At 34.8% G+C, this 121,896-nt stretch overlaps 9 protein-coding genes, 1 long non-coding RNA gene and 1 other non-coding gene across 17 annotated transcripts; 6 read left to right on the forward strand and 5 right to left on the reverse strand.

Moving 5' to 3' along the window:
- The first annotated feature begins 27,713 nt into the window (after positions 1 to 27,713).
- Positions 27,714 to 29,714, forward strand: LOC144429944 (uncharacterized). Its single transcript, XR_013479192.1, has 3 exons — positions 27,714 to 27,774; positions 28,216 to 28,278; positions 28,746 to 29,714. It is a non-coding gene; the product is annotated as an uncharacterized LOC144429944 (long non-coding RNA).
- A 19,501-nt stretch (positions 29,715 to 49,215) lies between these two features.
- LOC120348202 (multiple inositol polyphosphate phosphatase 1-like) lies at positions 49,216 to 54,352 on the reverse strand. Of its 2 annotated transcripts, none has more exons than XM_039418332.2 (8): positions 54,038 to 54,352; positions 53,482 to 53,630; positions 52,983 to 53,137; positions 52,343 to 52,539; positions 51,607 to 51,780; positions 51,004 to 51,206; positions 50,551 to 50,629; positions 49,216 to 50,243 (listed from the first exon to the last, which is right to left on the reverse strand). In XM_039418332.2, exons 1-8 carry the CDS (start codon positions 54,204 to 54,206, stop codon positions 50,068 to 50,070), a joined length of 1,302 nt encoding a protein of 433 aa, XP_039274266.2. In that variant the 5' UTR covers positions 54,207 to 54,352; the 3' UTR covers positions 49,216 to 50,067. The 2 variants fall into 2 exon arrangements, with proteins under 2 accessions (XP_039274266.2, XP_039274263.2); XM_039418329.2 differs by having other exon boundaries at positions 50,551 to 50,665; positions 54,038 to 54,331.
- Positions 54,353 to 58,964: 4,612 nt separating this feature from the next.
- Positions 58,965 to 69,324, forward strand: LOC120348203 (putative gamma-butyrobetaine dioxygenase). Its single transcript, XM_039418333.2, has 10 exons — positions 58,965 to 59,124; positions 60,322 to 60,449; positions 62,508 to 62,715; positions 62,790 to 62,865; positions 63,265 to 63,309; positions 63,794 to 63,918; positions 64,784 to 64,985; positions 65,898 to 66,020; positions 68,678 to 68,782; positions 69,057 to 69,324. The coding sequence occupies exons 1-10, from the start codon at positions 59,045 to 59,047 to the stop codon at positions 69,162 to 69,164; spliced, it is 1,200 nt and encodes a 399-aa protein (XP_039274267.2). The 5' UTR covers positions 58,965 to 59,044; the 3' UTR covers positions 69,165 to 69,324.
- Positions 66,412 to 71,327, reverse strand: LOC120348204 (DNA replication complex GINS protein PSF3-like). Its single transcript, XM_039418334.2, has 4 exons — positions 71,124 to 71,327; positions 70,584 to 70,702; positions 70,100 to 70,216; positions 66,412 to 69,799 (listed from the first exon to the last, which is right to left on the reverse strand). Exons 1-4 carry the CDS (start codon positions 71,278 to 71,280, stop codon positions 69,575 to 69,577), a joined length of 618 nt encoding a protein of 205 aa, XP_039274268.1. The 5' UTR covers positions 71,281 to 71,327; the 3' UTR covers positions 66,412 to 69,574.
- A 3,084-nt stretch (positions 71,328 to 74,411) lies between these two features.
- On the forward strand, positions 74,412 to 76,725 carry LOC120347733 (enolase-phosphatase E1-like). Of its 2 annotated transcripts, none has more exons than XM_039417798.2 (2): positions 74,412 to 74,641; positions 75,666 to 76,725. In XM_039417798.2, exons 1-2 carry the CDS (start codon positions 74,584 to 74,586, stop codon positions 76,517 to 76,519), a joined length of 912 nt encoding a protein of 303 aa, XP_039273732.2. In that variant the 5' UTR covers positions 74,412 to 74,583; the 3' UTR covers positions 76,520 to 76,725. The 2 variants fall into 2 exon arrangements, with proteins under 2 accessions (XP_039273732.2, XP_039273734.2); XM_039417800.2 differs by lacking the exon at positions 74,412 to 74,641 and adding an exon at positions 74,892 to 74,981.
- LOC120347734 (copper chaperone for superoxide dismutase-like) lies at positions 76,692 to 79,520 on the reverse strand. 3 transcript variants are annotated; one of them, XM_039417804.2, is made up of 8 exons: positions 79,351 to 79,520; positions 78,969 to 79,079; positions 78,426 to 78,528; positions 78,088 to 78,262; positions 77,661 to 77,721; positions 77,522 to 77,599; positions 77,373 to 77,455; positions 76,692 to 77,301 (listed from the first exon to the last, which is right to left on the reverse strand). In XM_039417804.2, the coding sequence occupies exons 1-8, from the start codon at positions 79,372 to 79,374 to the stop codon at positions 77,160 to 77,162; spliced, it is 777 nt and encodes a 258-aa protein (XP_039273738.2). In that variant the 5' UTR covers positions 79,375 to 79,520; the 3' UTR covers positions 76,692 to 77,159. The 3 variants fall into 3 exon arrangements, with proteins under 3 accessions (XP_039273738.2, XP_039273736.2, XP_039273740.2); XM_039417802.2 differs by having other exon boundaries at positions 78,088 to 78,268; positions 79,351 to 79,511; XM_039417806.2 differs by having other exon boundaries at positions 77,162 to 77,301; positions 77,380 to 77,455; positions 78,088 to 78,268; positions 79,351 to 79,516.
- A 2,146-nt stretch (positions 79,521 to 81,666) lies between these two features.
- Trnal-aag (transfer RNA leucine (anticodon AAG)) lies at positions 81,667 to 81,748 on the forward strand. Its single transcript has one exon. It is a non-coding gene; the product is annotated as a tRNA-Leu (tRNA).
- A 1,031-nt stretch (positions 81,749 to 82,779) lies between these two features.
- On the forward strand, positions 82,780 to 88,611 carry LOC120347305 (DNA-directed RNA polymerase III subunit RPC5-like). The gene is made up of 12 exons (XM_039417218.2): positions 82,780 to 83,300; positions 83,634 to 83,762; positions 84,069 to 84,273; positions 84,393 to 84,512; positions 84,728 to 84,888; positions 85,199 to 85,283; positions 85,380 to 85,544; positions 86,470 to 86,590; positions 86,964 to 87,075; positions 87,397 to 87,525; positions 87,710 to 87,812; positions 87,937 to 88,611. The coding sequence occupies exons 1-12, from the start codon at positions 83,265 to 83,267 to the stop codon at positions 88,563 to 88,565; spliced, it is 1,995 nt and encodes a 664-aa protein (XP_039273152.2). The 5' UTR covers positions 82,780 to 83,264; the 3' UTR covers positions 88,566 to 88,611.
- An 8,676-nt stretch (positions 88,612 to 97,287) lies between these two features.
- Positions 97,288 to 104,047, forward strand: LOC120348097 (putative RNA-binding protein Luc7-like 1). Of its 2 annotated transcripts, none has more exons than XM_039418215.2 (10): positions 97,288 to 97,575; positions 99,211 to 99,393; positions 100,312 to 100,403; positions 100,630 to 100,728; positions 100,808 to 100,918; positions 101,893 to 102,036; positions 102,187 to 102,363; positions 102,896 to 103,044; positions 103,227 to 103,298; positions 103,561 to 104,047. In XM_039418215.2, exons 2-10 carry the CDS (start codon positions 99,333 to 99,335, stop codon positions 103,625 to 103,627), a joined length of 972 nt encoding a protein of 323 aa, XP_039274149.2. In that variant the 5' UTR covers positions 97,288 to 97,575; positions 99,211 to 99,332; the 3' UTR covers positions 103,628 to 104,047. The 2 variants fall into 2 exon arrangements, with proteins under 2 accessions (XP_039274149.2, XP_039274148.2); XM_039418214.2 differs by lacking the exon at positions 97,288 to 97,575 and adding an exon at positions 99,496 to 99,568 and having other exon boundaries at positions 99,247 to 99,393.
- Positions 104,048 to 104,190: 143 nt separating this feature from the next.
- On the reverse strand, positions 104,191 to 105,285 carry LOC120348099 (stress-induced-phosphoprotein 1-like). Its single transcript, XM_039418216.2, has one exon. The coding sequence runs from the start codon at positions 105,111 to 105,113 to the stop codon at positions 104,391 to 104,393; it is 723 nt and encodes a 240-aa protein (XP_039274150.2). The 5' UTR covers positions 105,114 to 105,285; the 3' UTR covers positions 104,191 to 104,390.
- A 6,007-nt stretch (positions 105,286 to 111,292) lies between these two features.
- LOC120348096 (uncharacterized) lies at positions 111,293 to 120,491 on the reverse strand. 2 transcript variants are annotated; one of them, XM_039418212.2, is made up of 11 exons: positions 119,368 to 120,491; positions 116,759 to 117,018; positions 115,499 to 116,086; positions 115,195 to 115,421; positions 114,909 to 115,026; positions 114,296 to 114,396; positions 114,053 to 114,170; positions 113,683 to 113,859; positions 113,522 to 113,595; positions 113,374 to 113,425; positions 111,293 to 113,251 (listed from the first exon to the last, which is right to left on the reverse strand). In XM_039418212.2, the coding sequence occupies exons 1-11, from the start codon at positions 119,531 to 119,533 to the stop codon at positions 112,748 to 112,750; spliced, it is 2,385 nt and encodes a 794-aa protein (XP_039274146.2). In that variant the 5' UTR covers positions 119,534 to 120,491; the 3' UTR covers positions 111,293 to 112,747. The 2 variants fall into 2 exon arrangements, with proteins under 2 accessions (XP_039274146.2, XP_039274145.2); XM_039418211.2 differs by having other exon boundaries at positions 115,150 to 115,421; positions 119,368 to 120,482.
- Between the last annotated feature and the right edge of the window lie 1,405 nt (positions 120,492 to 121,896).

The raw sequence follows: 121,896 nt of genomic DNA on the forward strand, positions 1-121,896 counted from the left end.
AGAGCCTCATCATACGTAACAAATTTCTCATAATTTACTTCCTCTACTATAAAAAGGCATATTAACTGTATATATATTTTTTCAGGATTACTCAATTATGAAACTTGACGACCCTTTCTGTTTTTCAAAAGAAAATGAAACTCAATTATTCAAATAGGAAGAAGAGTTTTATTGAAGATAACTGAGATGTGCTAGCCAACAAATGCGTTGAGTCCACACACAAGACTTTGATATAGAAAAATTGACTGTTGGTTTGAAACTGTATCCCATTGTCATACGTACTTTGAGATCGTATGCATGTGCACTGATTACCAATATGTGGTCGCAAACAAATGCACTGGGCAGTACACACGAATGTATTTATATCAAATAAGACTGTTGTTTAAAAATATACAAAAATGCCATACACACTGTAAAAGGATTATAAGCGGAAGTTCAACATGGCTCGACCCGTGAAAAACTATTTATGTAATTTGAATAATTGCAAACAAATTCTTGATTATATATTCATTAATAAATTGAATTATAGCTCAGAAAACTGAATACAATTGTTATTTGTATTTTAACACCCTGTAATGCAATCGTTTATTTGACGTCCTGGTATGAAAAAATTAAAATATTTCTTTCGTTTTACGTTATACTTATATTTTTTATTACTGTTATTGTATATTACTTATTTATTATTTATATTATTGGTTTAATTAAACTTTTTTTGAAAATATGCTACTTCCATGTTTGGCTATCTTATTTGTTATAATCATTATTTTCTATAGTATTTTTAGATATTTTTTAACAGGAAAACAAGATATCGTGAAGACAAAGGAAAAGTATTGACAGGGATTGCCATGGCTTTTTTTTAAATATTTGTTTCGTTATAGATAGATTTAGACCCATTCCCGCCATTAAGAAAAATAGGTTTTTTTAGGCTTAGATATTTTTAATGTTATTCTAGCTTCTCAGGCACAGAACTATGAAGGGACTGGAAAAACTAAAAGAAGACGGATCCAAGGAAAATCTACAAATTAGATGTAAATATTTTTACTTATTTTATTAGGCTTAGATATTGTTAATATTGTCTTAGCTTCTCAGGCACAGAATTTTGAGGGCACTGAAGAAATTGAAAAAAGACGGAACCAGAGACAAATCTAACATACCGGTAAATATGTTATTATTATTATTAAATATTTATTAATAAAGCTTTTTTCGATAATATGCTGTATCCATATTTGCCTATCTTATTTGTCATAATCATTATTTTCCCTTCTATTTTAGAGATATTTTCAACAGGAAACAAGATATTGTGACACCGACAAAAGAAGAAAAGTATTAACAGGGATCGCCATGGCTTTTTCACTATTAATATTTTATTTGTTATAGATAGAATTAGACCCATTCCCGCCATTAGGAAAAATAGGGTTTCTATTAGGCTTAGATATTTTTAATGTTATTCTAGCTTCTCAGGCACAGAACTATGAAGGGACTGGAAGAATTAAGAAAAGACGGATACAAGGAAAATCTACAAATTACATGTAAATATTTTTACCAATTTTATTAGGCTTAGATATTGTTAATATTATCTTAGCTTCTCAGGCACAGAATTTTGAAGGCACTGAAGTAATTGAAAAAAGACGGAACCAGAAACAAATCTAAAATACCGGTAGATATGTTATTATTATTATTATTATTGAATATTTATTATTAAAGCTTTTTTAGTAATATGCTGTATCCATATTTGCCTATCTTATTTGTCATAATCATTATTTTCCCTTCTATTTTAGAGATATTTTCAACAGGAAACAAGATATTGTGACACCGACAAAAGAAGAAAAGTATTAACAGGGATCGCCATGGCTTCTTTACTATAAACATTTTATTTGTTATAGATAGATTTAGACCCATTCCCGCCATTAGGAAAAATAGGGTCTATATTAGGCTTAGATATTTTTAATGTTTTTCTAGTTTCTCAGGCACAGAACTATGAAGGGACTGGAAAAATTAAGAAAAGACGGATACAAGGAAAATCTACAAATTACATGTAAATATTTTTACTAATTTTATTAGGCTTAGATATTGTTAATATTATCTTAGCTTCTCAGGCACAGAATTTTGAAGGCACTGAAAAAATTGAAAAAAGACGGAACCTGAGACAAATCTAAAATACCGGTAAATATGTTATTATTATTATTGAATATTTATTAATAAAGCTTTTTTTGATAGTATGCTGTATTCATATTTGCCTATCTTATTTGTCATAATCATTATTTTCTCTTCTATTTTAGAGATATTTTCAACAGGAAACAAGATATTGTGACACCGACAAAAGAAGAAAAGTATTAACAGGGATCGCCATGGCTTTTTCATTGTTAACATTTTATTTGTTATAGATAGATTTAGACCCATTCCCGCCATTAGGAAAAATAGGGTTTTTATTGGGCTTAGATATTTTTAATGTTGTTCTAGCTTCTCAGGCACAGAACTATGAAGGGACTGGAAAAATTAAGAAAGACGGATACAAGGAAAATCTACAAATTACATGTAAATATTTTTTACCAATTTTATTAGGCTTAGATATTGTTAATATTATCTTAGCTTCTCAGGCACAGAATTTTGAAGGCACTGAAGAAATTGAAAAAAGACGGAACCTGAGACAATTCTAAAATACCGGTGAATATATGTTATTATTATTATTGAATATTTATTATTAAAGCTTTTTTAGTAATATGCTGTATCCATATTTGCCTATCTTATTTGTCATAATTATTATTTTCTCTTCTATTTTAGAGATATTTTCAACAGGAAACAAGATATTGTGACACCGACAAAAGAAGAAAAGTATTAACAAGGATCGCCATGGCTTTTTTACTATAAACATTTTATTTTTTATAGATAGATTTAGACCCATTCCCGCCATTAGGAAAAATAGGGTTTTTATTAGGTTAAGATATTTTTAATGTTATTCTAGCTTCTCAGGCACAGAAATATGAAGGGACTGGAAAAATTAAGAAAAGACGGATACAAGGAAAAGCTACAAATTACATGTAAATATTTTTACTAATTTTATTAGGCTTAGATATTGTTAATATTATCTTAGCTTCTCAGGCACAGAATTTTGAAGGCACTGAAAAAATTGAAAAAAGACGGAACCTGAGACAAATCTAAAATACCGGTAAATATGTTATTATTATTATTGAATATTTATTAATAAAGCTTTTTTTGATAATATGCTGTATCCATATTTGCCTATCTTATTTGTCATAATCATTATTTTCTCTTCTATTTTAGAGATATTTTCAACAGGAAACAAGATATTGTGACACCGACAGAAGAAGAAAAGTATTAACAGATATCGCCATGGCATTTTCACTGTTAACATTTTATTTGTTATAGATAGATTTAGACCCATTCCCGCCATTAGGAAAAATAGGGTTTTTATTAGGCTTAGGTATTTTTAATGTTATTCTAGCTTCTCAGGCACAGAACTATGAAGGGACTGGAAAAATTAAGAAAAGACGGATACAAGGAAAATCTACAAATTACATGTAAATATTTTTTACCAATTTTATTAGGCTTAGATATTGTTAATATTATCTTAGCTTCTCAGGCACAGAATTTTGAAGGCAATGAAGAAATTGAAAAAAGACGGAACCTGAGACAAATCTAAAATACCGGTAAATATGTTATTATTATTATTGAATATTTATTAATAAAGCTTTTTTTGATAATATGCTGTATCCTTATTTGCCTATCCCATTTGTCATAATCATGATTTTCTCTTCTATTTTAGAGATATTTTCAACAGGAAACAAGATATTGTGACACCGACAAAAGAAGAAAAGTATTAACAGGGATCGCCATGGCTTTTTCACTATTAACATTTTATTTGTTATAGATAGATTTAGACCCATTCCCGCCGTTAGGAAAAATAGGGTTTTTATTAGGCTTAGATATTTTTAATGTTATTCTAGCTTCTCAGGCACAGAACTATGAAGGGACTGGAAAAATTAAGAAAAGACGGATACAAGGAAAATCTACAAATTACATGTAAATATTTTTTACCAATTTTATTAGGCTTAGATATTGTTAATATTATCTTAGCTTCTCAGGCAGAGAATTTTGAAGGCACTGAAGAAATTGAAAAAAGACGGAACCTGAGACAAATCTAAAATACCGGTAAATATGTTATTATTATTATTGAATATTTATTTTAATAAAGCTTTTTTTGATAATATGCCGTATCCATATTTGCCTATCTTATTTGTCATATTCATCATTTTCTCTTCTATTTTAGAGATATTTTCAACAGGAAACAAGATATTGTGACACCGACAAAAGAAGAAAAGTATCAACAGGGATCGCCATGACTTTTTCAATATTAACATTTTATTTGTTATAGATAGATTTAGACCCATTCCCGCCATTAGGAAAAATAGGGTTTTTATTAGGCTTAGATATTTTTAATGGAATTCTAGCTTCTCAGGCACAGAACTATGAAGTGACTGGAAAAATTAGGAAAAGACGGATACAAGGAAAATCTACAAATAACATGTAAATATTTTTACCAATTTTATTAGGCTTAGATATTGTTAATATTATCTTAGCTTCTCAGGCACAGAATTTTGAAGGCACTGAAGAAATTGAAAAAAGACGGAACCTGAGACAAATCTAAAATACCGGTAAATATGTTAATATTATTATTGAATATTTATTAATAAAGCTTTTTTTGATAATATGCTGTATTCTTTTTTGCCTATCTTATTTGTCATAATCATTATTTTCTCTTCTATTTTAGAGATATTTTCAACAGGAAACAAAATATTGTGACACCGACAAAAGAAGAAAAGTAGGCTTTTTCACTGTTAACATTTTATTTGTTATAGATAGATTTAGACCCATTCCCGCCATTAGGAAAAATAGGGTTTTTATTAGGCTTAGATATTTTTAATGTTATTCTAGCTTCTAAGGCACAGAACTATGAAGGGACTGGAAAAATTAAGAAAAGACGGATACAAGGAAAATCTACAAATTACATGTAAATATTTTTTACCAATTTTATTAGGCTTAGATATTGTTAATATTATCTTAGCTTCTCAGGCACAGAATTTTAAAGGCACTGAAGAAATTGAAAAAAGACGGAACCTGAGACAAATCTAAAATACCGGTAAATATGTTATTATTATTATTGAATATTTATTTTAATAAAGCTTTTTTTGATAATATGCCGTATCCATATTTGCCTATCTTATTTGTCATATTCATCATTTTCTCTTCTATTTTAGAGATATTTTCAACAGGAAACAAGATATTGTGACACCGACAAAAGAAGAAAAGTATCAACAGGGATCGCCATGACTTTTTCAATATTAACATTTTATTTGTTATAGATAGATTTTAACCCATTCCCGCCATTAGGAAAAATAGGGTTTTTATTAGGCTTAGATATTTTTAATGGAATTCTAGCTTCTCGGGCACAGAACTATGAAGTGACTGGAAAAATTAGGAAAAGACGGATACAAGGAAAATCTACAAATAACATGTAAATATTTTTACCAATTTTATTAGGCTTAGATATTGTTAATATTATCTTAGCTTCTCAGGCACAGAATTTTGAAGGCACTGAAGGAATTGAAAAAAGACGGAACCTGAGACAAATCTAAAATACCGGTAAATATGTTATTATTATTATTGAATATTTATTAATAAAGCTTTTTTTGATAATATGCTGTATTCTTTTTTGCCTATCTTATTTGTCATAATCATTATTTTCTCTTCTATTTTAGAGATATTTTCAACAGGAAACAAGATATTGTGACACCGACAAAAGAAGAAAAGTAGGCTTTTTCACTGTTAACATTTTATTTGTTATAGATAGATTTAGACCCATTCCCGCCATTAGGAAAAATAGGGTTTTTATTAGGCTTAGATATTTTTAATGTTATTCTAGCTTCTAAGGCACAGAACTATGAAGGAACTGGAAAAATTAAGAAAAGACGGATACAAGGAAAATCTACAAATTACATGTAAATATTTTTTACCAATTTTATTAGGCTTAGATATTGTTAATATTACCTTAGCTTCTCAGGCACAGAATTTTGAAGGCACTGAAGAAATTGAAAAAAGACGGAACCAGAGACAAATCTAAAATACCGGTAAATATGTTATTCTTTTTATTGAATATTTATTAATAAAGCTTTTTTTGATAATATGCTGCATCCATATTTGCATATCTTATTTATCATAATCATTATTTTCTCTTCTATTTTAGAGATATTTTCAACAGGAAACAAGATATTGTGACACCGACAAAAGAAGAAAAGTATTAACAGGGATCGCCATGGCTTTTTCACTTTTAACATTTTATTTGTTATAGATAGATTTAGACCCATTCCCGCCATTAGGAAAAATAGGGTTTTTATTAGGCTTAGATATTTTTAATGTTATTCTAGCTTCTCAGGCACAGAACTATGAAGGGACTGGAAAAATTAAGAAAAGACGGATACAAGGAAAATTTACAAATTACATGTAAATATTTTTTACCAATTTTATTAGGCTTATTTATTGTTATTATTATCTTAGCTTCTCAGGCACAGAATTTTGAAGGCACTGAAAAAATTGAAAAAAGACGGAACCTGAGACAAATCTAAAATACCGGTAAATATGTTATTATTATTATTGAATATTTATTATTAAAGCTTTTTTAGTAATATGCTGTATCCATATTTGCCTATCTTATTTGTCATAATCATTATTTTCTCTTCTATTTTAGAGATATTTTCAACAGGAAACAAGATATTGTGACACCGACAGAAGAAGAAAAGTATTAACAGGGCTTGCCATGTTTTTTGTTTTGTTTTCAATATTTTATTTGGTATAGATAGATTTAGACTCATTCCCGCCATTAGGAATAATAGAAACAAGATATTGTGACACCGACAAAAGAAGAAAAGTATTAACAAGGATAGCCATGGCTTTTTTACTATAAACATTTTATTTTTTATAGATAGATTTAGACCCATTCCCGCCATTAGGAAAAATAGGGTTTTTATTAGGTTAAGATATTTTTAATGTTATTCTAGCTTCTCAGGCACAGAAATATGAAACGACTGGAAAAATTAAGAAAAGACGGATACAAGGAAAAGCTACAAATTACATGTAAATATTTTTACTAATTTTATTAGGCTTAGATATTGTTAATATTATCTTAGCTTCTCAGGCACAGAATTTTGAAGGCACTGAAGAAATTGAAAAAAGACGGAACCAGAGACAAATCTAAAATACCGGTAAATATGTTATTCTTTTTATTGAATATTTATTAATAAAGCTTTTTTTGATAATATGCTGCATCCATATTTGCATATCTTATTTATCATAATCATTATTTTCTCTTCTATTTTAGAGATATTTTCAACAGGAAACAAGATATTGTGACACCGACAAAAGAAGAAAAGTATTAACAGGGATCGCCATGGCTTTTTCACTTTTAACATTTTATTTGTTATAGATAGATTTAGACCCATTCCCGCCATTAGGAAAAATAGGGTTTTTATTAGGCTTAGATATTTTTAATGTTATTCTAGCTTCTCAGGCACAGAACTATGAAGGGACTGGAAAAATTAAGAAAAGACGGATACAAGGAAAATTTACAAATTACATGTAAATATTTTTTACCAATTTTATTAGGCTTATTTATTGTTATTATTATCTTAGCTTCTCAGGCACAGAATTTTGAAGGCACTGAAAAAATTGAAAAAAGACGGAACCTGAGACAAATCTAAAATACCGGTAAATATGTTATTATTATTATTGAATATTTATTATTAAAGCTTTTTTAGTAATATGCTGTATCCATATTTGCCTATCTTATTTGTCATAATCATTATTTTCTCTTCTATTTTAGAGATATTTTCAACAGGAAACAAGATATTGTGACACCGACAGAAGAAGAAAAGTATTAACAGGGCTTGCCATGTTTTTTGTTTTGTTTTCAATATTTTATTTGGTATAGATAGATTTAGACTCATTCCCGCCATTAGGAATAATAGAAACAAGATATTGTGACACCGACAAAAGAAGAAAAGTATTAACAAGGATAGCCATGGCTTTTTTACTATAAACATTTTATTTTTTATAGATAGATTTAGACCCATTCCCGCCATTAGGAAAAATAGGGTTTTTATTAGGTTAAGATATTTTTAATGTTATTCTAGCTTCTCAGGCACAGAAATATGAAACGACTGGAAAAATTAAGAAAAGACGGATACAAGGAAAAGCTACAAATTACATGTAAATATTTTTACTAATTTTATTAGGCTTAGATATTGTTAATATTATCTTAGCTTGTCAGGCACAGAATTTTGAAAACACTGAAAAAATTGAAAAAAGACGGAACCTGAGACAAATCTAAAATACCGGTAAATATGTTATTATTATTATTGAATATTTATTAATAAAGCTTTTTTTGATAATATGCTGTATCCATATTTGCCTATCCTATTTGTCATAATCATTATTTTCTCTTCTATTTTAGAGATATTTTCAACAGGAAACAAGATATTGTGACACCGACAGAAGAAGAAAAGTATTAACAGATATCGCCATGGCATTTTCACTGTTAACATTTTATTTGTTATAGATAGATTTAGACCCATTCCCGCCATTAGGAAAAATAGGGTTTTTATTAGGCTTAGGTATTTTTAATGTTATTCTAGCTTCTCAGGCACAGAACTATGAAGGGACTGGAAAAATTAAGAAAAGACGGATACAAGGAAAATCTACAAATTACATGTAAATATTTTTTACCAATTTTATTAGGCTTAGATATTGTTAATATTATCTTAGCTTCTCAGGCACAGAATTTTGAAGGCACTGAAGAAATTGAAAAAAGACGGAACCTGAGACAAATCTAAAATACCGGTAAATATGTTATTATTATCATTGAATATTTATTAATAAAGCTTTTTTTTGATAATATGCTGTATCCATATTTGCCTATCTTATTTTTCATAATCATTATTTTCTCTTCTATTTTAAAGATATTTTCAACAGGAAACAAGATATTGTGACACCGAAAGAAGAAGAAAAGGATTAACAGACCCATTCCCGCCATTAGGAATAATGGAGTTTTTACTAGGTTTAGATATTTTTGATGTTATTCTAGCTTCTCAGGCACAGAACTATGAAGGGACTGGAAAAATTAAGAAAAGACGGATACAAGGAAAATCTACAAATTAAATGTAAATATTTTTACTAATTTTATTAGGCTTAGATATTGTTAATATTATCTTAGCTTCTCAGGCACAGAATTTTGAAGGCAATGAAGAAATTGAAAAAAGACGGAACCTGAGACAAATCTAAAATACCGGTAAATATGTTATTATTATTATTGAATATTTATTAATAAAGCTTTTTTTGATAATATGCTGTATCCTTATTTGCCTATCTTATTTGTCATAATCATGATTTTCTCTTCTATTTTAGAGATATTTTCAACAGGAAACAAGATATTGTGACACCGACAAAAGAAGAAAAGTATTAACAGGGATCGCCATGGCTTTTTCACTATTAACATTTTATTTGTTATAGATAGATTTAGACCCATTCCCGCCGTTAGGAAAAATAGGGTTTTTATTAGGCTTAGATATTTTTAATGTTATTCTAGCTTCTCAGGCACAGAACTATGAAGGGACTGGAAAAATTAAGAAAAGACGGATACAAGGAAAATCTACAAATTACATGTAAATATTTTTTACCAATTTTATTAGGCTTAGATATTGTTAATATTATCTTAGCTTCTCAGGCACAGAATTTTGAAGGCACTGAAGAAATTGAAAAAAGACGGAACCTGAGACAAATCTAAAATACCGGTAAATATGTTATTATTATTATTGAATATTTATTAATAAAGCTTTTTTTTGATAATATGCTGTATCCATATTTGCCTATCTTTGTTGTCATAATCATTATTTTCTCTTCTATTTTAGAGATATTTTCAACAGGAAACAAGATATTGTGACACCGACAAAAGAAGAAAAGTATCAACAGGGATCGCCATGACTTTTTCACTATTAACATTTTATTTGTTATAGATAGATTTAGACCCATTCCCGCCATTAGGAAAAATAGGGTTTTTATTAGGCTTAGATATTTTTAATGTTATTCTAGCTTCTCAGGCACAGAACTATGAAGTGACTGGAAAAATTAAGAAAAGACGGATACAAGGAAAATCTACAAATAACATGTAAATATTTTTACCAATTTTATTAGGCTTAGATATTGTTAATATTATCTTAGCTTTTCAGGCACAGAATTTTGAAGGCACTGAAGAAATTGAAAAAAGACGGAACCTGAGACAAATCTAAGATACCGGTAAATATGTTATTATTATTATTGAATATTTATTAATAAAGCTTTTTTGATAATATGCTGTATCCTTATTTGCCTATCTTATTTGTCATAATCTTTATTTACTCTTCTATTTTAGAGATATTTTCAACAGGAAACAAGATATTGTGACACCGACAAAAGAAGAAAAGTAGGCTTTTTCACTGTTAACATTTTATTTGTTATAGATAGATTTAGACCCATTCCCGCCATTAGGAAAAATAGGGTTTTTATTAGGCTTAGATATTTTTAATGTTATTCTAGCTTCTAAGGCACAGAACTATGAAGGGACTGGAAAAATTAAGAAAAGACGGATACAAGGAAAATCTACAAATTACATGTAAATATTTTTACCAATTTTATTAGGCTTAGATATTGTTAATATTATCTTAGCTTCTCAGGCACAGAATTTTGAAGGCACTGAAGTAATTGAAAAAAGACGGAACCAGAAACAAATCTAAAATACCGGTAGATATGTTATTATTATTATTATTATTGAATATTTATTATTAAAGCTTTTTTAGTAATATGCTGTATCCATATTTGCCTATCTTATTTGTCATAATCATTATTTTCCCTTCTATTTTAGAGATATTTTCAACAGGAAACAAGATATTGTGACACCGACAAAAGAAGAAAAGTATTAACAGGGATCGCCATGGCTTCTTTACTATAAACATTTTATTTGTTATAGATAGATTTAGACCCATTCCCGCCATTAGGAAAAATAGGGTCTATATTAGGCTTAGATATTTTTAATGTTTTTCTAGTTTCTCAGGCACAGAACTATGAAGGGACTGGAAAAATTAAGAAAAGACGGATACAAGGAAAATCTACAAATTACATGTAAATATTTTTACTAATTTTATTAGGCTTAGATATTGTTAATATTATCTTAGCTTCTCAGGCACAGAATTTTGAAGGCACTGAAAAAATTGAAAAAAGACGGAACCTGAGACAAATCTAAAATACCGGTAAATATGTTATTATTATTATTGAATATTTATTAATAAAGCTTTTTTTGATAGTATGCTGTATTCATATTTGCCTATCTTATTTGTCATAATCATTATTTTCTCTTCTATTTTAGAGATATTTTCAACAGGAAACAAGATATTGTGACACCGACAAAAGAAGAAAAGTATTAACAGGGATCGCCATGGCTTTTTCATTGTTAACATTTTATTTGTTATAGATAGATTTAGACCCATTCCCGCCATTAGGAAAAATAGGGTTTTTATTGGGCTTAGATATTTTTAATGTTGTTCTAGCTTCTCAGGCACAGAACTATGAAGGGACTGGAAAAATTAAGAAAGACGGATACAAGGAAAATCTACAAATTACATGTAAATATTTTTTACCAATTTTATTAGGCTTAGATATTGTTAATATTATCTTAGCTTCTCAGGCACAGAATTTTGAAGGCACTGAAGAAATTGAAAAAAGACGGAACCTGAGACAATTCTAAAATACCGGTGAATATATGTTATTATTATTATTGAATATTTATTATTAAAGCTTTTTTAGTAATATGCTGTATCCATATTTGCCTATCTTATTTGTCATAATTATTATTTTCTCTTCTATTTTAGAGATATTTTCAACAGGAAACAAGATATTGTGACACCGACAAAAGAAGAAAAGTATTAACAAGGATCGCCATGGCTTTTTTACTATAAACATTTTATTTTTTATAGATAGATTTAGACCCATTCCCGCCATTAGGAAAAATAGGGTTTTTATTAGGTTAAGATATTTTTAATGTTATTCTAGCTTCTCAGGCACAGAAATATGAAGGGACTGGAAAAATTAAGAAAAGACGGATACAAGGAAAAGCTACAAATTACATGTAAATATTTTTACTAATTTTATTAGGCTTAGATATTGTTAATATTATCTTAGCTTCTCAGGCACAGAATTTTGAAGGCACTGAAAAAATTGAAAAAAGACGGAACCTGAGACAAATCTAAAATACCGGTAAATATGTTATTATTATAATTGAATATTTATTAATAAAGCTTTTTTTGATAATATGCTGTATCCATATTTGCCTATCTTATTTGTCATAATCATTATTTTCTCTTCTATTTTAGAGATATTTTCAACAGGAAACAAGATATTGTGACACCGACAGAAGAAGAAAAGTATTAACAGATATCGCCATGGCATTTTCACTGTTAACATTTTATTTGTTATAGATAGATTTAGACCCATTCCCGCCATTAGGAAAAATAGGGTTTTTATTAGGCTTAGGTATTTTTAATGTTATTCTAGCTTCTCAGGCACAGAACTATGAAGGGACTGGAAAAATTAAGAAAAGACGGATACAAGGAAAATCTACAAATTACATGTAAATATTTTTTACCAATTTTATTAGGCTTAGATATTGTTAATATTATCTTAGCTTCTCAGGCACAGAATTTTGAAGGCAATGAAGAAATTGAAAAAAGACGGAACCTGAGACAAATCTAAAATACCGGTAAATATGTTATTATTATTATTGAATATTTATTAATAAAGCTTTTTTTGATAATATGCTGTATCCTTATTTGCCTATCCCATTTGTCATAATCATGATTTTCTCTTCTATTTTAGAGATATTTTCAACAGGAAACAAGATATTGTGACACCGACAAAAGAAGAAAAGTATTAACAGGGATCGCCATGGCTTTTTCACTATTAACATTTTATTTGTTATAGATAGATTTAGACCCATTCCCGCCGTTAGGAAAAATAGGGTTTTTATTAGGCTTAGATATTTTTAATGTTATTCTAGCTTCTCAGGCACAGAACTATGAAGGGACTGGAAAAATTAAGAAAAGACGGATACAAGGAAAATCTACAAATTACATGTAAATATTTTTTACCAATTTTATTAGGCTTAGATATTGTTAATATTATCTTAGCTTCTCAGGCAGAGAATTTTGAAGGCACTGAAGAAATTGAAAAAAGACGGAACCTGAGACAAATCTAAAATACCGGTAAATATGTTATTATTATTATTGAATATTTATTTTAATAAAGCTTTTTTTGATAATATGCCGTATCCATATTTGCCTATCTTATTTGTCATATTCATCATTTTCTCTTCTATTTTAGAGATATTTTCAACAGGAAACAAGATATTGTGACACCGACAAAAGAAGAAAAGTATCAACAGGGATCGCCATGACTTTTTCAATATTAACATTTTATTTGTTATAGATAGATTTAGACCCATTCCCGCCATTAGGAAAAATAGGGTTTTTATTAGGCTTAGATATTTTTAATGGAATTCTAGCTTCTCAGGCACAGAACTATGAAGTGACTGGAAAAATTAGGAAAAGACGGATACAAGGAAAATCTACAAATAACATGTAAATATTTTTACCAATTTTATTAGGCTTAGATATTGTTAATATTATCTTAGCTTCTCAGGCACAGAATTTTGAAGGCACTGAAGAAATTGAAAAAAGACGGAACCTGAGACAAATCTAAAATACCGGTAAATATGTTAATATTATTATTGAATATTTATTAATAAAGCTTTTTTTGATAATATGCTGTATTCTTTTTTGCCTATCTTATTTGTCATAATCATTATTTTCTCTTCTATTTTAGAGATATTTTCAACAGGAAACAAAATATTGTGACACCGACAAAAGAAGAAAAGTAGGCTTTTTCACTGTTAACATTTTATTTGTTATAGATAGATTTAGACCCATTCCCGCCATTAGGAAAAATAGGGTTTTTATTAGGCTTAGATATTTTTAATGTTATTCTAGCTTCTAAGGCACAGAACTATGAAGGGACTGGAAAAATTAAGAAAAGACGGATACAAGGAAAATCTACAAATTACATGTAAATATTTTTTACCAATTTTATTAGGCTTAGATATTGTTAATATTATCTTAGCTTCTCAGGCACAGAATTTTAAAGGCACTGAAGAAATTGAAAAAAGACGGAACCTGAGACAAATCTAAAATACCGGTAAATATGTTATTATTATTATTGAATATTTATTTTAATAAAGCTTTTTTTGATAATATGCCGTATCCATATTTGCCTATCTTATTTGTCATATTCATCATTTTCTCTTCTATTTTAGAGATATTTTCAACAGGAAACAAGATATTGTGACACCGACAAAAGAAGAAAAGTATCAACAGGGATCGCCATGACTTTTTCAATATTAACATTTTATTTGTTATAGATAGATTTTAACCCATTCCCGCCATTAGGAAAAATAGGGTTTTTATTAGGCTTAGATATTTTTAATGGAATTCTAGCTTCTCGGGCACAGAACTATGAAGTGACTGGAAAAATTAGGAAAAGACGGATACAAGGAAAATCTACAAATAACATGTAAATATTTTTACCAATTTTATTAGGCTTAGATATTGTTAATATTATCTTAGCTTCTCAGGCACAGAATTTTGAAGGCACTGAAGGAATTGAAAAAAGACGGAACCTGAGACAAATCTAAAATACCGGTAAATATGTTATTATTATTATTGAATATTTATTAATAAAGCTTTTTTTGATAATATGCTGTATTCTTTTTTGCCTATCTTATTTGTCATAATCATTATTTTCTCTTCTATTTTAGAGATATTTTCAACAGGAAACAAGATATTGTGACACCGACAAAAGAAGAAAAGTAGGCTTTTTCACTGTTAACATTTTATTTGTTATAGATAGATTTAGACCCATTCCCGCCATTAGGAAAAATAGGGTTTTTATTAGGCTTAGATATTTTTAATGTTATTCTAGCTTCTAAGGCACAGAACTATGAAGGAACTGGAAAAATTAAGAAAAGACGGATACAAGGAAAATCTACAAATTACATGTAAATATTTTTTACCAATTTTATTAGGCTTAGATATTGTTAATATTACCTTAGCTTCTCAGGCACAGAATTTTGAAGGCACTGAAGAAATTGAAAAAAGACGGAACCAGAGACAAATCTAAAATACCGGTAAATATGTTATTCTTTTTATTGAATATTTATTAATAAAGCTTTTTTTGATAATATGCTGCATCCATATTTGCATATCTTATTTATCATAATCATTATTTTCTCTTCTATTTTAGAGATATTTTCAACAGGAAACAAGATATTGTGACACCGACAAAAGAAGAAAAGTATTAACAGGGATCGCCATGGCTTTTTCACTTTTAACATTTTATTTGTTATAGATAGATTTAGACCCATTCCCGCCATTAGGAAAAATAGGGTTTTTATTAGGCTTAGATATTTTTAATGTTATTCTAGCTTCTCAGGCACAGAACTATGAAGGGACTGGAAAAATTAAGAAAAGACGGATACAAGGAAAATTTACAAATTACATGTAAATATTTTTTACCAATTTTATTAGGCTTATTTATTGTTATTATTATCTTAGCTTCTCAGGCACAGAATTTTGAAGGCACTGAAAAAATTGAAAAAAGACGGAACCTGAGACAAATCTAAAATACCGGTAAATATGTTATTATTATTATTGAATATTTATTATTAAAGCTTTTTTAGTAATATGCTGTATCCATATTTGCCTATCTTATTTGTCATAATCATTATTTTCTCTTCTATTTTAGAGATATTTTCAACAGGAAACAAGATATTGTGACACCGACAGAAGAAGAAAAGTATTAACAGGGCTTGCCATGTTTTTTGTTTTGTTTTCAATATTTTATTTGGTATAGATAGATTTAGACTCATTCCCGCCATTAGGAATAATAGAAACAAGATATTGTGACACCGACAAAAGAAGAAAAGTATTAACAAGGATAGCCATGGCTTTTTTACTATAAACATTTTATTTTTTATAGATAGATTTAGACCCATTCCCGCCATTAGGAAAAATAGGGTTTTTATTAGGTTAAGATATTTTTAATGTTATTCTAGCTTCTCAGGCACAGAAATATGAAACGACTGGAAAAATTAAGAAAAGACGGATACAAGGAAAAGCTACAAATTACATGTAAATATTTTTACTAATTTTATTAGGCTTAGATATTGTTAATATTATCTTAGCTTGTCAGGCACAGAATTTTGAAAACACTGAAAAAATTGAAAAAAGACGGAACCTGAGACAAATCTAAAATACCGGTAAATATGTTATTATTATTATTGAATATTTATTAATAAAGCTTTTTTTGATAATATGCTGTATCCATATTTGCCTATCCTATTTGTCATAATCATTATTTTCTCTTCTATTTTAGAGATATTTTCAACAGGAAACAAGATATTGTGACACCGACAGAAGAAGAAAAGTATTAACAGATATCGCCATGGCATTTTCACTGTTAACATTTTATTTGTTATAGATAGATTTAGACCCATTCCCGCCATTAGGAAAAATAGGGTTTTTATTAGGCTTAGGTATTTTTAATGTTATTCTAGCTTCTCAGGCACAGAACTATGAAGGGACTGGAAAAATTAAGAAAAGACGGATACAAGGAAAATCTACAAATTACATGTAAATATTTTTTACCAATTTTATTAGGCTTAGATATTGTTAATATTATCTTAGCTTCTCAGGCACAGAATTTTGAAGGCACTGAAGAAATTGAAAAAAGACGGAACCTGAGACAAATCTAAAATACCGGTAAATATGTTATTATTATCATTGAATATTTATTAATAAAGCTTTTTTTTTGATAATATGCTGTATCCATATTTGCCTATCTTATTTTTCATAATCATTATTTTCTCTTCTATTTTAAAGATATTTTCAACAGGAAACAAGATATTGTGACACCGAAAGAAGAAGAAAAGGATTAACAGACCCATTCCCGCCATTAGGAATAATGGAGTTTTTACTAGGTTTAGATATTTTTGATGTTATTCTAGCTTCTCAGGCACAGAACTATGAAGGGACTGGAAAAATTAAGAAAAGACGGATACAAGGAAAATCTACAAATTACATGTAAATATTTTTACTAATTTTATTAGGCTTAGATATTGTTAATATTATCTTAGCTTCTCAGGCACAGAATTTTGAAGGCAATGAAGAAATTGAAAAAAGACGGAACCTGAGACAAATCTAAAATACAGGTAAATATGTTATTATTATTATTGAATATTTATTAATAAAGCTTTTTTTGATAATATGCTGTATCCTTATTTGCCTATCTTATTTGTCATAATCATGATTTTCTCTTCTATTTTAGAGATATTTTCAACAGGAAACAAGATATTGTGACACCGACAAAAGAAGAAAAGTATTAACAGGGATCGCCATGGCTTTTTCACTATTAACATTTTATTTGTTATAGATAGATTTAGACCCATTCCCGCCGTTAGGAAAAATAGGGTTTTTATTAGGCTTAGATATTTTTAATGTTATTCTAGCTTCTCAGGCACAGAACTATGAAGGGACTGGAAAAATTAAGAAAAGACGGATACAAGGAAAATCTACAAATTACATGTAAATATTTTTTACCAATTTTATTAGGCTTAGATATTGTTAATATTATCTTAGCTTCTCAGGCACAGAATTTTGAAGGCACTGAAGAAATTGAAAAAAGACGGAACCTGAGACAAATCTAAAATACCGGTAAATATGTTATTATTATTATTGAATATTTATTAATAAAGCTTTTTTTGATAATATGCTGTATCCATATTTGCCTATCTTATTTGTCATAATCATTATTTTCTCTTCTATTTTAGAGATATTTTCAACAGGAAACAAGATATTGTGACACCGACAAAAGAAGAAAAGTATCAACAGATATCGCCATGACTTTTTCACTATTAACATTTTATTTGTTATAGATAGATTTAGACCCATTCCCGCCATTAGGAAAAATAGGGTTTTTATTAGGCTTAGATATTTTTAATGTTATTCTAGCTTCTCAGGCACAGAACTATGAAGTGACTGGAAAAATTAAGAAAAGACGGATACAAGGAAAATCTACAAATAACATGTAAATATTTTTACCAATTTTATTAGGCTTAGATATTGTTAATATTATCTTAGCTTTTCAGGCACAGAATTTTGAAGGCACTGAAGAAATTGAAAAAAGACGGAACCTGAGACAAATCTAAGATACCGGTAAATATGTTATTATTATTATTGAATATTTATTAATAAAGCTTTTTTGATAATATGCTGTATCCTTATTTGCCTATCTTATTTGTCATAATCTTTATTTACTCTTCTATTTTAGAGATATTTTCAACAGGAAACAAGATATTGTGACACCGACAAAAGAAGAAAAGTAGGCTTTTTCACTGTTAACATTTTATTTGTTATAGATAGATTTAGACCCATTCCCGCCATTAGGAAAAATAGGGTTTTTATTAGGCTTAGATATTTTTAATGTTATTCTAGCTTCTAAGGCACAGAACTATGAAGGGACTGGAAAAATTAAGAAAAGACGGATACAAGGAAAATCTACAAATTACATGTAAATATTTTTTACCAATTTTATTAGGCTTAGATATTGTTAATATTATCTTAGCTTCTCAGGCACAGAATTTTGAAGGCACTGAAGAAATTGAAAAAAGACGGAACCTGAGACAAATCTAAAATACCGGTAAATATGTTATTATTATTATTGAATATTTATTAATAAAGCTTTTTTTGATAATATGCTGTATTCTTTTTTGCCTATCTTATTTGTCATAATCATTATTTTCTCTTCTATTTTAGAGATATTTTCAACAGGAAACAAGATATTGTGACACCGACAAAAGAAGAAAAGTAGGCTTTTTCACTGTTAACATTTTATTTGTTATAGATAGATTTAGACCCATTCCCGCCATTAGGAAAAATAGGGTTTTTATTAGGCTTAGATATTTTTAATGTTATTCTAGCTTCTAAGGCACAGAACTATGAAGGGACTGGAAAAATTAAGAAAAGACGGATACAAGGAAAATCTACAAATTACATGTAAATATTTTTTACCAATTTTGTTAGGCTTAGATATTGTTAATATTACCTTAGCTTCTCAGGCACAGAATTTTGAAGGCACTGAAGAAATTGAAAAAAGACGGAACCAGAGACAAATCTAAAATACCGGTAAATATGTTATTCTTTTTATTGAATATTTATTAATAAAGCTTTTTTTGATAATATGCTGTATCCATATTTGCATATCTTATTTATCATAATCATTATTTTCTCTTCTATTTTAGAGATATTTTCAACAGGAAACAAGATATTGTGACACCGACAAAAGAAGAAAAGTATTAACAGGGATCGCCATGGCTTTTTCACTTTTAACATTTTATTTGTTATAGATAGATTTAGACCCATTCCCGCCATTAGGAAAAATAGGGTTTTTATTAGGCTTAGATATTTTTAATGTTATTCTAGCTTCTCAGGCACAGAACTATGAAGGGACTGGAAAAATTAAGAAAAGACGGATACAAGGAAAATTTACAAATTACATGTAAATATTTTTTACCAATTTTATTAGGCTTATTTATTGTTAATATTATCTTAGCTTCTCAGGCACAGAATTTTGAAGGCACTGAAGAAATTGAAAAAAGACGGAACCTGAGACAAATCTAAAATACCGGTAAATATGTTATTATTATTATTGAATATTTATTATTAAAGCTTTTTTAGTAATATGCTGTATCCATATTTGCCTATCTTATTTGTCATAATCATTATTTTCTCTTCTATTTTAGAGATATTTTCAACAGGAAACAAGATATTGTGACACCGACAGAAGAAGAAAAGTATTAACAGGGCTTGCCATGTTTTTTGTTTTGTTTTCAATATTTTATTTGGTATAGATAGATTTAGACTCATTCCCGCCATTAGGAATAATAGAGTTTTTATTAGGCTTAGATATTTTTAATGTTATTCTAGCTTCTCAGGCACAGAACTATGAAGGGACTGGAAAAATTAAGAAAAGACGGATACAAGGAAAATCTACAAATTACATGTAAATATTTTTACTAATTTTATTAGGCTTAGATATTGTTAATATTATCTTAGCTTCTCAGGCACAGAATTTTGAAGGCACTGAAAAAATTGAAAAAAGACGGAACCAGAGACAAATCTAAAATACCGGTAAATATGTTAATATTATTATTGAATATTTATTAATAAAGCTTTTTTTGATAATTTGCTGTATCCATATTTGCCTATCTTATTTGTCATAAACATTATTTTCTCTTCTATTTTAGAGATATTTTCAACAGGAAACAAGATATTGTGACACCGACAAAAGAAGAAAAGTATTAACAGGGATTGCCAGGGCTTTTTCACTATTAACATTTTATTTGTTATAGATAGATTTAGACCCATTCCCGCCATTAGGAAAAATAGGGTTTTTATTAGGCTTAGATATTTTTAATGTTATTCTAGCTTCTCAGGCACAGAACTATGAAGGGACTGGAAAAATTAAGAAAAGACGGATACAAGGAAAATCTACAAAGTACATGTAAATATTTTTACTAAATTTATTAGGCTTAGATATTTTTTATGATAAGAAGTTCAATTAGGTGAATTTTATTAATAAGTTCGATTTTATTGAATATTTTATTAAAGGATATTTTTTTCAGAAGATTACTTACCAAGAAATAGAAGAAGCCGAACAATATCTGTGAAGACAATCACGATAAGGTATAATATAATGCATTAATGACTGGGTTTTTATAATATTGGTAAAGTCTTGTTTCCCAAAATATTTAATTCGTTTGGAATTTAAATATGGGCATAGGGCGTTTCAGATTTTTCTGGAGCGCGATAGGACCCCATCAACAAGTCCTAACGAGTGGAAAAACCGGCACCTCTTGGGTCCACATGGAAGATCGGTATTTTATTTTGACAATTCAGAAAATACTTTTTTATTTTAATTATTAAAAAATACAATGTTACTGTTTGCAATGAATATATATTACTTATTATTCCATTAAATATGTGACTACTGCACTTACTTCGCAATATGTTTTAGTTGTATTTTGCATATATATAATAAATGAAAAAATAGATCTGTTTAATAAAAAAACGATTTGGACTGTTTCGTTCTATTCCGTATCGAAATGGCAGATCTAGTCGGGCTATTGAATTATATAAATCTACCCAGCAATTGTCTTTATTAGACCAATATTATAAGTTCGCAATTGATGAGGGTTCCCGTAAGACTACAAAAAGAAATGCATTGAAAGGTCTCCAAGAAAATGGGTGAATTTTACTTTGCAACTTCATGCATGGGTGGTGAGCATAGTCAGTGTTACTTTGAAACGTGGGTGAGCATAGTTAGTTTTACTTTGCAACTTCATGCATAGCAGTTTTGCAACTTCATGAATGGGTGAGAGTTTTACTATGTAACTTCATGCATGAGTGAACATCACTTCATGCATAGATTTATGTAGTCAGATTCCGTCAATTTCACTTTGTAACATATAGTGAGCGTATTCAGTTTTACTTTGTAACGTCATGCATGAGTGCATGGGTGAGCATAGTCATTTTTACTTTGTAACGTCATGAATAGCTGAGTGTAGTCAGTTTTACAATGTTATGTCATTCATGGGTGAGCGTAGCCGGTTCTACTTTGTAACTTCATGCATGAGTGAGCGTGGTCAGTTTTACTTTATAGCGTCATGCGCAAGTCAGCGTAGTCAGTTTTACTTTGTAACGTCATGCATGAGTAAGTAAGCGTATTAGGTTCAATCAGTTTTACTTTGTAACTTCATGCATAAGTGAGCAAGTCAGTTTTACTTCGTAACTTCATGCATGGGTGAGCGTAGTCAGTTTTGCTTTGTAACTTCTTGCATGGGCGAGCGTAGTCAGTTTTACTTTCTAACTTCATGCATGAGTGAGCATAGTCAGTTTTACCTTGCACCTTCATGCATGGGTGAGCATAGTCAGTTTTACTTAGTAACTTCATGTATGGGTCGGCGAATCAGTTTTACTTAGCAACTTCATGCATGAGTGAGCATAGTCAGTTTTACTTTGTAACTTCATGCATGGGTCAGCGAATCAGTTTCACTTAGTAACTTCATGCATGAGTGAGCATAGTCAGTTTTACTGTGTAACTTCATGCATGAGGGAGCATAGTCAGTTTTACTTTGTAACGTCATGCATGGGAGGGCGTAGTTAGTTTTACTTTGGAACTTCATGCATGGGTGAGCGTAGTCGTTCTACTTTGTTACTTCATGCATGAGTGAGCATATTCAGTTTTACTTTATAGCGTCATGCGTGAGTCAGCGTAGTCAGTTTTACTTTGTAACGTCATGCATGAGTAAGTAAGCGTATTAGGTTCAATTAGTTTTACTTTGTAACTTCATGCATAAGTGAGCAAGTCAATTTTACTTTGTAACTTCATGCATGAGTGAGCGTAGACAGTTTTACTTTGTAACTTCTTGCATGGACGAGCGTAGTCAGTTTTACTTTGTAACTTCATGCATGAGTGAGCATAGTCAGTTTTACTTTGTAACTTTATGCATGGGTGAGCATAGGCACTTTTACTTTGTAACTTCATGCATGGGTGAGCGTAGTCAGTTTTACTTTGGAACTTCATGCATGAGTGAGCATATTCAGTTTTACTTTGTAACTTCATGCATGGGTGAGCGTGGTCAGTTTTACTTTGTAACTTCGTGCATGAGTGAGAATAGTCAGTTTTACTTTGGAACTTCATGCATGGGAGAGCGTAGTCAGTTTTACTTTGTAACTCCGTGCATGGGAGAGCGTAGTCAGTTTTACTTTGGAACTTCATACATGAGTGAGCATATTCAGTTTTACTTTGTAACTTCATGCATGAGTGAGCATAGTCAGTTTTACTTCGTAACTTCATGCATGGGTGAGCGTGGTCAGTTGTACTTTGTAACTTCGTGCATGAGTGAGAATAGTCAGTTTTACTTTGTAACTTCATGCATGAGTGAGAGTAGTCAGTTTTACTTTGGAACTTCATTCATGAGTGGGCATAGTCAGTTTTACTTTGGAACTTCATACATGGGGTTGTACTTTGTAACTTCATGCATGGGGTGAGCGTACTTTGTAGCTTCATGCGTGGGTGAGCATAGTCAGTTATACTTTGTAACATCATGCATAAGTGAGCGTAGTCAGTTTTACCTTGTAACATACTCAGTTTTAATATAAAACTTCATGCGTCGGTGAGCGTATTCAGTTTTACTTTGTAACGTCATTCATGCATGAGTGAGCTTAGTCAGTTTCCCTTTGTAACGTCATGTATGAGTGAGCGAAGTCAGTTCACATTTTTAACGTCATGCATGAGTGAGCGTGGTCAGTTTCACTTTCTAACGTCATGCATGAGTGCACTAAGTCAGTTTACTTTGTAACGTCATGCATAAGAGAGCATGGTCAGTTTTACTTTGTAACGCCATGCATGAGTGAGCGTAATCAGTTTTACTTTGTAACTTCATGCATGGGTGAACGTAGATACACCAAAGAAATTGCTGACTAGCAGGACGGAGTATAGCAAGTTAAAAACCATAAAGGGGGGATTCGTTTTTCGTGCTTGGAAAGAATCAGATAAAATAAATATTTGACGAGAGAGTCGTGCTTGAGGAGACCCAATAAAATTTATATTTGACAAAAGAGAGACACCACCATAAGTATATCTCATTCTGCATGTACACTTGTGCAAGTGATCATTTCTATGGAAAATTTTCTTTCTAGGGTCACTTTGGCGACGATCTCCATGTTTAAACCAGATACGTGACAATTTATACCAACTAATTTCGACACGCAGTTTTGTACATAAATGTTGAGCAATACAACAGAGTGTGTCAATATGATATGTAGGGTATAAGCGACTTAGTACTTATGATGAGGATCTACATTCTACAAGAAGCCTATAACGTGTTGGGCGGTGATATTTTGCGCTATTAACTTCCTTTGATGTATAACCTGCCAGATTTCTCGATAATTAAAAACTCCACCACTTTGAATATGATTGAAATATATGATGAAATGCCGATGTCGATGTCGATGAAATACCGATGAAATACCGACAAGTAAATGTGATGAATGAAAAAACAAAATTGTGTGGTGATAAAAACAAATGATTCCAGTATCGTAGATATAGACGTGTGAATAATTTTTGCAATGTAGAGGGCCCAATAAATGGATATAGTAATGTTGAGAGTGGCTAAAGTTTACGACCAACCCAGCAGGCAGGTTAAAACATACTTTATTCTAAAATATGCAAACAATAGCAACATTAAATTATGCAAAATAAATCAAACTCCTAACACTAAATAAATAGTAAACAGCCGACTGGCAATGATTCAAAATAATAAATAAACAAGAATGAGAGAAAAAGAAAAGACCTATAAAGGGTTTTGTTTACGCCGACAGGCCTATTCCTGCCCACAAACAGATGGTGTTTCAAAAAATGGAGTAATTTATGAGCGGTCAACCAAATAACAAAATAAAACAAAGAAACTTTGTCTGTAACATGCTACGTCGAGATGGTAATCAATTAATTTTAGTCTCTGCTTAAGATAGTTATTTAACCCAATGTCAGGCATTCAAACTTGCACGAGGTTTTAAAATGCCAGATCAAGCCCCATAAACGGCGCTCCAGAAGTGTGTGTACAAATATGGAGGTAACTAATTTTGTTGAGCCACTTTACATCAAGGACAAAAACCTATGTTAAGGAGTATTTTTACTTGGCCAACACAGGCAGCCCGATTTCAAAATATAACTAAAATAAGGAAAATCTGAATGAAGGTATGGCTTAACCCAGTTCACATACTACGGAAATATATCACTTATAAACTTATGGCATTGTGTAAAATATGAACCAGCTTGCAATTTTATTTACAATTACCAGAATACTAATGAACGTGAAAGACTTCTAACATTTTCCCCCCATGTTTGTTTTTTGTCACAATATTCAAACATAGGTGAAGCAAGTATTTGCCTGAAGCAGAGGGCTAAGATTTTTATGTTATTGAAGCTGACGTTTGCTATCTGTGCTCAAATCGTACGGTAGCCTACTTTCAGTTGATTAATTTTTGCTGGCATAGTTTCGGAAGAATCACAAAGTTGCAAAATAATCGCAATAACGTTTGTAAATTAGATTGTAGTCTATTATTTATAGGTCAAGAGCAGTGGAATGAAACGTAATGAAGACTTGGATAATGCTGTCAGAAGAAAGAAACATATATAGTCCAGTACCGACAGGCTGTGGCTGCTAGGACGTGTTACCGTAAAAGATTGGGAACCGCTGAATTAAGTAATAGAATCAGGTGCTTCTGGCAATAATGAAAATGGGCACCACAGAAATATCTGCACTTTAGTAATTTCCATAGACGATTTTTCAATGGGCTCAGTGTTTAGAATTAGACTAATTGGCAGATTCGAATCAGTCAAACGACATATACCTCGATATTGGCCGGTTGAAATAAAATACTCAAATAATAACTTGAATCTGTTTGTGAAGGATGAAAAAGCTGACTGAACGTAAGAAATTTGGTTCGCGGATTCACTTCTCAAATTATCTTACGCATCTTTTCGCAATTACGCATTTTTATCGAAACAACTAAAATGATCAAGAGCTAAAATGAGATATCATTTTTTCATTTCCACGAATACTGTAAAAGTGTAAAGCAAACGCAAACGATAGTTTCAGATGAACGACTTTCATTCAGCTATAACAACACTTCCTTTAAAACAATCCAGTATGTGTATTGTAATTTTTGAGAGTTAATTAGCCCAGTCGTGGGTTGTCATGCGTGACGTTATTGAATAAGCTAGATTCTGATACACCAGGGAAAGGCAGGATCAGCACACGATACAGGTGGTCGTGGTAAAAAAGGGAGGGCATGACAGCAGGCCAAGAAACATAAAAATGGTGGTGGTAGAAACCTGGGTAGAGAATAGAAATTAGCGAGTGCGGTCCCGCGGAGGAAAATAATAAAAACGAGCAAGCAAATCGTCAGTCGATAAATAATACAATACAATTAAAATGAAATATGGCGAACTCGGCGACCACATACACCACATAACGTTTGCACCTAATATATGATTAAGTATTCGACTTCGGTACTCCCGAAGTATGTAAACCAATATGGCGGGCACCGGGACGAATTATGTGTATCAGGTTAGGGTTAGGCCATAATTTTATTCCAATTTTCCTTTTTTTGTTTTATTTCAAGTTAGGGGACTAGCCAATATACTCTCGTAGTATTTGTACCTGAAATTATGGCCTAACCCCAACGTGGTACATATACTACGTGCCGGTGTCCGCCATTTTGTTACGCATACTTAAGGAGTACCGGCTATCGTGTCCATCTATTTGAGTATCGTTCTTTTATTATTTCAAATATAGTCTGATGGTGAAGATGAATAGAAGGAGGTAAAGTACTTGCTGACGTGTAAGTATGTCCACGGTGCAATATACTGCAAGGAAAGGAAGTATTGGCTGAAGCAATGAGGTAGCTAGTGGCACATTCTAGAGCGCATATGCTGTAGGCAATATGCTTTGTTCGTGAAAAAAGTGCAAAGCGAAATAAAGATCGCAGAAAATCGACTTTCAAAGTATACAATGCAGTAAATTTCTACTAGACTCCGTATAGCGAGCGACTCATACGTTGAGTAAGTCTGTTAGCGTTTTTCTAATTTGGTGTTGGCAATTTGGCATAATATAATTTGGTGACGTTTCAATGCAGACAAACTTAATCAAGGAATAATGATATGATAAGAACGCTGGCGTATAATGAAAAATATTATCACAGGGTAAAATCAAATCTAGAAACACATTTATTTATAGAAGTTTGACATTCCTCAAACTCTCATCTTTGTTCATGTGTCGCAATTCGAAAAATATTCTTTTCCTTTGATGTGTCTGAATAGCTGAATCAATTAACTGGCCAAGTTTAATTTAAGTCGCCAATCCGAATCAATAAAAAAGATAGTTCCCAGGTTATTCGTTCCTAATGCGAAGTCTTGAATAATTAGAAAAGCCATAAGCATCTCGAACAGTGATTATCAAAATTTTAATATATATCGTAATTTCTACAGTCTGTACGGCAAAGTATATTATATTTCCAAACCGTGTAACTATATGACCAGGCTCATTGACTAGATTCGAGCATTGAATTTCCAACTTTTTCGCGGAATATAATGATTCAAGGCATGATGATTCAATGAATAAACAAGAATCGTTTAATTTTAGAAAGTTAGATAAGTCTTTGGCAATATTTAATTAAGCAAATTCACAAATAGGTAATTTACCCTGTACAAAGATCTGCATAATGAATTTCAACACTTGTGACAGGAGCCGTTGTAAGTTAGGTAGAAGTTGTCTATTTTCGTATATAATTTTTGATAAAATTAAAACGCACTATAATGTTTTTGTTTCTAATAAATACGTGCATCCCGCCCTTTCTTTACCTCATATATTTTTTGACATTTCAGTTTTGTAATGCGAGAACTATCCTCTTTTACTTTTAAGTTGACCTGATATGACTCAACACGGTATGTAACTATGATTTTTACAATATAATATATATTTCCCATTATTTGTTCTTTCAGGGAAAAAAATGGGCTTGAAAAATATTCGCAAAGGGTTGGAGATGTCGTTCAAATCTTCTTATCATATAACGAGGTATTAAAAAAGCTATTGTGGACATTCCAACATCTTGTTCAATATTTGTATCATTGCGGTTGACATACAGACAAAACGAAATTAATCAAAATTACATGAAGAATGTATTACAGGAACAAAACAAAACAGCACCATTTGTTTTGTGAATTATTGAGGCGCTTTAAAAAAATCATCCAATTAGTTTTTGATTTTCAAAAGAATTCTTTACGGCTTTATGCTTAGCAGAGTTATTTGCAAACTTCAGAATGTGAAATTCAGCTACAGAGCAACAACATTAAAAAATTTAGTTAGATAGCAAGATTTCATTTTAGGTAAATAATGATGCATCATTCACTATAACAGATATTACTAAAGTTGTAGGAGCAATTTACAAGGTAAGGAAAATATTACATTTGGGATATTGTCGTTGAATAGCCATAAATTTGACTTGATAAATTCATAAAAAAAATTTTTTTGTTATTATTTGCTATACACTATCAAATACATCTATTTTGAATCATTTTTAGTTTGAATTGAGTTTCAATTCGAAAAACAAACAAAAAAATGAAAATTTCTTCTGTTTTTCAGAATATAATCTTATATTACACGCAATGGGTCAGTAAAACAGTTGAAAACTCCGGTCTGTGTTGTATTGTGTTCGAGCATTTTCTGAAAAAGGGCGAATGCCGTTTAATCAACGTTGTAATTGTTTGCACCAAAATTGTTCAGGGAAGAAATATTGTTGGCGGTGAAAATCTCTTGAACTTGTCCCATCCAATTCGTTTTCAATCATTTCAAAAATTATATAATGCTGTCAGTGTTCACCAACCCTGTTAAAGATGCTAATGACGTTATTTTCCAGAATTCGTATGACCCAGCCGATGAGGAATATATCATAAATGAATTCCTTCGGAGATTAAATGAGGCAGCAAATACAAATATTGAATAGAAGTTGATTTTTCGTCGGGAATATATGCTAACAAAGCCGGCTTCATAGAAACCTAAAATCGAATGAGGAATCTATTAGCGTTGGTTGGCTATGCCTGATAACTAAATATTAATGAAAATAAAGCTGACCAATTGAGACAGACGATCTTAAACGGGAACTTTCACAGTTATGAGTTTCAAATCTTGCACTAAATGTAGATATAATGAGATTTTTGTACGTTTTAGTGAGTTTTTTGGTAGTTTTTGCATGTTTTAGCTTGATAAATGACAAATAACGATCAATGTGTTTGGACAATATTCTATACAAATATTGAATAGAAGTTGATTTTTCGTCGGGAATATATGCTAACAAAGCAGGCTTCATAGAAAACTAAATTCGAATGAGGAATCTGTTAGCCTTGGTTGGCTATGCCTGATAACTAAATATTAATGAAAATAAAGCTGACCAATTGAAACAGACAATCTAAAACGGAAACTTTCTCAGTTATGAGTGTGAAATCTTACACTAAATGTAGATATAGTGAGATTTTTGTACGTTTTAGTGAGTTTTTGCATGTTTTAGCTTGATAAATGACAAATAACGATCAATGTGTTTGGACAATAAAAGTGCTTGTTTTGTATTGCACTGTTTACCTATACTTGACACTATTGTGGTCCGCAAACAATTCAAAAATAATTTTGGTACCGCGTGTACCCAGTGTATATAGAATACGTCAGCGTCGGAAAGTTCTCAACAACTTTTATCATTTTTTTGCTGTTCCGGTGAAGATTCCGGTCAATATCTTTTGTTAAGTCACTTTCATATTTCTTCCTATCTCTATTCATGAATCGATATTTTTTTCCGTCTATGTAATCAGAATGTAGAAGAAACGTTTTAAAACTGCTTTTTTCGATTTTGTAATCGTACAAATGTGATGATACTCCACGTTCGGTTGATTTATAGTCGATGTTTACAGCACATCCTGCGATACTGTCGATCGTTATGTTAGTATTTAGAACATTGAACCATTCTCCGTTTGATATGTCTCCGTTCAGCTGATGCGCCGAATCATGTCCCTGAACACTTTACTCATTGCTGCCATACGTTGTAGTTAAAAATATGAGAACATGAGAGAACATGAAGCCAAAAAATAAAATGTTCCTTCCCATCTTCACCAACCAACAATAAAATTATTCGGGTACAGTTGTTTGCCAGGGCAACCTGTGAAAACTCAATGCTGCTGGATGCAAGAGAATAACATGTCGTTTTGCTTTATGTGTTTTTTCATTCCGATTGTAATGATATTGAAGACGTACTTAAGGGTAAACAGTACATCTCGCTTTTTATGTGCGATTCAAGCATGGATGAAACTTTTTCAAGCAAGGAATGTATATCGATATACCGTGAATTCACACGACCATCTGATGTATGTTTTCTAGGCATATATATGATAGAACCAATTTTGGGCATATTTTGAATGCATATTTCAAACGTATTTTGCGTATATTATGTAGTTTCTATAATCAGTATAAATAAATCTATATCTTATCTTAGAAAAAGTTTCGACAAGTTCTTTTTCAATATCTCGTTGTTTTGGTAAAATTGCAACTATACCGCCTTCAAAGCCAATTTCCATTTTTTCTAAATTTCTATTTATCAACCGATATTTTCCGTCATCTATATATTTATAATAAATTTTTTTGTATTTTTTTCGTTCGATGTTGTGCCAATCGTATCAGCAAATCCTCCGCGCTTGGGTGATTTGTAATTGCCCATTGCCATACATACTTTTATCCTTAGTAATGCAGGTGACAGGGGTACCGTCCAGACAAATGCAAAGGATAAATAGCAGCAAACTTGTGAATGATATATCTATTTTCATCTTTAGCAACCAACGTTAAATTGTTGAATCCTTGCGTCTGTCGCTACGACAAGAAGGGCATAATCATGATATGTTCCTTGTTTGCGCGTTTTATTGATTGCAAAAGAAACGTGAAATGATTTGTCGGCAACATTTTTTCGTACAGGGTCTGTAATCTCAAAAAACATACACTATCATCGCATAATTTTGTATGTAGCTAATCAATTGACACGCAGCCCCTGCTCACAGCAACTATAGGGTAATCTATGTCATCCATGCAAACCACGGGAATTTGCACTACAAATATAAATTTTTATTCTGAAATCTGAACGAATCTAATTAGTGCACACACTCTCAATCTTGAGAAATGAATTGGAAGAGGCATCATGGATTTTGCATTACTGGATGCATTACAAAACGATTACAAGCGCGAAGGATTTGCGTATGAGGTTGACTATAACATCGAAAAAGAAAAATACAAAAAGTTTAAGTTCATTACAAATATATAGACGCCGGAAAATATCGGATTATGCATAAAAATTTGGAGAAATTGGAAACAGGCTTTGAAGGCGACATTGATGTAATCTTACCAAAACAACGTAAAATTGAAGAAGAACTTGTCGAAAATTATTCAAAGATAAGATATAGAATTATTTATACTGATTATAAAAATTACATAATGAATGCAAAATATATTGACAAAAACATCGAAGGAAACTCGAGAGGGGTTGGGTAGGCATGCGCAATCGATATCCGACTGCAGAAGATTTTTTGCGAGTCTTCAACAAAATGATTGAAATAGGAAATGGATGGAATGCCGTATAATATTGTATTTTAAATTTGTATATGTAGAAAACTAATAAAAATAATTTTTCTGAAGAACGATGTGTTGGTGTTAAAATATATTCAAGTCAACTTTTATCTTTGATGAGTAGTTAAATACTTGATATATATATTATACAGGGTGCCTCAAAGTAAGTAAGGGAAGGTGGGCCACGGGGCACAACAGAAAATCAACTCTCACACTCATACTATACCCGAAATCAGGTCTGCGGTTCAATTTTTGAATCCGCCCTTCGTTGAGTTAAAACGTCCTCGCAAACGGACAACGGCTGTGAGCGACGTAAGTTATGGGATAAAATTTGTTTGGAGGGTTGAAACTAAAATTTTAGCATTGAAGTTTTATTGTTTTTCTACCATAGCCTTTCCAACATGACAAACCAACGTCTGATATTTTTCAGCTTCAGTCCGCTGTAAAACATTCAAAACGTTGGCGTTTCGATGTGCATTCCTAATCTCGACGTGGGGTAGTGAAAATATTTGTTCCCTGTGGGGAACAATGGACCGGGGTTTAGTGGGATATGCTCCACTGGGCACAATTCGACAGTTTTTGATTCATCAAGTGCTTGGAAGTCTAGAAATGCGTTATGTTTTGAGCACTATTAGGTTACCTTTTGACCCATAGCTCAATATGAAATGTAAACCAGATTCAATTTGTTTTGATGCAGGTTCGAAAAAGTAAATAACTTGCCTTTGGCCGGAATTAGAAATTTTGCTTAGTAATATATAAATGCCGGTTTCATTTTAAATATTACATCATTGTTTTTTGTTCTTTTTGAATGTCCCCAGGGCCTGTCCGAATGTGTCCCACAAGTGGAACACTTGACAGACGTTTTTAAAAGCATTTTGGTGAAAAGATGTGTATCGCTAGGGAATTTCTTAGTTAATAATACTTTGCCTTCCTAATTTATATGCTTCTTGCCAAACAGCAATTTTTCACCTCATTTCTTGGGTCAATCTCCTTGTCATTCTGTGGGTTGATGAAAAGCAAACAATATCTAAATTTTACTTTTAGGATGTTTCCTGATGAAATGAACGCTCTATGATGAGTACCTGAAAAGAAAATCATAATTAAAAGTGTATACTTACTTTTGAGACACCCTATATATATATGCTTTATATTTAGGCTTACGTCCCGTTTTAAGCGGGACATTCCCACTTTTCACGTCTTGTCCCGGCGTCCCGACCGTTCAGCCAAAAGTTCCGGTTTGGCGTTAAGTCAGCTTAATACACGAACATTACCAATTAGCATGTTCTTGGTAATGTTGTTGCTGTGTAGCGTGCAGGAAGCCTATACTTACTGAAGGCGGTTTTGTTTGTATAATAAGTAAATTCTCATTGCTTGAAAGCGGCAGGCAATTTTATTATTCTTTTTGCTGTACATAAAAAATATCTAAATTCAAATTATTTTGTATCGTTAAAGTCAATTCCTTGCTATTTTCGAACTGAACCCGATATTTAGACAGAGAATATGCGCATGAACTCTCGTTTACAATATGGTCAATGAAGACTGTCGGGATGGCTTTAAATGTAGGCTTATGTGGTAAAATCGGAAAATGTGAAGTCAAAAAAATCACAGCTAACGGGTCTTGGTCTTTGGAGGCGTCCCGCTTTGAAGTCATTAAAATATGGTAACTCTATATATATTCCATGTGAATGTAATGAAACGGATATAAGTAAATCACAGCTATTTGCTCGAAATCGGGGTGAGTTTGTCTTGAAGTAACACAGGGCTTTGTATTTTTTTTGTGAGAAAAGCAACGTGTGGCAATGAGGAAAGTGTTCAGGGACATGATACTGCGTATCAGATAAACTGGGGCAGATTGGACGGTAAATGGTTCGATGTTCTGAATGCTAACCTAAGGATCGACAGCATCTCAGGGTGTGTTGCAGCAAACGAATATAAAGCAACCGAGCGTGGTAGATTCTTTTATCAGTTAGATTACAATATCAAAAAGATAAGATTTAAAAAGATGCCCCTGATCTCTGATTATATAGAAGACGACAGATATCGAATTATGAATGGTGATCGGAACAGGTTTGAAAGTGAATTAACAAAAGACATCGACGCATCTTCGTCGGAACAGCAAACAACTGATGAAAAAGTCGCAGAGGATTTTCCGACGCTGATGTGTTCTATGCATAATGATTACGAAAATTATATAATATGCACGGAAATCTTATTAACAATGATATCGAAGCAAGCTCGAGAAGTGTTTGGTTACAAATGCGCAATCGGCACCTGACAGCAGAAGATTTGTTGCGAGTCTTCAACAAAATGATTGAAATAGGGAATGGATGGGAAATTGTGAAATTGCATTTTTCCAAATGTGTTTATGTTGATAACTTAGACAATTATACCAAAGAATTAAATTGATGGCTAATATTACCCTCTCGAATATATTCATTATCTGGAGCGTTAAAATATATTCAAATCATGAATACAACGTTTATACTCTGGTGCAGTTTAAAACTCAAAATATGTATATATAAGTATGCTATGTATTTCCAATTAAATGTAATAAAATTAGTATAGATAAAAACACAGATATTAGCTCAAATTCTTTCTGGTTTGAGTTTGTATTGAAGTAACACGTTGAATCATTAGTCGCAGTCGCATGTTGAGAGATTTAGTTTTATGTTTTTGATAATACTACAGATATAAATCAACCGAACGTGGTAGATTCTTTTATCAGTTAGATTACAATATCAAAAAGATAAGATTTAAAAAGATTCCCCTAATCTCTGATGATATAGGAGACGACAGATATTGAATTATGAATGGTGATCGGAACAGGTTTGAAAGTGAATTAACAAAAGACATCGACGCATCTTCGTCGGAACAGCAAACAACTGATGAAAAAGTCGCAGAGGATTTTCCGACGCTGATGTGTTCTATGCACAATGATTACGAAAATTATATAATATACACGGAAATCTTATTAACAATGATATCGAAGCAAGCTCGAGAAGTGTTTGGTTACAAATGCGCAATCGGCACCTGACAGCAGAAGATTTGTTGCGAGTCTTCAACAAAATGATTGAAATAAGGAATGGATGGGAAATTGTGAAATTGCATTTTTCCAAATGTGTTTATGTTGATAACTTAGACAATTATACCAAAGAATTAAATTGATGGCTAATATTACCCTCTCGAATATATTCATTATCTGGAGCGTTAAAATATATTCAAATCATGAATACAACGTTTATACTCTGGTGCAGTTTAAAACTCAAAATATGTATATATTAGTATGCTATGTATTTCCAATTAAATGTAATAAAATTAGTATAGATAAAAACACAGATATTAGCTCAAATTCTGGTTTGAGTTTGTATTGAAGTAACACGTTGAATCATTAGTCGCAGTCGCATGTTGAGAGATTTAGTTTTATGTTTTTGATAATACTACAGATATTTCTCGCGATACAACCACAAGTTTAAACAAGCAATTGCCGACTTCTTGAACATGAACCGACTGTGAACAACATAAAAACACATATCTTTGAAATTTGATGCTGGTGAGCTTGGTAGAAAGGTGATAAAGTGTGATGTGTTTCGCGAATAGCAAACTTGTTCAGGGGCTGTAGATCAACAGTTCGTCGAGGCTTACCATTTTTCTTTGCGCATATAACCATTTCGTGACACCATGTGATCGATACGGACAGGTTCGATTACTCCTAGTTGAGTGTTTAGGGAACAAATGAGTATTTGCTATTGTTTTTGTATTTGCGGTTGTTTCTGGCTATTTCTGTTGCTCTCTGATCTGATCTTATGAAGACATACTCCTGGTTCCGAATACACATGTATTGCAATTGTATATTTACAAATACAAAGATCAGTTCAAGTCATGACTGTTAAATCTAAGTTTCACTGCAAGCACGAGTTCGTTTTTTACTTGTCTATCGTTACCCCCTTTTTCTCTCCTAACGAATGGTCGCTTTTATGCTGGTTTTGGTATCCTTAGGGCATGACGCATTATCGTCATCGTACCCTACAGCAAGGGTCCGCAACTACATTTTAGCGCGACCAAAAAAAAATTGAGTCAACGACTCGCGACCCAAGCATTTGGTAAACATGTAATTGGTTATCGATTTTCAGACTATTGTCGACACTAGCATTTTTCTTGCACAAAATTATATGAAACTTATCACATAAAATTGTGAATAATAGCGTTTATTATGACTAATGCAAATTATAAGCTTTGTGTATAATACACAACATATCAAATCGAGGTTTAATTTGGGAGACAGCAACTCGAAGATATTTTTCTACCTCTAGCCTTGATCTGTAATTGTATTTTATGTATGAAAACGCTGATAGGCGGGAAAATGTAGTGGATTTTTAATGAATTTTGGATGCTTTGCTGTAAGATACACGTGGAGCCAATCTTCATACAATATTCGCTGTTATTCCGCTTATATTTAGGGTTTGAGTGATGTATTTCTATCCGATGAGGGTGAGAAAATGAGTTATTTGTCGGGCGTTGATCCCCACTGCTATAAGTGCTCCCTACGGAGCCTCAAGGCGCCGCGAGCTATTCTTTCACTTGGAAAACTGACTTGGTTAATTTTGTATCTGTGAAGAAGCATTACCATCACTAATAAAATTTGACGACGGTGGTTTCAAAATGTGGCAGTGATTCAAATATAACATTATCTATAACTAAGGGCGCAGCAGCCATGGTTTTCTATAAGCAGGGTTGCCATCTACCCAGAGCCAAAAATAGGCATGAAATCATACACGAGTCTCCCACTTTTTATCATTAGAAGTCGCTTCGAACATGGTTGTACCGTAAATATATACTACTACGTTGTACGCAGCTCTAAAATTGCAAAAAGCTATGGAAAGAGACGAAGTCACTGCCACACGCAATCTCTAAAACAAGGGTCGGCAACTTTTGTCGCTCCCGAGCCAAAGCCAAGTGTTACGAATCTTGGCGGGCCGCACATATTTTTTCAAGGAAGTTAAAAACTGAACACGTGGCTGATGAACCACATTATTCATACAGATTAGAAATTCAAATTTCGGACTTTAATAGCGAGCGAACACTGCGACAACTCGTTGACTCAAGTCGTCTTATTATACAAAATATTTACAAATAATATTTAATGCGACACTAGGTGACACACTAGATAAAATCAAAATTTTCTAAATGTCTATCACTAATCCTAGTTCTTTGCAAGGAAAATTTTATTTTGGTTAAGTAATTGAAAACAAAAGCGATTTTTTTTCATAAAGATTGGAAACGAATTATTAATGAAGAACAAGAATAACATAACAACGATCCGTAGGTTTAAGTGAGCACCGTGGGCCGGATTATTTTACTCCGTGCGGCGGATATGGCCCGCAGGCGGCCGACCTCTAACCGAAAGTCCTCATACTTTGGTTTCCCACAATGTTTCATGTGTTTTTATGGTAGTATTGTGGGCACCGATTACTGTTTTCCACCTTTCTCGATGTCGCAATAGCAGTAGTTAATAAAAAAAATTCTTTTCATGTTCGAAACAGAACTCATAGTTACGCTTACTCTAAATTGCAGTTTGTCCCTAAAAACAGTATTCCTAAAAACTAGCAGCAACTATTGTGTGTGTCACAGTTTGCCTGGAAATACCGCAAACCCCATTGTTGACAGAAAAAGTTCGTCCATCGTTTCCACGCAAGCTTTGTACGCAAAACAAGTATTGGTCATCCACGTTTCTAAGACCAAATAAGCACGCGACTCAAAAATAAGCACTTTACTTAGAAATAAGCACATCGTTACTTTATAAGACGCGGGCTAGAAAATAAGCAAAAATCTTAAAAATAAGCACGGTATGGCAACCCTGTCTATAAGGGAGGGGGTTCAGAATAGAAAATTCCCGAGCAACACTCATCGCTCAATCCATGGCCGACCCGTGAATTTAAAATGTCTTGTCATATCAATTCAATTGTGTTCATCGTTGCTCGCCTTTGAGTTGACTAATATACTACACTACGGCAACCATGGAATACTTTTTTAACCGTCTACTAGCAAGGAATGGATTGAAATCGTATTTTTGAATTGCTCTTTCAGCACTTAGGATTATCGCAATGTTTCGTTGTTAAGGCAGAGTTTGCAGTTATGAAGCCAATTATATTTGATACTTTCATATCGAATTCGGTCTATGCATAAATGTATCAGTGATTTCTAGATGCAGTGATGAGACAAATATCGACCGACACAGTAAAATGATCAAACTTCCATTGGAGGGTTTAAATATGGGGTCGGCAAACCACATTCGGATTCGGCCCGCGACGCTTCACTGAATTATATTAACAAAACAGCTTTATTGACGAATATATTCTTTACGTGTCAAAATTTGTTTTGAGAAACTAAATTATACTATAACCTAACAAGTATATAATTCACATTCACTCGTTTATTGAGCCTATAATTGATTATAATTAGAGAAATGGCAACAGAACGTAAAAAAGTTGATGCTGAGCGCAAATGGTTTAATGACGCTGAAAATATTCAAATAATCAGTCTTCGCGCACTGCTTGAAATTTCTGGGTGAAAAAATGTGATTCATTGGTCATTCCTTTGGTTTTTAACTTTCTAAAATACGTGCGGTCCGCCAATGACTTGCAACCTTTATTTTGGCCCGCGAACGACAGAAGATTGCCGACCTCTGATTTAGACTTTAGAGCCAGTGAAGTTATACAGTCATTCCAACTCAAATCCTCGACCCACTGCTCAATCTCTCTCCACTTTCCTATCCTCGATCCGCTGCCCTGTCTCCCTCGCCTCGGCCAACTGCTCCACCTCCCTCAGCCTTCCTATCCTCGGCGCACCGCCCAATCTCCCTTAACCTTCTTATCCTCGACCCACTATCCTATTTCCCCAACCTTCCTAACCCCTCCGACTTTTTTATCCTCGACTCATTGCCCTATCTCCCTCAACTTTTCTACCCTCAATCCCCTGCACTATCTGCCTCAAACTTCCCACCCTCGACCCACTGTCCGACCTCCCTCAACTTACTTATCTTTGACCCACGACGCTATACCACTGAGTACCTAACCTAACGGCGCTAAAATTACGACTCGACCGTCAAAATGAACTTTACCACCTTGCGACCAACTCCCATGTGTTATACTGGTCGAGTATGCCAATGAGATGATTCAATCGTACGTCGACAAAACATGATTGACGGCATTCGTAAATGTAGGCTGGAATCTCAATTGGTAATCAATAACCATAATTAGTGGATTAAAAATGTGCTACTAATTAGGCTACTGATGGCATCGGGCTTGGAGTCACTGTTTTTAAAATTTTAACAGGCCTTTCGATATCGAAATATCTGAGTTCCTTTTCAGAAACTCATTTAATGTCGCCTGTATTTCTGTGCAGGGCAAAACGACGAGGAAGTAATCGAATATTTGCACGCTTAGTCTTTTTCAACGAATGTTCTGCCATATCCTTGTTGTATATACAAATTTTTTTTACGTGGCTGAGGAGGCTGAATAGTCAAAAACAGTCGAAAATATAAGTCGCTTAGTGAGTGTAATTCCTTCCAAACTATTTTTAAGACATGAAATGTTTTGTCGTAGCTAGCGTTGCCAACTGCCCTCCAATCCAGCGTGTAGTCCCAAAATTGAGCTTATCTTATCTGAAACTTATGAAGCTGCAAAGGACACAGCTTTTACTATAAAATGTCAAAGAAAAATACTTTATACGAACAGGAGCACTATTGCTCATTTCGGTTCGGCATCATATTGTCACAAGACTCACGACATGGCCAATTATTAAGTGCATAAAACGGCTTGTTAAAACTTAGAAAACTGTCATTCCTATCAACAATCATCAGTAGCCCAATTAGTAACACATTTTTAAACTGTCAATTATGGTTATTGTTTACCATTTGAGATTTCAGCCTACATAATATACGAATGCCGTCAATCCTGTTTTGTCGACGTACGATTGAATCATCTCATTGGCATACACGACCAGTTTAACCCATGGAAGTTGGTCGCAAGATAGTGAAGTTCAGTGTGGCGATCGGGTAGTAAATAATAGTACTGAATAGTATAGCACCGTAGGTCAAAGATAGGTAGGTTGTAGCAAGTAGGGCAGTGAGTCGAGGATAGGTAGGTTGAGGGAGGTAGGGCAGTAGGTCGAGAGGGGAAAGGTTCAGGGAGATAGAGTGGTGGTTCGGGGATGCGAAAGTGGGGGGATGGGGCAGTGGGTCGTGGATAGGAAGGTTGAGGGAGATAGGGCAGTGGGTTGAGGATAGGAAAGTTGAGGGAGGTCGGGCAGTGGGTCGAGGATAGATAAGTAGATTGATGTAGGGCAGTGGGTCGAGGACAGTTTTCAAGTGAACGAATAGCTCGCGGAGGTCTAAGTGTCTTTAACGGAGTCCTGAGGGTGCGTACGGAGCATTTTGAAAACCTAAAGTCTACGTAGTAGGATGTAACAATGCGAACAACTAAGTAACGAATGTTTCCTTGATTTTTGATCTCTTGAATTCTTCCTCTTGGATCTACACTCTACCATTGCAAAATTATTGGTTTTTATTTCAAGAATTAGGACTTAGTTATTTGATTAGGACGTATATTTACCAAAACACAACTAAAAACTAACAAACAACACGCGAAAATTGCCAAAACGAGATAATATCCACAACCACGAAAGACTGTCTGAATGGAAAAAGTATCTGAGCGCTTCGGAAACGTTTATTGTTACTTCATTTTTGCAATTATGCTGATTGGAAAATGTTACGACAGTAAATAAGGAAGTATATACTCGGGGAAACATTCATAATTATAATCAGTGATTTATAAAGTTGTTATACATAAATACGCTACACAGACGCAATGCTCATATTTATGGAAAATTTAAATTGTTTCGCGATCCAGAGCGGGGGGTTTCGCGTCCCAAATTTGGGTCGCGACCCCGTAGTTGCGGACCCCTGCCCCACAGTACGTCTAATTGTTACGTATTTTATGACTAAGATATTACTTCTAATTTTAAGATTAGAGTGACTAAGTTTAAACACGTAATCTATTAACCAAAAGCAGATAGTTTACCCAATATCCTATAGTCCTATAAGTGTCCCTGTCTAGGCCGGCTTTTACCTCTTCTTTCCAGTGGAGGGGTACTGGTACTGGTGTGTGATGAACGACGGGCTTTGCTTCAGGATCTATCATAAGTTTTATTGGCGGCCCTTCCATCATATAGGGAGCGGTTGGTGTTCGCAGGTGTTGAAAGTGCTAGATTTGTATTATTCGATTAGATACTCCTGTAGCTTCTGTCGGTTTTCCCCATTCGGCGAGTATGGTAACGACGTTGGGATTGGTGGGGGAAGTTTGCGGCGGGGACATGTGCATATTTATATGTCACCATTTTTAGTCCCTGTCAAAGTTTTGTCCGTCATGTTAATTGATGTCATTTCCCTGTTGACTCCGCCAATCTTTGAAAAATTAAACAAGTTCAATGCATGCTTTCCTGCTCAAGAACAGCTTGTTCGAGCTGTCGGTAATGTAAATGATCTGACGGGAACGAACTATTTTCCCGTTATCAGTTGTTCCTGAAAATCTTGCAACTAGGGCGCCAAGGATATGTATCCATTTGTTATTGGTCGCAGTCATTGTTGTTGGGGTTTGAAATTCTTTTTAAACCCCAATTTAGCAAAGTCAGATGGCAGTATGTCGATCATAATATCAAAAAATAGCTGTGGATCTGACTTGCGTTTTTCCATCTTTGGCACATATTGGTGGTGGTCCAGAGCCATTCCGTTGGATGAATTCTTGTAAACTGAGCGTAATGAATTGGACATAGAGTTCTCCATGTCATCAGGCTCCTGTGATGGTTTGATCATTTTTGACGATGTTTTGCCTCTACAAACTGATTCAAAATGGTGGAGTTTCAAGCAGTGGTAGCAAGTCTGATTGAAAGCAGGACAGGAACGTTATTTGATTCTCAGTGGAGAACTTTTGCCGTGTCATGTTTCTCCGCAGTAAGTACATGTGGCTTGCATCTTATCGGATGTGGGCTTGACTTGAATGCGCCCCTTTCGATATGAGCTGATGGCGTCTGTGGACTGGGAATCTGTCGCTTGGCAAACTGTCGCTTGGCCACGAATGCGGGCGCCAAAGTTTCTTACTGGTTCGTCTCTGTCTTGTTTCATGTTGGCGAGCTTGACTCTGGCGATCATGGCATTTTCCTTTGATAGCGTTCAGTATGTCTTGTTCTGATTTTCCTGTAAGATTAGGTGAGGTGCGAGTTAGATCTTTGCGCAGTGGATCGTCACAGCATTCCAATAGTTGGAAAATTATGTCTTGGCCAAATATTTTTGTGGCAGCTTTGTAGTCTGTCCATCTTGATTCAAAATATGTCCATTCTTCAGTTGAGCTAGCAGATGTGATAGTTGGACGTTTTACTTTCTCAACTTGGGTTGTGGGTTGTTGAGTTTTTTGTGCGCTGTGTGTGGTAGCGTGTAAATTCAGCAATGCAGCAACAATAGAGGCCTCATCCTCTGTTTCAAATTCACATTCGTTGATTGGGCATCTGATCTTTGGCATCTTGATGTCACAAGGTATCCCACATAGGGTAAATCATAGATAATTATATATCACTATTTGTTTATTAGGCTGTCAGTAAATAATAATTTACCCACTATATGAAAAGAAAGTATATGGTGAATAACGAATACCAATAAATATATAAACATAAAGAAATGCACAATGCTACTGATAATCTACTAATAACTTTGTCATTTTTTAGCACTCATTCTAAAAATAGGTTGGCTCTGGTTTTACTTGCGAAATTCTGTTGACAAGCTGGTATATATAATTGTGATGGATCATGGCTAAGGCAAAGTGCTAAATTTGTTTTCGATTGATATTCATGCTAAAATTTAAAACAAAATGATATTTTGTAATGTGGTTTAATATTTTGATAAAATTATATTTAAGCAGGATCAAAAAAACGCCGCTCCCGAAGTATGTTCACCAAGATGGCGCACAACCTGAACCATAACCTGGTACAAATACTATGTTCAGGATGTGCGCTATCTTGGTGCATATACTTCTGGAGCTCTGAAAAAAAAAAACGGAGGTTGGCAACAGCAAGCGGATGTACTTGATGAATATCCAGCTTGTCAAGTTGAAAATAGTACGACAAATTGACATGTAAAAATAGGAATGATTTAAAACAGAGGAATAAGACTCGGAAGCATGAAAATGTTTTGTGAAACCGTACGTATATGCATAAGCTGCCGGGAGACCATTATGAACGTAGAGGATAAGAGCATGTATATATACTGGAATGAATTTTCTCGAATCATTGACTATACTCTATCGACCGTAAAGAAGATTTCGAATTTTTAAAACTATTAGTATATTTTGCAATAGAAACGTGAATAAAAAGAGAAGTGAGAATCTGTGAATGGCTTGTGTGTAAATCTTGCCAATCCTTCTGACCATTACTTTTTACCGACGGCGTCTATATTAAGAAACGTATCGCAGTCACATCGCATGAACTAAACTGACAACACAATCTTGTCCCAAGCCAAGCTAATTTGTGGCGAGTTCGCTTTACGTAATATCAATACTTTTCGAAATTCTCAAAATACCCAAATCAAAACCTAATTAACAATAAATTTGGTCATAGTAATTATATTTAACGTATTTTTTAGCATTTTTTTTATCAATGGCTAAATTGTCAAATAGTGATATTATCTTACAGGTTACGAGTTAGTCATTATTTTCATTCATATACGGGTGTGATAAAATATATTTAGATAATTATAAAACAACGTAATCAGCGTTATTTTTTAAAATACAATATTCTGAATAATAGCAAACATCGAGGACTGTTGATGAAATCAGTATATATATATAGATATGTAACTAACATTGATAAATAATAGTTGGTTAGCTCAAATAATGACTTCAGTCAGTTTCTGGACATGTTGAAGGAGAAAATGTTGCAGATATTGCGACATCATGCAAAACGTTAATGAAGGCTGCAACCTGTCACAAAGTTGGATCTGGACTTGGAAAAAATCCACGAATCACCTGATGTTCTGAACAAAGTAAAGCACACAAGTTTTTTCGATAAGATTCTGAGATATCACCAGACCTTGCATATATATATAGCTAAGGCAAAACGAGACTGCTGTTCATGTCCACAATGGGTAGAGAACAAACGTTTGAACTCAATGGAAGGAGTATTTATATTCCGGTATTTGTACTAGTTCATGATGCAACAACAAATACTTCGACTTGGTAATTTAATTTACAATATCTTCCAGTACTTAAAAAGTTTGATATAAGTTTTCATACCTTTGTCGAGTGGACATAACAAAGCCGCAAAATAATTTTCATAGTCAGAAAGAAAAACTATAGCTGCATTGTCTAAAAGGTTGTCTGAATAAAACAAATAGAATTAAATGAGTTTAACTGCAGACCAACAAAAGAATAATAATTTATCTATATATCGAATATTATATTATATATGTACATGTATTAGTAATTTTACCCATATTTGACACCGCTTCATTCGCAAGTCCGTTCATTTCCTCTCCGTGCTCGAGGTGAATAAATTCTGCAAACGTTCAATTTGTGTCAGAAAATTAACAAATGTCTTAAATTAGAAGGAAAATAATAAAAGAGTTTACTAGTACTATTCATTGTTATGCTAATCAATAACTTTCCACTTTCCACGACGTTTTGAAAGCATTCAATTGGGATACATTTTGTGTACACAACACACCATCGTCTGATTTCCTAATATGATAAGTTCCATCTCCTTCATAGTCAACATGAAATCCAAATTCAACATATGTGGCAAATAAAACGGTGTTACAAAAATTGTCCTTCTATGCAACCTGTTATCTAATTTTATAATTGTGTTTTCGAGAATTTATTGGAAAGCATTATTAATTAGTATGCTATCAGATCCGAGGAAATAGACTCGTAACTCTTGGACGAGTTCTCAGGTAGATTTGGTAATTTAAACAACATATGAAAATGTAGAAGAATCACTATAGGTAAATAATTTATTTTTAATTTTAGCTATTTTCAACAATATTTTACTTATTGTAACACATTTATACTCTTTTGCTTTTTGTTTCCATATATTTACCTGGACCCTATTCCTTTGAAACAGCTTGGAATCCAGTTTCTGTAGACGTGATATTAGTGAATCAGGCACAAGAGACCTTAGACGTTGTTTCATCAGTCCAGAATACCACGTAGTTTTTGATAACTACAAAATGGGAAAAACCTAAATTACGGTGTTTCCCCGAAAATAAGTCCTATAGCCTGAAAATAGGACCTAGCCCAAATTTAAAAATGATTTTAATCCAAGCCCTACCCTTAAAATAAGATCTAGCCGATAGCGTGAAATTTGTTTTGACCTAATCGAAGGCAAGAAATCTCTCTTACACGTTTCAAATGGTTAAACTAAAACGCATGAGAACGGAAAAGGTTCAATGAGTAAAATCTTCATTGGAATTTATGAATCTAGTGACTGACATGACATTCCAGAGGATGATGATATGGTCAATTTTGAATAATGGCAGTTTTTTGTTTAATAAAAACGTGTTATTTTTAAGTAAATGGATATCGGGTTTCATATTTTGTATATTTGAAAATCTCGTAATTTTCTACTTCGTAATTTTGTTTTTGATAAATGGCATCCTCCCATATAAGCCCTAGTGTTATTTTTCGAAAGAAAATTAAAATAAGACCCTGTCTTATATTTGGGAAACACGGTGTATGTTAGCATTGGTTGATTAGAATTTAATACTAGTTACACAAAAATGGTTTTGACTAATAACGGATTGGAAGTAATTACTCTAATATTAACTTAAAGAGTCATGTTTTTCATTAAAATCAGCAAAAACAAGTGGGTTCAACACACTTCTACAATTTAGTCTCAATTTGAGTTGTTATCTCCATCTCCACCGTACCTTTCCAGCATCGATTTCCATGCCCTCTGAAATACAGCTTTTCTGACTTGCATTTGTTATCAGTGCAATTGATGACAATAGTAAGAGTAATTCAACAATTGAAATCATGCTCATTATGACCATAAACGTTTCGTGATTTTTCTAATTTACCTGTAACAAATAGGAAAACGTGTTGTTCGTATATGGGTTTGCTTTGTATAAAAGTTCATCTGTATTATATGTATCAAACATGGTTCTTTGAAACGCCTTTTTCAAAACATCTCAACTATATTATCAAAAATTAGAAGTTTATTTCAATGAAACAACCAAAAATAGAATGAACTGTTGGTCACATAGCTGCAATGTGAATGCTGCTATAGTCTATATTCTATTGTGCTGCTTTTATGCCTCCCAAGGCCCTTTTTCATTTCATAGTTCTTGAGTAGAATCTTACTCATTGTTTTGTTCTATCCTTCTATGTTTACTTTACGTCAAAATGAACTGTTTATAATTTGGGTGAAGATTCTCTGAGTCAGAGGACGCACAGGATACACGCAAAAAATCAATTCATGTTGTGACGATACAAATCTGTGGCAGTTCCACATAAAATATCCTGATTCAGTAACATTTGAATGAACTAGTTTGAATGAAATATATTTTATTCGCATTGCTCAAATTTTCTGTATATATATATATATATATATATATGTGTGTGTGTGTGTGTGTGCTTTGCTTTATCAGGTGGTAACTGACACATTTGGATGGTATTTTTTATGAATAGCTGTTCACATTCTGACAATTGCATGTCATGCTTCTTTTCTTGGTTTGGGATCATTCTTAATACACATCCATGGCTTTCGTTTTCTGCTTAAATAGTGTTACATTATGATGAAGGTTGTAGACAGCATATAGTTCCTGCAGGATTCCAAGTATTGTAACTGGGCAAGCAGTCGAACTATATTGGATTTTTCTTGACTTGTTGACCAAAGTGTAGATAGTGTGATATGGTCAAAGTTGAGTGTTTTTGCATGGTGTCATAATTGTGTCCCTAACAGAAATTTCTTTTGGGTCCTCCAAACACCAATATGAAGTGATAAGAACTTAATGATCAATACCTCCTAAAATCAATTGAACAATTTCATTTATCTCCTAATATTTAATAGGTCACCATGTCTCCATATATGCAATTTTTCTAAACGGTTCCATTACATTTGAACCCACGTACATTTGAACCCATGACAATTACACTTGTATGCTATTGCACCTATGGTATTTTTTTGTTTCACGGATAGTTAAACCCATACGAACCCTAACCCATGGGTTTTAGCACCCGCATATAGATTGAACCCGTGGATATACGCATGGGTTCAAATGTACATGGGTTCAAATGTACGGTCACCTTTCTAAACACCTACTCGCAGATTGTTTTCTCTTTTTTAGGCTACATCACAATCATCGAATGACGTGAAATATGTGGAAAAGTTTACAAAGACTGACTCTGATGAATCTTCCGTGTCAATCTCGAAGGATCTTATAAAAAAACATCCTCAATTCTTTTTATCCTTGCTCACCCCCTAATAACCAATATGTTCCAATAACTACTACTTAGTACCAATACCTAATTTAATAAATTTTTACTTAAACTGTTACCATTAGCATTTAATAATTGATGCAATGAATACGTAATAGTAGATGGCTTCAAATGCAAAAAATTCCTTCCGCGTGAGTGGTACACCCATACATGTGGAAGGTGCCTAACAACAGGGCACGTATTTTCCGTATGTTAGAACGAGGCTGTCTGCAAATATTGCAAAGCAACGGGTCACATTCGAAAAGATTGCCAACGAAGAAAGGGTGACTACCCAGCCGACCAATGGATGGAACAACCCTCGACAGAGAATCCCCATGCAAACAAGCTCACATGAACAAACCCAAAATGTCGTCCAACCTGCTGAAGCAATTAATGACGTATGTGAGTTTTCTACTTCCGACTCCAATTTAAATTGCTTAAAAGAAATTAAACACTGGTCCGAATGCAAGGATGTCAACAACGTCGTCAGTCCCATCAGAACACCATCGCCTCAACTACTATCGAAACCATCGAGGCAAATTTACAGATTAAAAAAGTCCTCAACCATTGGGAATACTCTGTTCCACCTCATTCCGAAGGGCAACGCCTACGTTAAAGTTAAAATCAATGACTTCGAGTTTTGTGACTCCACGTGTTCGTCGGTCTTCGAAACAACACCGGAAGCCACAACTTCAGCACCAGCAAACCTCGAGACGAACAAACCGCCGCCAATTGTGGACCTTACAGACGATAACAGCAGAAGAACCAGAGAGGATACAACAACATCCACAGAATCCTCAACAATCGTCAAAAGAACATACGGTAAAAAGAAAAAGTAACTACTAAGTTTTGGCCCCAGATAATCAAATCTCTCTGATGTCTCTCATTTTGGTACTTTGGACATTTCATAAATCAATTCGGCTTCTCAAATCCATTGTATATAAAACGCCCAGTTGACGGCGTAAAACCCAAACTCAATAAATACCATAAATTAATTGTGATGATAAATTAATTAATCTGATCGATTTTCATTGTACTAAAATAAATTTTACGTCGTGAGATTACACCGGTTTAATCTTAAAAATAATCTGAGTGGCAGCATTGCGATTGAGTGGATCGGTGTTACAAGTACAGATTTCTCTAATTCGCAAAATGGCAAAAATACGGATTTCTAGCGGTGATAACGAATTAGCAAGATTGCAAACATACCTATCAAACCTAAGTATAATTAGACAGCTTATCTCATGTGTTTATGTCCACATATTACATCTGTTTTTTTAGAGTAGCAATGTATTTAAAAGTCGCCACCGCGAGTTACGTTAGACACAAGGTAATTACCATGAATTGAGTATTTATTGTACGCCACAGAAGAGTCTCACTGAAAAAGTCGTTTTTTTTAACGAGCGAATGATCACGACGACTGTTTTATGAGGGAAACGAAATATATATAGACAAAATATCTGGTGAATGAGATGTATGATAAACATCTCATTCATATGAGAATATTTCAAACAACCGTAATCGGGATGTCGAAACGCCGAAACGATCGCCGTGACAATTTTATTTTTCGGAATTTACTTGAAGACTGAAAACTTCGCAACAATGCGGCGTTTTTTATTCAATAATTTTGTCATAATCCAAGGCCGCAGTAAATATTTTTGTCACCGCGCGAATTCTCATGCAACGGCGGATATCGTAGTTAGGCTTTTATTTTTTGGACAAAAATTTGATTTTACATCGTCGACGATGTCAAAGACAACTATTAAAGAGTGCATTCACAACACAAATTAATTTTATGCTGCATTTTATCTTTTTTGTAGGATTTGTATTACAATTTGTAAATTAAGGTCCCGATTTTAAGCGAACAGTATTACCGACCCCGGAATGCGATATTTGTGAAGTTGATAGTTGACTTATTTATGCTTTTAATTTTATATTGTGTTCATGTTACTTTCGTATTAAATAATAATAATTAAAAACTCCGCAAATTGGTAATCTCTTGAACACTCAGTGTTGAGAATTCACGTAACTCAGCTTTGGAATAAAACACTGATAATAAACACTTGAATAAATCGGCAATAATGGCATTTCTACGTGGTCAAATTAATATTTCTCCCCGTCCACAATATCTTGGAAAATTTTCATAGAATACAAAATTTACCAATCGTACTTATCTGGTTCGAGAATTCTAAATTTACAAAACGGTGTTGGCGCGCTTTATTCGAAATTAGAAATTGAAAAATATGATAATTCTTACACGTAACTCGTTGTGAATTAATGGTAATAGATTCTAATTTGCTTTTCAATGCTCTAATTAAATATATAATTAAAGTGATTGAGTCGGGATTGGAGGAAAGGAAATACCCTTTACTGAATTGCAAGTGGGACAAGCGGGAAAAGTGGGACAAGCGGAACACGTGGGACACGTAGGACATGCGGGACAAGTGGGACACGACATTTTTGAGACACCCGGTATGAAGACTTTGGGCTGGATTCCAGACTCGTCATGATCCGTAAAAAATAAAAAGATGAGACAGGCATAAATTGCTATGAGATGGGACAGAAAAATATGTCTCATGGACAAGCCTGTGGTTAGATATATTTAATAAATTCATGTGATTTTATTTTCCAGAATATTAACAAACACTACCAAAGGAAGAACATGTTATAAACGGTATTAAATAGATAAAGTATTCCGTACGTTAGACCGTTTTCATATATCAAAATAAATAATTATTTTCATTATACAAAGTTGCTGTCACAGCTTCAGTAGAACTTTTGCTGTCCTCATGATCTTCAACCGGCAAGGAAATTTTAATGTTAAAGGTTTCACAAAAAACGTAAAGCAAAAATACGAAGTGATTGAATAATGACTAAGTGATTCAAGTGTCTTGCAGCACACTACCACAAATTTATTCGTCTACGTTTCGTCTGAAGGTCAGAATTCCTCGAACAAGCATTTATCAAACTATTCAACAAGAAGGGAAATTGCATGTACAATTAAACAATGGGTGTCATAGCAACATAACAATATCGCCAAATAATGTTGTTATTATTGTTAGTAATAGTTCATAATGTATTATCTATTTTGTCACAAATTTTTCTCCATTGACAATTTTTTTGATTTTTGAAACGATAATATTCAAGGGCATCGTCTAAGTCCCATAGTTCTCCGGCTGGTTTATCGAGCGGCATGTTAATAAATTTCTCATTCATGAATATTTTCAACTTCTTCTTTTTATCTTCTGAAAAATCACACAACTTTAAATTGTCGTTTAATTATAGATTGCAAGTAAGAAAAATGTAAACGTTGTGCTTGGTAGCTGTGAAATATGATTTTTGTACAATTTTGCAAAAAGTGGGGTTGTGTACCACCAAATTGAAGTAAGCTTATAATCGAGAACTTACAGTTAATCTACTGAAAGAGCCAGAAATTTCTATGAAAAAGATGTCAGGCAGTTCATGCTAACTTGAGTGAATACTTTGTCGATGATAAGATTTTGCAAGACTGAATCTATATATCGATAAAAAAAATTCCATACTATCACCCACCTCCACATTCATATAAAAGAAATATCACGTTTGCGGAACCAGGCGTGTAAAATGAAGTTCTGTACTTCCTGTTTTTCTTCTGTAAGTAGTTAGCACTTGTAAAAGGACCATCATTCTAAGAAGTATAGACCCGTTAATGAATCGGGATTTGTAACATAAAGGTTCAATTTCATATCTTGATATTTGTTTATATTTCAGTTGCCTGATTGGACTTAATAGAATACGATGTTTATACTGTAAGTAATAGGATTTGCTAGAATATATATAAAGGGAATTACTTAATTAAATAATACAAAAATTTTATCCTGCAAGGATACTTACTATATTTAGTTAGGCACAACGGACTAACCAGTGGCCAGCACCTTTTTATATATTATAATGTTGTTTTTATTTATATAATTTTCATTCCATATTTCTATAAAATATGTCATCATAAACTGCTATAATTGTCACCTGTATGAGTTTCATTTCAGTCATTGTAGACATTAACGTGAAGGAATGGCCAAATAAAAAATGACCAAGTAATTCACTGTCAGACGACGCGTTGTTCAGCGCAGATAATATGAAGTTTTTCAATTGGCAACTTTGCTTGTAGTTGACTTTATGAGGAAAGCTCTTGGTGAAGTAATTCTCTAAATCTTCATAGTATTCAAGAACTGAATTAACAATTTAAAGAAGAAAGCAGTGAATTGGGTGATGTGAACATTTTAGGCAAATTCAAAGAGCCTCGAACATGACCATGCTGGGTTATTTATTAACATTTTCCCTAGCAGATACATTCAACAAACATGGACCAAAACAGATTCCAAATTTATTGGCGGAAATTGTTATATATTGCGTTATGTCATTTCAAAAATTCATCTTTCTATTTAACATTTTTTGCCCAAAAATGTGAGCTCGAGTTGTTTGTCTCATAAATCCTCTTCGCTGATCAGATCTGTTGAAAGCCTCTATAAAGTCGTTTTCTTACATAATTATTTAGTTTATCATAAAACTACTGTATAAAATTATTGTTACAATAACAGCGTTTTCAAGTAATTAGTCAATCTCTCTTACCTTGTAGATCGGGTTTCTCGAAAACTGAGCACCACGGACTTGGCTTTCCAGTTGCCCATTCCTGTTCAGCGCATCCTTCCTTTTTCAAAAATTGTATTAGTTCGTTTGATAGATGAGATTGTTGAATTCCAAGTCGCTTCGACACTTTTTCAACAATTGAAGAAACATACGAACCTCAATGTTTAAAATCATTTTTAAGTCAACAGTAAAAGGTATGAATATATTTCTTTCCCCGAGGACAATGATAAAACAAATGGATTGATATTTCCAGTGCCTTGTGGGTAGACATTTTGATTAATGTGATCCTTCACATGCTCTGATTTAAAATTATGGTTATTGCTACTTATCGATCTTAAGATCGTTAAGTATGTTGATAGGTATTTGTCTGTTTGTTTGTTTGTTTGTCTGTCTGTCTGCTAGATGCACGCGATATCTCATGAAAGCGAGGTTGAATCTGCTCCAAATTTTGCATGTGCATTCATTATAGCTCGGATCAGAAGTCTATTGATTTTCGATGGATTATGTCGTATAATCAGCGAGTTATTAATTATTTAGTGATGGGACACATGGTGTCACTATGAAGTAAGAGCGCTGTCTTGGGGATCCTCAAACCTTCGATCGATAAGTCTTCGGTCTCCGACCGATATTCTCGTTTGTTTAGTTTCATGCTATGTACAAAAATGACAGATATTCTAGGCTAAATCGTCAAACAGTGCGAGTTGTCTTCATCACTTACTATTTAAAAACTTTTGGGCCTCGACTGTCACTGTTAAATTTTCCCTGACTGATTTTATCCATTTTCTGCAATGTTGGTCCGAATGCAAAAGCATATCGTCAATTTCAATGTTAGGTCTCGATTTTGCCGTATTGAATATTCCGTCGAGAAATGCTTTTGAGGACTGTATTGTTCTTGTCGTATTGGATGATATAATTCTGAATTTATGTCATAAAGGATTGCAAACAAAGAAATTTTTCTTTTTAGAGTCGAACCAAAGTTAATTTAGGATCAGGACCATTGACAGTTGGGTCGGATAAGGAGACACAACCATATGTATGTCTATTGAAAATTGAGCATATATATTTGAAAAAAAGTATAGTGTATTTGGATTATCAATTTCCATTAATTAATGAGAGATAAGACTTTATTTAAGTCGAATATTGATGGTCCAAGTATTTTGTAGAAGACAACGATATGCCTAGTAGTACGTGGTTTGATACCAGATACTGCACTGTGGAATTACAGTGGTAAAGCCTGCCCTAGACTATGCCAAATCACACGTGAAAAATATTAAGGTTTGAAAGGTTCATTTTTTGAATTTTGAATATTACGTTACATTGTAAGTCACAATGACATTTTTCGGATATGAATTTTTCACCTGTATTTATTTGCATCAAGTTTTTCTTTGGACAGAATTTCAGGGAATGCTTTTGCTAATCTGCGGGTTATTCCATGTATTTCTGAATATCCGGTGGGAGCGAGGGTTTCGTCGTCGACTGTGTCATCAAACCAGATTTTCCAGTTTCGAAGTTTCTGAATATGAATTTGATAAATTTTTCATTATTATTTAACCTTGTGTTATATAAAAATTAATAATATATTCGATCACGCCGAATGCAATAACTAAATGAACAGTCATCCAAAATGCTGTAAAATGTTGATATATTTATATATAATATGTAATTCTGAAAAGAAAAGGGTTCAGGCATGCCATGTCATATGTAAATATTCATTTACTGTATTTCATATTCAGTCTTGCATATTCATATAACAATACATATTATTTGTCTCGGACTTTATATGTGTGATTAAAATGTGCATTCCTTGGTAAAGAGTGGCGTTGAAATATACAGAATTTGAATAAAAATGGCTTCTACCTGGAGATATTTAAACGATAATTCAGCATTTCCTGTAGAATTTAATATTGCTGTTATATCATAAAACGTTTTCATAATTTCATAATCCTCTTTGCCGGGATATCTTGATCCATGACGCGATAATAAAACAATGTGAACCAGGTTGCATCCTGAAAATATTAGTTTACACAAATAGTAAGGATGGAATGTTCCAATCGGCAATTTTTTTGCAAATTTCTCCACAATCAACGTGTTTTTGTGAGAGAGTAGCGTTTATGCCAATACACAAACAATAGTAAAAACAAATTTGAAAGTGTCCCAGAAAATATACACAAACACATGAATTTTTAAAAATTTTCATTGCACACCGCGATTTTTATTATAGATCTTACTCAGACAGATGAATAATTACATTTTTTAAACGCCTCAAAAACAGAACGTGAGACAGTTCTGCGTGATGTGATAATAGTGAAACCTAATTCCACGCAAGTTAAAATTCAACCCCTTCGCCATCTTGCACTCTAAGACCAGAACAATCTAACGGTAAGTGTATCCTTCACGAACGTAACCAAAATACCTTTGGGGACTTCACTGTGATCGTTTGGTAGTTTCCCTCGCACTCTGTCATACAAAGTTTTCGTATTAAAATATTCATATGGCTGACTTTTCTCGTTCGTATGTCTGTTGATTACGGCATCCACATGCGTCGTCAGGCAGAAGAGAATAACCAAAAAGTTTCCACACATTTTAAATACAAACTGAGTGATATTGGAGCCTAAACGCTTCTTTCACATTAAAACTACTTGTAACGGCTAAACATGCAGCATAAATTTATCTCAATTGACAATGTCGTGTTCCATGGCATCTTGACAGATCAATCAATCGTTTTTTCGCGTCAACATGCGTGTATACGCAGTTTTGGCGCTAATGGGAATGAACAGTGTGCTGTGACGAATTGACGTAAGATCTCAACAAGTACATAATAACTATGAGGTGTACACAATTTTATGAGAAGTAGATCTTTTGTGGTGTTGCCCGAGACAGATACTATATAATGTATCTAACAGTTGCCTATGACTTCCATTGGAATACAATTTGCTCATGACGTTGACCCCGTTTTAACATTTAGTCTATATAATGTAATGTTTGAAAACATTTTCGCAATATGCCAAAGGCACGAACCCAGCTTGTAGTAAATAACAAAATTTAGAGTTTTACCCACTGGTCAGCGTATTTTTTGTAAACACCTACCTAGTTTTAGTTTCACAGTTCAGTTTTGAGTGCTTCATCTATCTAGCTTATCACCTCCGGAAACCAAAGTATTGATACACACCAATAACAATGATAAAAACTGAACAAGATCAATCATAATCGAACGCATATCGACATCGCGATTAACAAATTGTAAGACTCATCAAATTATCATCTTCCGGTGTATAATTTCCGTGCTCCTCGCATTTTCCATCAAAGTATGTTTCAGGACTTGGTAGTCCGGCAGATTCGTGGCCGAAGCTCGTTTTGAAACATAAAGTTTTTTTGATTGTTTGGATATAATATCGATGACATAAATAACGATACCCAGGTGAGTGTGGAGTATATAATGCTGAGCATTTTTTCTAAGTGAATTTTAAGACGTCCGGAAGTATTCTTACCAAGATGACGTACATCCTGAACTCCAACCGGGTACACATACAATATTCAGGTTGTGCGCCATCTTGGTACGAATACTTCGGGAGCATCTTTTTGTTAAAAAAAATTATTTCTTAATTACATGAGTTACTTTTGAATACATAGTAACATTAAATCTCCTTACAATGTCAGAAATTCAATTTTAGTACAATGAATGGTAGTTTATTGCACTAATATAAGCCAAGATTCATTGCCAGCATCTAGCCACTTTCTTTTGCACTCTTTAAACTACATTTGTGTTGCCGCGGGCATTTCGTTTTCCTGCTTAAAGCTTCGGGACTTGGGAAATATTTTATTAGTTGAAATGGATTGGAATATTCGACCTCGTCTTTCACTCCGAACAAGGCCATGTAAAACCATCCACTGGTATCTAACAATGTGTAACGTGTTTTCTTTTGGAAGAACCGGAAACTTTCAGGTTCAGCATTGACTTTGGCCAAATTAATATATCCTTGTGGAGATAGAGGGTATGCGAAACCGAGATGTGCACCTGGTATGCCAACATAGTTGAGTCAAACACTTTGATCACTATAGTACACAACACACATTTCCTGAGTGCTTCGGTTGTACGTGGTAACGCGCACATGCATCAAATTCCACTTGTTTATTGACCTATAGGTTTTTGACGAGCTTTTGTGTATGATTTCATCCCATAGAATTTGTATGTTGTTCTAAAGAATACAAGTTTCAGCTTTTTCATTAATTCAAACCGCGTGTTGGGAGTAAGTTTTGTAATATTGCGTGTTGGTTTTCAACTGGTTTATTGATATCCATCATTTGACATCCTTAAATCGATGATGCCAGTGAATCTTTAATACAAAAAGATCAGTATTATCTGCAATATAAACAGCAGTACCCGCTCAAATGACAGTTGGGGAATGGATACTCATTTCATCTGCTTCATCCCGTGGCGTTTTAATATGAAACCTGCCTTTTACCAGTTTACATGAGTGCCAATTGGTATCTAAGCTCAGCCAGAGACAAAAAGTTTCGGACTGCGGTTAGCTTGATGAAATGTTATTAAATATACATCCTACAATAAGATTTTTTGATTGCATATCACTGAAAGTTATGCCTTATATGTTTTTTTCCCATTGCACTATTCCTTTACTGATATTCGATAATATGACGCTCATCTGGCATAGCTTTTTAAGTTTGTAGACAAGTATAATCTTTTCCACGCAGTTCAGATGAGAATGCGCAAATATATCTAACAATCGCTAATATTGGTTTGCACTGTGATGAAATCCCATCTTGGCATTTCCGCCTCTCGCAATTGCTGCGTATATTTATCGGAGAAGTTCTGTGGCGTGGTTATCAAATGAAGAAAACATGGGAGTATTTTTTCTACTTCTCCACTACTCTCAAACCTTGACATTTTGTGAAGCCTTTTTCCATTCAACCTTTTTTTTAAAAAACATCCCCAACAACCACAACTGATTCTGTCATTAATCTTCCAAAACAAACACATAAAATCATCAACAAATGCATATCACCAAATAGTCAATTTAGTGTAATTTTTTGGCCTCATGTTTTTGATGTTTGTAACTAGATCTCTTGGGGATCTGTCAAACAAAGTTACATACAAAATATTCATCATGTAGTTGGAATAACTTTTTTACCACCCGTATATCATTCATGGTCAAGAATATTAAATGAAATAATAAAATCTAAAACCCGTTTCCGTGATTTTTTTTTGTTGTAACTGAATTCGGGGGACAGCATGACAACAGGCAAGAGAACCACGGTCGCCTCTTTTAGTGTATGACAGGGTTTCTTAAAAGGGGACTCCGGATCGGTTATCTGAGAGCACGAACAAACAGATGGGAATGCGAATATATAATATCTATGTATTTTTATAGAAGAGAAGAAGCAAAAGTGTTGAGGGTCTTTGGTAGTTTGAAAAGCATTGGCATGCAACATAAACATGAATTACATTCTTTCTCACGGATATACTATAAAATGTAGCAATTTTATCATTCGTGTTCCCGTGATAGCATTATCTTTCACTGCATCGTCGTCATCATCCCGTTGCATAACAATCCTTGTTAACAAATAATTGACTGTTTTCCACCGAGTATATATTTGCGCACAAACTATGCGCAATCCACTTGAACCACTGTCGACTGCATCAGCAGGCCTGTGTTGTTAATTGCAACAATAGCGGGTATTTTGAAATAGTACTCTTTATTTTACGCGTGTGTTCCAACAGTGTTTCCCTGTCTATGGTTCGCGAGTCGCGACTTAAAGCTGGATCGCCTGAAAATATTTTCGGTACGATTTTTTTTTAACAAATACCTAATAGTTATTGATTTTATTTCCTAGTAGATTTGGTGCTTCCGTAGTATGTGCACCAAGATGGCGCATAACCTGAACATAGTACGTGTACGAGGTTAGATTTCAGGTTGTGCGTCATTATGGTGCACAGATTTGACGAAAAACACTAATACAAATATCAAGCCGTAAAAAAATTGCTCAAGTCTGCAAACCTCACACCCCCGTAAAAATGATAGGCAATGATCCCAAGATGAATAATCACAAATAAAAAAAACTTAATGTCTGAAAACAATGTTGGACCTTAAAAGGCCCCTTATCTGCCGAACTATGAAATGCATCAGCTAGATTAAGTCACCAATTTTTGTTTAAGTTGAAACCATGAAAATTTGATGAAGTATGGGGAAAAAGCAACTTCATATAACGGACAAACAAATCGTCGCATGAAATATGTGCAAGGTTGATCAAAAGATTGTTGCCATCGAAGAAGGGTTGAAAATATGAAATTCTGAGATAACGAAGTGATTTCTGACGAAAATAGCGCGAACCTACAACGCAGCAGGTCGTGGAAATAAATATAATGATGCAAAAACCCGAAAATACTTTGAGAGGTTATTTTGCCTTTGTGACGTCACAATAGTCCAGCGGTGACAATGATAATTCATTATGACGAAACAAATGTGCATGTCATACTAAATCTCCAATTTTATGGGTTTCGGAATTCTTAAAATATAATCTGAGTTAACAGACAGGTGCGCAGCATTACATAAATACCTATTTTATAAAAAACTCAAAATCGCCAAAACTGACTTACGCAATTCGGTTATTAGCGTGACGATATTTTATAAAGTAATTTTTTATTGAAATATCGCATTCATGGAGATCACTATAGTAATCAGATAGCGGAGTTTCATGGTTTCATACCTAAAAGTTTTACAGATGGAAAGTATACTTGTCTGTATGTTCTGTTAAGTGTGTCATTTATACCAAATTGCTAATTTCTACAAATGGTATTACAGTATACAATCATCTGTATCATAAAATTCATAATCTTGCTAGCTTATGTGATGTACAAAATTGGTTTTATTGAACCCTCATGTCTCTACCACATATCTGAACATTGCTCATTGTTATCTAAATCACTTGTAGACCGATGAACAAAATCGATGATAAAAAGAAATGTTGTGAAAGAAATCTATTTGCGGCGAGCATAGTTCACGGAAGGCGAATGGTGGGCTTTTAATCGTGGCGATGTATTTTACTGATTCAGATTGCGTTGTAAATATTTGTTGTTTCAAATAAAAAGTTGTTTGGGGAAATGGATTTCGTATTCCCCAAAAGCCAGCTCAGTTGTTGAAATAGTTCGCCTATTGATGAAATCAATCAATCATTTGTGGTCTTTTTCCGCTCAAAGTAGTGGTGTCTCAAACCTAATATCATTGCTTAAAATTACAATATATATTTGGTGGCTTCGCCTTCGCACCAACACGACACAAAGGTGAGATTTAACGCACCACTGCACAAAATTGGAAGAAAGCGTGCTACTAGCTTCGCACTAATCAGCCTGGCTGTGAGATTTATTCCTACGCTGCACTCGTCGAGTATGCAATAAAGTGGAACAATGGCTTTCACACCTAAAATTGAGATCAATGCGGACAAGACAGCAGTAAATGTGTTGTGGGATCCCACTCATACCAGCAGGTATGTAGATATAAATGAATTGAGGAATATGTCACGAACAGAAAATCGATCCAAGAAAGCGTGTTTTTCAAGTTTATGCATGTTGGTATCGGTTGTCGGTTATCTAATTTTGTGAGAAAGATTTGCATGTACGTACGTATGTGGATATGTTTGTTTATTTATCCCAATGATGTAATATCATCTTCATAATAAATAAGCATGGAAACACAGGTTTGATGTATTTACGAGGCTTCGTTGGCCGCAATACAGTTGCGTGATATGCAACTTTCAAATGTGTCAAAATAACAATTCATGACTGCCACTAGAACTAGCGTATATTTTACTATTAGTACGCAGCAGTTAGAAGTGTAAGCTCGACAAAAGCTGTAAATTTGGTCCAGCGACATTTAAATTATTAACCGTAGTTTTCTTTTTGAGAAGAGAAACATTGCATGGTATCGAACATTTCGTAAAATTCAAATTGGGCGTCTTCACACCAACTGACGATACTTACCCTCACGGTGACGTGTATAGTATTTAATTTTTTAAGAAATGTTCCAAAAGCAATGTCATGTCCACAAAAATGCCAACAGCTACAGAGACTATAAGGCAGTGGTTTCCGATCGGGAGCCCGTGGCCCACCAAGGGGGCCCGGAGAGCAGTTGGAGGGGGGCCACTAGCCAGGCGCAAAACTGATTTTTCTTTAACCAGTAAACTCCCCGTTTTTCCTAGTTTCATTGATAAGGTTATTTCACAGGGTGTTTTTTTTCCTTAGTTGAGCATGGATTGTTTGAACATAATGGGATTTGGAATCTACTAATCAAAGTAACACTATGAATACCACTGTAATGATAAAGGGAGGTCATGTGTGCTTAAATGCCTTCGGAAAGGGGTGATGAGATATAAAATGTTGTGAATCACTACTATAAGGAATCACACTGCAAAATTGGGAGTTAAGTACACGAAAGCTCACGTCCAACCGAGTCTGACGACTAAAAACTTTTTATTAGAGGACAAGGTCAAAAGAACATTGCCCGTTATAATATATATATAGAGAGAGATATGTTCAATAAAATAGCACAGTGACCCAACATTTCGTCGATGGGACAATACTAGTTTGCTGCAACCGCAACTACATGCAAATGATGCGAATCGATCTTAAGTATTATGTCTTATCGAACAATTGCACTTTTTCATACATATCCCTCTTGCTTATAGATGCAATGTCAAGTGGCTACGGTTTCACTGTCGATGCAAACGATGTGTTCCTGAATTTTCTGGAATGTTCCCACTTGATAAGGATGAATTTGACGACGAACTATATTTAACAAGCGCTCAAGGGAAAGGCGAGTTGGAAATAATTAATTAACTCTAGTTTCTACTTTTTGATGAACAGGTCGAAGCAGAAATCCTATCGGCTGATCATGAGCGATATGATTTATTCGTATAGACATAGGGAATGTGAAAACATTGTCAAACGTGCCGAAATTGTATTTTGCGGCGAGGCGTTAATGGTCGAGAAATCAAACGTATAGATTCGAACCGGTACTATTTGTTGACAGTTCAAAGTCTCACGGGCGAGGTTTATCCGTGTAATGTAATCTCATTATACCGTTTTTTTTTTTGGGGCCTTGGTGAATCTAGGTCATATGACGATTTACCCTTAGCTCTGTTTGTATAATTTCAAACTCTGTTTTGCTGAATTGCAAAGTCTGTTCGGCACTATTGTTGGTTTGTGGTAGATGAATAATATTTGCGCATGTTTCGCAACGTGCACCACTTGTCGACTAGCTCAGAGATGGCCAACACGTCGATCGCGATCGGCCGGTCGATCGCCTTGTCTCGAGTAGTCGATGGCGTCTGATGTTTAGTGAATTTCACAACATACATCAAAAATTGCCTTGAACCAGTTCCATGCAGGTAGAAAATTGTAAATTAGGAAGTTTCAGCAGTCATTTAACATTTATGGTTTGGGCATATTGATTTTTCACTGTTCCTATAATACATGGATACTTAGCGAGTTTTTTTGAGGGATTTTTAAAACTTATGACTAAAATTTAAAAAGGTCTCAAATCTGAATTGTATGATTTGAATAAATCTTGAATATCATGATGATACATTTACTCCTGGTACAATTACATAATCATATTAACAAATGAAATGGGACATTAGGAATACAAATTTTTGTGACAATTTCATTAAGAATGTGCCCAAAGAATATTTTGTATGCGTGTGTGCAGTGCAGCTATCTGCATATTCAGTACTCATACGTTTTTGGACACGTCAGTGTACATAACGATCGTTTCAATATTATGTAGTTGTTCTTGTTGACATTCTTCTTAGTCACCATAAAATCGCTTTTCTCTTCGAATACTGGACCAATTGTTTTAGAATTTCAGTCGATCGCGAACTATTTTGACGATTTTAGTTGATCGCGGTCGAAAGCAGGTTGGCAACCCCTCATCTAGCTCATTGTTTCCCAACCTCAGAGGACCGGTAAAATCTGACATAATGATTTCGCGGACCAGCAACAACATATCAAATTTATTGACACGAAGCATGAAAAAATGGTGAATGGTAAGTGACCAAGTCATTTTTTTCTCGGCTTTGTGGAAGCCGTCAACACTTTTTTGAATAATGGGACATTCTTTGTTCGAAAGTACTTCGATGCTTGGCGTACGGTGCAAAAAATTGGGAATACTCCATGCTTAATATTTTTGCTTAAAAAACATTTATTATGTTGTCAAGTATGATATACTTATGTAACTGACTGTATTTACTTTTATGGAGGGGTGGTTAAAAGTTTCAGGTCTTTGAAACTCGCAGGATTCAACAAAGCGATTTCGCGATGATTGGGAATCTGAAAAACGATTACTCGACGCCAAGGCGTCGCCGGGAAATTAATACCACATATCAAACGCGCGATATAACGGCGGAGAGAAATCGCCCAATAAAGCAAGGCAGCGTAGCGGTTGCGCCCACAGAAAAACAAAGAAACGATAAAAGCGTCTGCCCAGCGGTTGAACCACTGGTCTAGCTTAGTGCCGAACCTTGCCCAGAACCACGTTTTAGTGACAATCGAAAGTGAGTTTTGCTGAAATTTGATTGGCTACCTGCGCTATTCAACGAAAGTACTTCACAGAGGCGTACTTATAAGGTGTGATGACGGGAGTTGACAATCAAAACGAAAGGAAAACATCAAAATACTAATATATATGTGAATGTGATATTCCTCTATTTCACTAATGATTTTGTATCAGTATATATGGCCATAACTTTTAAGTACGTTTTTGTATTTTTCCTTCTCGTTTTATCAATTTGAGTTAGATGTCATTTTGGTCAATATATTCAAGGGTTTAGAAGAAAATCCAGGCTATATCATTAAATGAATATGTTGTTAACAGATGGCGTTTTGCATGTGCAAATCGACAAAGAGGTTATGGAAAATCACGAGACAGCTATACCTTTTGAATGGCTGAAGGAAAACTGCAACTGTGATTCGTGTCTAAAAGCCGACATTGCTCGGAGCAACTTCAACTTTGCAAACCCTGCAACCACTTCTGTTCCAAGAGTTTGTTATGACTCTCTACAATCTCAAGAGGGAAAGTTTGAGTAGGCGAAAAATTAAATTTGAATGGCACAATAATTGTATTGCGATTCTATTTCGACTTAATTGTTCATTTTAGATGCCTTAAGCAAATTGTTGACGTTGGTTTCTGCGTGATAGAAAATGTCACGAGGGAGAGTCTAACAGTGCTCAAGGTGAGAATTTGGTGTGAATTCAATCATAGAATATCCTTAATGTGCAATACTTTTAAATTGCGTGCGCATAAGCACGCTTTGCTAGTTTCTATTCACTTTGGGAAGGATTAGGACTTTGGGAACTTCGGTTAGGATTAGGACCATACATCCAATTCTCCATACTGTCCTAGTTATATGTTGGCGAAAACGGGAGTTGACAAGAGCAAATTAACCAACCATTTCAGCATCATTTAGACACGCAAAGTATGCTTAGAAATTTTCATCGAACGAAAATAAACGTTTTAGGTTTTTTCGTCATCATTCTAGCATATGCAGTAAAATCGGTAATATATTGTTGTACTTATATATATATATATATATATAGGACTTATTCAAAAATCTAAAAATTTCTGTTTGTAGGTTGGCGAAATGTTTGGTTATATTCGATCGACTCTGTACGAAAAAGTAAGTGCAGTTGAGAAAGAATCTCGTTTTCAATATTGAGTTGTTGTAGTTGCGATTGTACAATTGCGAATTTGTTATTTATTTTTGTTATAAATCAATGATACAATCGCCGGCGTCAATGGATTGCTATGGTTCCAAAAGCAAATACAAATTGTGACGATAATCTGAGTAAGTACACAAAGTAGACGATCAAACTTGGCCATCCCCTAAAAGAAATTTAATTGAAATAGAAGGGGTGTGATGCTCGACGATCAGCGTGTGTTAAGGATGTTGTGAGCGTAAATATCTGCTATTTTTATTTAGTTTTTCCAATACCATATTAAAAACTTTGCAGTATTTGGATACAACAGCGCAAAATAGGATTCGGAAATGAATATACATACAAGTCAGCCGTAAAGCTCAGAAATCGATTTAGGCACATATCCCGACCTCTGGAACCATTAATACGATGATGCAATTTGCTTACTGTTTCGTTTTTATTTAGTTCTTTGATGTCAAGTATGAGCCGGATCCTTATAACTCGGCATATACCAGTTTGGGACTTCCCTACCATCAAGATTTACCGTACTATGAAGCAATGCCGGGAGTCCAACTTCTTCATGCTCTTGAGTAAGATTTCCGAGTAGGCCTACAACATTTTCATCACGATACTATTTCCCTAATTTAATAATTTCATTTAAAAATTATCAGATGCGAAATTGGACAAAAAATTATTGTAGTAACATGAAATTTTGTAATCTTTATAAAAACTTAATACGCAACTACGCATGTTTTATATATCTATTGATCTGCCCTTGTATTCGCCATGTAGCCACATACATACATACATACTTGCGCGATTGACGGCACTCCCGAAGTATGTGCATCAAGATGGCGCACAACCTGAACCCTAATCTGGTACACATACTATGTTCAGGTTGTGCGCCATCTTTGTGCACATACTGAGCTCCCGATTGACTTAGAATGTGAATTTTGATATCGAATAATAATTCCAAATGGTGCCTTGTTTCACATTTACAGAATACAACAATTATCCTTATTTTATATTTCCTAAGCTGCTTTTTACTTCCAAAATAATTTCCAGTAGTTGAAACCAGATGTCTGTGTGATGCATTAAAAGACATTTGAAGTACATATACAGCTACGAGAATTTGCCAGCTTCCGGGTTTTTATTAACTTCTGAGCCGATACTTTGAGCAACATTTTTAAATAAATTTCTATCGTATTTGATAGCGATGAATATAACTATATATATATAAGAGATAAGATACGCAAATTTTCGAGCATAATGTAAGTTCTATTAGGAGTGGATGAAGAGATATACTATGGCGAGAATTGCTCTTCTATTTTTGGTACAGACCCATATATACAGATAAAAGTTTCAACCGACTTTTCGTCCACACTGAAAAAAAAATATATATACATATGTTCCGTGTGTGCACTAGCATTTAGAACTTTACGTAACTATGTTCAGATTCGACGATTCAATCAAAGGTGGTGAATCACAGCTGGTAGATTTATTTCACGTGGCGGATATATTAAAAAAGGAATCTCCCGAAAACTTCAAAGTGCTATGTACAGTTCCTGGTACGTTTCAAACAAAGGATTTGAACCGCCCCAACCCAGCTTGGTACGAGCATACAAGGACGCATATTGAAGTTGATTACTTTGGAAACGTAAGTCAAGTCTAAGCTTTGTTGAACTGAGGCTAGCACTTGCAGTCGTGGGCAATTTTGTCAAATTCATCCAATTCAGAATATTGCTGTAGAACGGCTTTGAACGGTGTATTCCAAAACAGGGGCCGAATATTTAGTATTAATCAAATCTGAATGCTTAATAACATTAGAAATAGGCTGACTTCCACATGCCGCAATCGCGTACAATTTGAATTGTCTCGGATAAACTCGGTCATTTTCATTCATCCAGGAGATCGCGCCTCTTCGTCCTGTCAGAACATGGTAATAGGTAACCTTTTTTCATATATATATGCATGCTTCTGTGATAGCGCTAATTTGGGTCGTTTTTTCGTAGTTTTGGTGCAAATTATTATTTTGATACATATACACAAAAGCTCGGCGGTATGGCGCACCGTGCCAACGTTAGAAATACGCACCTCCGATTACCCTGTGCGGGTTCAATTATCCCGTGGAGGACAATTTTGCGCGAGGTGGAAAGTTGGAACCGCGGAGTGGTTCAGGTGAACGTAGTAGGTCGGTTTGGGGTTCCTCCACCATCAAGTCCATGCATCCAAAACAAATAACTGACCAACTAATTCTATGCCCGATATGGACTGCTACCGATAACCCCACGAGAGGCCGTGGTACACCATATGAACAAGCTATCTTAACGACCTCCCTTGTGATAAATATGAAATACAATCTACAATATTGAAACCGAACTTGCTTGTTTCAGACTGTATGAACAAGCTATCTTAACGACCTCCCCTGTGATAAATATGAAATACAATCTACAATATTGAAACCGAACTTGCTTGTTTCAGACTGTATGAACAAGCTATCTTAACGACCTCCCCTGTGATAAATATGAAATACAATATACAATATTGAAACCGAACTTGCTTGTTTCAGACTGTGGCAATCTACTGGAACCCGGGAGTGGAAGGAGCGTTAAGAGTTCGATTCGAAGATGAAGAGAGATACTTCAAAGCGTACGTGCATTTCTTGAGAATATTACGGAGAAAGGAATTAGAGGTATAAATGAAATCTATCCATGCTATAATCTTACTAAATCTTATTTTTGACATAATATTCATGCCATCTTTGGCGGGCTTATAAATAGATCAAGATCCCATAATTAGTGATAACGTGTTACAGTAAGGGCGCATTGGTGGGTGTGAGTAAAGTAAGTAAAGGTTAATTAATACGCATTGGAACACCCAGTTTTGTCACCTAAACTTCTTCGAACATAAAGCACGATAGCGAGGCGACTTTGGCCAGTATATTCACCCCGACAAGACATTATATCAGCAACATAAGACTCTAATCAGGGATGGCCATTTCCGAATACTAAACTATTCCGAATACATTCTAAAATAATGTTTTCGAATCTGGACTTCCGAATACATTCTAAAATCGAAAATAACACATTTTTGTTTTAGTTTATTAAAACCCAGTAAATTAGGTAATGAGCTTTAATAGAAATATCAGAATAAAACCACAAACCAACAGTATATGTACACAAAGTAATTGATAGTTTATAGCTATCAATAAAAAATAATAGCAACTTGTGGCACAGTCAGTTTATTAAAATTATTCACTTAGTACAAATGACCATATGAAAAGATAGACAAGGAGTTGTCTGACGCTTCCTATCATTGGTACCATGATAATACGATAATAGTCAAGTCTATTGACAAAAATACTACTTGTATTCAGATAATTGTGTATATTTTCTGAGAGTAATAAAATTTATTGGCAATACAGGCAACTGAAACAAGCAACAACAATCGAAAATTCATTATGCCCTTAAAAATTCTAATATTTAAGCCTAGAGTATTCTACTACCTACCAGTATATTTGTATATTAATTTATGTGAACCATATTGTTATTATGTGTAACATATTGTCGCCTGCAACACCCATCGCGATTCCTCGCTCGTTAAAAAGCCGTCTTTTTCAGCGTATAATGATCATCCTGTCACGTAAAATATTCAATCCATGACAACTACGAGATTCTATAATATTTTTAGATATTAATTTAATGTGTCCAACGTAACTCGCGGTTGCTTCTTCTTACGTCAAAAAAAACATTACTATTCGGTGAACGGCGATCTGTGACCTAAAAGTACGAGACAAACTGCCTGATGTATTTAATTTTAATACGTATTTTTGCAATCTTTCCAACTCGTTATCGCCGTTAGAAAAATCTCAAATAATGATATAAAATTCTCTTAAATTGTAGAGTATAAATCATTTCATATAATGAATATACATATAAAGTTTAGCAGTAAATTAAAAATAGATATTCATCGCCGCGATTATGCCACCTGTTAAAAGAGTCGACTTTTACAACAAATAATATGACAACGAATGTATATTTTTCTGTTGTGCAAAGTGATGAATTCGTGACCGACACGGGCATATTGGACACGTAGTGGACATAACGATCGTTTCAATATTATGTTGTTGTTGTTCTTTGACACGTTTTTAAAAAGTCGCTTTTCTCTTCGAATACTGGACCAATTGCTTTGAAATTTTCAGTGGTTAAAGATAAAAATTTTCTCCAGAAGGCTATTACTTTTTTTTTCGCTATGACGTCATCAAAATTATGTGACTCTACGTGTCCATATATTTGAGCATAGCTCTCTTGTTTAAAATGTCTTGCTTTATTAATTTAATTGTCTTCAATTTAACCTGCGGTTGCGTCGACAAAATAAAATCCTTACCACTCCTATATACCATTGCAATCCGCGGTCATAAAAATAAAAACGTGTGGTAAATTGCCGATTAAATAATGTTTTGATCCGTATTTTGCGAATTCGGCAAATATTTAGATGTACTTGTTAACAGTGACTCCGCTCAATCGAAATGCTGCGAACCTGATTATTTCTAATAAAACCGTTCGAAAAATCCATAAATCTGCTGTTACTCAGAGTAAAATTCATTTCATCACAATAAAATTGATTGAATATACTTTGGATTAATTATATTATATACATCCTCACAGCCCGAAAAAAGTCACGCTCCAAACCTTGTATCATGTTAACACGAAAATATTCGACGGCAATTTGAAGTAATGGATAATCAGGCAAATCCCGCCCTCAATTCGTGACGATATATTTCTAAACGCTGACCAAACATAATGTGTGCCAGAGGCACACGTAATTTTACGATTTTCACTGCCTAGAAAAGCGTTTTTTAAATTTTCGCGGGCCTCAATAAAACTTATATTGTTTGCGGTTTTATTTTCAGTATTTTAAATTGCTGCTTTTCAATCAAAAAGTTGCGTCTTTAGAAACTCGCCGCCGATGAACGTATTTACCAGTTCACAATTCCGTGCGCGTACAAAAATGAAATAATTGTCATCGTTATCGTGGAACAAATTTGTGGAAAATTTTCGTTTTAGAGAAAATAACACAAACGTAAAGGCGTTTACGGCCTAAATAACACGGTACGCTGATGAGTGATGAAAACAATCACGCGCAAGTTTCTATCGAGAATGTTTTCATTCAACGGAAACGTCGTGAAAGCGGCGTCGAAAATGTGTGACGTCACACAAATATCCGATATTCTTATGAACGCTAATTCCGATATTCGAATTGGCCATCCCTGACTCTAATATTACTTTGGAATATGAGAATATGATGGCTTTTCAATAAAAGACTATAAACGTTTGATTCGATATATAGTTTTGCTTCCGAATGAAGCCTGGAGACTTGATAATCTTCAACAACAGAAGAATGGCCCATGCTCGTAAGGAATATAATACGAAAGAAGGAAAACGTCATTTACAGGTGACTGAGTTTGGGGGCATATATAGTGTCCAATCACAAACTTGTGAAGCAACTAGGATAATTTTGTTGGATTGTTCACCAGCATCTAGTGATATAACACACTAACGCAGAACTCCCCTATCACTATCCATTGCATGTTATCTCAATGTTTTATTTTAAAAGAGGGCAAAAACAGTATATATTTTCAATGGTTTGTCACTAGATTTTAAACTTGAATTTCATCAAACATTAGCCCTCAAAATAGTATTCTTAAATTTGACATCTACCTTACCAGGGTTGTTATATTAATCTTGATGACATGAAGAGCACTTATATGGTGCTGGCACACAAGCTTGGAAAAAAGGTTGTTCCACCCAAAGTCGGAAATCGGTGCTGGTACTAATGAAACTGTGTCCATCATCCTTTAACTTTTGAAATTCATTGTTGTATGTACTTATGTTTTTATGTAATTATTTTTGATCGTCATGATTTTAAGTTGCAATAATGCCAATATGATATATGCCAAATGTTATTAAATGAGTAAATAAAATTTACGAAAGTATATGACAATTTCTACATTTTGAATGTAACAGATGGATTTCAGAGAGTACATGGGCAATAAGAATTTATAATTTGCCTCAACACTGTGATACCATTCTTTATTAGTCTGGTGCTTGAATGATTTTAGCTCAACATCTTAGTATCTTTAACCATACCCCAATTCACTCTTCAGACATTCATGTCATGTCGTGCACAGATCAGCAAGTCAGTACTCATTGGCTGGTATAGTAATCAGCTTACAGAAAACAGTCCTTACTCAGCATCGCGCTTTCGTTTTCTATGCCTGATTACCATTTCAGAAGCAGTTAATTTATGGCTAGTTCCCACCTCCCATTTCATATGACTATGAAGACTTTTTTGTCCAACTTCAAATAAATTTCGTTCAACTTCATCCAGTTTTTCTTTATGTCTATTACTGTCAAATTTGAATGCATTGGTTGACCAATCCATTATCCTGCGAAATCTATCAGCAAATGCCTGCATTGAAGAATGAAACCTAATTCAAGATGTATTTGAAACTATCCCCTCAAGATTTTTACAAGGAAGTGATATAGGTGACATGGAAGCACATCATATTGGGCCCAACTATTGAAATCTCATAGATCCAAACCCTACCCCAGTGCGTGTGAAACAAATTAGGCTGAGCATTAACAAATTGAGAATATTTTGATCCCTTTCACAGTTGCTTTACTAAAATCATCTTTCGAGAGGAATATGTGAAACACCTCCTAATGTAACAATAATCCTGTGCCTAAGAAAAGAACATGAATAAGTTACCTGAACTAGACTTCTTGCAACAAACACAGATTCATCTGCATTAAAAACCAGCATTTGTTGTCCCATTGCATAATAATATGGACCGAGTTTATGTAGATCTACAACTGATGCATCAGCCTATGTTGTTGAATGTAAAGAGAAATAACCAAACAGGGAATGAACAGAGCCACATGCAAAATATGAGGAGAGAATGCAGCAAAACCAAACATAGCACACACAAGGTTCATAAATTAAATAAAATATTATTTGACAAATTTTTGTGTTTATTAAATGAGGGACCACGACTATGGCTGGAAAAGGCTAATAACAGAGAAGTGAACTATAAAAGAAGTGAAAATTGAGCTTCAATAGTTAGCCCGCTAATCAGCTTGTTACCATACCCATATTCCTATATAAATATTCAATATGAATTGTTGTTTGTACAATATACACATAATACCTTCTGTCTACAAAAATTTCATTAGAATATTAGTTTTCAAAATACCTTCAGAATTTCTCTATAAACTTCTCTGTAAGGTTTTGTTATTTCTACAGATACAAGTTTTCTTTTAGGATTTGCTCCAAGTGATGATGCAAGCCATAATGGCAAATCCATCTTTGTACCTGAAGATTAGCTTTGCATTATCAGAATGTGTGAACCAGGAATTATACTACACGGTTTATATAATAATACATGTAGCTAGTGGATAGCCAGACAAACTCAATGGTATTTTGTTAAATTTAAATAATGCATTTCACAACATTCGAGCTAGCTGGCATACTCGTAAGAGAATGAACCTTCATAAGTGATATGCACCAGTGGAAAAAATAGGTTCAACTTAATCTATTAAAATTGGATTAAATGCGAGAGAAATAGGTCCATCCCGAATGACTAACGTAGATAGAGATTTATGTAACAGCCTGAACAGTGGCTTCTTAAAAAAAAGTGTGATGAAACTTCATAAAAACAGTCCTGTAATTTAAAATTGGAATTATGTAAAATTTGCATACTGCAACAATACATAATATTCAACTGCTGCAATACCTTCGGTTATGTCCTTTTTACCACTTCCTGGATCCAGAAAACCCAAACCAAACACTGGCAAAAGAAAGCTACATGGAACTTTTTCACTTGACATTAAAATATCATCAATACTAAAATAGTTTTGCTTCAAGCTTCCGCTCGGAGGAGCACAATCCATAAGTATAATTAGTAATTATAGGTATATTATCTATAGACAAAAGTTTAATAACATATTATTCGCTCATTGGAAACTTTATCTACTTGGTCCTTTAACCATGCAGTGAATATGATGGCCAGTATAATTCAAATGAATAACCAACTCCTGAACTCTGTTAGAAATTACAGAACATCTGGTTCAGGCTTGTACAGCAGTTGTAAACAAGGATTCATCAATGGCATCAGCCTAACGAGGCACGATTATGTTTCAATATTTATGTACAGATAATTCTGTAATTTAAGTACGTTTAAACTATGCATGTATGTACGGTACTTCCATCGGGTATAATATAGATTTAGTTGGGACTCCTGATTGACTCCGGGCAACCGAAAATATTCCCACATTATTAGTAGTATTTCTGTATTTAATAATTGATGTAATCTGGACTACAATTTGGCAATATTTTGGCATGTTTTTGGCTAATGAAAAGGTTTAGCCTACCTCTTCATGCACTCAACTTTGGTTGGGCAACTTGGCACTTGACTCCAATTATAATCAGCTTAGCGAAATCATTTTTTTGTCCTTATATTAAATACTGTTCACTCTTGTTTGGATATTTTTATAAAATTATAAAAATGGTGTGGCAAACAATCCTTATTATTTTTTACATTTCATCTTTTATTCTAATTTGTTTTTTATGTGTTTATTTATTTTTTTTTGGTTACCATATAATTTATCTAAAGCTTCTTTCTTTTTACTTATCGATCTTAAGATCGGAAAGTATGTTGATGGGTATTTGTCTGATAGACACAAGCGATATCTCACGAAAAAGAGAATGAATCCGCTCCGAATTTTGCATATGCATTCATCATATCTCGGATCAGAAGCCTATAGATTTTGAATGAGTTATGTCGTATAATTAGCGAGTTATTAATTAATTAGTGATGGGACACAAGGTGGCACTATGGAGAAAGAGCGCTGTTTTGGGGGATCGCCTAACTTACTATTGATAAATCATGGGTCTCTGACCGATATTCTCGTTTCTAATTTTATTAATGCCCTATGGTTGTGTGCGTGTGTGAATGATTTTATTTTTTTTTTCTTAGGTGAGTGAACACGTACCACTTCTTTTTGGCAATCCATCTTACAGTCTTATATTCTGTACGTTTTAAAACTTGTCCACGGATTTGTTTACTCTCCTGATTTCTGGATTTCATAATCAGTTTTTAATAATTTGTTTTTATCAAACATCTTATCGCCTTTTTGCTGATTATGGAGTCGTTATATAGACTACTCCCGATCCGATCCTGTTTGTTGAAAACCAGGCCCGGAATCCTGTTTTTCGGAGTCCTGGACCCGAATTCTGTTTGTGCTCAACACCCTCAATGCTCAACCATGGTTAACACTAGTGTGGGTGCAGATTTCAGGAATCGAAGTTGCACCGACCCTTGACCCCTGAAAAAACTTTTAAAATTTTAAACGCTTAGCGCGTATAATAAAAATCACAACAAAATGGTAGCCAAAGTTTGGATAAAATGTGGAGTTGATGGAATTGCAGAGAATTTTTGAGGTTCATGCGTAAAAGTAAAGTGTAACTTAGAAAAAGACAAATCTTGGGTGTATAATGAATCTTGCTATCCACTTGGCTGTTAAACTTGCGAAAAAATGTTGATGGAAGCTGGGAAAAATTTCATGAATGAAAAGCTTTCGGGTCAACTAAGAAGGGGATTCATAAATATGCAATCGCTTCACACGATCATAGTTCAGGTTCAGTGTGGTGCAACATGCTAAGCGTTAGGAATGTTATTCTGCGTGGGTAGGCAGTTCCGAAATCCGTGGGAGATAACCATGTGCGAGAGGATTGCTGGACTCTTCGCCGCCGTAGGGTGGTTCACGTAACTGCGGGTCGGTTACAGCTTCTTCCATCATCAAGTCCAAGCATCTGAAATAACTGGCTAATTACCCGACATACTGTCGCTGCTCTCATCACTGGGCTTATCATTTCCATCATCTAGCAATTGGGGGCCTGCGCAAAGTGGAAAAGAATGTAAGTAGCCGTTCGGGAACTCAGTCCCACAATACTTTCAGGTAATATGCATCTACATCTAACACTCCTTAATAGGATCACTTATTTCTGCCATGTCTTCAGTTTCAACTTATCTGCTAAAAATGATTTCTTATTTGTGCATTATGAAACTGACGCTACCGTCAAATAGGTTCAGTAGGAGAATTTTCACCTTAAATTTATAATACGCCCTCAGGCATAATAGATGTTCATTTGGTTCCCAGGATAGCTTAGTTCGTACCCTTCTCCATTGTCAAGACCGTTTTTAATGCCCAAATCTTTCAGTTACTTTATTTAACAACACTTTTGATGTTTATTACTTATATTCACTATTCATCTTCAAAAAGATACCTATCAATGCACTGTTTATGAATATACACCAAAATCTGCATGCGTATTAACATATTATGTAAATCACAAGTTCTTGTATAAGATTTTATATATATATATTCTTGTATATAGACACACCCTTTTGAATACAACCGTGCCAAATTGAATTGCATGAGCAGCAAATGCCTTTGTGTGAAGTCTGTTTTTGCCTGCTCCAGTTTGTGCAGTAGTAACGATTGTAGAAATACGGGTGCCACGCATGAGGAGAGATGATAATATTAATATTGAGTTATGGTTTTAACTTTCATGAAGTTTGATATCCTCCTAACCAATTAGAATACTGATATACTTTCGTGAATATGAGGAATATTGAACTGGCTGTTGTTTTAGTATTTTTAATTACACATGCCTTTGCTTTGTACTCATTTTGTGTTCTTTTTATCTTGGAATTATGTTTAATTTTGCCACGTAATTTCAACATTGCTATATAATTATTTTTGTTAGTTTTACGAAATAATACGCCATAATATTCTATTCTATGTATATCGGCTGTAGGGATAGGCATTGCTAATTGGAGCTAAGATCTGAAGCCCGACCCAAAATTCGGGCCGGAAATGTCAATCATTACGTTCGAATCGGATCTGGCTTCTCAATCGCTGACTTTTTTTTTAAATGAGGCGTTTTGACCACGAAAGATCATGGTCTGCAAAAAACAGAAGTTACCTCATCAACATGACACATACTGTACAAAACTCTTGCAATGACTATTCAATGAACGCCTAAATTAAATATGAAATTTCAGGCTTGGGTTGCAAATCCAGTTAATTAGACGGGCTCGGGTCGGGTTTAATACCCACGGGCCTGGGTCGGGGCGGAATTTTTGGGCCCGATCTTACTTCTATAGCTAATTACTTAGTCACCGCACAAAGATGGAAAGAAAAGAAATTATGACGTCAGATTCATTTACAGAACTAATTGTGACACCAGGTGATATAAATGCTAACCCCTCCCTCAAAAAAAACATTTGTTTTTTTGTTTTTTTTCAACTTCATTTTGCGAGTTATTCTTGCTTTCCAGGTATTTCTGCATCTTGTTTTTCTGTTTATTTTTTGTGTTGTTCTCTTTTTTGTCAGAATACCGAAATAAAATGATGATGAGCCACCAGACCATAAAATTGTCAGGGTATTCCCCACTTCAGCTACATTGATGGCAATAACAGTTTGGGGAATATTTGAGGGGGCGTCGGTCGGTAGGTATAGGCGTATAGCCATGTGGGGTGAAGTGTTGGGCATTGAGAACTAATGGAATATATGATAAAGAACATTAGGTACAATAAATCAATTAGAATTAACACACATAAGGTTTATAATAATGAATAGTGTTACTTGATGACTGAATGTAACCTACAGTCCTACACTTCAACTGTAACTGGCTGACCGATGTGGTAACGTATGTTGTGCTGATGAAGATAGGATATGATGTACATACCGGTAGTTATCCTGGTTACCCATATAATTGAAAGGAAAGCGTTTTCAAGTCCATTGGCATCTAAGCAGATTGTTGCCATGCCAAAAACTAAATGACTGGAATTTCTAATGTAATTAGAGGTTGAAAATTAATAAAGACAAATTTCTTAGCATAAATATAAATGCTGAAAGGAGCAATCATAACATCGATTTGGCAAAATATAACTGGTTTCAAAACACTGATGATGAAAATACAATGACAAGACGCATCATTTTTAACAGCCACGCTATTTAGACACATTAAGGACGAAATGCTTAGGTTCCTACTGCTCACAGGAACAGTTTAACCAGAGCTATGCAATTATAACATTTAGGACTGTAACACAATTTGAAATGGTTGTTACATTTTCTGCTAAATTTGTTAATTCAATTTTTATCCCTGCTAACATTAATAATCGATTTTGTAGCTTGAAACTGAAATACCACACAATAGTTTGCAGAAATCTCTAACAGTCAAACTTCCTTTTCTTTTGGTTCCATTACAGAATTTTATGCAATAATGAAGTTGAGCACAAAAGGAAAATCATTGCAAGAGTTTGTTGAAACTGATATTAAAGCAATTGTTGTGGACATTGAAGGAACCACTACACCAATAACATTTGTCACTGAAGTCCTGTTCCCATACATCAAAGAAAACATAAAGACATACTTGACCAAAAACTGGAATGAAAAAGAACTCTTAGATGATTATGAAGCTCTAAGAGCTTTGGCAGAGTCTGATAGACAATCGGAAATTGAAGATGTACCTTTAATACCATCACATGATGAAAAAGGTGCTCAAGAATCTGTGGTGAAAAACATTTTGTGGCAAATGTCTAAAGACAGAAAGTCGACAGCCTTGAAACAGTTGCAAGGCCACATGTGGCAGTCTGCTTACGCAGATGGACTTATCAAGGGTGATGTTTATGAGGATGTGCCGAGTACTTTGAAATCCCTAAAGACTGACGGAAAATCGCTTTTTGTTTATTCTTCTGGAAGTATAAAGGCACAAAAACTACTTTTTGGACATAGCAATAGGGGTGACCTTTGCCCACTATTTAGTGGATATTTTGACACAAATGTTGGCGCGAAGAAAGAAGCGTCGAGTTACATTAAGATATCAGATTCAATAGGCGAGAACCCAGAAAATATTATATTCTTGACAGATGTCCTTGCTGAAGCAGAGGCAGCAACAACAGCTGAAATGAATGCTTGTATTGTGCTACGTCCAGGAAACTACCCCATCTTAAAAGATGATCTGGAAAGATTTACAACAATAAAATCGTTCTCTGAACTTGTATTCACAGAGGAAGATATTCCAGAAAAGCGTCAGAAAGTTGACGAGTCCCTCAAGAAATAAAACTACGGTACTTAGTAATCAGTGATTGGTATTCCTAAACCTTGGGAAGCATGTGTCTTTGCATATTCTTGGTAATGTTTTGCTGATCCCAGTATTGGACAGCAAAATACTACTGATTGGCGCATATTCCCTTTTAAGCTAATAATTAGCATGCAGGCATATTTTACATAAATCCCAACTTAAATAACATTTTATTTAGGAAATAATTGGTTTGTGCATTATGTGGTGAAATTCATAAAGTTAAAAAAATATTGAAAAGATCTGTTTATCATTAAATCAACCATCCATTGAAGGAGTCCAAGAAATTATCAAGTTGCTAGTTTGGGCTTAGCAGTTATAATACAAAACATATATCTCTCTCTGGAAATCTCTGATAAAGGAAAGATTTAGCTAGCTTGTGAACCTTTTGTTGCAAAATTCTGCCCAGTGTCGAGTATTGAAATTCTAAGCATAGAGTAATTCCCTTGAAAAAGAAATTTGGAATGTCTTCGGATCCAGGACCCTATGTATGATGTAATAATAATCCAGTAAAATGAACTGATTCCATTTGAAGAATGATGATCTTGCAGTGGTAGTGATTAGACAAGACCCAGCAGGATGGAAATATTTCATTTGCCAGATGGAGCCTTACTTCTTCATCTCAAGGCTGCGAGAATTCAGTACGCACCTTACCAACATTAGGAACATGTCTTTCATCCCATATTGAGATACCATCACACGTGCAAAATCGTTTGGAATTCTGGAACAGCCCTGATGACCTTGCTATTATTGCACATGCTACGCTGTAAATATAATTAGGTCAAGCGGTAAGTACTGAGTTGAAGCCAGATAAAAAAAATACATTAATTCGTACCCTTTACCAGAATTTCCATCAATCGATACAAAATCATCCTGATTTTCATGGATAACAATTGATCTTCCAATAATATCATGTACCTAAAATGAAGGATATGTTCTCTTACAAATGTTTGCTGTGTGAATTGAAATAAAGTAGGAAGATACCTTGAGAAATTTATCCGTAAACCTGAACTTCGCTCGTCCACCATCGTTAGCTTTTATATTTCCCAGGTCACCGACATGCTGAAAGGCCAAACAACATTAAATGACACATTAGAAACTATGGAAAGTGATAAAAACTTACCCTCTCTTTAGCGAGACGATCTCCGTGACGCTTGTTATCAGGATTATAATGTTCACCACACCTGTTGAAAACACAGTAACATGTGGAATTATACTTAGTTTCATTCTTACTCAATTAGGTATTATGTTATTCGCTAACTAGTGATAAAACAACTTTAAAGCTCATTTTTAAGCAGTTGTTAACACAATAGGGTTTGACATAGCCATTACTTGTGCCATTACAAAGCCTTACAAATTTTCGATTTGTTCATAACAATGTGCGCAGCCTTACAAATTTTCGATTTGTTCATAACAATGTGCGCAGTGGAAAAAGGGTTGGTCAGGGCCATAACCTGATATTTATACCCTGTGACGTTGACAACATGGATATAAAATTTACTTATCAAATTCAAATAGTATGCATCATTCCTAATGATATAACATATTACCCCTCGCATCCGTTAGACAAGTCTCCATAAGTGTGAACATTAAGTCCATGGTAACCTGGAGAGAGACCATCAACAATTCCATCAATTAAACAAAGGTTATTTGTCAGTTGTGCGAGCCTTACAATTCCTTTGACAGAATTTCCACGAATTTCTGCCACCGCAGCTCCCAAGGGTTCTAAATCTAAGTAGGTTAAATCATTCAATTATAACAATAGATAAAAAGTTGAAGCATGTGTTACATGAGTAAATCAATGATCCTGAATCTATCGACTGCTTTTTCCCAATAGTTGTAAACAGCATCCAATGATCTTGTGTAATAGAAAATATACATGTATAACCTTTTCCCATAGAAGATCCTATTCCTACCAATTCAGCTTGCATTCCTGTGCTCTCAATCAATTTTTGTACATCTTCGAAAGGCAGTGCTGTGTCAACAACTACCTAGTGAATAAATATAGTCACAAAAATGTGTCTTTTTATCAGCACTACTGTTTGTGAAAGGAGATTGTTGTTTGAATAAAATAGTTTAAAATTCATTTTGTAATTATTGTAGGCTACTATCAATTTTTAAACATGGACAATGCTCATGAAATAGGGAATGTTGAAACATAAACTTGAATTATTACAACTTGAAAACTGAATCCAAGATAACTTTCAGTCCAAATTCAATAGTGACTGTAACACTGTCTTAGTTTTAATAGAATATTTGAAATGCGGAAGCCCATAGAAATTTCGTGAAGAATATGACTAGGGAAATTACAGTAATGAAGCTGAAGACTGCAACATGCCCCATATCTGGTTATTTACACAGTAAGTCTTTATAAGGTTGTGTTGATTCAAACTTATAGTTATTTATATTCTCCTTGCTATAATTAGCCAACCTGCTGGATGTTGAGGTTTATCTTGGATCCGATTATTTTGGAGTTTCCAGAAAGCACTTTCTCTACCTTTTCCACGCAAGTGTTACAAGTCATTGAGACAACAAACTCGAGCTGAAATAAGAGCAGAATATGATTTTTAACCTAAAGGCAGAAGAGAGAGAAATGATGATGAGGAAGCGATACAGTAACCACTCTATGACAACAAGGATTTCAGGAATCTTCTGCAATTAATTTTTCCTTACATAATTCTAACCTGCGCAGAGTTATTAGTCTTTTAATGCACAAATAGCCCATCTGAATGAAATAAAATTTTGTTCTGTATTCATCTCCCTGAAATGAGGAATTTCAATAACATAATAGGTAATACCGTAATGAAATTTACCTTTGCGACAGAATCATGCTCCATTGTACCCCAGTGTTATTGATGATATTATTGTACCGCGATGAAGTGTTCTCGCCTCCTTTCTCACTAGAATGTGAACCAGAAATCGGTTCTGGTATTGCGCAACCAAAGGTCGTTGAGGCGTGTCGATACCTCATTTATTTATTTAACCATATTTACGATTTAACCGTAAATAATTACAACTGATGATTTAACATAAGTGCCTAAATATACGACCGAAAAGTAGTTAGATAAAATAAAACTTCGGGGCTTTTGAAATGAATGTATATCCGAGCATCGATTTTCTTGTTTATTTACACAACAATAACAAATCATCAATAAGTTCACAATGACGTGGGAATTTATCCCACTGTTCAGACACTTCTTCCGCTCAGATACCGGTCTTGTTTATTGTTTTGAACTAAAATGATAGTTTTAAACATGTGAACCAGTTTGAGAGCGCAAACTCTCTAAAACGCTCTCAAAATCATATTTAAAAATTTTGCGATGATAAAAGTATTTTCAAGGGCCGGGGAAACGTCCATTTGCCCGCATGTATATGGTTGTTTCCCCGACGCTTGATCCCAGAATAATCTTTCCTATACTCAACGATTAACATAACTTTACTATAGCAAAATTTTGGATGCCTATTTTGCAAACGTTTTGACACTTTTTGTTCTCATCGTTTTGACACGAAGAGTTGACACTTACAAACTGATTTACATACTCATTATTTTCACTAAAATATACAACAACGTGTCGCTTATACGTACTAGCTAGTTTAGGTAATATTTATTCTGAGGGAGGCGATACGACTGCTTATCTTAATCACATGTTTTTCACTATTTTGTGTATTTTTCTGTTGGTAGGTGGGCACGTAGTCTACTTGTACGTTTTTAACTTTATTCTATCTCTGCATTATTTTTAAATATGTGCTACAACAATATTCATTACATTAATTATCACTACAACATATATTCCCATTACCATCGTACATTTGTCTATTATGTTTTTTGTGTTGTTTATGTCAGTACCGAAATAAAATGATTGATTAAAAATTTCAATTGTTATGCATCGTTGACTTTTTTCTGGTTGGTCACCGTTACAGAAACAAGAAAGCTATGCTCAAATATATGGACACATCAGTTTTATTTCGGTCACTCTGAAAGAAAACAACAAACGGACAAACAAAATGCAGAGGATCTGGAGAACGGGCATAACTTAATAAAAAAGGTAAAACCGTACAAGTACGTGCCCGTCCACCAAAAACAGTCAAAAGATTTTAATAAAACAAAAACACGATGTAAAATCGGGCAATACCTTCTAATTCAATTTTAAAATGTGAGACGTGTACATGTATAACAACAATCTGCGCTCTGTTCCATCATCCACAACTAGATTCATAAAAGGATCGAAAGCTCGCAAAACACCTCTAACAGATCGTCCACAATTTAACCTCAAATCCAATCTTTTATCAATAAACTTCTTTAATTCCGGTGGTTGGGCTTTGATCATGTTGATATTACGCGATACAAATCCAACTGTAGATAACGAAACACACAGTGCGTAGCATTCTCTAGTCCAGGGTGGTTTAAACCCAGGCCCGCGGGCCACATATTAGCCGCGGCTTCATTATCTGTGGCCCGCGTCGCATTCGAAGAGTAATGAAAAAATCGCACTCCGTGTTGTTTCGTAATAAAATTAATCAGAAAATTTTTTTGATATGTTGTTACATAGTATATATTTACGGTTACATCACTAATGTCACTGAATTGACTAGTGTTATGGCCAGCTGAGGCAACTAGCGAAGTTGAATAATGTGCTTGGCAGTCTAAATTATTGTCTAGCTTTCCATCTTTTTGGTCGGGAATATATGCTAACAATATATGCATCATAGAAAACTAAAAATCGAACGCAGATTCTATTAGCCTGGGATGGCTATATGTCTAATAACTAAGTGTTTGCACAATAAAAGGGTTTGTTTTGCATTGCACTGTTTACCTATTTTTTATGCACTATTGTGGCCCGCAAACAATGCAAAAATAATTTTGTGGCCCGCGGAGCCGGCAACCTTGGACCACCCTGCTCTAGTGTTTTCAAGTATCCACGGCCGCACCCGACGACGGTCGGAACATCGTTGTATCTATTCAGTTAACCATGGTTGTATGTTAGCTTGCTCTCGAAACACGATTTGACCTCAAAGTTCAGGAAACAACAAAAGCGAAATTTTGATACGCCAGACTAATTCCCCCCCTCCCTCCAAGAGGCGATAGGCGGAATGACGAACTGTCTTCTCAACGTTGGGGAGAGCGGTTTGGTAGCGTGGCCGAGCGGTCTAAGGCGCTGGTTTAAGGCACCAGTCATTTCGATGGCGTGGGTTCGAATCCCACCGCTGCCAGTATTTTCGCAACACATTCTCGATAATCAACCCTTTGTCGGCGATCTGATATGACTGTTTTCGCTTTTTTCTTGTCAACACACTGACACACATGTTCAGATGTTACCGTGCTGTCCGACTGTTGGCGGTGTTTCCACGTGATCTTGTGAATTCAGGGCTGCCACTCTATGTTTTATATCAAGATCTAGATGTAAAATTTGGCGTCTAGATGTTTTTTTTCGACGTTCCGAATATTATCCAGTGAGAAATAAATAAAACGATGTGTATAGACTAATACGGTACCGTACTGTAATACAGTACCGGTACTGCAGTAATATGTGAATGAATATTATTTCATTAATTACAGACTTAGAAGTAAGTTAAATATATTGATGTAGACTATCATTAAATTGTATTCGTCTACCGGTACGGGTACGGTACCATATGTAATTAAATTATTCGAATAACGAATTAAACATGTTTAGAACATGTGACGTTTCAGTTACATAATTTAATAGAAAGGTGGACGTTGGTCCGATGAATCAATGTTTAGTATTGTATATTTGTATTGTTGCCAGGTGGTGAGAATAATTCGGTAGTTCAAGTTGCTCACTTCAGAATTTTAAAATGATAGCCTAAAGTTATTTAAATGCTATTGAATTTGCCTTTCTTTACTTTAAAGTGCTATGAACCATACAAAAATAAACTGAGAAAGAGCATAAAGCTGTAAAGACAGATTTACTGAATGTTGCATTTCTTATAAGTTGCTGATTTGGTTGTCAAAAAAATATGTACAGCAAAAACTCATAAAAACCCCTCTGAAGTGACAATATCAACAGATGTTAGCTTCTCCCACATCTAATCCTATGTAATATATTAAACTTTGGGTGCTCCCGAAGTATGCGAACCAAGATGGCGGACATCAGAACGTAACAGGTTAGGGTTAGGCGATAATTTTTTTCCAATTTTCCTTATTTTAGTCCTATTAAATTATCAGTTCGAAGACTAGCCAAGAGCCTCCCGTAGTATTTATACCTAAAATTATGGCCTAACCCTAACCTAGTACACATATTACATTCCGATGTCCGCCATCTTGGTTCGCATACTTCGGGAGCCCCAAACTTTGTATGCTCTTGTTTCGTCGATTTTCATCAAATTTAATGACTTCATCTAGATGTATTTTCTAGATGTTTTATTTTTCAATCTAGATGTTTTTCGAGGTCAATCTAAATGTTTTTAGTCAGACAAAAGTAGCAGCCCTACACATGATGCAGACCTCATTTTGTATCTGTGCCCAGTACGGGTAGTCCATGCTCAAGGCCGCTCAAAAGCACGGCGACGTTACCGTACGTTTGGATTTTCAGATTTTAAATATTGCTTTCAATATCTTATTTCATGCATTTTTTGTCACATACTGACAGACCTTCCAAAACTCTGTAACTGCTGAATTGTGTAACAATATACTGATATAAGGGCAAACAATCTTAATCTTGGTTTTGTGGTTAGAGTTTAAGATTAATCGTCAGATGACAGGATAATGGAAACCACCACAGAAGATGAAGTTGTGAAAGAGGTAGGTCTTACTCTTGGTGATATAATTAAAATTTCATGCAGGAAGCGCTTAATGCAGTTAATGGATGGATATTTCATTCATTCTGTCACCAATATATTTGGCTCAAGTTAGTCAACTGTCGAAATATCTATCATTCTAATTTTCTATGCATAGGCTTGATGAAATTTTGCAAAATTATGCACTATGTTACTCGACATATTATTGTAATTCAAATCTAAGTTCTTGTTGATTTTTCTGTACTTTCATTTCTTTTGGAAATGAACTATATTGGACCATAGGATCAATCTGTATATACAATGGACCCTAATAATGAATCTAAATTTATTGTTTCAGTTTGATGTCTATTTGTCCAAAAGCTTGTCTGGACGCCTTTACTTGCTGCAATATCCAGTGCAAAGTGTAAAACGAAAATATGGGTCTCAGGATCGAGATACGGCCAAAATCAAACCACAAAATAATAAAGTAAATTCACTGTTTAATTTTCCTTATCGTTGGCAGGTCTTTTATCAAAAATTTATGCTAACTTTGGTTAATAACCAGTCAGGTTATTCTGTTAAAATTATTAACTGGGTGTAATTTCATGTTAAGCTTGCTGATGTGCAAAGTCAAACTTGTTAATGGAGAAATGTTGATAGATATCTTTGTATGCCTTAGTTAGCTGCAATAGAACATCTAAAAAAAATTTCAAAACTGTCACATAAGGAGACACGTTCCTTTTTACTAATTGTTGTGAGCACCATATCTCACTTTGTTTTTTCCATTATCCAGATTGAAATGGATGTATCACTTGACATCAGCAGTCCAAACTATGACCAAAGCAAAGGAGAGCAGATTGCATTGAATGTTGATGGAAATGTCGGAACAATACAAGCATCAACCACATTCGATACAAATGTTATGGACAGACAGACGTTACAATCAAGCTGCGTGCCAGCGAGAGGAAAACGATATGTATCTGCTATTGTTCAACATGGTAAACCTAGTCTTTCTTGGTGAAAGTTACAGCCATGTTCTACTATCTTACTTTAAATATCTATTAAGAAATCAAATAAAAGATTAAGAAACCACTAAAATTACTTGACATTTTTATAGATGAGGTACATCTGACTCCAATATCTCATGTCATGCAACTTAAGCCAAGTTTTAAATATATGGATAGAGCGGAACATAGAGCATCACAAGCTGCAAAGGCCAAAGCTGCAGCCGAAGCAGGTAATAATGACTTTCATGTCTACATTTCCCACGGATATGCAGCAGTTAATGAACAAGGTCTAGGTCTTCTATCCTAAATAAATAAACATTGCTAGCCTGCTAAAATTATTTTAGTTATGTATGTATTAAACTTCATGTAAGTTTTTATATATTTTTTTTATTTCTTATGATGTTATTTTATTAAATGATAAGGATATATCTAATTTTCTTGGAAGATTCGTCCCAAGATGAGGCAGAAGAAGCTAAGGCTGTAACCGTTCGAGTGAAAGGAGCTGAATCAGAAGCAGTTCGATTGGCTCGAGAACGATCTTATGCTGCTTATGAAAAAAGAATTGCAGATGAAAAATGGATAGAAGTTAAAGTACACCATAAATTGGTGAGACAGTTACAAATATTGAGCACATGTGTTTTGAACATTATGTGGTATGGATGGTTTCCAATGAAATCAATTTTCTATTTATTAATTAAACTTTCCTGTTATTTGCATAATGGAGAGATTACAATTTTGAGTTATTGTGTATTTGCCCAAAGTTCAATACAACTCAAAAATATAGCTTCAAAACATTTCATGTGTTTCTTTAACCAAATTGCAATTTATCACAATATTGAGAGGGCTTAAATTTTTTTTTGACATAACAGGAAAATTCTCTTATCATAATGTGAAATCTTATTGCATATTTTTAAAGGACAGTTATGCAGAAAGAGAAAGACAGAGACTTATTTGCCAAAACACTAGACAACCTGACGATAAATTAAGCCCAGCTCTTACAGGTATAATTTATAATTTTGTTTTGAATGATTTGAAATTCTAAATTTTGCTGAGATTTGAATACAGCCTGACTCGGTATCGTATGTTTCTTTTTACAGCTTTCTCTGAAATGGTACAAACACCACATGAATACCTCACCAAACTAATTCCAGTATATGATGAACATTCAGTTGATAACAGTGCAATACCTGACAATGTTCTATCTTTATCTCTGTTGAAAAATGAAACATTAGGGGATCAACTGAAACTTCTAATGAAGAATGGTATGATTAGTATATGATGTATGGTTTAGTTTATCTTTTAATATTCATTATTTGGGGTTAGATATGTGAGGAAATTTTATGAAAAAAGAGCTTTTCGTTCAGATTATATTTTCAATTCAAAATTGTTATATTTTCATGTTGAAATTTCAACCCATTCATTATTCTTTCGAATGGGATTTTACAGATTCCCAATTTTTTCATGTTAAAATGCCAATCTCTATTATACCCATAGTGGTTGCAACAAGGGGTAATACCTTGATCATTTCACCAGATATATCGACGCATGAAATCCAAATTGGGCTAGGTCCATTTTTCTAGTTTTGAGAAAAACGCAAAAAACATTTTTTTTTTTGTTTCTTTTTTTTATTTCTCTAATACCTTACATCGAGGATGTCTAATTTTTATGGTCCACCAAAGTTACAATGAAGGCCATATTTAGATGGTATAAACAAATTTGTGCTCCGCCCCAATTTTTTTTTGGGGGGGGGGGGTTTGGACTTAACCCTTTTTGGCTCTCAATTTTCTGGACCAGAAACAATTTTATTGGACTTAGGGCCCCTTTATTATGTTATTATAGAGGCTGGTATGGACTTAGCGCTTTGTATTATATTTTTTGAGAGGAGCTATGTCCAAAAAACGGACTTAGCCCCCACTTACAATGCAGTTATCCAGAGCTAAGTCCACTATAGTAGACACAGCTCTGTTTAGTTCTCAAATGCCCTAAAAAAGCAGGGTTATGTCCATAGCTGTCTTGAGATCTAGAGCACCTAGAGATAAGGCAAATAGACCAAAATGTAGAGCTAAGTCCAGGAAAATCAGCAATTGAAAAATGTCATTTTTTGGAAAAGTGGACTTAGCACTGTTTGGTTTTGAGGTGTCGATATATGCTCATACTATATTGCCAACATGCTGATTTACTTTTCAGCCAAGATTCTTCACTTTTATCACCTGATATCTCTTCTACCTGAACCACCAGATGTCAGTATCATTGTCAGATCATTGCAATCATATGCTGTTCTGGTGAAGGGTTGCTGGGTTGTGAAGAGGTGAAATACAATTAACTGTGTATATTAAAAGCATTGACATAAACTTGACTAAGAGGTGCAAGCACTCGTCCTGACTCGTGTTTGTAACTCATAGATATTTGGGTAGGGGTGTAAGTATTTGCAATAGAAGATGAATTTTGCCATGCTAAAAGATATATTGCATATATATTGGAGCGGTTGGTACATAGAGATAAGCATTGAAAATATGCTTCACATCGAGTAGCTGACCACTCTGCATGTCTTTGATAAGGTATCGCAAGACTTTCCACTGTCATGTAACCTCTAGTCAATTGTCATCCTCTCTACCGTCCGTCTGGAATGAATGATCAACTGGTTAGCTATACTTTTTTTATTGCCGTTTTTTTTTTCACAGTGAGGTATTGTTTCCAGCTAACACTCTAAGCCCAATCTCAGGAACTCCATCAGAAAGTTTGTGCAAAAGTCGAGATTATATTTTGTACATGTTCACAAGGAAGGAGTTTTTAGTGAGTAGAACTCATGCTTGAATTATCTTTATTTTATGTGAATATGAAGCTCAGTGATTGTATCAATAATTCTATTGATCTACTGTTTTTTTTATCGGCATCTTATTGCTTTACTGCTTCGACAGATCCTGCTATTTGATTACATCCTTGACGCGATATTGGGCTTGTTCTGAACTATGGATTGACTAAAATTCGAATCTGTAACTGGCAGTGCTAGCATAGTTAGGCTGATGCACCCATCACTGCGACGCCATTTGTGGCACGCCATTCTTGCTTGTAGCATTGTCATGACTTGCATACATAAAGTTATCTTGTGTACAGGTCAGAAAAGAAATCACCAACACTGTGAAACTGCCTGGAGATGATGTGAAGGCAATTTTAGAAGACATTGCAGTAATGAGAATGGGTCATGGATGGCAACTAAGATTAAGACCTGATAATGACTTCATGGTATGATTATAGTTATATATTCATCTTCTTCCTGACTTTTACTTTTTTTATTTGTCAATATGTATTACCGGTACAAATTTTTCTTCTAGAGATTCACTAATTCTGGCGTGATTTTGATTATACGAACGGAACATTATGTGATTGAAGATAAATTATTTGCTCACTTGTGAGTTTTATGTTTCAGAATCGATTTCCTGATGTATGTGAGCGTCAGACAATGTTATGGAATGCACAAGGCGCCAAACTAGCAAAACAGTTAAATTTAACGGAACTTGTTGGAGATCTGAGTAAGTTTCCTGAACAATTTGGCAAATTTCTCTAGTTCTGCATGAGAGTGAAGCATTACTTTTGACTGCGATGTTAAAAACCCATTTTTCACAAAAATATGAATGGCATTCTTATATTTCTCAGATTCAGTCCACATCAAACAAGAAATTTCTTCACCTCCAAGAAGGAAAAAGAATGCTTCTTCATCAGAAGATGGTGTATCAAACAAAAAGAAAACTGTTTCTAAGCGTCAACGCAAATCATCTGGTCATAAAACAAGTCCTGCAAGATCCCATCAAGCTCCTAATGAGTCACCTAAAGTAAAATCTGTACCAATGTCTCCTAATTCTAAGAGGACATCTATCCAAGAAATGCCCAAATCGGTTGCATCTGTGAAAAAACTAGATCCTTCCCAGAATTCAAGCAATCTTACTTGTGTAAATACTATTTGCGAACAACCTTTCCATGGGTTGGATGGAGCAGCTGCCCTTGTAAATTCAGCTGTACCTATTGCTATGGGAGATATTGGAAAATTAAGCCCAAAAATCAACATAGCTGGGGTTAATTCTACAGTACAATCTGTCGCCACAGAGATGATTAAGAGAGGTTCTCCGCAGCAGAAAGTTCAATACTTCATACCTCAAATGAATATTTCATCGCCAACATATGACGCTGCTTTGGAATGCACCAATGGCCAATCTGCAGCAATGGAAGTTAATGAAGAACAATCCATTAACAATATTTCTAATATTAATATCGATCATGTGTCTTAGCGTTATTGCTCTGTTGGATCATTTATATTAAATTAGGAGCACAATATCCTGAATGTTTTTATTAGATAGTCCTTGAACAGCCAAGGTGATTTTTGGGGTTAATAATTCCACTATGCCAGGGGTGGGAAAAATTTTTGGTATAAGAGCCGCATGCAGCAAGTCAGAAATGTGTGAGAGCCGCACCATTTTTCAAAATTATTAGTATTAGAGCTCATCAAATTAATTTGCATTGTAACTATTTTGGGAGACGCGAAACTGGCGTTTGTTCTATTCAGTGGCGCAGCCAGGTGCAATTGCCTTCTGCTAAAATCGCCATTCGTTTCATCAACGCGGCATGTTATTTATGCCGTGAACGCCCTTTACATTGGCGTTTAGTCTCTTTAAATCACAAATTTGTGCCGCGGGAACAATGATAATTATTTTATTTTTGTACCCGCACGGAAATGTGAAAACTGGAAAAGCGTGCAATTGCCTTCTGCTAAAATCGCCCATGTTTTCATCAGCGTGTTATTTACGTCGGTTTTTATTCTTTCTAAATCATAAATTTGTGCCATGATAAACATGATAATTATTTTATTTTTGTACTTTGCACGGAATTGTGAATTCGTGAGTTATTGGACACGTAGTGGACATAACGATCGTTTCAATATTATGTTGTTGTTGTTCTTTGACACGATTTTAAAAAGTCGCTTTTCTCTTCGAATACTGGACCAATTGCTTTGAAATTTTCAGTGGTTAAAGATTAATTTTTTCGCTAGAAGGCTATTACTTTTGTTTATTCTCAAATTTTATATGAATCCTATGAGATATGATATTTCATACAAAATTTCGCGGTATTTATTTTTACTCATGGGAACACTGTTTTACACTTATTTCAAGCGGTTTCGCGATCGATTGTCTTGCTCAGTACTACAGCTACTGTAGGTCGGTACTGGTAAGTTGCCATACCGGTACCGTAACGCAGTGAAATTGACTTATTCCTTCCGCGGTATTACTAATGCTGCAATGCAAGTTTTATAGCCTATCGTATGCGGAACGGAATATCAGACCTACAGGTCCGGTACTGGTAGCTCAGTACGTAAGTACGATACTGGTACTGGTGCCGGTACCGGTGTCTTACCACAATGAAATTACCGTAACTTATTCTTTCACGGTCCTACCAGTGCAGTAATGCAAGCGTTGTAGCACTTGTAGCCTACTATATTTGTTTATTTTGATGAGAGTCTACTGGAAACAACATAAAATTTGAAAGGGAAGAATTGTTCTGTGATCAATTATCTGTCCTAAAGTGTAAACAACATAAAATTTGCAAGGGAACAACTGTTCTGTGATCAATTACCGTATATGGCCTACAGTGTACAGGTAAGATGCTGGCTGACTGCTAACCGGTACTGGTAGCTCAGTACGTAAGTACGATACTGGTACTGGTGCCGGTACCGGTGTCTTACCACAATGAAATTACCGTAACTTATTCTTTCACGGTCCTACCAGTGCAGTAATGCAAGCGTTGTAGCACTTGTAGCCTACTATATTTTTGTTTATTGGACACGTAGTGGACATAACGATCGTTTCAATATTATGTTGTTGTTGTTCTTGTTCTTGTTCTTGTTGTTCTTTGACACGTTTTTAAAAAGTCGCTTTTCTCTTCGAATACTGGACCAATTGCTTTGAAATTTTTAGTGGTTAAAGATAAAAATTTTCTCCAGAAGGCTATTACTTTTTTTTTCGCTATGACGTCATCAAAATTATGTTACTCTACGTGTCCATATATTTGAGCATAGCTCTCTTGTTTTGATGAGAGTCTACTGGGAACAACATAAAATTTGAAAGGGAAGAATTGTTCTGTGATCAATTATCTGTCCTAAAGTGTAAACAACATAAAATTTGCAAGGGAACAACTGTTCTGTGATCAATTACCGTATATGGCCTACAGTGTACAGGTAAGATGCTGCCTGACTGCTAACTCAGTACCGCTTGACACGTTTTTAAAAAGTCGCTTTTCTCTTCGAATACTGGACCAATTGCTTTGAAATTTTTAGTGGTTAAAGATAAAAATTTTCTCCAGAAGGCTATTACTTTTTTTACGCTATGACGTCATCAAAATTATGTGACTCTACGTGTCCATATATTTGAGCATAGCTCTCTTGTTTATTATACGTTCATCGGTGGCGAGGTTCTAAAGACAAAAGAAGGAGTAAACCGCGATCTAAATTTGATTGAAAAGCGGCATTATAAAATACTGAAAATAAAACCGTAAACAATATAAGTTTTGTTGAGTCCCGCGACAGTCTAAAAACGCTTTTCTAGTCGCAAAATCGCAAAATTTCGTGTACCTACGGCGCACATTATGTTTGGTCGCCGTTTAGGAACATACCGTCACTAAAATCGAAACACGGTTAATTGTGGGTGGGATTTGCCTTTTATCCATTACTTTAAAATTGTTGTAGAAAATTTTCGTGTTATCATCAAACAAGGTTGAAAACGCGATTTTTTCCCTGTTTCTGATGATATATAAGATAATTAATCCGAAGTATATCCATCAATTTTTATTGTACTGAAATAAATTTACTCCATGAGAATTTACAGCAGATTTACGAATTTTTCAGGAGGTTTAATCTTTAAAAATAATCGGAGTGTCAGCATTGCCATTGAACGGAGTCAATGTTACAAGCACATCTCAAATTTGTCGAATTTGCAAAATAGAAAAAATGCGGATCAAAACAATATATGATAGGCGACGGGCAGTTACCACAAATTTTTATGTCGGCAAATGGCCGAGGTATTTTAAAATTGTGAATTGTAAAAAATTGTTTTGTTTTGTCGACGCAAACGCTGGTTAAATTGAAGACAATTAAATTAATAAAGCAAGACATTTTAAATATGCCCTTATCCGTCACGAATTGATTACATTTTTCGTTGTAAACGTCGGCTCTTTTAACAAGTGGCGTAATCGCGGCGATGAATACGGTATGTATTTTTGATTTAACGATATACTTCATATGCATTTTCATTGTACGAAATAAAATTGTACTTTTCGGGATTTTATATCAGTTATTGAGATTTTTCTAACGGCGATAACGAGTTGGCAAGTTTCCAAATATGCCCCCCCCCCCTTTTGAAAATCCTGGCTGCGCGCCTGGTTCTATTGACTGCGACAACATTCGCGAGATTTTTTTTTTTTTAAAATACAGTCATAGTTTTGGTGTTTAACACGATCATTATTCCATGAAATAACAAATATAGCTTCAGTTGATGCATCGGATTCCTTGCCAAATGATATCATAAATTTCTGCTGTCTTTTCAGTATTAATATAAAGTCATTTAATCTGTGTTTCCTTACAGCTGATTCACGAGGGTAGTTTCGTGCATAGTTTTTGTGATTCGTTATATGGTACCCATCCACATTGCTGACTTTATTCTGGCAGCTTATAAAGATTAAGAACAAAGGTTTATTTTCTTGACTAGTGAATGCATGCGTATTCTTCTTCCCATTCTGACTTGACAACTCCGTTTTCATCTTCGTATTATTACCCCTGACTTGACATATCGCAAGTGAGATTCGCCAACTCAGCAACATACATTTGACCATTGTGACGTAGGATTTGTCGCTTGGCTAATTTAAAACTCCACACCAAAACGATTTTCATACTAAAACATAATTTGTCTTAATTATTGATGAAAACTTCTTCCACCGCTTAATAAATTAAAATGAGTACTACACTAGTTTCTTTAATTTAAATTTGGATAATAAATGATCGTAGTGAGAAGAGCCACAAAAAACTCCAGTGAGCCGCAGTTTTCCCACCGTTGCACTACGCACTATGTAGGGAGCGGTATGTTAGTCGTTGGTAGGGAGATAAATCATCAATTCAAAGCTATTTCTTGCTTTTGAAGCTTTGCGCAATTTGTAAAAATCCTGGAGTTGTTATATTTTGCATGGGCAAAACAGTTTTAGGAGTGCCAAAGGTTTCTCTCAAATTCATTAACTTGAAATGTTTAGAGAAGTTTTACAAATATTCTAGGAAATATTTTCTGTTGAGTCAATTACACAATTACCAAAGCAATGTAAAGCAGACAATTCCAGCAATGTTCCAGAACTATAACTGCCAACCACGGCCATGTTCTTTTTTAATTGTTTTCAATAATTAAGTTATCGTACAAAATTTTGTGTTCAAGCAATTCAATTTTCAACCTACTTGTTTTTAAACTTGCTAAGACAAGCTTAAATCATTGAGGGCCACAAAACGCTCGTGTTACATGTAGCAGTTAGTGAATGAACTTAACAGTCAACAAGCTAGGCGGTTAACGAAAATGCCACTACCCTACCTTAGTTAGTCCGCTTTAGGCAGACGGTGACGCGATACGGTCAATAGGGCGACAACTTCACGATCCCTAGATCGCCGTGGCGACCCATTTAGACGTATTTTTGATATATTTTTCACGGAACACTCGGAAGACGCTCGCGGAACACTAGTGTTCCGCGCAACATAGTTTGGGAAACGCATTGTTAGTGGGTATGTCCGCCAACCAATCACAACAAATGTATTTATTGTTGAGAAACAACAAAAATAACGAAAGGGTTAAAGAAGGGTAATTACTAATATATATATTTTATTGTTAGGTCTATCTTAGAACCATGATATAATCTTATGGTGCTTGGTAAACCATTCTACATAATGTGTATTTTGGTACATGGAAGGCACCTAGTGTAGCAGATCTAGGGCAATATGAGGGGACAGTAGTGTGCTTGAAAATTACCCTATGAATGCCTTTGAAAGTTTGTCGTCAAAATAATGGTGCATAAGTTTCGAAATATCAAATTCATAGACGTGGTGAAGTTTCATCATGTTAAATCTACGGTACAAAGTATCAAATCTGGTGCGTGTGCCACTTGTGCCTCGTGTCCCTTTCGTCTCACGTGTCCCGCTTTTGCGCCCATGGACATTTGGGTACTCCCGTAGTGTATCAGGTTAGGTTTAGACCATAATTTTATTCCGATTTTTCTTATTTTAGTTCTATTACGAGTTCGGAGACTATCTGTGTTAGCATTAAGTCAATTCTTATTGCATGTGTGAAGATAATATTAATTTGCGTAAAAGAACGAGCTACGCTTGTTGGCGAATTATTTAAAACAGATTTCGTTATGAGCATATGAATGTATTTCATGGTGGTCATGTCTGTTGTTGGTCTTGTTGGACTGTTGCAAATTTATGTTAGAAGTCCAAGTAAGAATAAACATTTGCTTTTTTACTGTATATTTGGCAATGCCTTTCTGATATGTTTGTAATTTATTCCATTTGTGAATGTGACAGTTGGATTCAAATTTGGGTTTATCTAAAAATTCTCACAGTCTTGTTGTTTATTTGGGATTGTATTTACCGAGTCGTTGGATGTTTTGGTTTCTTGGAGAGATCGAATATTCATATAGAATGCAATGAAAACAGTTTCGTGGAACTCGATTCGTGGATAATTTTGAGCGATACCGGAGTATGATCTGGCGAAATTGTTTTATCATTGGGATATAACAAGCTAAAATTATAAATTCTTACGTGAAACGTCACTCCGCGATTAACCGGTCAATTGTACCCGGTTAACGGTTTAAGTGTTTTCCCTGAAATTCCCAACCCTAGTTTTTATTTAAATAAAAACTGACATTATGTGTTTAGTATTGTGTGACTGACTGTGGTGATGGTGAATCAACAATGGATGTTTCCCCGACCATTGACCCCAGAAAAATTCTTCCTATATTTTACAATTGCAACATTTTTGGTTCTCATTTTAAGGGTGAATTCGCGAGTTGGCCCCTTAAACGGGTTTATATGTTTCAAACAATCATTTTAATTCAAAATATTCAACCCTGTTATTTAAAAGTAACGGTAGAAAAGTTTAGCCTTGTCTATTTTTGGGCTAATTTTTGATTACTGCAATTAAACTATATGAGAAGACAGTATAATCATTGGGTTCCATTATATTCGCGCCCATGAACAATTGCACCCGCATATTTTAGCACTCCCATACAGATTGCGCCCATGAACATTTGCACCCATGGACATTTGCACCCACGTACATTTGCACCCACGTACATTTGCACCCACGGACATTTGAACCCACGGACATTTGCACCCACGTACTTTTGCACCCGCGTACATTTGCACCAACATACAATTGAACCCACATACATTTGCACTTGTGAACATTGGCACCCACGGATATTCGCATCTATGAACACTTGCACCCATGTGATTTTGCACCGAAAAGAGGTTCCATTGTCATTTGTGTCGAAATAGGGACATCCTAATGATATATTTTATAATGAAAACGAGCTCACTGCAAACCCGAACGTACATGATTGCAAATGTCTGTGGGTGCAAATGTACGTGGGTGGAAATATACGAGGGCGCAAATGTCCGTGAGGTGAAAATGTACAAGTGTGCACATGTACGGGGGGGAGGGGGGCAGAGGGCAATGGGTGTAAATGCTCGTTGGTGCAAATGTCCGTAGGTGCAAATGCACATGGGTGCAAACGTCTATGGGTGCAAATTTTCGTAGGTGCAAATGTCCCCGGCCGCAAATGTGCATGGGTGCTAATGTCCGTGGATGCAATTTATATGCGGATGGTAAAATCTATAGGTGGAAATGTATGGGTGCAAATGTCCGTGGGTGCAAAACTATGCAAGTGCAAATGTTCTGAGTGCAGTTTACGGGTGCAAATGTGGTGTCACTTAATCATTGAGCTATTTGATTCGTTCTGAAATTTTCAACACACAACAAAAACTAACAAATACCATGCAAAAACGAGGTAATGTTTACAACCATGCCAGAAAATCTGTCTGTGTGACTACTAAAACGTCTACTGTTACGTCGCTTTTCCGAAATGGAAACAGAGCTTTTCCAAGAAATGCTGAGGATTTTCTTGCTTCATTGGTTGAGCTTGGCATGTTTTTCCAACTTTGTGCATTGCATATTGTTTGTTACTCACAATCGACTACACAATTGCTAGTTGCGAACGATCTTACTCAAATTTTAAACAGGTAAAACATATTTGAGGTCTTCGATGTTAAATTAACGCCTGTCAAGTTCATCGTTGATAAGCATGGAAAAGAATTTCCTGACGAGCGAGGTGAAAGAGGCTGTCGTTCAGACACTTGTTGCCAGCAAAGTAGCAAATGAACATAGAAATAAGTGATTTGCTTTTTGTTTATAATTGATGAGTTTGATCTTATACATGTGAGTTAGTTGCTTAGTTTGAATATATATTTATTCAATAAAACAAACGTTTTTATGTTACTCGACCCGTAATTTATTTATTTTCATGTATAACAACATTTATAATCTGTTTATCCACCGAATTATTTTTTAAATTAGGGATAAGGGGCATCATTATTAGAAACTCGCCCCGGGCAGCAGAAAAGTTTGGCACGCCCATGCTTGTGTGCGCATGTATAACAGAAATTAGGCGACCCCGGAAAATCGTCACGCAGCGCCACCCGGGGTCGCGACCCACAGTTTAATCTGACAACTGTGTTATTTTATTATTATTATTGGACACGTTTAGTGGCCATAACGATCGTTTCAATATTTTGTTGTTATTGTTATTTTCTTTCGTCATTATCATTAAAAAATCGCTTTTCTCTTCGAATACTGGACCAATTGTTTTGAAATTTTCAGTGGTTAAAGATAAAATTTTTCTCCAGAAAGCTATTACTTTTTTTTTTTGCTATGACGTCATCAAAATTATTGCCATTGGGTGGCGCTACGTGTCCATATATTTGAGCATAGCTCTCTTGTTTACTTATAGTTATATCGTAGTAGTATATATTTACGATTTAATAAAAGAAACAGCCAAAATTGCTTAGTAGATCTTAAAAATATTGATATCTACGAAAGGTATATATAAAAAAAAAACATGTAAGAATTTGCTCATGTTCTTTATAGGATAATTTGATTAAAAATGTACTGTTATGTTTATATTTTGAAAAAAAATCTCTGAAAAAACATGTAAGAATTTTCTCATGTTCTTTATAGGATAATTTGATTAAAAATGTACTGTTATGTTTATATTTTGAAAAAAAATCTTTTATGTCTCTTAAATTGTGTAATATTATTATTTATTTATTTCTATATTTTAATTTTATAAAATCCAATTAAAAAAAAATAATAAAAAAATAAGTCTTCGGTTGATCTCGCAAAACTAGAGCGAAGCGCATTCTAGTTCTATTTTTATGTATAGCGGGGATACCGTACTACAGAATCAGACCATGTAATGATATTGAGATCGCCACGCAAAATATAGAGTCAGGCGATAAAATATGGCAAAATGCATATGAACGATTTCGATAAGACACCTTGGGTAATGTTCTGTGGTCGTTAATGTTAGCTTTTTACTGATACGTTGACCATATTATTCAATCCACGTTTGACTATCGTGGTCCATATCAAATAACACAAACAAATCAATTAACACGAGCAAATCCAAAATAGCACAGTATATATAAATACCATAATATAAGCAAATATAACAGCTAATATGAATCAAAAAACAGTCAAAATTAGCACGGTGTGGTAGGCTGGTCTATTAGCGTTTCAAATTTAACAAGTAACGAATCATGATCAGGCGAATATGCAAGAAAAATCGACGCAAATAATTGATTTCTGTTAAATCCCTTATGAAATGCGTTAATTTAAATACAGTAGTTGGAAGTCTATCGTCAAAACGAGAGAGCCTTCAATTGACCCCGTAGAAATGAGAGAGAAGTGCACTCTACGTACGTCGTACAGTAACGTTATATCTCTGTCTGTGGATATGCGCGATCCCTGCAAATAAGAATAAGTTCTTTGTTAACCAAATCTGCCAACTAGACACTAAGGCAGACAGGGTACCTACTGCAGTAATTGAGTATTGGAGCTGTTGAAGGACCCAAATTTCGTGAATTTATCGAGAAAGAAGAATAGAAGTCTACGGGTGCTCTAGTCAGCAATCTGGAAGCGGTACTCCCACAGGCAGACAGCGGTAAGTTTCCGACGTGTTTACAGAAGGCTGTTTGCTAGGGCTAGGAATTTCAGGTAAAACACTTTAACCGGTTAACCTCAGCGTGACGTTTGACGTAATAATTTTAACTTTGTCACAATGGTTACAAAGCACTTTCGGGTGATCGTATTCCACTATCGCTCAAAAATATTCACTGCAAGAGATATTCAGCATGCTTCGGACATCTGGAAGTACTGAAGTATTTTAGTAAAACCCGAATTCGTTATTACATCCCATTTCCAGATTTATGTGACAAATTTTCAGTGTTCGATGGCAAATTATACTCTGAGATATCATAAAGAAAAACAGCATCAACTGCGCACTTGTTGGATGACATTAAATATATGATTTTGCAATAAAATCGTGAACAATATATTTCGACCGAAAACTAAATTTATAATTGTCAAATTTTCATAATTCTGTAATCAGCAATCTTGGTACTTCAATTATTGTTCACATTTATTGGGTCCTTACCAATACAGTTCTGCAGTGATATTCTCTTGAATTAACTGCCACAGGAGATAAATTTGCGATGACGTAATCATTTTTGAAAAAATTGTACATCATAAAGATGATTTGTACCTAAGATGTCAGTTAACGCTTAAAATAAATCATAACCGTTGTCCATCTAAAATCAGTTAACCATTACCAGTCTTTCCTAATCCAGTAATTAAGGGTGCCCAAACTGATTCCAGCGTATTAATAAAACCGGTTTCAGTGAGATGCCATTACTGCAGACCTGCGCCAAGTCAGTCCAGCAGTCAGTTTTCAGTTGCAAATTCAAGGACAATTTCAAATTCAAAGAATTTTAATTTGAAAATAGGATTCTAAAATAATGACATTTGAAGTTGAAAAAGTGTTCAGCCTTTGAGGGGCCAAACTGCAGAAAACCGATTTAAAGGAAAGTTTTTGTAATAACTCAAATTGCACTAACACCCATCCAGCCATCATTCCTGTATTTTTCAATTTCATCTTCGACGAGGATGATGAATCTTTCGCTGATACAGTGATAGCATTGTAACTTTCCAGCTTTTCGTTAAGTCAGGATTGTTTTTGTCACATGATTCACATAAAATTCAATGCTGTAAGAATTATGGCAATATTTACGCCAGAACTGAAATTTCTGCAAAGCTATATATTACTGGTCTATTTGCTGATCACTGAATGATAGATAGATCTGTAGATAGTTTATTTTCAAAACTCTCTTCTCTTTACATCTTGCTGTCTTGTGAATGTTTCTGTTTCATACTGCAGTCAAACTTGATCATCAGTGACTGTCAACCTCAAAATCAATTTCCCATCACAGTGTCTGTATTAATAGTGTATCTTACATATACATTATTATATCCGACATAATACTCATTACTCAATTTACATAATACAACCAAAGACTCAACTACAACCAAATGAATATGCCTAAATGATCTATCAGTATCTATTTCCCCTAACACTGCAAACACCTAGCCCTAAATGTCCTATAAATCTAGATGTATTTAGGATTTTCATATTTATTCCGGTGTTGAAGCCGATAACACGGCCTAATCATTTGGCCTACCGCAGCATCTCGTTTGGTTACCATCCTAATATGACGAACTAAAGAATCATTCCTTATTTCAGGATTCAGAAATTGGTCGTTGGAAGTCAATGACAGAATACATCTCACATTTTTTGCTTTACAAATACAGCAATCTCAATCACAAGCAAGTTGGTAAGCCTTCATCCATTGTACCAATTTGAAAATGTCTGCTCAAGCTCAAATGAAAGATCTTTTGGATCAGTTGATGGGGACACAACGAGATGGTGAGAAAATTTCTATTGTTACATAGTACATTTTAAAACGTTTTGTTCTTGTTTTTTGTTTCAATATTGATGGTGTTTCATTTTTAACCTTTTCATGTCAAGGTGACTTATACATTTACGACATACTATGTCAACAACGCGGAGAAATTAAATGAAAGAATAGCTTGCAGCTGCCGTGAGTGCAAAATGTTCATAAATTAGAGCGACTGTGTATTGTTTTATTTAAAATATACCATATATATATGAATGATCTATTATATATTTTTTGCGATCACTCCATTTTTTCTCAAGTATGATATGTTCAGTCAAGTCAAATTCATCAGTCAAATTAGCAATTGGTAGTTACATACCAAGGACCAAATAAAGTTGTCTGCTCATATTTTCGATACTATTACAAGACAGTTTTCTTGACTTATAGATAGTGAGTATTTTTTTATTTTAACTAACTCGAGCAACAGAAACTACAGTACAAAGTAAGGATTGGGTAAGTTGTATCTTTACAAGAAATGATCCTGGCAGCACACTCGGATTTTCATCTAATAGAAGAAATTGATACTGAGATCCGTGTGTATGTTTAAGCTTGTTTTCAAACTTTCTTGTGTCCTCTCTGTCAATTATTTTGTTTACAGACTTATATTTTTATCATGTCAGTTTTGGATAAATTTGATTTAAGTTGAAGTTTATCAATTTATTGTCCTAAACCTAAAGTAGGACAATATGGGAAGCTCTTTTGCAAAAGCAGCATTAATAACTGTTACTTCAAGACCTTTTTGTATCAATTTTAATTTTGCAGTCTACAGTCTACACATTAATAAATAAATTTAAATTGAAAGTATTGGCATTTGGTTTTCACACATTTTAAACTGATTTTAAATTTTTTCGATTATCATTATTATCAACTTATTTATGTTCTATCAGGTGTTGACACCGGTGCAGTAAGTTTCAGAGATGATGAAGTCTGCAAAACATTTCTTCTAGGATGTTGTCCCCATGAAATTTTATCTGGAACGGTATGATCTAATGATAATTATTGGTACTGTAATATATGTGATTATTTTGCATGTTGCAAAGTAGATCTCTATTAAGACGGTAAAGGTTGCATAGACATAGACATCGGGAAAATATACCAATATTTTTGGAATTGAAAATGCTGTAACCATTTCTAAAGTTTTTAAAGAGAGTTTTTTATTTGGTTTCATTTAGACCAAATTTTGACTTTCTAATTTTTTTCTCCAGAGAGCAGATATTGGAAGTTGCAGAAAGATTCATGATCTAGCATTAAAGGCAGACTATGAAATGGCGACGCAAAGCAAAAAATATTACTATGAATTTGATGTAAGCTTGTTTAGTTTTGTCTTTGCCAATTATTACATGTTTTCTCTTTCTTTCATTTGTTGATTATTTTGTTTTTTAGTCATTCGATCATCTGACACGATTTGTTGCTGAAACAGATCAGAAGATTGAGATATCAAAGAAGAAATTAGCTGAACAACAGGCTGAAATAAGTGCAGAAGTAAAAGCAAAGGTTTGTTCAATTTATTTTCTGATTGATCAGTATTCATGGCATCAACAAGCTTGCTTCATTGTTAAAGTGTATTTTGAAATTAACGTGGGGACTGTTAAACAATTTTGTACGTACCTCCTATATGGTGATGGTTATTTTGTGAAGTGGTTCGTAAACTGTGATACACTTGACCAGTGGGTATCAAACTTTTTAGCGCCCCCTTTTTGGAAATTGTCAAATAACTCGCTAACAATAAGCTACAAATAACAGATAGTAAGGTTCCACGCTAAGGATAATAAATATACAAGCACAACATCGCTTTGCAATTTCTAATCCAGGGGTTCCCAAGCTTCTTTCAGGACGACCCCAAAAACAAAGTGTCCTGTGTCAATATATATTTTTTTTTATGAAACTTTAGAGCTTCTTTCACTGGACTTATGAGTTTGGTCATGTGGTGGTATTAAGTAAAATAAGCTAAATCCAAACAATGATGTCATAATAAGCACCTACATTTTCTATAGCATAAGCATAGAGCGGATGCCAATGGGCCTGTTTTACAGTTAGCAATTTAACATGGTTTGTCAAATCTTGGATGTTTTGTACATCCATCCTCTACCATACCTCAGCGACCCCATGACCTGTTTGCGACCCTACCTATCACTCCGACCCAATTTGGGGTTGCGACCCCTGGTTTGGGAACCCCTGCTCTAAACAATAAAGATATGTAAATATCTGAAATAAGGGCGAGATCAAATCTGACAATTATTTTTAATTAGCTTCACACCTCTCAAAAAACTGTCTATATGTCCCTTGTGGGGTTTGCCCCACCATTTGCGAACCACTGCACTAGACTAACTAAAGCATTGCAAAATATCAACTCATTTTCTAAAAAATTACACCATATCTGCCAGCAATTAGAGCTTGACATTAATCAAATTCATCAATTTGCATATCATCGAAATTTGTGTAATGAAATATTTTTGTCTTTCATCTAGGAAGCTAAAGTTCAGGAGCTCACAGATCAAATTGGTAAATTATTGGCAAAAGCTGAACAACTTGGCTCTGAAGGTGAAGTTGATGAAGCTAAGAATGTTCTAGAAGAAGTTGAAAAAGTCAAAGATCTTAAAAGAGAAGCAGAGGTTTGTATCTCATTTTGGGTTGTTTGCTAGGATTCAAGGGTACTTCGGTGGTGAGTGTTATTACGAAATCCAGCTTTAGCAGTCCCTTGAACCCTAGCAAACAACCAAAAATCATCCCTAAACCTATATTTATTAGTCTATAATTTACAGGATGCATACAGAAATTCCATGCCAGCTTCTACTTATCAACAACAAAAGCTGAGAGTTTGTGAAGTCTGTTCTGCTTATCTTGGTTTACATGATAATGATACTAGGCTTGCGGATCATTTCGCTGGGAAGTTGCATTTGGGATTCATAGAAATTCGTGAGCAGCTTCAAAAACTGAAGGTTTGAAATTTTGTGTTCAAGCTTATGTATTATTTCCTGCATGGCCAAATGTTTCAAGGATTTGTCGAAGTCCCAGAGTAAACTTCAAAGCAGTGTTTTCCACTGTGGGCTGTGACCCAAAGTTGAATTGCCTGAAAACTTTCTTCCATTGCTTGTTTTTTTAACAAAACATAAAAATTAGTAACTAAGTCTTGCTTTAGTTTGTGAAACTTTACTAAAACTTGATTTTATGGAGTTGGATGTTATGTAAAAATTAGTGTTTTGCATCAGTAACTAATTTTGCGCCCATAATATTAATAGTACAACATGCGTTTAGTGTTTGAGCATATTTTTGGTAGGTTGATTCCAGACTTTTTTTAAAATTTGGATCGCTTGAAAAAAGGAGGGGAACCACTACTTCAAAGCGTGTTAGAGATTAATAGGTTGGACTGTAAAAACTCCTCCCTCCTGGACTGTTATAGGTATCTTCAGGAGATTTCTGGAAAACAGTTTTGTAATTTAAAATATGTTTCATTTTTTCTATGTTGAATAGACTAGAGTCGAAGAAGAAAGGGGGAATATCGATGAAGTAAAGCAACGTCGAATTCAGGAAGCTAGGGAGGCTGAAGATAGGAAGAAAAGATATCAAGATAACAGAAGATCAAGAGAAGATGATAGATATGGTAACAGCAGGGATCGGAGGTGAATACCTTTATAAGATGCTCATTCGTATCGTATAAAATAAACAGTAACAAAGTGCTTACTTGTACGATGCAATGGAACACCACTAATGTCATTTATGTCTCATTCATGTAGTAGCCGGTATATTTCGCAAATTTGAACTTTACAATAATAAAATACAATATTACTTTTTCTAAATCAAGGTCACCAGATAGACGCAGGAGGCGAAGTAGATCAAGGGAGAGGCGTCCACGTCGATCTCGTAGCAGAAGCAGGTATGGAATTTTGTTTTAATTTAAATCTGTAATGTACGAGAATTGGTTTTACCGTTTTTTGTGGATGTACGAGCGACGTATCTCGTATATGATCTTCCTTTGAAAAAATTAAGAGACGACACTTAAAAATTTTCTGTTTTGCTCTGTGACCGTCGAGCAGCAAATAAAACCCTTTTATATTTCTTGCCCTTGTCATACTCATTGTGAGTTTATATATTCATTATTGTAGTCGTCATATTCACATTACTAAATGCATATACAGGGAACGTCGTCGACATCACAGGCGCTCAAGATCACCAGATCGTCGATACAGACGTTCCAGAAGTTGAAACAGAAGTCAAATTCAATCAGACATTTCTGGTGTGCTACCACTGCCACCAAATATGTTTTAATATCAGTTATTAGGATCACTGATGACCAAAATTTTGCCCTTTGGGTAGATTTTATTTAACTTGTAATATTGTGAACTTTGTTTTGCTTTTTTGTCCTATGTTACTTTTTGGGAGTTCAAAAGCGGGATGCACCGTGTTATTTTGTATCAGACGACGACACACCAAATTATCTACCATATTAATTTTGTCTAAGACTTGAATGAACTGGGTAACTAAGGTATACCCTGAGTAATTTTGTCCTCCACAAACGTTTTTATTTTTTAAACCTTTTTTTTTGGCTTTGGAACTGTACAGTGTCAATATTGGGAAGATGTGTTTGCATTATATGTAAAGTATAATAAATCCTGAATACTTGTACTGCTTACTCGTAATGCTTGGATAAGAAGACCTATATTCAAACGAATCTTGGATATAAATAAGCAGGCCAGAGCAAACGGTCTCGTTAATAAGGTGAAATGTGCGATCTTGCTCGTTCCGCTATCACTGACGTAAGACTTAAGTTACAAATGCCAACGTTTAATGAACTTAAACTGAAAAAATAAAATAATGAAACCCACGCAAATTGTAAAGAGGTACGTCGTTTCTTAGTCTGGAATGTGTCACGAGGAATTGCGGCTCCAGATCAGCAATTCAATTTTGCGATCGGTCGCTCTGTCCGGGGTAGGATGCTGCAGATAACCGGAGATGCGGTTTGGATAATTCAATTTTCCTTCTTGTCGGTGTTGGAGGTAACATCAGAAGTAGGTGTAAACTCGCTTTCATCGTCCATATTCGGTTTTGAGAATGCTTGCCCATTCTCTAACTCCTTCAAGAGATCTAGGGGTGGTGCAAGAAGTTGTTTCATTTTCGTGTTATGAGATGTAGCGCGAATCCGCGACATAATCATGCCGAAGAAAACTGCGAAAGTTACAAAAATCCAACGGAAAAAGGGGTTTCCGAATATGTTGAGCTGAAGATTCATGTCTAATGCAACGATCGCTGAGCAGAACACAGCAGAAAAAAATATGTATTTAGTCGTGCGGAATTTTTCTTCTTTGGTTCGTTCAGCAGATTTTACGGCCAATTCCGCTAAGGCAGTTTTCAATCCCTCATCAACCGGACAGACCTTTAATCCCCGCTCATACGTATCTTTAGCTTCGTCGTATTGCTCTGCTGCCTCTTCAACTTGCCCTTTTCTGTAGTAACCTTTGGACCAGTCCGAATTTAAACGAATCGTTGTTTCTGCGTCCTTCAGGGCATAGAAATGTTGTCCTAGCTTGAGAAATGCTAGCGACCTATTACTGTATACAACTGGATTTGCTCGATCTAGTTCAACTGCAGCAGTGTACTCCACAATTGATTCCAGATACTTTCCGTCTCGAAACAAAACATTTCCCTTTGCCTTTAGGGTCATCGCCTGTGCTGATGTATCCGTATCTGCCATTTCGAAAGATGACGTATATGGTATACTATATTATGAATATCTGTATCAAATTGAGCAAGATTACGTTGCAGAACAAATCACTGCGGCGTATTGGCGTTTGAAAATTCAGCTGTTTCAAAAAGTTATCAATCAAAAAAGCGGCCCCGTCGTTTCACCTGCTGTGGTATAAATACTATCTGTGTGAATGAAGCAAAGTGTGTGACAATTATCAATAAATGTAATTGATGAAAATTGAAGGTTCGGTTTCATCAGTCCGATAGGTCTCAGAGACATGCCTACCAGCGTATGTAGAGGGGAGGGGGCAATAGTTGACCCAATTATTACGTCACCGTGTACGGCCTTAGCTAGTTGGCCTCTCCCATTGCTGCTTATTACGCAAATTCGCGATAATGCGTACTTACCGTACGTCTTTACGGTATTATTCCCCGCCGCTGATAAACCATCTACTAAGTATATGTTAAAAACCAGGTAAAGTCAACAATCGGAAGTTTGAAATGGCTGCGACCGTGTTTTCCCGAAAATAAGACCTAGCCTGAATTGTAAAAAGGTTTTTAATCAAAAACAAAATAGAGAATTATTCGATTTTCAAATATACAAAATATGAAAACCGATATCTATTTACTTATAAGTAACACGTTTTTATTCAAAATAACTTTAAAACATGGATTATCATGACTACGGCAAAAAATCGCGTTATTGACTCACTGGGTCTTATTTTAAGGAAAGAGATTATATTAATGAAAGTATAAGACATCCCCCGAAAATAAGCCCTAGTGTTATTTTTCGGAAGAAAACTAAACCCGGTCTTATTACAATCGAATCAAAGGTATCGATCGATTAACATTTGACTCGACAAAAAAGGAATAATCGAGTTGCATAGGTTAATAACCATAGCCGCTTGCTAACCTAATATTTCCCACTCGTCGTGGACGGGAAAACAATGAAAACTGTACCACACAAATTATGTCACCATCTTGCGCCTCACTGAATAAAAGAATCGTCATATCTCTAATCCTCTTCCCAAGAATAAACGTGATAACATTCCACCATCCCTCCTGACTATCTGACGCACGGCGCCTAGAGTTCACGATCACGACTCAAAGCATAGAAAATTGTACATTCTGGAATTATGGCGTCATACAGGAAGGCAAAAAGCTCGTGTTGCACTTGCCAGAAAGTATTTCAAAGACATTTAATTTTGAAATAAATACGTGGTAAAGGGAATTTGTTTTTTTTGTTTAAATTTTTCGGTTGTTGGGCAATGAATGGAATGAAACATCGGGCTTCACCAGCAGTATATATAGCCCACAGGCCCTGAATCTTAATCCGGTCATTGAGTACGGTTTCAGAAACACCAGACCAAGCCCCAGATATGAAACTGAAACACCATGCAAGGAGTTATCAGTAATTTGTACAAATGAAATAATGTTCCTCCGAAGTCTAATCCCCAAAGGTGAAAGGACATTGGGACATCCAGACGAAATTCAAATTCGGAGTATCTTTTGGCGTTGGAGTAAGAGATAAGAGATTGATCGACCAGAGCCAGTTATCTGAATTCTTTCTTTACGTGTTCAGGGAAATTAGCCATAGCTCAATCAATCAATCCATCGTTTATTTTGTTTCTCTGACATAAGCAATACAAAAAGTAAACAGACAAAATTAATGCAGAGATACTGGGAGACGGTTATACCTTAAAAAAAAGTTAAAAAGCATACAATGAACGTGCGCCCACCAAAAGAGAATAAAACAAACACAGAAGAACGCAATTTACAATCGGGCAATACAATTTAACAAAAACAGCTAATTGAAGTAAATAATTAAATTCAATAAACTTCTACCTTTTAAATTAAAATGTGAGACGTGTATGTGTAACACAACAGTGCTTTTCCTACAAAAACACGGAACGAAAAAAATAACACTCCCTGACGCGAAACGGTGATGCGGTAGGCCTAGTTCAATTTCATTGCAAAAACAACACAGTGACAAAAAAATTGTTACTAAAAAACAAGCTTGGTAAATAGATTGAATGTTCCATAGCGGTCTATGCACAAGTCATGGATTGGGGTAATGGGTTCTTTTGTCGTTTTCGATTAGTTCAATTTAAAATTATTGTATTCGTTCCAATGCTTCCAACATCAATATCGAATTTCCACGAACGACCACCATTTCAACAGGTGCGTGCGGTGGTCCAATCTTTTCTGCTCTCCGTAACATCATCCAGAACCAGTTTCATATAAGGATCGAAACCTCGCAATATACCCGTAACAGATCGTCTACCATTTAACCTTAAATCATACCCAGACAGTGGGCAAATACGGTCGTGTAGTTGGGCGCGCCAAGTGTTGTCATAGATTTCGACGATTTATGTCATGTGTGATTAATACCCCTTTGGCATGTTCATTTTAGTTCACACTTGTATGTGGGATGTTATGCTTCAGTGGCCAAAAAGAAATATCTCATTTCGCAATCCTGATTTACCACACACGAGTCCACCTTGTTCACTAATCATTCCCGTTCAACGTATATTTAACGACCTCGGCAAGCCCAGCTTTTGTAATCGTCCCAGCTTGCTTCTGCAGAATAGCCACATGAGCTATAGTTAGGCTATATCGATTTTTGTGTGACTATTTTATAAGAGAAATTTAAATTCGTGAAACTGAATTACTTTCACCTATCTCTGTGTGAATTCTAATATATATACTAATGATGACCCCTGTGCTATTTGTCTCACCATACATTTGTGAACAGACCTAACACCCAATTTTGATATATTAGAGTAGACAAACATAGTCATATTGTTAATAATAAATTCAATTTTGGTGCAAAGGCTTATTGTTTTTTATTCTCAGCTACAGTATATATTGTAAATAGTTCTGTTTATGAGTTGTAACTTCTTACCGATTCCATACTCGAGTGCCGCCAGCCTAGGCTCAAACAGTTTTGGCCATGCTTCAAAAACTTTGTCCATCCCTGCCAGTGGCGTAGCAAGACTCTCGTGGAAATGACCCTAGAACTTCCGGACATAAGCAACGTTTTTTTCGTCAAAAAGCATAACCTGTCGCTATAAAAAGGCAATGGTAACCTAAAATTCGCGCTTTCGTGTTAGCAAACTCATCCACCATCTTCGTCATATCAAGTCTGGTCGAGCGTTCAGATTCAATACTCAGCAGCGCCAGTCCAGAGAGCCTTTCCTGCGACATCGTGCTCCTGAGATAATTTTTTATTATTTCAGTTTCGAAAACGATCTCTCGACAGTTGAGGTATTACGTGCAACGTTAGAAAGATCACCATGGCTGTACAAATATCAGGAAAACTTGTTGAAATTCTATGCTCAACCATTAATGCGTGAGCTAATTCTTTTGGAGTTTTCAACGCTCGGCAGGCCTGTCGCATAAAGAACTTTAATTTGAGCAACTGGTCCGGTAAAGCAGAACTTAAATCTTCACTATATATATATATTGCTCAAGTAAACCTCCAGCGGAATAAATTTCTTGCTCGTCGCTTTTGAGTAATTGTTCTGGGTAAAGTACCGGTATGTGAAACCGCTCGTGAATTTTACGATGCCCTTCAAAACAATGCCGTAATTGAAAAATCACTATATCCAGACAGCGATGAAATACGTTCAGTTTGAACCGTGATTCACTATTTAGCGTGGTTCGTCCAAGGTTAATTTCGTCGTTAAACGCTGGTATGTTTTTCTGACGTTTGATAGACAACTTCGGCTCAACGCCCCAAGCTTCCGCAACTTTGTCAGACCTCTTTCGTATTTCTTGATAATTGTTTCTAATTTTTTGGAAATTTTCCCAAGTGTCTCTAAGTAGAGCCGCTGCCATGCCCAAGTCTTGGGTTTGTGATTGCAGAATTTTGGATAATAAATCGATTGGTTGTCTCCATGAGAACTATCATGACGATAAAATCATAGTTTTGTAATTTGTTACGGAGCGATACGGCTTCTGATAGCTCTTCATTTTTCTCGGATTGCAGAATAATCAAATTCAAAAGTTTTTATAATATCTGCGTAACGGTAATGTAAGGCTGTAAGTGAACTGAAACGACTCGACCAGCGAGTTGGTTCAATCTTTTCAGTGTTTTGTATTTTTTCGATACAAACGATGAAAGAATATCCCGAAAAATAAAATATATCCTTTCGACTATAAAGAAAAAAAATCGAAAATTTCACGGACGTTGTTTACGGCATCGTTTATGACTGGGTTCAGGTTATGTGCTGCACCACCATACATATCCTTGTCCCCTGCACTTCACAAGATCCAATCCGTTTGCATGCAACAGATATTCTAGCTGGATTGTAAGTTCGTGCGAAGTTTGTCCAGAAACTTTATGAAATCCCAGAAACACTTCTTTAATTTTCACGTCGATTGGCAGATCTTGTTCATTTTTTACTACACGTATGTATCTATATACTGCGGAAAGTTGGTCAATTTTTGAAATATCCTGCGTGGTGTCCAAGATGATAGAAAAGAAAGGAGCCGCTTTAATTTCCGTAATGATTGTCTGCTTCAATCTGCCAGAAATCATTTGAATAATTTCATTTTGGCACGTGGAACTGAGATACTTTCTTGACCCTGAAGGCATTTCAACAAGTTTCCCCATAACATTATCGTATTTTGAAAGCAATTCAACAAACCCCAAAATGCTGCTGTCATTACCTTCGAAGAGGTTTTCTCTATGACCCCGTAGTTATAGATTTCGCGCCGAAAGCATAAGTATGATAGATATATAACGTTTCAATGATCAATCTCCAAAAATTCTTACTGCGTCGAAATTCTTCCTCGGCCAGTTTGTCAATCGTAGAACCACTTTTCCATTTCTGATATAACAGACACGATTCTATGTGCGTCGTTGTGTTATCTTCGTGTTGCGTAATTTTCTTTGAAATCCCTTTCCAATCATCAATACCCAGTACTGCCTAACCACTTCTTTGCTGCGAAAAAAACCAACATGGTTCGCAGTTTTTCATGTCTTGGAGAATAGCATAACCATGATCGTTCTATGCTCAAATCTTTTCTCTTTGTTTGTAAATAAATATTTATATTTTTTTTTAATTTGTGCGTTGATTTCAACGCCAATGAAGTTCCCCATGTCCGATGTATACTAGCATTGTGTCAGCTTCGTTAGTTTTGGTCGTTTTTACACCAAATTATCCAACTTGCGCCATCACTTTTGGAGATTGAAAAGTATCTGGTTTTCCGGAGTTTTCTACCGATACCACCAGTGCTAGGCCTAATTCCTCCTCAGTTCTTTTCGGTATTCCCAAGTCTACGTTTTCAATTTTGGTTTGAATATTTCGTTTATCTTGGTTACTTCAATTATTTCATACGTTCTTCCTCTTCTGCCCTTTTTCTGCGTTAATCGACGACTCCCTGGCTTGAGCAGAACTAATATCAACATTATAAGATGTGCATTACTGGTTTTGCAATGCAGCTTTTGGTTTTGCGGCTAAAATTTCTAAATTCTAACCGCTCGGGACCCCTGATCCCTGCGGTAATATCTTTCGGTCGTATCAGTTTAGCAGATCGGCGGTAAAACGTTTTCGGCGAAAATATATCATTTATCGGTTGAACGACCATGCAATTCGTGGTGGTCGGTAATGACTGGTGGGTGTTTCAAATACTTTGCGAGTTATTGCAAGTGACTGTTGCATTGATACTCAACTAGGATCCGTGTGATTTTCGCAGTTTTCAAATGTTGAAACAGTGGTGGCAGTTAGTATGGAAAAGCGGAATCACAAAAACGTTTGTTATTATATTTTGTAAAATCGGAAACAGTATAATCAAAACGCAATTCAATGTCAGTACGTTGAAAAAGATTAGGAAGGTCAAGTTGAGCTGAAGCAAGACCGCAGTTGTTAGATGAGTGCATATTTTAGATGAAAGCCATTAGATTAATCAGTGCAGCAGCGACAGATTTACCATTGTTTGAAATATTATTAGAAAGCTCAAATAGGCTAAAACTGGTAGCATTCTAGTAATTTTAATCGCTGTTCGGATAGTTAGAAAATGATGATTTTGAAACGACCTGCAACGAGAAATTAATTTCCAACCAAGTGCGTCGTATATTTAATAAATATTCTTACTATCACGTTATTAATTTTAACCTGATCTATTATTAAAATAAATACTATATATTCCACCCAAAAAATACAAGAAAGTCAATAGATATCATTTTTTGATTTTTATTCATGTTGAATCATAGGAATGGAAGAACTTAGGTAAAAAATTGATCTTTAAAGTACACACACAATGCCTTCAGATTACCAGACCGAGCAAAATGAACCTCAATATCAACAACGAAATAAAACGAAAATTGAAATCGGTTTACAAACTCGAAGCTACGACGTAACATTGTAGCATTATGCGCTAATTAGAAACAAAAAATAACGGTCTCGAGAAAAATTTGAAAAATCTCAAGATGATGAAATAAAAGTTGAAATACGACTTGGTGGAAGTTAATTAATCCCAACGAACTCCCAATATATGGTCCAGAAACGAATTGTCAGAAAAACTGTACAAAATTACAGAAAATAAGCAAAAAAAAATTTGCATAAAATAGCAGCATTTAAAACAAAAAGCAATTCACAGCAATTAACCAATGGGATATCAGTCATTTATATTTACAATCTCGTCCTCGTCAGGCCACACTTGGGTTCATGGAAAATCGAGCAAAAATATACAAATTGTACACGTCACCCAAAAACCTTTTTTTGAAAGAAAATAGGCACAGTTCAGTAATATTCAAAATTACTCAATCACAGCATTTCAGTATTTCCTATGCAATTGCACAAACTGTGCGCCAACGAAACAAAATATTTTATGATTCAGGTTGTCAGACACAAAATTTTATATGAAAAAATAAAAAAGCACAGTAGCAAGAATTCGAAGTAAAAAGTATTGATTTTAGTGTGCCTTTGGCGATTTCAGTTTATTAGCACTAGACAAAATTCAATTTTTCACGTCTTACAGGTTTTAGTAACAACAAATGAGGCAAAATGTGAAAGAGCAAAAAAAAAGCAAAATATGATTTAAAGTCTAGAAAATGTACTGAAAGTAACAAAATAATGCAAGCAACCCAAGTTGAATTGGAGCAAAAAAATACAAGTACCGTACCATAAACAGCCGAAAAATGAAACTACATAGAAAATCCTAGTGCCATATAAAATGAAGCATTAAACAATACAAAAGATTTGCTGATTCTTGTTAACATAATACATCCCACGAATTTATCAAAACACTGAATAATTTCAAGAATCATGTCTGGTAGCCATAACATAGCACTTCCAGTAACGAATCAAAATTAACATTGATTGTATCTTGCCAGATAGTTCCACGAAAATTATAAGTCTTAATAAAAAAAAGTACTATTTACACTGAAGAACTGAACTATGTAAACTCAAAGAATGATGCTCCCGAAGTATGTGTACCAAGATGGCGCACAACCTGGACATAGTATGTGTACCAGGTTGGGGTTCAGGTTGTGCGTCACCTTAGTACGAATACTTCCGGAGCGCTCAAAAAATATCGATGTAAAATGAGTTTACTTGGATATATGAAAATGAGAGAGGAGCGAAACGTTAATCGTCTTGGCGAACTATTTGTCATTCTATCGAAAAAAAAACTTTACATGTCAACTGCTTGCTCCATTTTGATCCATTTCTGTGGAGAAATAATTCCAACTTTACTATCGTTAACAAAAGGCAAGGGAGAAATATTTTCAACTTCAATATCTTCAGACGCCGCGTCCGGTGAAGGTGCCAACTCTTTTTCTTCTGCAGTGACCAGATTTCCATCATCATGACGACCCTCCGATGACAATGTTGGACTATCTGAACATCCTGATGTGGCACTGTTGTTGTCTTCAAACGCAGGAGACGACATTGATATTGGGGAAGAGGTCAAAGATGAGCATCGTGCACTTTGTGATGTTGGAAAATGGTTGGACGACCGATGTTGCTCTTGCGCTTGGTAATGCTGTGGATGCTGCTGCTGCTGCTGTTGTTGTTGTTGCTGTATTCGATGAAACCCTGCTGCATGTTTGACCATTGCTTGATGATTTTGTAACATCTCTTGCTGCCGCTGGTGATAAGCTGTCACAAGGGCAAGGTTCTTCTCTTGCATGGAAAGCTGGAATTATATTAAAATTTATTTCCTATTCAACGTTAGAGAAATTTATACATCTGAAAAGCTAAAATTGGAAATAAAAAATATGTGATACACAAAATAAACACTTAAAACATAGCAATTACCTTTTCAAGCTCATTAGCCTTTTCTGCAGCTTTTGCTTCTTGATTTACAGATCTGTAAAGTAAAAGAATAGTTAGTTATTCGTTCAAATTCCTTTTTGAGCATAACTCATCGCCAAAATGATCCTTTAAAATAATTTCGAAAACTTACCTAGAATACAGTATTCTTTGAAGCTGACTCAATCTCTCTCTTGCTCTTGTCTGAGCACGAAGAAGTCTTTCATCCTGCAAATATGGAAAAACTAATGTGAATTCTATATTCTAGCGAATATAACTTGCTTATGAAGCAATATTAATATATTGAAAACTTACATCAGGGCACCATTCAGGTCGTTCTTCATTGCTCTTTGAGAGTAATCCATCTATTCGGCCAATAATTCTTTTGCACAGCATATCACCTTGCTTGGAGAGTGTCAGGAAAGACCACATATATTTGTCAGGCTGGCAGATGGCGAAAATGTCTCTTGCCTCGGAAGACCATTCGTCGTACTGTACAAACACAAATAAGATATATTTAGAATTTAAGGTATAAAAATGCATAAAACAAGCTAATTACCAATTCACGAAAATCAATCTGATGCACTTAGACATGTCAATTCACGATCAAAAGATTTTTATCAGTGTCTATCTATCTTTATTCTATACTCTAAGCGGAATTAAGAACATGCCCAACAAGTCATACCTTAGCGTGTTTAAATTGTACCATAAATCTTGGGCTGATTTTGGCTACAAAGAGCAGATGTTTCCAGTGAGATCTGTGGGCAGAATTCTGAAGTTTTTGATGTTCTTCTGTCATTTCGCTGTGATATGAAAATGTTTTGGACGTTAGAATTAAATAATACAATTAAATTACCTCTATAATTTAAGTAAAGTCTCTTTGTTCAGCTAGATTCCAAGTCATTTTTTCTACTAGTATGAATTATACCTGTAATCAATAGCTCTCTGGTAATGATATTCGATGTTACTTTGTGATACTGAACTTCTCATACGTTTTGTTGAATCCATTGGTTTGGTGTTTTCATTAATCTGGAAAACAGAAATACATTTGATACAGAAATTAACGGTATAAATATAATATGGTATGAATTCATTCTACAATCAATCATGAAAAATATATATGTGTCAAAAATCACATAAAAATCCGCAGGCGCTCCCGTAGTATGTACAACACGGACACCTGAACATCGTACGTGTACCAGGTTAGGGTGAGGCCATAATTTTATTCCACTTTTCCTTATTTTAGTTCTATTGCGAGTTCGGGGACTAGCCAATTGACTCGCGTAGTATTTGTACCTGAAATTATTGCCTAACCCTAACCTGATACACATACTACGTTCCGGTGTCCGCCATCTTGTTGCACACACTTAGGGAGTACCAAATCCGCATACTACTCAAAGAATAATATATCAAGTAGACATGCTTTTAATATGACATTACTATTCTGCATTACTAATTCTAGTTCAGTGTGGATATGATTATTTGTCTTTCTGGCCTTCTTAACTATTTTATAGTAGAAAAAAGAATCACAAACTACTCACCAGTCCATGCCGTTTTCTTTTCTTGAGTGTTTTCTTGGATAACTGGCCGAGATTATCATCAATATGGGCACCATTGTGAATACCCCGATTTGCATTGTCATTCACGTAGTTCAAGAAACTAAAAATGATAAATAACATCATTTTAGATGAAAAATCCAAAATAATTATTTCCATGATATATTGCAAATTATAAGAAGAAACCCATACGTGTGTAACAGTTACATTGATCAATTCAAGTTACCTGCTGTTGTTATAATGAGCCAGTGAAGAAAGCAAAGAAGCAGACTTTGCAGTTTGGAAAGGATGCGTGGGTGTTGTATGATTGGGCGATTTGAGCAAGTTTTGTGGCGTCATAAAAGCGCTATTGAGAGATGATTTTTGATCAAGATACGGAACATTCAGCCTTGATTGATCGGTGGATCCTTCTGACTTTTGACTTCCTTTCATATGATTGTTGAATATGGTTTGTAGAATGTATGATGCACTGGAGTTATTCTGCATAAGTCGTTGGTCCTAAAAGTGAAACCGAAAAATTTGGGTGTTAAAAAAAACGGCAACGTTTTGGCAACAAAGGATGAAAGATCACTTACTTGTATATTATTCATAAACGCAGAATAAGCAGACAAATTGAAGGATGGTTTCGGCAAGCTTGTCGTCTTTTCATTTGTTCCGCTATGAACATCTTTGTCTTTGCTGAACTCTGGTGGATTTGGTCCTGAAAGAACATTTGCCAAATGCTTGGTGTATGCTAGATATGGATTTTCATATGTCTTTTGTACGACGTCCATACTTGTGTTGTTGTATCCCCTACCATATCCATTTTCAATGGAGGGTAGATTGGGGCTCTTGTTCAAGGATGCGCCAGTTATGCTATCAATTGTACTACCAACGGTCTTATATGTGGGAGTAACTGGATTGCTCGATGATTTTGAAGCTTCAATCTTAGTCTGTCCTTCACCTCGATATTGGTTGTATAGCATCATCAGCGAATTCGCAGTTGACCATGATTGTGGGCAACGTTCATTTTTTGATTGTTGGTGAAATTCTTTATAATGATTGTAGGAGGGAGAGCTTTCATAGCTGTGTGTTGAAGATGATTTCATTTCCTCGTCACTGCAGCGTCTGTTATTGTTATTATTGTTGGCGTCTGGTCGTTTTGAGCTTAAATCGGTTGCAATCTAAAGGAAAAAAGTATGGTTTAAACTCCCAGGTAGAACAAAAACGACAAATGAGCTTTGCAACAGACACAAAAATACACTTTGCTTCAATAAGCGTTGGCCCTCGAAGACATTAAAATCAACATGTGATTTCTGGAAGCAGAGAATTCAACCTCTTGGCCCTAGGTATGTGATCAGACGTTCAAGTAGAAAGCACTTGATAAATTGGTATTATTTCGAAAGTTTTTGGGCATAATCTGAAATAACTCGATGATGAGTAATTTAGTTAATTCTTCGGATTACGCTCAGAGCTCATTTTGGATTTTTTTTTCATTAAGATTGAACCAAAATAGTTAAAGTACACTGAAGACTTCATTATTGTGGTTATTTCTCTATAGTGCAATAAATTCATGCCATTCTGCATGCATACCTCAGAAGCTTGGCCTCGGATACCACTTTAGTAATCCTAAATTCGAAGCGTGTGGTATAATAATACAAACAACATTAAGGCGTTGCAATCAATTTCGCGCTTGCAAATCCACTGTAATAGGATACTTTGAGTTGCCATATTTAATGTAGGCCAGTTCATTTAGAACGGATTTTCAAAAGCGATCGGTAAGAGATGGTGATCGGGTGTGTATTGGTATATTTATCATATTTTACAGCTCAAACTTTAAAAAAATGTTTTCTCACTTCCGTATTTGTAGAAATCGGGTCTACTGGTTTCGGAATTGTCAACGGAGTTGAAGTCGTTGGAGGTGGTAAAGCTGGAGGTGGTGTCGAAATGGAATCGTTTCGAATTTGGGGAGAGCAATTCCGATTTCTGAAATATTGCAAAGAGTTTCCGAGAGTGACTTGGAGCGGTTGAGACGGCAACAACCGATATTGATCTTCTGCTTGAGCAAGAAATGCAACAATGTCATCTTCGTCCTCAAGTTTGTAAATGCAGTTTTCTAAATCAAAAACCAAGTTGTCAGGTCAAGCCAGCAGCTCGGAAATTTAGTAAGAATGTCTCCACACTCATTGCGCGAATCAAGTATGATAAATGTTTCCGGATTTAAATGCATCGTATTGGAGTTCCTGTACCCTCGAGGGACGAAGGACGACCCACAATTCGGAACTGGAGAATAGGTTTAAACTCGCTCCGTTGATATTTCTAGGTCAAAACACTTCGCAGCGGGATTCGCGACTAAGCTTCAACAAAACAACAGAGTCAGGTTCGACCTAAATAATGGTTAGTTCCGCTCTTATCTGCAGGCGTATACAATTAAGATCGATAACGTGAAGTGCTCAGTTGCCATTGCTTTCCTTGAACATTAAGCGACAACGCTTCGCTAGTTAATGAATATGTATCGTGATGGCATTTCAACGTAGACAGCGACAGTTCATTCGCGATCACGTAGAGGTGAGCTATCTCCAAATACAAACAAAATTTACTCCATTAATGGAAAAAACGTCCAAGACGAATAACCTATTATAAAATCCCAACGGAGAAGCAAAGTGGAAAATCTGTTTACCGGTTCTAACCCAACCGCAAAAGCCTACGCGCTAAAGAGCGCGACAATTAAGCCCTTGGCTTTTCGTCCATATGTCGGGTCTAAGTTAATTTAGCGAGGATGGAAAGCAGTCAAGCATCGTTCAAAGACATTAGAGAAAAAGCTAATTGATTCCATGCGGTTACATTTACCATTTTATTGCACGCAAGTGGATGCCTAATTTTTATTGCCATTAAGGTCCGCAAGAAAATTTAATGTATTTCTTGAACCAAAGAGAATGACTGAAAATAAATTTACTGGATGAAATACATAACAATATATTTGAACTATTATTAGTTCGGACCCCGCAAGGCATTCGCCAATATTCCGCTTCCTATTCAAAATAAAGGGCATATGAGTTCGTCTATAGATGGCATATTTTTTATACCATTGACTCCGAGCCATCAGCGACCACCTGCGTTAGTTATATTATGCCTCATATGGTCAGCAGCGAAACTTGAAATTACCGTAGCCGACAAGCGACAATATTTTTCACCTAAATGCTACGTCGCTGAAACATCAATAGATTGTTTACAAAACCTAGACACGAGAGTTTGTCACCTCTTATAAAAGTCAATTGAAGGAAATTACAGACATTCGGTAGCACAACATTTTGACCCAGACTTGCGGTATTTTCATTGATCGCGATCAAAATTACGAGTCACACAAGGATAGAGTGGACTAATCACAAAACGTTGACATATAAAAACATAAATAATAACGATGGCTCGACGGAAGTTTAAAAAATATACAACCCTAACATATCTGTAGTGCTATATATTTATATATTATCATTAATAAATATTTTGGTTTCTTTAGTTTATGGTTGGGCGTTGTATTAATAGTGTGAATTTACTACTATAATTAAAATGGATTCATCTGCTGTTCGTTGGCACAACTTTCCCGTTGCATAGGCTAACGAAAACGAAGCATATTGCAGCTGGGATTTTATGACATATAATTATTTTTAGAAGGTGTATCGCGCTTCTTCCTGTTTGATTGCGATAATTATGATAACCACGTAATCCCAGAAGCCCTCAACAAAGGACTAAGCGGTCATAATATAGATTTGACCAGATTTGTTTTAACCACTTTTGCATCGGGCAATTATCATTTTCGCATCGGCTATAACTCTACAACGGCCTTTGTGTTATTGACATGCAACAAAATGATTGGCGTCGTCGCGGGTAAATGCGCTCCCAAATAACTTCTCCTCATGTTTTAATAACGCTCAACATGACGAGCTAATAGAGCACGTTAACAGAAAATAATAGAAATATTAATGGAGGTTTGTGTTACCAGTTTGTTTGTTCAAACAACCGAGTGTTTCAAAGATATAAAAAAAAAATTGCAAATAAACGTAACAATTTAGGTAATGTGGATTTTTTCTAAAATCAATTTCAGTGCTACGTTGCTGTAATTAAATTGTATTTTGATAAAATCGTTAAAAGTTTGACTGGAAATCAAATTGGATTGGTATTTAATCAATGATCATCGAAGATATGTATTTGATCAAATAACATAATTAGAAAATAGATTTGAAGAATATATACTTGGTTCCTCCAAATTTAGACCTGTAAATAACGGATGTATAAATCTTCAACAAAGAAAGCATTTTCAACTTGAACTAATCTATTAAATATGGAATATAATATGTATAATGATATAAGTGACGAGGCCCAATGTTAATCATTAACATTAACAGATTAAAGAGTACCCATTACTTCTAATCATATAACGCTTCACGCATGTATATTCTTTACTTACCACTGATGATAAGTTCAGCATTGTCTGGCGCCTCTTCGTCATAAATTTGCTTCCAAATTGACAAAATATCATCTTTGGTGCTGTCGCTATACAAAAGTCTTGTTTTCACGGGCTGTGCTTCATCTGTACCGGCAAATAATACACAAAATCTTGTACGTTCGGACATTTCACGTTTGAAGGCTTAGATCATATATACAAACTGTTGTTGTGTGTGAATAAATTAAGAAAGACAGTTAGATTCGAATCAATTATACTATGTTTGTCAGAAATTCAGAGAATCTACTAGTACCGTGAAAATAATTTTCGGGTATTTTTGGAATTCTAGGAAACGGACCCGTGTTTTATTTAGAGTTTAATTTCCAGAAGTATATTTGGTTCATATGGCTTCGATACAATGCTTGACTAAGCTTGGTCACGATGCTATCGAACATATGTAGTTCAGCGATATTTCACACTTTCTCCATTTATTATTCTACGTTTGGCATCCACTGGCATTATGTTAAATGTATAATATACCTTCACATATCTCGCTATATCTACTTGTTAATTGATTAAATTCTACATATATCCCTAAGGTTTCCAGTCAGCTATCTCCATAACAAACACCCGACTGTTAACTTTAAAACATGCTACCATTCAAAAGCCACGCCGCCTAACCGCCGGCCTAAATTCAAATGACGTTATTGAGCACGTGTGGAATAGGATCGGAACGTCGCATTGTGTCATCGAGGGGCGTAGCGAGGGAGCCGAGCGTACAAAACAACCCTGCGTCAACAAAAGCTGAGGATTCGAGTAAACGGTATCGCAGTCTGATTAGATATTTCTTTCCGAGGTCCAACAATGGTGCGTGAAAAAGGGAAACCTGAAATTTACAAAAAGGAGAAAATGCAACCTACGAGAGAGCGTTCGATAAAAGTGCGCAAATAAGGCTACTTCTAATAAGTGAGGGTGTTATCGCCCGCAGGTTCTGCTGACTAACCCACTTATCTCTCGATTTGACAAAACGAGCGAAGCATTGCCTAGCCATATTTCGATCAATCTGTTAATCCTTACTATGGTATAATGGTGAAATAGAGCGAATTAAAAGGGTATCTCTTTCAATGACGAACAAAAGAATCGTTCCGTTTTGTCCCATTAACGGCCGACGAAACTCAAGCCTTGCCTCATTCGTCACCACCTTAAAACTGTTTCTGCGTAGATTACTGATGTCACCGCACTAAGCCCGATGTTTTTTTCCATGAAAAAGATGTCATATGTGAAACCTATCGCACACGTTTACCCCATTTTATCCAACTGTTTCTTTAAAGAGAAAAACGGTCGTTCAAACTCGTCGCTTGCCCCAAATCCCTCTTCAAACATGATGCACTGTTGACTTACCGTGCCTTTTTCCGTAATGGGAAGCGTACGCGCTTAAGTTTGTCGTTGAATTAAACCTCGTGGTGACCAGAAGAAACACGTGACGAAACCGCTCGGACAATAATAAGTAAATTGATGCGCTAGTTGATTGGGAATTTTATTTTGAATACATCTATGAAAACCATCCACAAATTAATGAAATAAATCGGTATTATTGCGTGGCGCGGGTTAGCCAAATTGAAATAAAATGGGTTCCTCATCTCACAAAAAAGAACTACGGGGTATCTTGTTGCGCAGGGGCCAACCGATTCAAAAGCGGGACAACTTCTTAAGATGTGGTGTCGAGTTAAAGAACAACGGACCTATGTCATTCTAATTAGCTATCGCCATTATTTCAAAAGAATTAAAAAGCGCCAGTTTTATAAATACTCTTTTCAACGCTGTCTCTCCACCATCAATATACTGGATATTTCCCACGCCCTTCAACGGAGTATAATAACTGACTCAATCGAGCCGATTTATTGATCGAAATGTAGCCTTTACAAATTCTGCTACTTAAAAGTGGAAATTTTCTATGAAATTACTTCGCTAACCACAAACAGACGACAGCCATTGTTTGCTGGAGTCGGAAAATTGTACAAACGTCGCGATTTCGATACAGTCAGTCATGTTAACAAATATCCCCTCGTTAACGTTTCCATAAGTATCGAATAACGGTGACACTAAATACAGATTTCCAGTTTGCATTTGACTTGGTTATCTATCAAACGTCTATCAGCTGACGCAATTGTTATGCCATAATGAAACAAGAGAGCTATGCTCAAATATATGGACACGTAGAGTCGCATAATTTTGATGACGTCATAGCGAAAAAAAAAGTAATAGCCTTCTGGAGAAAATTTTTATCTTTAACCACTGAAAATTTCAAAGCAATTGGTCCAGTATTCGAAGAGAAAAGCGACTTTTTAAAAACGTGTCAAAGAACAAGAACAATAACAACAACAACATAATATTGAAACGATCGTTATGTCCACTACGTGTCCAAAAAACACAGTCAGTCAAAAGTCATTGTACAGCCAAATGTCGACATTGGCCAAACAAAACTTACTATTGTCAACAAACTTAATAAGTCCTAATCCATGAACGGTGGAACGTGTTCTCGAACGACATATA

This window comes from Styela clava, chromosome 11 (genome assembly GCF_964204865.1).
Source record: "Styela clava chromosome 11, kaStyClav1.hap1.2, whole genome shotgun sequence".
Lineage (NCBI taxonomy): Eukaryota > Metazoa > Chordata > Ascidiacea > Stolidobranchia > Styelidae > Styela > Styela clava.

Bases quoted from the DNA above. Each gene is read 5' to 3' on its own strand.
- LOC120348202 (XM_039418329.2), bottom strand. From the start codon at position 54,206: ATGTGTGGAAACTTTTTGGTTATTCTCTTCTGCCTGACGACGCATGTG. The intron at 50,666-51,003 runs GTGACAATTATA...TATACTTCTTAG, and splicing joins CTGAAATGAAACTCATACAG to AATGATGGTCCTTTTACAAG. The intron at 50,244-50,550 runs GTGGGTGATAGT...GTGATTTTTCAG, and splicing joins TCTTTTATATGAATGTGGAG to AAGATAAAAAGAAGAAGTTG.
- LOC120348203 (XM_039418333.2), top strand. From the start codon at position 59,045: ATGGCTTTCACACCTAAAATTGAGATCAATGCGGACAAGACAGCAGTA. The intron at 62,716-62,789 runs GTAGGCGAAAAA...TGTTCATTTTAG, and splicing joins TCTCAAGAGGGAAAGTTTGA to ATGCCTTAAGCAAATTGTTG. The intron at 63,919-64,783 runs GTAAGATTTCCG...AACTATGTTCAG, and splicing joins CAACTTCTTCATGCTCTTGA to ATTCGACGATTCAATCAAAG.
- LOC120348204 (XM_039418334.2), bottom strand. From the start codon at position 71,280: ATGGATTGTGCTCCTCCGAGCGGAAGCTTGAAGCAAAACTATTTTAGT. The intron at 70,217-70,583 runs GTATTTTGAAAA...TCAACAACATAG, and splicing joins TTTATAGAGAAATTCTGAAG to GCTGATGCATCAGTTGTAGA. The intron at 69,800-70,099 runs GTAACTTATTCA...TCTTCAATGCAG, and splicing joins TTGCAAGAAGTCTAGTTCAG to GCATTTGCTGATAGATTTCG.
- LOC120347733 (XM_039417798.2), top strand. From the start codon at position 74,584: ATGGAAAGAAAAGAAATTATGACGTCAGATTCATTTACAGAACTAATT. The intron at 74,642-75,665 runs GTGATATAAATG...GTTCCATTACAG, and splicing joins AGAACTAATTGTGACACCAG to AATTTTATGCAATAATGAAG.
- LOC120347734 (XM_039417802.2), bottom strand. From the start codon at position 79,374: ATGGAGCATGATTCTGTCGCAAAG. The intron at 79,080-79,350 runs GTAAATTTCATT...CTCTTATTTCAG, and splicing joins AGCATGATTCTGTCGCAAAG to CTCGAGTTTGTTGTCTCAAT. The intron at 77,722-78,087 runs GTAATATGTTAT...TGTTTTCAACAG, and splicing joins TTGTCTAACGGATGCGAGGG to GTGTGGTGAACATTATAATC.
- LOC120347305 (XM_039417218.2), top strand. From the start codon at position 83,265: ATGGAAACCACCACAGAAGATGAAGTTGTGAAAGAG. The intron at 83,763-84,068 runs GTAAATTCACTG...TCCATTATCCAG, and splicing joins TCAAACCACAAAATAATAAA to ATTGAAATGGATGTATCACT. The intron at 87,813-87,936 runs GTAAGTTTCCTG...TATATTTCTCAG, and splicing joins GGAACTTGTTGGAGATCTGA to ATTCAGTCCACATCAAACAA.
- LOC120348097 (XM_039418214.2), top strand. The intron at 100,729-100,807 runs GTAAGCTTGTTT...TTTGTTTTTTAG, and splicing joins AATATTACTATGAATTTGAT to TCATTCGATCATCTGACACG. The intron at 100,919-101,892 runs GTTTGTTCAATT...TCTTTCATCTAG, and splicing joins GTGCAGAAGTAAAAGCAAAG to GAAGCTAAAGTTCAGGAGCT.
- LOC120348099 (XM_039418216.2), bottom strand. From the start codon at position 105,113: ATGGCAGATACGGATACATCAGCACAGGCGATGACCCTAAAGGCAAAG.
- LOC120348096 (XM_039418211.2), bottom strand. From the start codon at position 119,533: ATGTCCGAACGTACAAGATTTTGTGTATTATTTGCCGGTACAGATGAA. The intron at 115,027-115,149 runs GTAACTTGAATT...TATCATTTTTAG, and splicing joins GCTCATTATAACAACAGCAG to TTTCTTGAACTACGTGAATG. The intron at 113,252-113,373 runs GTAATTGCTATG...ATATAATTCCAG, and splicing joins AGGCTAATGAGCTTGAAAAG to CTTTCCATGCAAGAGAAGAA.